A 144,179-nucleotide genomic window follows, 5' to 3' on the forward strand; every position below is an offset into this window, starting at 1 on the left:
AAAAAATTCTACTCCCGGTGACGGTCTTTTTACTCGTGTTGCCACAAATCTTCACTTTTTCCAAATTTTTTTTTTTGTTATGTAACCCTGAATAATGCTTCTCTAAATTGTTATCAAAATTACAAAACCAGCTGCTCCAGCTTGGATGAAAAAAATACATTATTCACAAAAAAAATTTCAAAATAGAAATTTTGCCTAGTTTAAACTGACTGTACTGAAAAAAAATTGTACTACGCGAGTGTGGCAAGTGACGTCATAATTTGGCGCATTTAGTAAGGATTCCAAAATGGTATAACACTCGGTAAATTTTTGCTGTAATTGTCGACAATTTTTGTATTTTTGGAAATAGTCCCGTTTTTAACTTTATTTACCTTGGTTAAAAATTATTATTCTAATGTGCCCAAAATTCAAGTTTCTGTGACTGACTACCGTACAGTCAGTCACAGAAACTTTTGTCACCATGACAGTAATTAGTAGTTGACATACTGTGACAAAAGTCACCCGTGCGCGCGCGCCTTTACTACCTCCTCTGCCTGCACTTGTAGGTACTTGGTAACAGGGATAATAAGGATATGAAGTTTCGGTTATGGATACGGTTACGGATATTAGAATAATATTATACCGGTTTCGGTTACGGTCACGGATATGAAATCATTTCAGATTATCCGAAAGTCTCGGATAATTTTGGTTACGGAATTATTAGAATTTCAAAAATGTAGGTATAATACAAATAGCAAGATGCTGCGTAAGCGTGACCCACATAGCTACTTTATGTACCAACTAAGACGACACCTATGTATGATAAAGGTAAAACAGGCTGGCATATTAGATGGTGCCAGCGAATGCCAGACAAGTTGGTAACAAATATTAAGATTTAAGGTACAATTCCAAGACGGGCCGCAGACCGCAAACTGCAACCGCAAACTGCAAAACTATGAAATCGTGTATACTGCAAATTTCATAGAGTTTTGCAGTTTGGCCTTTATCCGAAACTATCCGTAACTTTTGAATCAGTTTCGGTTACGGTTATGAACATTTTTTTATTTCGGATATCCGATAGTTTCGGTTACGGTTACGGATATCCATAACATCCCTGCTTGGTAAGATGGCCCTCTCCGTCCCGCTCATACCTTTTAAAATGGCTTCTCCACCTCACTTAAGCCAGAAACTTAAATTTTGGGCACATTAGAATAATATTTTTAACCAAGTTAAAAACGGGATTATTTCCAATAAACAAAAATTGTCGACAATTACACCAAGATTTTACAAAGTGTTATACCATTTTGGAATCCTTACTAAATGCGCCAAATTATGACGTCACTTGCCACACTCGCGTAGTACAATTTTTTTTCAGTACAGTCAGTTTAAACTAGGCAAAATTTTAATTTTGATATTTTTTTTTGGGAATAATGTATTTTTTTCATCCAAGTTGGAGCAGCTGGTTTTGTAATTTTGATAACAATTTAGAGAAGCATTATTCAGGGTTACATAACAAAAAAAAAATTTGGAAAAAGTGAAGATTTGTGGCAACACGAGTAAAAGGACCGTCACCTGGAGTAGAATTTTTTGATTTTTTTTAAATGCCTATTATTTTTAAAATATGCCACATAGATTTTTTTTTATATTTTTCTGATAACCAGCACAACTTGCCTCAACACCCAGTTCCGGCTTGACGTTACATTACGGGACACCCTGTATAGAAAACTGGAGAGGGTACGCAAAAAAAAAGTGTAAAACTATAAAACGAATAAAAGAAAATGAAAAAGAAAAAGAAAATGACATTATTGATTATTTATTACCAGAAATTTTCATTGAAACCCCTAAACAACATGAAAGCCAGTTCGAAGAAAAAGAAATATCAATGTCATTAAAACCTCACGATATAACTTTACTGAAGAATGGCTCCAACATTAGCGGTTCTTTTTGTATATATAACACTTGTGCGTTTGACAGTGTTGCTCATCTGTTTGCAGTAATATGCACTATAAAGAAAAATATACTACAGGTTTTTAAAAGTAGTAGTGACCTTTTTTCTAATTTAATTATTTCTTTGATTTTAAATCGGCCGGACATTGAAGATATTAGGAATAATCTATTAAACTTACACTTCAAATTTGAATCTTCAACAGTAAACTGTGAATGCAACGTAACTTACATCATAGATAAATATCTTAGTTACAGCTATTGTAAAACGACATGGACAAAAAACTGTACAGATTTTCTGTGCACTGTAAACAACTCGAGTATTAAAAGATGTACAGGGTTTGTACCCATCAATATTGAGTTAATACTTGAATCGGGGCCACAGGTTTTAGAGAAAGCTGCACTTGAGTGCATGACACAAATGTACAAGTGCACAGAAAAATGTTGTGACGGGTACAATTTTTACATATATCAATTTTCACAATTCATTGCTATTGAGCTAAATTCTCCAGATGCCGAAAGAAGCATAAAATGCGAACTCCAAAAATTTCCCCACAATTTAACTTTTTTTAACAAAACGTTCAATAATCCATGTGTGATCGAGTTTTTAGAATTTAAAAAACACTACAGAGTTCACTGCAATGTAGGAGAATCAGAATGGCTTACTTATGATGATCTAGAAATGACAATCGAAAAGCAAAGTAGTAGTACTAAAGTATTACCTCACTGCGTTATTTATTCTATAAATTAAAATACAACTGAAAATATAAGATCTGGTTATTATTATAAATATTTTAATCAAGTATGATAGGTTACTTCTGTACTGTCATAATTCATTAATTAGTTTTAAGAAATATTTTAATATTAAGTGATGACTGTGATGAGTGATACTAGCCCTGACCAATGTTCACTGTATTATTAGTAATGTGTGTAGCTATACAGTGTGAGTCACGTTAAAGTGTACATATGAAAATAGATGAAACGAGACTTATTTTTATCGACAAAAAAGAGGTAAAAAATTTTTTGAGATGTTTTTTTTTATTTTTTATAGATTTTTTTTCTTCCAATTACTTATTGTAAAGAAAACGTAATAAATTTTAAACTAAGCGGTATATCCTGATAAAATAAAAACAGTAATAATGCTAAATAACAGGCAATACTAAAAAATACATAAAAATACACATAAAAGGCCAACAAATAATAAAAAAATGATACTTTTTGAAAAAAATCTGCTTTTAAATTCGTGTTTTTTGGTTATTTGATAAATTTCTCCAAAAAATGCCTCTTTAACCGGTGGTTTTTATTACTTTGTATTATTCTCTATCGTATTATCTTCGTAAAACCAAAAATCGCATGTCTCTATCCCTATCACAACATTTGCTATGATCGTTTGAACAAAGGCCTGCCACAACATTATTCTCCGCTACAGGTAGAGACAACTTTAATTTTAACTAAAATGCTTATTTTACTTCGAAATATTTTGTTTTTATTTGAAATCTAACTTGTCTTTATCAAAATTACAAATCTAGAGCCATTTTCAGTTTCGTTGTTAACGAAGCGTTGAATGGCGCGCCCGGAGAGGCTTAATTCAAACGATCATTGCAAACGTTGTGATAGGGATAGAGACATGCGATTTTTGGTTTTACGAAGGTAATACGATAGAGAATAATACAAAGTAATAAAAACCACCGGTTATATGGGCATTTTTTGGAGAAATTTATCAAATAACCAAAAAAAACACGAATTTAAAAGCAGATTTTTTTTAAAAAGTATCATTTTTTATTATTTGTTGGCCTTTTTTGTGTATTTTATGTATTTTTTTAGTATCGCTTGTTATTTAGCATTATTACTGTTTTTATTTTATCAGGATATACCGCTTAGTTTAAAAGTTATTACGTTTTCTTTACAATAAGTAATTGGAAGAAAAAAAATTCTATAAAAAATTAAAAAAAATCTCCAAAAATTTTTGACCTCTTTTTTGTCGATAAAAATAGGTCTAGTTTCATCTATTTTCATATGTACACTAACGTGACTCACACTGTATTAATTATGTAGGTACCTATGTTAAGTTATTAAATTTTGATTTATCTGTGATAATGAAATTGATTAATTAGATTTACTAAGAGAGTGATAAGTGATACCCGACCCGACCGTGGATCACCTGTATTCTTTTACACAGTAAAGCACAGTAAAGTATAGGTACCTGATTAATTAGTTTTAAGAGGTAGGTATATTGATTGTTATTAAATTTTAGTGGCAAAGTTCCTTATGTTAAAATTATATTTTTTATTGAATAAGTGATGAGTGATACCCGATAAGAACGTGGATCACCACATTTCTATAAGTAAAGTGTGCCTACTAAGTTATTAAAAGTTGATCGATGTGTGATATTAATTGAACTGATTAATTAGTTTTACGAAGTATATTGATTGTTACTTTAGTGTTAAAGTTCCTTATACAGGGTGTTAGGTAAATGGGTATATGAGCCGATACTAGCCCATGTTAACATGGGCATATAAATGGTGTGGTGAAGTCAGAATTTTGATATCATCATTTTAATTTTTTTAATTTTCATACAAAATAAATTTTATAAAATCCGATTTGTTTGAAAATTAAAATAATTAAAATGAAGATATCAATTTTCTGACTTCACCATACCATTTATATGACCATGTTAACATGGGCTAGTGTCGGCTCATATACCCATTTACCTAACACCCTGTATTATAATTTGTCTTCAAATTATATTTTTTATTGAATAAGTGATCAGTGATACCCGATAAGAATTTGGATCACCAGATTTCTATACGCAAAGTGTACCTACTTAAATTTTTAAATGATGATTGATCTGTGATAATAATTGAACTGATTATAAGCTTTACGAAATAATAAAATAAAAAAAATAAAATTTAAAAAAATTCATAAAATTCATTTATTTTTGCAAATAGGCTTTAAAAAAGCGCTTTTACACGTCCCAATATTAACCCTACCACTGCTTCGGGACAATAAATGGGTCAGTGCTGAGAAGAAGCAGCGCAAGAAACTCAGTAATTGTTATTTTAGTGGTAAAGTTCCTTAAATATTTATTTTGTCTCTAAATTATAGTTTTATATTTAATGAGTGATGAGTGATGACTGTGATGATATTAGACCCGACCGATCACTGTAATATTAGTCATGTGTAACTATGTTGTATGTATGTACCTAAGTTTAGTTAGTAAAATATGATTTATCTGTGGTAATTAAATAGATTAATTAGATTTACGAATCTCTGATGGATGAGTGATACCCGACCCGCGGAAACCTTTCCGCCAACTGGGACCGCAATCAACTAGCTAGGACCGCGGTCCCAATCGCCAGATCAGTAAAAATGAAATACTTTTCTGGGACCATTCATAAAGGACAATGACCAAAAATGTATGGAGTGTGGTCCAAATGTCAACCACCACCTATGTAGTAAAATAGTCTACTAAATACTGATTCATTGTAACCAAACCGCAATCAAAAATATGCTGTCAGTAAAAAGTTTAAGACTGAATGAAAAGTCATGTTTTTACCTTTTCATCTGAAAATTAATGTTCTTGATATCATTCTATCCATCGCACATTTCGGATTAATCTATGCATATTATGTCATGTCGCTTAGTGTGCCGTGTTAGATTCTCGCTAAAAGAAAAAAAAACTCAGAAGAAAGACAACAATATTGGAATTATGGTCGGGTGGTCGCTGCTCCGCCCCTATTGGTTGTAGGGTGATGTTATATAACCTAAAACCATCCTTGATAAATGGGCTATCCATAACAAAAATAATTTTTCAAATCGGACCAGTAGTTCCTGAGATTAGCGCGTAAACTACTACAATTTTTCATACAGTCATAACTTTTTACTGACAGTTTATTTATTTTTCGTCCCATACTGAAAGTTAATCTCTATTTAATGGACCATAAGCCAATATAGGTCTCATTAGTGGTGGACATTTGGACCACTTTTGGTCATTGTCCTTTTAGTACGATACCGATTTTGGAATGAATAATACATTTTTTTAAGTTATCTATGAGTGAACCTAGTCGCTGGAAGAAAAATATTTAATTTTTATCGATCCAGCGACTGGGACCACTGTCCCAGTTAATTGCGGTCCCAGTAGCCGGAATCTACGGCCCGATCGCGAACGTCTTCGCTTTCGCTTCGCGAAGCCCACACTCGGCCTCGTCGGCACGCGCACCGACGATCGCCAAACGGCTAGAGTACCTTCTGTACTCGCCACTCTGCCCGGTGAAGCTGGAAAAGCTCCTCCAGCTACCAGCGCGCGTCCCTTCAAAAAAAAAAAGCCGGAAACCTCCCCGACCCGACCGTGGATCACCAGTATTCTACTACACAGTAAAGTATAGGGTAAGGTGGGGCACAATGTTACACGGGGTACAATGTTACAATGCATATTTCTCCGTCCCTTTCTATTAGTTGTATGATGTTCAGCGGCTCAGTTCAGCAGCTCTTATGAGCTTGACAAACGTGTATACCAACATCATACAACTAATAGAAAGGGACGGAGAAATATGCATTGTAACATTGTACCCCGTGTAACATTGTGCCCCACCTTACCCTACCTAGGTTATTAAAAGTTGATCGATCTGTGATAAATAATTTACCTGATTAATTAGTTTTATGAAGTAGGAATTTTATTTCATTAGTGATACCCGACAAGAACGTAGATCATCGGATTTCTAGTAAAGTGTATCTACCTTAATTATTAAAAATGTTAATTGATCTGTGATAATAATCGAGCTGAATAAAAACGTTTTTGATTGTTATTTTAGTATTTCATTCTAGCTATTATATTTCCAAGAATAACCTGGTTTTGCCATGTCTGAATACAGTTTTTTTTTCGGTTTCGGTAAAACCGGTTTTGTGACCCCCTAAATCCCACCCTTACGTTCATATAAAAAGAATGTGCGTAATCTATACGTACATAAGGCACCTAAAATAATAGAGAGGAAAGAATTGATTGTATTGAACAATGAACCGTCTCAGCTATAAAAGACCCACTAAACTGAACTGTCCCACCAAACACATTGATAGGGGGCGCCACCATTGTTCACCTGTACAAGGTTTCCCAAAAAGTACTGTCAAGCCGAAGCCCAGAGGTAGAGTATCACTAGGGCTACCCGAATAGGTACTCGATTTTTTCAAGTTATTTATAATTTTCAGATGATATGATAATGATGAAAATCTTTATCATATTTCAAAAACTGGGATAAAATCTATCCTACGTCCTTTCCCGGGACTCAACCATTTCTATGCCAAATTTCATCAAAATCGGTTCAGTGGTTTAGGCGTGAAAGCAAGACAAAGTTACTTTCACATTTATAATATTAGTATAGATGCAATGTTTTTGCCTCGATTAAATAAAACATTGTGATCAAAATAAAAACTTATTATCAAAATATTTTATAGGTTATTAGGTACTCAATACAGAAATCAGCCGGCTCCTAGTCTAAAATTCTTATAATCGAAATTAAATGATTTAAACTACAAATAAAAATGATTCAAACAGTACTAGTTTTTAGGTTCAAATTCGACTGCTCTAGTGGACGCACGGAACGGCAACGTCGCAGTCGACCCATATTATTTGAATTATTTGGCGGGAAAATAGTTTTTGGCTTTTAATTCTGAAACTAAGAGGCCTAGAGATTTGAAATTATGTCTCGTGTGTACTTCAATTATAACGAATTATTTGATCTTTAAAACGCAACTCTAACTTATACGGTTTTAATAATCCACCGTGTGTTACGTGTCACCAGCTTACACATACGTATCGGTTCGTAGTTCGAAAACGGTTCGAAATAAAGCTTTGAAAGAATTGAAGTCGGGTTTTTTTATTCGACTTTAATTTATGAGATATAAAACATTGATGTAGCTTAAATATTTACGAAGATACAGATGTGTAAGCTGGAGACACGGTACTCCAGCTCGCACATAGTTTTTTGATCGTGGTTTTAACAGTATTTGAGCTAAAGTCTTGAAAAGTGGAAAGCCTACTATTTGGATTCGACTGTAATTTTTGAGGTATAATACATTATCGTAGCATAAATATTTACGAAGATACAGATGTGTCAGCTGGAGACACGTGTCCTCAGCTTACACATAGAAAACAACTCATAGTTATGAAGTTCTAATGGCTCTAATTGAATGACTGAGAGGTTTGATGACTCTAATTAGGCTTTTATTGATGGTATACTTGGAATTGCTCTAGGGCCAATGAGGAAGTTGGAGACATACACGTTGTCATACCTGCGCGGTGCAAATTAGAAAAATAAATCAATAATCTTTTCAACTGAATGTACTGTGTTTGTCTTCAAAGAAATTTGAATTTTACAAAGGTTCAGTATTACATCAATTGAATCCTTATGCGTTTGTGAAAAAGTTTAAACTAGGTTTCAAAATGGAAGTGCAATTCGGGCCCAATCCGGTAGATGAAAAGGTAATTTTATTCCATAAAACTTCTAATAACTACTGTAAAGGCATACTTACAGAAATTTCTGAATTCTTTACCCATTGCATTAGAATTTATCTTGTATTGAGTTTGAAGAGGTTATAATGGGTCCAAAACTGCTATTTTCAGAACTTGGTATTTAAATTTCAACGAAAAATTAAAGTTTTCAACACTGAAGATCCATTACCCAATAGAGGCTACAATCTAGTGGCTAGCAGCTCAAAGTATGGGATCGTTTTTGTAGCATCCCCTGATGGTTATTTGTCGGGTAAGTACAATATGAATGTTTGTTTCTATTGCAGTTCAACAAACCTTTTCTAATTTATGTGTGGGTGTGTTCTTCAGACACACCTTAGCTTAGTTTGGGATAGATAGTAGAGGTTCACAATGAATTTCTGACACAGTATAATGTTTTTAATTAAAATTTTTGTATTGTAAAATGTATTTATGTCACAATATCACAAGACCATTCAAAATGATCAAGTCAATAATAAAAATACAAAACTATTATGTATGAACAGTTAAATATTTGTTTATTCAGCTGAAAATGTATCTAATTTCATAATTTTTGGTAATGCATATCAATATTAACTGGTCTTTTGCATTATTTTTTTATTTATTTTGTGTTTCTACAACAGCCTATAGTCTTAGTGAGCTTATTGATAAGTCCAAAGATGGCTTACATCTGACTGTCAAACTCCAAGAGAAACCAACACACATTGCCGTGAGCTGTGACAATGAGCTTTTGGCTGTTACGGGAGGCCAGCTCTTGTGTATTTACAAGGTCACCGACTTCCAGAACCAGGTTAGACATTATTTTGTTATATTTTATAAGTGTTGTTTTTGTAAGTTATTCTTGTGAATGCTACAATGTAACCTGAGATGCCTGCAGTATCTTTTAAATCTTTTTTGTAAATAGTAGTAATGGATTAACGATTATCATACTTGGGATAATTTAACTGAAGTTCACCTCATCATTTTCAATTTATTTCAGAATGTTTCACCATCTCTGTCGCTCAGATGTGATGTCAGCCCCTCTACATTTGTGTCGGCTATGCAATGGAACCCATGCATCCCTGATTCTCTAGTGATTGTGTTTTTCGATGGCACATTACTGGCTTGCCAGGCTAGCACTTCCCAAGTTAAGAAAGTGCAGTCTAAGGGAAGGTAATAAAACCCATTCTTGTGTATCTCTAACAAATACATTACTAACTGTAACTAAAAGTAGTATCGCTGCGTCACCGCTCCGCTTTGAAAACGCCAGTGTGGCAAGGTCCTAAATCTCACTACTATTTGTAAAATATTGTGTTAAAGTGTAAGGTCAAATTGTGCTTCTTGACTTTAATTTTACATGTGAAAATAATATTTCTTATATCATTCAATAAATATAATTTACACTTTACAGATGTCTTTGCTGGAGCCCCAAAGGCAAGCAATTTGTAACGGGCAACAGCGACGGAACCCTCACTCAATATAAGCCAGATCTGACAGCCGCTAAGTCTGTGCCTGCCCCTAAGCTCTTTGAGGGCGCTCCACTAGAGGCCTTGGCTATATATTGGATCTCAACTTTCCAGTTTGCTGTGGTCTATAAGAATGCTACTGATAACAGTCGACCTGGTGAGTATCAATAAAATCCTAAGATATTGTTTTTGGGTAGGTAGCTATAATATTCTTACATTTTTACTCTTCATCATCATCATTTCAACCACAGGACGTCCACTGCTGAACATAGGCCTCCCCCAATGATTTCCATATGGCCCAGTAGAGGCCCCTAACCAGCGCCCTCTTATCGTCGTCGTCGTTTCAGCCGAAAGACGTCCACTGCTGGACAAAGGCCTCCCCCAAGGATTTCCACGAAGACCGATCCTGCGCCGCTCGCATCCAGGCACCTCCCGCGACCTTTACCAGATCGCCCTCTTATACTCAGCTTTAATGTTTTTTAATCTTCAAAATGTTGGAGTATCTTTATGGCCCTATACATAAGTAAAATGATATTGTAGGTAATTATTTTTTTTACAGCTGTAACCATAGTAAACACCCCAAAAGCGGGTCAAGCAATGTGCTTGAATTATGAAGATGTTTGCTATAGCACAGGGTCAAACAGGCCCTGGTATTACTATTTATTGGGTCTTGCTCCTTGGTAAGATTGAATTAATTTTAATTATTTACGTTCTTTACATTCCTTTAGCAAATAACCTAAGGCCAGCTTTTTAAACGCCTCTAGGAAATTGAGAACAGTCTAGGGAAACACTTTCTGAAGAATATGTCTTGTATACCTAGTTGCATTTGTCTTTTGACTATCTGTATGTTAATCTTTGTCTTCCTTTCAGGAACTTAATATTGGCTTCGTCATCGAATGCAATGGAAATTGCAACAGTAGCGTCAGCTGACGGCGCTAGCTGGGTGCAGTGGTCTTTGGTAATTTATAATACCTTTATTTAAAACAAAGATACTGACAAAATTATAAAATAACTAGCTGTGCCCGCGACATCGTACGTGTGAAAATTTTATTTATTTTATTTATTTATTTGCACACACATCACTATCTTTACAGGTACTTAAAACCTAATGCGATAGCATAACTTAATCTAGGTAGGCTTAATAATAACTTAAAAACTAACCATACAATATCTATTTACATTTTATAACTAATAATACCCAAAGCCGTCCTTGTGCATTCACCCAGAGAACAGGCAAACACGTCCACTTGTTCCGCTATCAAGTTAATAGTTTGAATATATTAGACCATCAAATTCTGTTCCATGAAGTACACGCGAGTCAAAAAATAGAAAACCAATTATTACTGCGGCTTCATGCGACCAATTAGGGTTTGATAGATTTGTTTAATAACTGTTTTGCCTTGCCTTTTTGTTCTATTTTTTCTATAGATAAAATAGTGAATTATAGAGCACGAACTAGGAATAAAGAGGGTTTAATCATCTACCACCTTTAACTGCTATATTTTCTTATAGTCTGATGAAGCAAGAGCGGAACTACCACTGATGAATAAGAAGGAGGAGAGCTATCCTGTAGGAGTATGGATTGATACTTGTGCCATCCACCAACTACCATGGGGTGAGCACTTTTATTATAGGATCCAACTTTTATGAGATCAAATATGCTAGAAAATTTTCCAAGTTATGTTTATTGATGGGTTACGGCGTAAGCCTTACGCAAACACTCACTTGTAAATCTGTGATGAACGTACTTGGTCTTAAAAGAAAAAGACATCTTTAGCCTAGGCGCAGACTTTTGCTCCGTGGCGCAGACCACCGATTTTTAGTTGGTCGATAGTTGGGTCGGGCTGTTAATCAGTATGGAGATGTATGAAAGTGCGCACATTACACCGATTCGGCCAACTAAAAATCGGTGGTCTGCGCCTAGGTTTAGTCTTCACGATCTTATTTACAAAGCCAGTATTCTAGAGAGAGAAAGTCCGCTAAAAGAGAACAAAATACAAATACACGAAAGTTTTTCTAGTCCCCATTATAATGTAGAAAATATTGATACACAGGTGAAAACAGCAGTCTCCCATACATGCCGCTGCTGATCGCCGTCACTCATTCCGGCCTGCTGGCGCTCATTAACATCATCAACCTGAATAAGCAAGCGCCGCAGCTGTGCAGCCCGCCGCAGCAGCTCACGCTACCGGCGGCGGCGCTGACCGCTGACATACCGGGAGCAGTGCAAGGACCAGCGCAGCCGCCGGCTCAGACGGTCGTGCCACAAGTCACCTTGCCCGCTCCAAAGGTTAGTTACATAATGTAGATATTGTAATAATGACTCGTAAAAGGGGGTGTTGACCGCTGGCATACCAGGAGTAGTGCAACCCTCCGCCTAAGCACCAGCGTAGACAGTCGTGCCTCAAGTCACTCTACCCGCTCCAAAGGTTAGTTACAAGGCAAGAGCATTGCTTGTAACAGCTGACGCTATCGGCGGCGGCGCTGACCGCTGACATACCGGGAGCGGTGCAACCACCAGCGCAGACGGTTGTGCCTCAAGTCACCCTGCCCGCTCCGAAGGTTAGTTACATATTAATAACTAGCTTTTGCCCGCGGTTTCACCCGCGTGAAATTTAGTGTCAAAGATCGGTATAAATTATAGCCTATATGTTAATCTGGGTTACAAACAATAATACTGTAAAGTTTCATCAAAATCCGTTCGGTAGTTTTTGCGTGAAAGAGTAACAAACATCCAGACATCCACACAAACTTTCGCATTTATAATATTAGTAGGACTAAATTAATAATGACTCGTAAAAGGGGGCGCTGACCGCTGACATAGTAGGAGTAGTGCAAGCACCAGCGCAGACGGTTGTGCCGCAAGTCACCCTGCCCGCTCCGAAGGTTAGTTACAGAAATATTGTTAACTGGGTACTGGGTAGGGGCCCTGACATACCGAGAGTGGTGTAAGCACCAGTGCAACAGCCGGCTCAGTCAGTCGTACCACAAGTCTGCCCGCTCCAAAGGTTAGTACAGTAGTTAAGTAGCTTTAGAATTGTGACAGCCCAACGCCCCCACCAACCCAACCAGACTGACTAAATGACTACCTGCAAGCTCCCTTGGCATCCAGGGACCGCCCGCTCGCTGGTCGTTCACTGTGCCTCGACCAACGTCGACTCACCACTCAATAGTGACTCGTAAAAAAGGGCGCTGACCGCTGACATACCGGGAGTAGTTCAACAGCCCGCCCAAGCGCCAGATCTGACAGTTGTTCCTCAGGTCACTCTGCCAACTCCGAAGGTCAGTTACACAGAAGTTCACAGAACGTTGTAATAGCTGACGTTACCAGTGGGACGCCGATGTGAATTTAGGAATCTGTTGATGCACAAACAACCTGAAAATCTAAATAAATCTCGTTAAATACAATCCAATCCAGTCTCCTTTTTAATTGACTTCAAAATAGGAGGATGTTCTATGTTCAACTGTATGCATTTTTTATGTAAACTAGTTTAAAAACATTTTCTAGTAAACTTTTACCTTTTATTATTTCAGCCGCAACCAACGCCTCAGCCGTTTCAACTGCCGCCCCAAGCTGTTCACTCGGCTCCAAGCGTGGTCGCCCAACCCAACACGACACCTAGTTTCGGTGCTAGTCTTGGTGGCTTCCAGCAGTCGGCGATCTCACAAGCGTTTGGTGGAGGTAAGAGTAATAAATAAGTATGTATTTACAAATGAAGTAATCAATTAGTTTTTGTTTACCGCCTAGCTTCTACCTAAATTATAAAGATCCGCCAAAATTCCACGGATTACCACAACGACGATATTCACCTGTAGCTTTACCATAATGTAACGTACTCGCTATCGAGTGCGTAAAAAATCTATGACAATTTTAGTTCTTAAAAGTAAGCGCTAGGGGTGTTGTAAAATCCGTCATACATTTCATGTCATTATTTATTTACGCAGTCTTTTTATTTAATATTTTAATGTAAACTAATGGTAAGCACACTGATCGTCGGTCCACCGAGCGGTAGACTCCTACACTACATTTTCTGATCTGTAGTCGTCCCCCTTTTTCGGTCGATCCTCATTGTTTAACAGTTTTTTTTTCTGTAGGTGTAGTGCCTCAAGCCCCAAAGCCCGCAGAACCTAAACCAGTTGAAGTGAAACCTGCACCACCTCAGCCTGCGCAGACAACTCCTGTGGTAATATTTTTATAATATTACTAACTATAATAACTAATTCAGTTAGTGCCTGAGGTATGGGAACGGCTCGGGAGGGTGTTTTTTAATGACAAACGTCAGCGAGACTTCAGATTTGTATTCTCTATCACGTCATAATATGTCAATGTTTCTCCTTCCGTGTCGATCCCATGCACTGAGTTAAGTGCTAGACGTACAGTACTGAAACTTGAGAGAGCTGAGAGTTTTGTATGGAAAAGAGAACCAGTCAGTTGATGACGTCACCCTCTAACTCAAGACTAGACTTAAGGATTGCAAAGCTTCTAAACATCTAATTGTGCAGCACATACATTTATCACCAACTCTGTTTTTAGGAATAAAAGGAAGTTTTTTTAAAGGAGTCGTGTCCGGATAATATTTAACGGTGTCATTTACCCAATTATTTATGTATTTATAATTTTAATAAACAGGCACCAAAGCCCCAACCGCCGCCGGCTCAAAACGTCGTCACCCCAGAGGCATTGGCCGCGGTCAAGGCAGAACAGGAGCGACATCGAGCGTTCAAGGCCAAGCAGGAACTCAAGAACATGATAGTGAAGGAAGTCAACGAGTTCCAGATGGAGTTGTACAAGTTTACGACGAAAATTAAGCAGCAGCAGACTGAGGTATGAAGGAAACACCAGTACAGTCAGCGTCAAATAGTTCGTGACCAAAGTAGCCAATAAGTTCGCAACACGTCTTTGTTACAATTGGAATAAGAATGTGTTATCAGCTTTTGGTTACTTTGGGTGTCACGAACTAGATGACGCTGACTCTACTATAAATGTAATTTATTTTCTGCAAATTTCCTTTTAGCTCATCAAACCCCAAACGGTCACAAACAATTGATTTCTATTAAGTGTGTGTCGATTCGCGGAGCTTGAAGGGTTAAAAGCTCTTACATGCCCCATTATTTAACCCTTAACCCTAACTGCTTCAGGGAAAGAAATGGGCCAGTGCTGAGTAGAAGCAGCGCAAAAAACTCAAAGTATATAATATCATCATAATCGTATCTTGTAACATTTTTGAAAAAGTTGGTGACAATAGTCCTGTGGCAGTGGTCCATAGTCACAATAACTTTTAGAGGTAACGTTGCTTCGTTCGGAAATAGAAATCAACTATATTTATTAATTTACTTTGTGTAATCTAGCTAGTGAACATATAATGCTGTAGTGGAAAATAAACAAATTTTATTTATTTATTATTTATAACGAAATCCACAGATCATCGACGCTGCATGCGAAGTCAACTTGAACACCACGGACGGTTTGGACGCAGAAGCGCTGCGAAAAGAATGTTCTATGGAGGAGCTTCGTGCCGCCATTGTACAGCTAAAACTTGAACTGGTCCGCGCTTGCGCAGTCGTCGCTGAAGCCAGGACGCATGCTGAGTAAGTAACTAAGTCTATAATCCTATAAAATAGCTAAATAAATAGGTATAGAAGTAGATTTACTGAAATAAGAACCTGCTTAAAATTGTATTTTTAATAAAAACTGCTGGTTTTGTTGTGGCACTTACTTTAATCTTCTGTGATACGAGTATGTCATCTCAAAAAGGATAATGCAAATAAGGAAAATGTTACTGAATAGATATACGATGAATTATGTGTTTTAGTTTTCAATCAATATAGACTCCAAAAATAACTCATTTTAAATCCTCTTTAGGAGCTCCTATAGAGGATTTAACATGAGTTATTTTGAGTTATGATGAGCTCATCAATATATCTATCATCATTCTTGCTTCAGAGCTAATGATCACCAATGGACCCAAACAGACCCCTTAACCACAAAGCGCGTGGACAACATAAAGAAATTAGCTTACTACGTGCAAAATCAAGTGGATCGGGCATACAAAGCTCTGGATTACCGATGGAACCAACAGGCTGAAAAAGAATCGGAAAAATCCACGTAAGTATTTATCTATAACAGTTGTGAATATTACTATAATTAAAGGCTGGTCCTTCGAGCCGGATTTCCTAATTAACTTCAAAATTAATATCGTAACTTAAAGACTTCAATACAACAGCAAATCTGGTGCAATATGGTATTCCATTACCATTGACGAATGAAATATTTTTCCATATGTGTCTGTATACTATCCGCCTGTAATCTGTATAATATCTAGGTATTTATTATAAATTATAATAATTCCATTCAAGGCCCGGCCCGCGCATGATCCGACCAGTGCTAGATGAAGTCTACCAGCCTCTAGTCAAGCAGCAGGAGATACTGAGTCGCCAGGAGGCCATGTTGAGAACCTTCAAGAACACCCTCAAAGAAGTCGATACTAGTCCCATGTTCAGATCGACTTCGCTGTTGAGAAGCACCCCTTTTAAAAACAAGTAAGTCATTTTCAATCTAAGGCGTCAGTAGGGAATATGATAGGTTTTAATGTATGAAATTAGCTGAGCGTGACGTCAATAACACGCGCCTGTACTGTGGTGGGATGGGATGAACGCTGCGTGTTGCTTACGTGTTGTGTGACGTCACAAGACTTAAATATCTATCTTAGCAATATTTAGTGATTTTTGAAAATTAAAAGCATTGAATGACATTTGAACTTTCGTTAAAAACATACTTTTAGTAAATAACATTCTATTTTTCAAACTGAATCACAACTAATAAACTTAATAATAGCTCAAAATTATCAACTTACTTCCAGGGATCAACTAACAAAATTATCCAAAAACATTCTAAACATGAGCCTAGAGCCACAAAAAAAGACCAGTGAGCCTCTACTGAGCGCCCAAAAGCTGGACGCGCTCAGAGATATGCTATCCAACCATAAGACCGTCAAAGTTAAACCCTTCAATGTGGAACTAAGACAGCAGCTAGCAAATATGAGACTGAGCTACGAAAAGGCCGCTAAAGAGAGAGAGGCACAGGAACAAGCCGAGATAGATGCGATGACTGAAGAAGAGAGGCAGAAGGAAAAAGAAAGACTGCTGAAGGCCCAAGCTGTATTGAAGGAAAGACAAGCGCAGTTGTTGATAAAGCAGCAGGAGTTAAGGAATAAAGCGGCGCTTAGGTTGCAGCGAAGGGAGGAGAAACACGTGTACTTTGACCCACCTGAAAAACAAGGTAAGTGCTAAGGAGTACCATAAGTAGCTGAATACTAGGCCGTTAACGTAGCTCAATAACTTCATTAATAATCCGCAAGTCTGTTAGAAATCGCAATGAATTAAATACCTACACTTTGCAAAAAAAAATAATCGAAAGACACGTTTTGACCGCTTGTTCACATCCAGTGTAACTCGTTATTTATACACAGACACAAAGTTCGCGTTCGTTCGTTCTTTTGATATTTAAAAGCAAATCCTGATTTTCTTTTTCAGTTCAAGCGCCACCAGATGTGATCAAGGTTGAGCCTAAACCAGATAAGGCCCAGGATCCGTTCCCAATCTCAGTGCCATCTTTCACGCCACTCTCAAACAACGCTAAACCAGCTATACCTGGTTTGAATGCCGTCGCTCGAACGCTGTTTACAGGTAGTAAGTTATTATGTATTATTTTATTATCATTTATAAAGATTGTTTGTTACTTATTATTTGGGTATTCTTCACTCTACAAAGGAACAAATTGGCACGTAAATGCAATTTATTAGAATCGGCGGCGCTTATCGGTTCCAAGCTTAGCACAACTTTTCTGAACTTATCATAGTATCAAGTGACGTAGGGTTTCTTACAGTCCTCTCTCGTACTATACTGCCTCATTTAAGTCTGTTAAACTAACTTATTTTCTAGAACCAGAGCCACCAAAGCCCATAGAGGCGCCCAAACCTCTCCCACTCCAAACGCAGCCGCCCAAACCTCCCAGCTTTGCCTCGCCACAACCGCAGTCGCCATCTGCGAACACACGCAGCGTGCTAAAAGACCTGCTGCAAAATAAACAGGCCAATGCTACTGCTAAGAATGACGCCAATACGTTCATGGGACAGAAGATATGCTCGCCTACTGGCACGTTTTCTTGTGAGTATTCTTCTTACGTTTCTTCTTGGTATTATGCTTTGTTTTTGTCATTTAACTTTATGGCAGACTTTAACTTATACATACCTGTCAACGTGACTATCAATTTTTTTTTTAATTGTTTTCTCCTGGCCTGGATTTTTGTCCAATAGTGTGGAAAGAACCCAATTCAAACTACCAATGACGTAGATCTATTGCAGCGCTAGTCTTTGGCAATGTGCTTTTTTTTTCAATAAGTCTTCAAATTACTTGAACATTGTCGAACTAATTCGATACTTTAAACTTCCATCTCACAATAGCGAAAAAGTGAGACAAGTTACGATATCCGCATTACGATTGCACATTTCCCCAATAAATTAAGATGTTTTTGTTTTCAGTTGGTTCATCCCCCATTACATCTGAAGCAACATCGTCCGAACCGTCAACTTTGGCTCGTTCTTTAGATACGCAGAACATGTTCAGTAACTTGCAGGGCAAGCTACAAAGCTCTGCAAGTGCTCCTAACACCTCGCTTTTGTCAGAAAACAGACAACCAGAACAGAAACCGCTTGAAGCGAAAGCAGAAATCAAACAACCCATCAAAATTGCTCTCAAGGTAGCCGAAAAAGCCAAAGAAAATATCCCAGAGAAAGTAGCTGAGAGTGTGGTGAATGAGCCTGATAAAAATGATAAGAAAGAAGAAGTCAAACCGTTCAGTCAACAAAGCTTCAATTTTGGATCTTCACTTACAACTACACCAAGTGTGACCACCATAAGTACGTACTAATCTAGATATGGTTTAGTAATTTTCTAAGCGCAAAAATTCAAGTTAGAATATTATTTTATTTTTTATTTTATTTATTTTATTGGGCTATCAACATGAGATACAGTATTAAACACAACTAAGAAATAAACAATTAAGCCAAAGAAAAATTATTTATGATTTGGAGGCTTAAGAAAATTTCTCTCTGCAAGATGGGTAATTCCTTTTCGAAATTTAATTTGTTACTTCGTCTTCAGGTGAACCCGAGAAACCTGCAGAAACCAAACCAGAGGTAAAACCGGAACCCCCTAAAGTGGAGGAAAAAGTTCCACCAACTGCCACGCCTCCTAGCTCCGTCTCATCAAGTGCTTCATCATTATTTGCGCAAGCACATGCAACTTCTCCTACTAGTATGTATTTTATTTGTAACTATTGTATCCCAGTATATTTATTTCAAGCGTATACTAATTAACTTGTTTTATTTCAGCTGTAAAACCACAACCGCTGTTCGGATCTGCATTGCCTACGTCAACACAAACCGAATCTGCTCCTACGTCGACATCTGCTACCGAAACCTCGGCCGATACAACTGAAAAGCCTGCCTTAGTGTCAACTGCCACATCTGCATCGTCTTTATTCAGCGCCGCCGTGGCTTCATCACCAAAGACAACCCAATCCGGATCAATATTTAACTCGTCCTCGCCATCCTCGCCCTCAAGTGTCTTTGGGTCGAGCTCGGGCTCAATATTCGGCTCAGGCGCAAATACAGCCACAAGTTCCGTCTTTGGCACCAGTACAACTCCCAGTTTATTCAGTAGCGACGCCAAAACAGCTACAACTGCCACATCAGCTTTTGGAGTTACATCGACTACACAATCTGTCTTCGCGTCGACGCCGTCCGTATTCTCCCAAGCCACATCGACGCCTTCGTCAGTCTTTTCAACGGCGACTACGGGGTCCCTATTTGGCACAGCTTCGAATCAATCCTCCGTGTTTGGAACTTCGACGACCCCAGCCACAACTAGCGCTTTCGGTGTTGCCACAACACAGCAGTCGGTATTTGGTGTTCCCGCGACTACAGCTCAAAGTTTATTCGCTTCGGCGGCGTCGAACCAGACATCCGTGTTCGGTACCCCCGCGACTACAACGCAAAGCGTGTTCGGCTCAGGGACGGCTACGACGCAAGCTTCAGTATTTGGTGGTGGGGCGACACAGTCGGTGTTTGGATCGTCTCCGCCGACGTCACAACCGTCGCTCTTCGGGTCCCCTTCGGGCCAAACGTCGGTGTTCGGGGCAGCGCCGACGACACAAGCGTCGGTGTTCGGGAGCCCTACGCCGACAACGCAAGCGTCGGTCTTCGGAAGTCCAACTCAAACAACACAAGCGTCGGTGTTTGGAAGCCCAACGCAGACAACGCAAGCGTCGGTGTTCGGAAGTCCAACACAAACCACCCAAGCGTCGGTATTCGGGAGTCCTACGCAGACAACACAAGCGTCGGTGTTCGGGAGCGCTACGCCGACAACGCAAACGTTGGTGTTTGGGTCTACGCCGGCGACGACGGGCGGTTCGCTGTTCGGTGGCGCCGAATCCAACCTGTTCGCGGCCGCTAGCATATCAACTACGAATGCGCCGTCGCAAAATACAGGAGGAAGCATATTTGGAGGAAGGTAAATATACTTATAAGTTACTATTTTTCTGAGACAATAAAAGGCGCTAATTTGCACTTTTGGCTCACTTTAATGATATAATACAAAGACATTACAATTAGCGTCCTAGATGGCGCTACAGCAACGTATCTTTTTCAGTTTATTAGATAGAAAGAAAGAAAGAAAGAAACATTTATTGCCATGGACATCACAGAAGACAAAAGATGTAAATAATAGAAAAAAAAGTAAATAAGACATAGGTGACATAAAACATACAATGAAAGTGAAAGTAAAACTGAGCAGTGCCACCCTGTCGCACAGCGATGTCCATCGCAATGGGACCCCACTCAGCATATGCCATGGCCCCCGGTGAGGGAGGCCACGACGCTGGTTTTCAGTGTGCCCCATGCCGAGTGGGAGTCACGGACACTAACCTATACTGCATAAAATATACATACATAAATAATAATAACAATAGTGCGCGTATAAATTTTAAGTGTAAGTACAGTATAATATTATTATAAAGAAAAGATGTAATAAGATATAAATAAAACGATAATATTTGAAAAACAAAACTGTGTGGGTGTACATAATAAATAAATTGTAATGTAATAAAGTGTTTGTGTATACAGTGATTGTGTGTGTCTCGACGACCGCAAAACCGTCACGTGCGATCGAACCATTTTGCGTGGTTGTGGCTATTCATAGCATCAGGTAGGTAAATCAGATTGGCCCATAATCCTGAGCGCGTTAGTCGCATCGCCTACCCACAATACAGAAAAAAAAACAAACAAAATAAAGTACATCATTAGTGTCAGATCAAGTAAATTAAATAAAATCAACACCAAATTACTTTCGTCCACAGTTCTCCAGGATCGGTTTTCGGCGGTGCTAACACAAACGTGTTCGGCGGCAAGACGCTGTTTGGCCAGAACAACCAGACAGCCGCTTCCATCTTTGGTGGAGGAGCTGCCTTCGGCCAGAAGCAACCTCAAGCCAACAACTTCTGGTCCGGTGGCACTAGTAACACCACGTCTACCGGTTTTGGCTCTGGATTCGGTTAGTAGTTAAATAAACACAAATTTTTAGATCCTTATCGCAAATGATAAGGTCAGTCGGTTTTCAATTGGCTGTAAAATTAGATTTTTAGTAGCTATGTAATCAATAAAAATTTGTCAATAAATTGAATTCGCGACCTGATGACGTCATAGTCTCTATTTTATGGGAGAGACGGTTCTTGCCAGTCCATAAAAAGTATGTTCTTTAGGTAAATTAAGTGTGAGAAGTGAAAGAATTGTTAAACCAGTACCTCTATAAATTGTAATTTTTTTGTGCTTACTTTCCACCAGGTCAACAACCGTCCACCCAAGCATCGTCGATCTTTGGGTCAGCCACTGGCGGTAGTTTCAGTACGCCACAGCCGGCGGCCCAGGGCTTCGGCAGCCCGCAACAAGCGCCGGCCTTCGGCTCGCCGCAGCAACAGGCCTGTGAGTTCATGTTAACATAATATAAGGGCTTTTATACAGTGGTAATAGGCACCATTTTGCAACAAAAATGTATAGTCTGGTGTGTTGATGAAAAAAAAATAAAGCAAAAAAAACTTAGTAAATTACGTTTTCACAGCGCCAGCATTCGGTGGCTCTCCAGTTTTCGGATCAAAACCAGTGTTTGGACAATCTACCGGGTAAGCAAAATCATTTAATTACGTACGTCACCTGAGTAAATTATACTCCAGCACAGGCACCACCAGTGACAGCAATGAACACGAGAGGATAATGTAGCGTTATGTTCATAGTTTCGGCTCCCCAACCGCATCGAGTGGTTTCGGCTCGTTCGGCGGGTTCAACAAGAGCCCGACCAGTGGTTTCGGCGCGCCGGCGGCTTTCGGCGGCGGCGCCACTTTCGGCGGGGCGCCGGCGTTCGGCAGCACCTCCCCTGGGAAAGTGTTTGGTGGATCCCCTGGACCCGGTAAGCTAACAAACTTTTGGAATTGTTAAATTAATGCCCGTGTTCACCATCAATCCCTAATTTTTAAGTGGCCCCTATGATAACACATAACAGGAATTTTGTTTTCATAGGGGTCACTTAAAAATTAGGGATTGATGGTGAAAACGGGCATAAGCCTGAAGTTTTATAACAAAGCAAGTTAACGAGGTCATTGATTTCCGCAGGTTGTTATGGTGCTGATGTGGTGGCCTAGGGAAATTCTAATTCAGAATAATAGATTCATTTATATCCAAAACCCATTACCCACTTTCTCTTTCTGACTCGGGTGGAACACTCGTGCCGTGGGCGATCGCTGAGACACTCCATGTTCTTATAACTGTTATAACACTGGTTTTTCAACATCCCTTTACGTTTCTAGTTTTTTAATTAACTTTTTGTGTGTATATCAATAAAGTTTATTTTATCTTTTCTTTCTGTCCAGCATTTGGGTCACCGACGCAGTCCAACGCTACGTTCGAGAGCCTAGCCACGCAGAACACGCTGACCTTCGGCAACCTGGCGCAGCAGTGCGGCCAGCCGCAACCCCAGGCCGCTCCCAGCTTCAACGCGTCAGTAACTTTAACCTTACGTACTTGAAATAGGAGTCACTTTGCATGAGCCTCGCCACCTCATTTTAATAAGTAACAGACAACAATACATTTTTTTTAACTATTTTTTCTTACTATTTTAGTTAACTATAGGGTAAGGTGGGGCACAATGTTACACGGGGTACAATGTTACAATGCATTTCTCCGTCCCTTTCTATTAGTTGTATGATGTTCAGCGGCTCAGTTCAGCAGCTCTTATGAGCTTGACAAACGTGTATACCAACATCATACAACTAATAGAAAGGGACGGAGAAATATGCATTGTAACATTGTACCCCGTGTAACATTGTGCCCCACCTTACCCTACATAAAGATAATGCTAATAAGGGCTGATTTTACCATCGTCGGATATCTTTTGACTGAAGAATAAGTTTGGCACATTGACAGTTTCAGTATGGGAAATATGTCAAAATGACTAAACTTGTCATTTTGTCATACTTCAGTTAAGTTATCCGACGATGGTAAAATGGTTGCGACAAGATCATTTTCATTGCAACTAGAACTAATCTTCATGTATCACGCTTATTATGTCGTAATACGATTACGTAAACTAATCATAGTACTTCTACACAGGTCTCCGGCATTCACTGGATGGCGTGGCTGATGACAATATTTCAAGGAGCGAGCCATGAAAATGAAGCAAAGCAATAATCATTGAATGACTACATAACATGGGGCTCAGTTGTGACATTACAGTGCAGTGACATTGAATTTTAACCATTGACAGTGGAAATACTCTTGACTTACATAACGTGTTAAATTATATTCCATATTATACATAATTATACTCTCAATCAAATAATTACTACAGAATATTTATGTAACCACATTTAGAATTCATGTAACCGAAACTAGAACATTATTGTTAACATGTAAACCAATTTACTGTTTCATGATCTATAAAATAAATTGAATTGCTTAGCGATTGATTTTTTCATTCTCGCCTGAAATTGGCAATAATGTCGGCGCTACACTACTCGCTTCGGTGTTTTGACGGAATCTTCGAGGAAATTAACCGAAGTTCTAATTTTGGAGTTTAGAGTCTCGGGCGCATTTACCGACAATTTTCGGAAATCGGGCGAGGTGAGGCGAGAGGCGAAGCGAAGTGTATAGGTTCACACTTCGGGAGTAGTGTTAGGAGTAGTGTAGCACCGGCATAAGGGTGCGCAAATTTAGATACAGGGATTGCGCGTCGCGGTCAAAAGTTTAAATTACTGATTGTTTTAATTTTCGCATCCTGCATCTTGATATGAAATGAGCGCTCTCCCTTATTTGGCCCTATAACACAGTGGTCTGTGCCCTATAACTTTTATTCAAAATGATTGTTATCTAATATTGTTTTTCATATAAATCCTCGCATTTTAGATTCCAACCAAACTGAACACTACTTGTATCTTGTCAAATAAGTTTGAAAATGTCGTTTAAAAAATAGAGTGATACTTAGTTCACTAAAGTTCTGTAAAATTATATTATTTTACAAATCAATTGTAAGTTTTCGACTTCATTCTTATGCCCTACTTAAACAGGCTTTAAAAATATTCTCTCACCAACTAACAATCCAAGTTTGGGAAGTGTGACTGCATCTTCAATGTGACAAAATTATGTTGCTGGCCCCTTTTCATTCGATTACAGACGCGCGAACCGATAACTTTTAACAAAGTTCATTCGTTAGCCGATGGACGAATGCGGGTGTAATGGACCCCAGGGGTCGTTACCAAGTTAGCTGAATGTATAATGAGTCCATGTCGACTGGAGAAAAACTTGGCCGTAAAAGTTTCCCTTCACTAATGAGACGACGATAAAATTATTGATTACGGGCCTGACTACGGTGTAGCCAAAAATATATAAAGCAGGTATATAAGTCGTTAAAACGGAAGTACCTAACAGTTCAAAAACATTTTATTAGGTAGGTATTTTTTTGTTCAGCAAAGCATTATCGTTCAATAGGCGTATATTTGAAATAACGACATGGATCGACATATTCGCCGGTTTATAAAAATAACACGATCTTTATTGTTGTAATTAAAGTAATGCAACAAAAGTTTAAGTTGCTTGGTAAGTGTAGTTACTTAGTTAACTTTGACGCAATATTAATTAATTCGTGGCAAACCAAAATACCTAATTACCTACCTACAGGGTGTGTCAGAAAATTACAGTACAATAAGGCAAAGGTATAAGAAAAGACAATTCAGTTGGAAGTAAACAAAAGTTGTTGTTCCCGTAATGAGAACATTAGTCGTGGCGCAATTAAGCTGACGGCACACCTTGCCAGTTGGGGCGTTACAACCTCCTTCCATAATTAGGCCCCCTTTTCTGTCGCTAATTAACAACATAAAGTCCAAATTGCAAGATTTTTGTTTTCTTTCGTAATTTTACCTCTGCTTTATCATGTTTCTTTTTGGAATCATTTTTCTTTATTTCCTAAATAAGTATAAGTTTCTACAAGTAAATCAGTTTCAATTATCATTACTTAACGGTTTTAGAAACTGATCGAGTTATCTACCAACCATAGCTGGGCATTAACTCGTTAATAAATAAAAGGGGTTGGTAGTACCAACCCCTAATATTGTAATTATGTATATTAATGCCATTAGTTAGAGGTAAGTACATCGTCTAAGTTTTAAAAGGCCTGTGTTTCTGTCTAGATAAATTGAATTCTGGGCACTATTCATTATTAACTCGTCCGAGCGGAAATCTACTCGAAACAAAAAGCTCTGCTAAAAAAGTTGAGTGGCGTCGCGACGTGGAGAGCTCTCAATCAATTAAAGAGTCGACATTCCCGAGTGTCAGTCAATTTCCAGTGCAAAAACAGCCCTTAAAAGTTCGCTGTTCACTATTTTTATCACTAGATGCCTAAAATCTCAATTTGTTCGAACATGGTGAGGCTTTTATGGATTTTTTTTGTATATTTCAAATTGTGAAACTTTTGTGTTCTGTAATTTTTTTAAAAGCTTAGGTACTTAATACCTCGTCTAAGCACGACGACGATCCGGAAAATATATCAAAATCGTTAAAAAATGCTCCGACTGGGAATCGAACCCCAGACCTTGCGTTCGAGACTTGTCTATTTATCATCTACCCACTATAAAAAGTAGGGTCGGAGTACTATCAAAGCTCGTTTTTGATTTTATTCTATTTTATCACAGCTATTAAATTAATACTTTTCAACTTTAAAGATGATTCCTTTAAAACGTTTCGAGTTTGATAGTCATTGAGTTGGCGCCTTAGGTTAGCGCATTGCACTGATGCCCATTGGAAATCCTATCGATTTGGAAAATCTACTGGTGATTTACTTTTTTTACAGAGGATGCGTTTGCTTTGTAATCAAAAGTAAATTTATGTTGCGAGCTTACAACTACAAGCAGTCGGCAGTGTAATTAGTGGACTCCAGTAGACGGAAATCAAGTTCCACTAAAATCAGACAGTGTATTCTTTGGGATTTGCACCATTTGAACGAGATTGGTTAGTGAGCTTGTTGATTGCCTAAGTTACGATTCTGGATTAGGGTGCGGTGCAGTAAGAAGTTTCATACAAATAATACTGAATGGATCTAGTCTAGACCGCCTCTCTAGTCTACTTGATACGGTGACGACCCCTTTTCAAGTTAATAGGTGTGCTATGACCTTTACGGCAATCAAACCTCGGTCCAAAATAGTAAAACTAATAAAAAAAAATTAAATAAAAAAAAACAACAAATGTCATCAATTGTCAATGTCATTACTGTCATTTGTCAAAAATTTCGAAAAAATTTGTGTTGAGCGAGCGAGACGAACTATAAAATTTAATTTAATACTCATCAAATTATTCATAAAATATAACGCTTTGTTTTTATACATTATCGTAATTCCAAATATAAGCAACATATGTGTACATTTATGAGACAAGGTTAGATCTTAGGTGTTAGGAAGCTGGAGCCATGTCTCGTAAGGAGTTTGCTTGTTTTGTACAAATATTTTTACTGCTCATGGCATGTATAGATGCTTCTGATGAAGCAAAGAGTGATAAAATCGAGGCTGTGGACTGCAGCACATTGCGATTAGGACAGTACATTTGTCCAGATCCGAGTATAAACCCTATAGATCCTGACACGCAGCAGTACCGCGGGTGTACAAAGGGTGAAAAGATACCGTCTGAAGGAGAAGCTGAGGGTATATACTTAATTTCTTTCTTAAAACGTGTTATTAGTAGATGAAAAAATGAAACACAAATTCTAATGGATGATTTCCTTGCAGTACAATGTATAGCAGCAGACCTAATCATTTGTAAGGAGACAAATAGTTCAACATTCAAAAAGAAACTCCCATGCAAATGGACGTAAGTTTGTTTTTCACTTATTTATCTCTTACAATTTCATCTGATACATAGTGAAGTAGTGTATTCTGCCTATGAGAATCCAATTAGATGTTAAGGTTGAAGTTCTTTGAAAAGTTGTTTTTTTTTTACAGAAATGGATACTCTTTGGAGATAGCACTGTTGCTGTCAGTGTTTTTGGGCATGTTTGGCCTGGATCGGTTCTACCTCGGCTATCCAGGAGTTGGGCTGGCTAAGCTCTGCACATTGGGATTTATGTTTATTGGCCAACTTCTTGACATTATTCTTATAGCTGCTCAGGTTAGTTATTTTACATTTATTGTATCAAACATTCCAACTTACTTTTACACTTTCTGGTCTGTTATGTAATTGGAAAAAATCAGTAACCCTCATAAATAAATATGAATTCTGTTAGCATAGATATTTAGCTAGGACCTGTTTTATTTTTAATAGTTCAATATAATTATAAGAGGAAATCAATCACAAAATTTCTGTTGCAGGTTGTAGGACCATCTGATGGTTCAGCCTATGTCATACCATACTTTGGAGCAGGAGTGTCCGTTGTCCGCAGCGACAATGAGTCGTACCTGCTCCCCCAAGCTGACTGGCACAACATCACCTGACAGTGGGGCACCATATCCTTCGACGTTGACGAGGATTATGAATGGACATAATTCTAGAGTTTACCACCAGATTTATGAACTGTGTTCAGTGTTCTCTAGTTGTGTATTATAGAACTGTTACTATTTGTATAAATAGGCATGTAAATATAGTCTAATAAGTGAATTTGTATATAAAGTAGTATAATTATTATAACAGTTATCTAAGCAGTTCAATTATGCTTTCTAGGAAAGTAAATAAAAATATGTAATTAACTATAACATTTATTTACATTTCACAATAAAATGCACATTGCACTAGCAGTTAACTAACATTACTTTCATCTTTTTGAGGCTGAGTTTCTTGTATTGATATATCCGAAGGAGGTGCAGTTAGTGTGAATATTACAGGTATTCTAGATAAAACTGGGTTTCCATTTTTTTCCAGTAATCTAATCCATGATAGTAGAGAATCCCTTGATGAAGTACCTGGAATAAAAGTGTCCATTAACCATTGGTTTACACTATTAGTATTGGTGACTCAATGGATTTTTAAAGAATATCTTGTGAGATATAGCCTCCTTTTTTACCTCTTCCTACTAAATTGGATTTTTTGCTACCTCAAAGTGTAAACTAAGATTAGATCTTTGTCTAATTTTACTGATATAAGGCACGTAGAGCCAAAAAGCCTTATATCAGTAATATGTAATAACAAAAATCACATACCAGTAGCACAAATTGCAACAATGGTACCATCATCTTGTTCATGAACAGTGCACTTGACAGATGGTAACTTTGTACTTCCTATGCCAGGTATACCTGGAGGCTTTTCAATGTTGGAAACATCTGGAATAAAATATTTACACGAATTAATTACAGTGTAAGAAGGCAATACAGCATTGTAGACAGGTAATCAAATGAGCACCAAAGTCTCCGATTTGCTTGTGCTGGGATAAAATATTTCAATAAAACATTTTATAATTACTTCTAAGCTGTTAGCACTTACCATCAGGGTCAGTATCATCTTTTATTTCCTCTCTAATTTTTCCTAGAAGAGTGAAGTAGGTTACTGCTTGATCCCTCAAGTAGACTTGATAAGGCCCCTTTATGACTAGAGCTTCATCTGGTGGCTGTTCCTCTAGCAAAACCTTTTGGCTGTCACTCTGACCAGACACTATCCATGTCTTGTCTAGCGATGCTTCTATTTCTTCTGTCTAACATTAATGAAAAAGATTATTTTATTATTTATAAAAAAAAATTAATATTGTATTATAATAAGTAATATGTCACCTGCCAGACATCTACAGCTGTGCCAGGGTCGACAGAAGTGATTCTTTGTATTGCCAACCTTGCCAATTCCAGAGTATCATTTGGCAATTCTGGTGGAAGATACCACGGGGTAAGATTCCTGAATTTAGGCATCCAATATAACATTCTCCAGAATTTTCTTAATGGAATACCTCGCCTACCAAATATATTTAGAAGCATTTGTTCTACCTCACTGTCTGGCATTACTCCTGAAAATTTTCATAAAAATTAGATAACAATTATGAAATATTTAGTAAAAGCAATGGTGTGTTATACCATACCATTGTCCTCCATTTGTTCTAACAAATCGACAGCACACTGTTGCTGTTTTGGATAATGCATGAACTCAGCCTGGAAAATGTTTGTAGGAATAAATTTTCCTTTGGGTAACACGTCTATTAAAGCCTTATAAACTTCTAGGTCTTTTTGTACACCAAACTCCTTCATTCTAGCCATAGCGGCGTAAATAAATTCGACATGACCTCTTCGTCTTGTGTCTCGTTCCTCGAACATTTTTATAACCTGTAAATACGTTGTTTTGTCTTTCGATGGCTTATTTCCAAAAGGGTCATACACTGTCACTGTTTTTTCAGTATTTTCGAATCTCTTTATCATAACCGATGATGGTTTTGTACGCAAAAGAGCCCTCAGTATCTTTGTAGCCATTTTAGGTTATGTTATTATTAGCAGCCTTGGATAATGGATCGAACACTTGCTAGGTTTTAACCAGTCACTTATTATAACATCTTTTTCACAAAATAAGTCAACAACTTATGTTACAAATTAAATTTTAACATGTTTTTGATTTTGGGCTTTTTTAGTCTGACAGTAGTGACAGTTCCAGTGTTGCCAGTCGGGTCTTGTCAGAAATTACCAGAAATATAAAAAAATGTAACCTTTTTGAATAAAAAGTAACCTTCATACGGGGGGGGGGGGGGGGGGGGGGGTGCGGAGCGATTGTGTAAGGTTGTTCATGGATGGTTAAATTCGAAATTTTGACCATTCCATGGAGACCGAAAAGTGACCGGTCGTATAAAACCGTTTCATGGATTTGCGTTTTATTATCAAAAAAACATTTGCTAAAACTCATTGTCTTTAACAAATAATACATCAAATTCATGTTTAAATGCAGTTTATGACATAATTTTTAAATTGTCACTATTAATATTTTTACTGTATAACCTGTAAAAGTTAATTCTACAATTTCTGAAAAATCACCTAAAAGTAACCTTTTCATTAGTGTAACCTAAAAGTAACCAATGCAGTTCAAAAGTAACCTAAAAGGTTACAAAAGTAACCTTCTGGCAACACTGGACAGTTCACCATACACCCGGGTTGACACTTGATTGACAAGTTGACAATCAGCTGTTCCGATCAAAGATCTTAGATTTTTTATTGTTACATGTTACTATTAAAAATATTTAAAAAGATAATTATTTGAAATAGTTTTTCAAAACTTAATATAGGAACTAATTCGTATTTAGAATCATGCAAAAGTATCATCCATCGTCATCGACGTCATCGTCATTACTCCGCAGCTTCGGGTCCGGGACTCAATTCGCAGTAAATAAAATATTATTATTATAATCTCTTTGACTTGTCGTCAGTTATTAACGACTCACTCATTTACTACTCACTCGTTCGTTTTCCCTTTTCCCTCCAATTTCTCGAACACCCCACGTTGAAAGGTGCTGTTCGTTCGTTCATTTTCAAAACTAGTTGATTCGTACGTGTGGAGAGGAGTAGACGTCTCCTTGCAAGAACTTTGTGTACGTGTTCGAACACGAAATTAAAAAGTTTTTGCTTTAATGCAAAGTGTAAGACACTAGTTTGTAGTGATGTAATTAACTAAAAAACTAACTTAGATTTTATCTTGTGTAAAAGTAATAGATTTTTAAGAATTTTTAGCCGAAGAAAGTCTTAAGTGTTGCGAAGATGTGTAAATTCCTGGTTTCTGGTTTTGTTGTAATATTTTTCGTGAATCTATGTGGTAAGTAAAAAATTATTCACTTTTCTTAAGAGGTGTACTATTTTATTTATGAAAAACTTTATTAAATAATAATGTATATTTAAAATAACTTTAATAAAACTAACGAATACCTTCAGCGTAGGTAAAAAAGTATAAAGATAAATGTAAAATTAAAACTTGCATAATTTATATAAACTTGAACCTATATAAACTTTATTTTTTTGCACTGTTTGTACAATTTTTCCGTTCAAACGTTTTGTTCAAATATTAGCATGAATATACTCTAATGAAAACCAAGGTTAACGCAGAATTCAAGCTCGCGGTCGGTAGTAAGTAAGCCCAAGACGTTGCACGTGGAAGTAAGTGAGTGCACCTACAAGTTTATAAAGATAAAACTATATGCACTGTCGGCCAAGGCAGGGCCGGATCGTGAATTTGTGGGGCCCTGGGCTGAAACTACTTGGGGGCCTATCTTAGTACTCAACTAATAGCCATGCCAAAAAACTGTTTCTACACTCGCGAGCAAAAGTATGAAATCACTTACATGAAGTTGTTTCCACGCAATCTTGTATACTAATGAATTTGTTAGTAACAAAAAAAGTGGCACCATTGTAAAGATTAAACTTTTAACTTTAAATTGATACCAAATTCATTTATATCACACCAGTATTTAAAAAGATATCCCGCCTGATGTGAAGAAGTAAGGAAAAAGACATGTATCAACTGTTTGATACGTCGCGAGTTGCGGCCTATTTACTAATATAATATAAAAGCACGTGTTTTCGGATTTTTGCTCTCACACGTTGATCCATACACATCTCCGCTTCTTTTGACATTTTACCTGGGATTCTACACCTTCAGAAGCAGCACTAATCGTTGCACTATTGCAAGAAGGGCTCAGCCAGCGGGCTGTCGCACGTCAGCCCCACATAAGCCAGTCCAGGGTTTCGAAAGTTTTAAGACGCTTTCGGGAGACTGGTGGCTTTATCCCGAGACTAAGTTCTGAACAGCGTCGGTGCACATCGCAGAAGGATGACCGTTTTTTCATGTCAACCTCTCTATGAAATCGTCATTTGACTGGTATCGACGTCCAGCAAGACCTCAGAAATGTTCGTAGGATAGCTGTTAGCGAGTGGACAGTTCGTCTAAGATATAAGCAATAGAATTTGACTCCAAAAAGGCCTGCCAAAGGCTCGAAACTGACGGCAGGTCACCGATAAGCACGCTTTAAATTTGCTCGTACACATCTTGATGGAAAGTCGAGCAAGCCACCCCCATAAGCCACTGTTTAAGCGAACCAGCACTGCACAAATCGCTCCTCATAGACCCGACCTCTTCGACTGCTGCACTGCAAACACAATCTGCATTCATCGGAGAACAAAACTCGCCTCCATTATTCGCCTTCCCATCAAAATAAGTGCGAGCTAATTGAAAGCGTGCTTATCGGTGACCTGCCGTCAGTTTCGAGCCTGTGGCAGGCCTTTTTGGAGTCAAATTCTATTGCTTATATCTTAGACGAACTGTCCACTCGCTAACAGCTATCCTATGAACATTTCTGAGGTCTTGCTGGACGTCGATACCAGTCAAATGACGATTTCATAGAGAGGTTGACATGAAAAAACGGTCATCCCTCTGCAATGTGCACCGGCGCTGTTCAGAACTTGGTCTCGGGATAAAGCCACCAGTCTCCCAAAAGCGTCTTAAAACTTTCGAAACCCAGGACTGGCTTATGTGGGGCTGACATGCGACAGCCCGCTGGCTGAGCCCTTCTTGCAATAGTGCAACGATTTGTGCTGCTTCTGAAAGTGTAGAATCCCAGGTAAAGTGTCAAAAGAAGCGGATATGTGTAATAATGTGTATGGATCAACGTGTGAAAGCAAAAAACCGAAAACACGTGCTTTTATATGCGGTAAATAGGCCGCAACTCGCGACGTATCAAACAGTTGATACATGTCTTTTTCCTTACTTTTCACATCAGGCGGGATATCTTTTTAAATACTGGTGTGATTTAAATAAATTTGGTATCAATTTAAAGTTAAAAGTTTAATCTTTAAAATGGTGCCACTTTTTTTGTTATTAACAAATTCGTTAGTACACAAGATCGCGTGGAAACAACTTCATGTAAGTGATTCCATATTTTTGCTCGCGAGTGTATAATGATATATTATTTTTATACATACAGTGTGAGTCACGATAAAGTGCACATATGAAAATAGGTGAAACTAGACCTATTTTTATCGACAAAAAAGAGGCCAAAAAATTTTTGAGATTTTTTTTAATTTTTTTTCTGCCAATTACTTACGTTAGGTAACGTAAGGGCCCCGGGGTTACAAGGGGCCCCCAGATCCCGCTAAAAAGTAGGCAATAATTTGAAAAAAAAAAAAAAAAAAAATAGTTGTCTGTAAAGTCGCGTCGGTTTACGGACGATATTTGTACGTGACAACGTCATAAGAAAAAATTTATACAATTTTTTTTTCTGCCAATTAATACTTCTTGTAAAGAAAACGTAATAACTTTTAAGCTAAGAGGTATATCCTGATAAAATAAAAACAGGAACAATGCAAAATAACAGGCGTTACTAAAAAAATACATAAAATGCCAACAAATAATAAAAAATATACTTTTTGAAAAAAATCTGCTTTTAAATTCGTGTTTTTTTGGTTATTTGATAAATTTATCCAAAAAATGCCCCCATAACAGGTGGTTTTTATTACTTTGTATTATTCTCTATCGTATTAATTTTGTAAAACCAAAAATCGGAAGTCTCTATCCCTATCACATCATTTACTATGATCGTTTGAACAAAGGCCTGCCACCACATTATTCTCCGCTACAGGTAGAGACAATTTTAATTTTAACTAAAATGCTTATTTTACTTCGAAATCTTTTGTTTTTATTTGAAATGTCACTTGTTTTTATCAAAATTACAAATCTAGAGCCACTTTCAGTTTCGTTGTTAACGAAGCGTTGAATGGCGCGCCCGGAGAGGCTTAGTTCAAACGATCATTGCAAACATTGTGATAGGGATAGAGACAGGCTATTTTTAGGTTTACAAAAGTAATACGATAAAGAATAACACAAAGTAATAAAAACAATCTGTTATGGGGGCATTCTTTGGAGAAATTTATCAAATAACCAAAAAAACACGAATTAAAATGCAGATTTTTCTCAAAATGTATCATTTTTTTATTATTTGTTGCCATTTTCTGAGTATTTTATGTATTTTTTTAGTATCGCCGGTTATTTAGCATTATTACTGTTTTTATTTTATCAGGATACCTACCTCTTAGTTTAAAAGTTATTACGTTTTCTTTACAAGAAGTAATTGGAAGAAAAAACAATTTAAAAAAAATCTTAAAAATTTAGTATGCAATTTTTAATCAATATTTTCTTATGACGTTGTCACGTAAAAATATCATCCGTAAACCGACTTTACAGACCTTTTTTTTTTTCAATTATTGCCTACTTTTTAGCGGGATCTGGGGGCCCCTTGTAACCCCGGGGCCCTGGGCTGCAGCCCAATCAGCCCATAGGTAGATCCGGCCCTGTGCCAAGGTGGTCGCGTTTACGAGAATTACGAGGAATAAATTCATGATACGTTATTGGCTATAAAACACAGTCGACGGTGTTGTTGGATGAAAGTTTAACATTATTGTAACTATGCGCGAGCGTTTATTGGTGTTTCATTCATTCTAAATGAATTATTTTTCGTTATAAATACCTACCTACCTACTGTTTCTTAACCCCCGAATAAGTTTTACATTTTGTTTACATACGCACGTGCAAAAATAATACAATATCAATTCTCTAGGTTCACCAGCGCCTGGAAATTTCCAGGTGTGTTTTTTAAAAAACTGGCTCCAACCTGTGCGTACTATAATAAATCATTGGCTCTTGATGTCATCACGTCACATGTGGTATGATACATTAATGTTTACAAAGTCTCAATAACTTTACATTATGTTATCAGGGTACTGCCAGACACGAATGCTGATTACATTTTAGGACAAAGTAAGATTTAAATAACAATACCTTACCAAAATAACAAAACAATTAGTTGAAAATAAACAATCCAAATAAGTTTATAAAGAATAGTTTAGTAAAGAACTGGCCACAAATCTTTTTATTCAATATACTAGCTTAAAAATGTGCCCGACCCACAAATATTAACAAAAGACTACTTGGAGCCGGGCTCCAAACTAGAAAATGTGAATTAGGCACTCTTCCAAGTATCCAAACTTTGCAGCCCAACGTGGTGTTATCTACATTTTGCTATAAGAGGTCGATTACCGATAGGTATCAATTACCGTTTCTAGAATGAAATTCGCTCTTGACCGTTTTATTTACGTGTTGTTTATAGCTCGAGGCGTGGCATCCGGGCGTCGGGCCAAGCGCCCACGGCTGACGTTGCTCCTCATTGATGTTATATTCGGAAAAACGCACGGTGTATCGTAAACACGAGCATGCGACAATAACAACTTTTTTAAAGGTTAGACTGAGAATAGACCGAGAAACCGCATTTTACCGCTGTGAATTGGTCATTGTTACATAAGAACGATACTGTATACAACACTGCAAGTATACCAACCGTAACTGTAACCGGTGATATAAGAGATAACTGTGTTGTATGTAATTATAACTCTTTAAATTAATGAGCAGGTATACTTAGCTTTATGATTAGACTTGGTAGTTTACTTACAAGATGGATCTTTTAGCATTATATTTTAACTACCTAGGTACCTACTTGACTTCTGACGCTCACGAGATTGAAGTCTGTCACAGGAACAGGTAAATGATGAATTTCATAGGAGTTATCATAGGAAAATTTCATCTTTTAAGTTTTTTGTAAACTCTTTCTTCTAGATCCAATTTCTCTCTACGAGTTCATACCTATCAAAACTCTGCGGTTTAACGCGCAGACAGAAATTATAATTTAAAAAATGGAGCAAAAGATTTATGATATTAGAATATAAATTTGGTTGGTGCTGCAGTTCAAATACCAGCTATAACTTGATAATAGCATATAAAATTCTTATTACTCCTAAAACTTTGATTATGCATTTTACACGCAGCTGTCTATGTGAACATACGAGTATAACTATTCGCCATTTACCTCGTCAGAATGAAAATTTATTACGTCCGAAAAATAATTTTGTCGCATTAAAAATGTATCGCGTCCGTTATTCATCACTTTAAAACGCCCAGAGTTTTTCCGCGGTCGCCCAGCGCCGAGCCACGGCGTGTTCAATTATGGCCCTATTTGATTCAATAGCTCTGTGATGAATATCGATGATGACCCATTTGAAATGCACTGAAGTACTCATTCAACCACAGCATTAAATTTAATATCTGTTCGATTCATTCCCGCGAAAGTAACGGGAAATGTTTTAATTTCCTATCGTAAATTTGGTTGGTAAAAACCACTATGTAATATGTATTATAATATTTACTTTGAACCATAATAAAGGACAATTGACAAAATGCATTTAGTGTTTGTTTATATTAAAAAGGTTATTATCGCGTGGATAAGTGATTTTCAAATCTGTTTGCCAAACTACATGCACAGATAGTATCGTAAATAATAATATCAAGTTTGCACCAAAATTGAAGTGGCTCTTGAATAAAATACTTATGGTGGGTTAATAAGCCGGAAGACACATCAGTCAGTAACCAGGTGTTCTTCTTATCAAAGTTCATAACATTTTTTCATAATACCTAACCTACACATACTTATGTTGCATTCAACATCGCACCTTTTTGCATACATTTGCGAATGACATTGTAACTGAGTTATTGGAACTTTTGTTATGAAAGAGTCCCACAATTTTTAATTTCGTGCACATAAATATGGAAAACATAAATATTCAGGCATCGGGAATTCCACGGTCATAACGTAAAGCAGTTATGTTTTAATATTGTTTCCCTCTTTAACAAACTCTTTAGCGAGTTGCCGTAAAAGAATAAATAAGTACTTTTAGTTTTTTAGTAATGTTGAGAAAAGAGCAATATTAAACTTTCCTTTTAATTCTCATTAGCATCATTTATTGAATAATAGCAATATCAAAGCTTAACCATTGCGGTGAACATATATGAGTTAATGCACACGAAGTCTGTGACAGTATTAACGTTGCATGTGAACCGTAAAATTATAATGGTCACGTAAGTCGCACTTAAGAGCAATAAATAGCTACCATAATTTATGGGTTTCATTAACTTTATGAATTGAATAACAACATTCTTGCCCAAATCTGGGCCATATTATCTGAAATGAAAAATTATAAACTTACTCAGTCTTTCTGATTTCACATTCAGAAATATAACGAATTGCTCAAATCTTGATTGATTGATTTGTTTTTGGTAAATATTTTGTTGTCATCTTGTACTTTGATTTTTTCCTGGACGTATCATCAATCTTAAAAAAAATGTAGCCTAAAACAAATTTCTAAATGTTTATCAGTCATTGTTTTTTCACTACTAAGCTCTTTTTAAAAAACTGTTTGTAACAGTGCACCAACTGAAAATGGAGCTTTTTGAGGAAAATATTATGTCAATAACAGCAATAACAAACTTGTCCGTTTTACTAGAAAAATCGAGTATTTGTACTAAATTCGTATCAGACCTCCGTTTTTAGAAAACCACTCAGAAAAGAAGTAGAAATAGAAAACTGTCCAGTGTATTTATTATACCTAATTTGCGCATCTTTGCAAATTGTATAGGTACCTTCACATTCCTTGTAGGCCGAACCTTCCTGAAAGAGCGCAATCTCCAATTACAAAAGGCCTATTTCCTTCAGAGAATATGCCCCTAGCTATTTGTTCAATAAACATTATTGGCGATAATCTATTGATTCATTCTTTCAGCCGAGGGGTAATCAGGATTTATGAGGTAAGCCGCATAGTTTGGGGTGCGATTCCAGTCGGATGAAATTGTTTTATCCAAATTTATTGGCCGCAGGAGGCGGCTTAAATATTCCCGAACAAAATCTGCAATATAAAATAAAATATAAACGCATATGTGCGCTGTGGTTATTTTTACATTCATCATTATGTCGCTAATAGGCTAACATGCAATTCATGTTTTAATCGGATTGTAGGTATTTTCAACCGATTACCTACAAAGAGCAGGAAAATATTTACTCTCGTTGAGTGTTTTACAATAAATTACGTAGTGTAATAAACTTATTACATCTAGATAAAAAATAGCAATCTCTAATATCAATCTTCTAGTTGATAAAGAGATAAAATATTTTTTGATGGCTGGCGCCGTTGTGGTTCGTATAGATAGAATCTAGATTATTAGCAATAAAATTGCGTCTTTGAAAATTCGCTAAAGTCAATTCGGTCAAGTGTTTTATCTTTTGAATAGTTATGATTTTTGTGACCTTAATTTTTTTTTGGAGGTTGAACTATGTTTTTAATCGAAATTTAAGATCACCTGTGATGTGGACGTCTATAGACTATAATTAATTTTAATTTATGTAACAACTGTTATTATGAATTAAAAATATGTGCGTGTTTCTTAATAAGTTAATATTTAAACATTTTTTAAATCTACATTTTAGATTTATTATTATGTGACACGTGATGTGATTCTGAGCTAAAACCCAATAAAGTTATTTGAAAGAGATATGAATATCTTCGATTATGATGACCCATTTCATCCTTTCGTCGTAACTTAAACTCCCCTCGAGTTTAAATGCGCAAATGAGATGATTAGTGGCAACAGTAAAGATCGCATTAGTGTCGGACGCGATAATGAGGCTCGATTTCCTTACAAAAGTTGGGATGGAGTCAGCGGTCCGTACAAAAAGTTATCCCATCCGACTGCGATGACAAATGACCGTGCGCAAGCGTTGAGACATCACTAAAATGGCCGATTTGCTCGCGATCATTCCGGTTTTATGTGCCCGTCCCTAGGGCCGTCCATAGACTCGTTATTGGGGACATCTCGCCCATTTTTCGTTACGTCTTCGCAAAACATTCGGATATTGGTGATAAATCTTTTGTTCTCGCTAAACAAGCGCAGCGTTTTATGGGCCTCGTAACTTTTTCATTTAACTTTCGACGTAAAGGTTTTTTAAATTATGAACACTGAATATTCGTACTTACTGTATTTGCTTTTCACCAATTAAAATGGCACCATGATTTATGACGTGCGTTGTTTTGTTTCCTATTTAATTGGGATTTTGACGCAATTGATTTCCCAGCTAGCGTTACTAACAAAATTATTTTATTGTGTAACCATTTTGAGAGAATTCTATCACATTATTTGACGACTACTTAGGTATGGTTAGTATCAAAATTGCAAACATTGATAAGGTAGACATTGTAGTAAATAAGACCTAACTAGATAACATCAGACTAGCGTACGTCTGAGCCTTTATAATATACCCCAGTCTTTAGTGTGATTCATGATGATAAGGTTATCGTTATTATTAAGTAGGGAAACTTCCTTAAATTGAACGTAATATAGCAATCAATGCTTATGATAAAATTATTAGGTAACGTAATAATTACAAGCTTTATTTTATCGTTTTAATTGAGCTAAACAATTAATCAATTAAAACTGTTATTCGTTTTTAAATCGTTTAAAGCAAAAATACCGTTTTTAGAACGTTTAACGTGTTTATTTATTAATTTAATACCTCGTTAATAGTATGGTTTAGTAAAGCAAATTATAATTAAGTAGCTAGTGTATCGTTTTAGTGAAATCACAATTAATTAGATTGTGATTTATATACCTACTGTTGCTGGCAGTTTGGCCAGGAATCCTTTTTTGATAATATTTATGGATTTTTACTTTTTAATATTGTTTTTGGTTTTGAAGTTGCTTTTTTACTGTCTCTTGTGCGGTCTAGTTTTATGTCTTGAGCAAATTATACTGCTTTTGCCCTTTTGGAGTGTTTTCTTAAATTGCTTCTTGGATATAATCACTACCAGCAGGCCTAGCTATCTCTCAGAAATATACTCCACAGCCTTTTAACACTACTTATTGATTTTATTCCGGTAAGTAATATGTTAAACGTCTTAAATAGCTAATCCGCAGATTTGATGCAATCAAATCACAAAAATATTTTTCTTTCTTTCTCTCTTTCAAAAATTAATGCATTTGATGCTACAAAGTAACTGCAATCCTACTAGGTACAAGTCCGTGCTATAAAGGCCAAGATCAAAGTAAAAAAACATTGCCAACGCTCCGAATAGAATGATCAACGACTAAAGTCTGAATGAGGAAATTATGTATTTTGAATAAGAAGCGGGAAATGAAGGCGAATGAATATCAATGTTGCTCTAACTCTCATTTAAACATTTTAACATCGAACTCTACTTTTAATAAACTGCATTCCTTCTCCGCAGAGATTTTTAATAAAAGCTTTATTATTAGACTTCATACATACTCGTAAGAGACATGACGTGAGACAGCAAAATTACAATAATATTTAATTGAAAAGTCCTTTAAACGCCCCCCATTTTATGTATTCGAATGAAACCTTACTCAGCTAAACACGTGCTTAGTCTTACGTTTGTTTAAATAACGTTGTATGCTCTCATTTACGATTTATCACGCTTCAGAAGCATTTACTTTATTTACTTTTGTTCAGTGAGTAATTTATTTATTTTTGAGGAAAGATACCAACTTTCTGATAAAACTGATAGTCGGGCGGCGAAATTCAAACAACTAACGTGATACTAAAGTTGTGAAAATCCAAAACTAAGTTTGATAACCTCCGCAATTGACAGTTCTAACCCCCGGGCCTAGATAGAGAGATAAACCTGACAAATTTGATTGAATCACGCCATTAATTTGGGAGATTTATTGCGGGAAACTTCTATCCCTATCTAAACCAGTGAACTTTATTTTGAATATTTTGCGAAAGAAGAGTTATGAAATTCAAGCTTGAAACTTGTTAGAAGAATACAATCTGATGTTTAAGCTTTTATAGTGTCTTTCTTTTATTTTGTCTCTTTCTTTTTGTTTACTTATGCAATGATAAAAATAATGTTTCTGGTATTCCTGAAAAACTCAGGGGATTATTTAGAAATAGCATTTGCCCGCGGCTTTGCCCGCGTCTGTCGCAGGATGTCTTTATCGCGCGTCCTTTGAATAATCAAACGCGCATCCCGCGATCAAAAATACGGCAATAATAAAATATTCATCCGAATGATTCGATGTAAACGTTTATTTTTATGATGAAAGCAATTTCTTTCAATAAAGATTTAATGTTACTTGTTACTTTAATGTACTTATATTGCCCATAACATAGTATTAGTATTTATTCAGTCCCTGAACTTCCATTTCGACGTAGAACTGGGTTATATTTTATTAATTTCAAATTAACCTTAGAATTTAGATTGTCACAAAGTTGGTCTTTATGACAAATTGTTAGATCGAAAATTCCATTTTGAAGGTTCATTTTAAATTAGAGAAAAGTTTTGACGTTTTTAAATTGATATCTGTTAAATTAATTTGTTTCTTTGTCGGAATTATTAAAACAGATGACTATTTAATACTTTTATTCAGAAAAACAAAGGAAAAAGTAGGTACCTACTTACAGTATTAATGCACCAAGGCAACGCTTGAAGCATCACAATGAAAATGGTTTCATGTTTTAATTAATGCGACAGTACTTTAATGTTGTGGCCGATTAAGGGTCACGGGAAATTTGTTTGCAGATTAAAATGTAATGGTGGGCAATTTTGTTTTATATTTTTGTGTTTCAAAAACAAAATAATATAAGTATAAGCGTACCTACTATTAAATTTATTGTCTCGTTTTCTACCTGAATAATGCGGAGAAAACTTCAAACGATTTCAGTTCAAGTTTTCTGTTGACCTTACCTAGCGCTGTTTACATTAATAATTTTATTTTTAGTACCTAGACCTAGATAGAAGGCGCCCGCGACTTTCGTTTTCGTAAAGTAAATCTTTAATTTTGTCATTATCTATTAAGTTAGTTATTTATTCCATCCAAACTGCCGTACTAAGAATTTTCAGCCAAAAAATACCGTAAAAACGCTAAAAATTCTTTACATTTGATGTCCCCATAAAGTTTAAATGCTTTTGATAGCACCTGTTCCGTCATGCATACTCTACAAAGGTGTTTGGGCTTTATGATAAAAACTGTCATATAAGTGCAAATTGAGCGCGTCGCTAAGCTTGCTGCTTGCTGCTGCCTGACCTTGCCATACCTGTTTTTGTTTCATCAGTGAATGTGCGGACGCAAAGCGGTTTTATTGGAATCAATAAGTAAATATTCAGTATCAATTATGGCCTTAATATCACCTTTATTATCATCAAATAAAGGTATACAATATTATAGTTAAAATATGCGTTTGATGTATTTTAAGCACTGAAAATTATATATTTGTATTCAACCGTAAAAAACTAGGTACCAAATACCAAACAATCACATAATTACAATTCTAGCCTGAAGAATTTATGACGATAACTGAAACATAAACTGCTCCAATATCTTTCAAACCATTATTAAAAACAGAATGAAACCTGAAATAAAATATTTTTGGTCCATGTAATATTACGTAGGTCCATTTTAATAAAAACAATTAGACCCTTTTCAATTAAATAGGGTTTGGCGTAAAAAGGTTTTAAAACAGAATACTTTCAGAGAATTGGTCTGGATAAAGGTATTCTAATGGTATGGTGATGTCGAGTGTTTGACGCCGTTTTATTATTTGTTTAAAGTCAGCTTAATATACTGGTATTCCCTTTTAAACACAAGCCAAAACGTATTTTCCTTTAATCATGTAACATTTACAAGGGATAACATGTGTTTTAACGGAACTCGACCAGTTAATGATCTGAAATGTGGGCAGGAGTAGAAGGATAAGAATATGTAAAATGGTCCCCAAACCTAAAATGGACACCTATGACACCTAAAAAGATCGACGCGGCGTTAACCGAATGAAAAGCATGATATTAACTATCATGCTTTTCATTTATTGACTTTCTTCTATAACTTTCAACATTCACAGAATGAATAAGTAAAACACAGTTGTCATCATGTAGGCATTACCATTTGCATACATGACTTCGGATCCTATGCCCAAAACACGGACAAACGTATGTACCTACGTCACTGCCACTTTTTAACCTGAAACAATTTTCGTCACCTTCTGTGACCGATAAAACGCTGCCAAAAGCCGAGAATACCCCGAATTATTTTTGAAGCAGCCAGCTTGATGTCAAAATATCCGCCGAGACTGCACAGTGCACACACGTCATGTTCGTTTTGTTCTTGTTCATTAGGCGGCCTGTTGCAATCAGGGTCCCCGTTTGACTCCATGTCAACGTCTGTATGGAGCTGCAGAAATAGAGAAATAGCGTGGATTTAACATAATGTTTTACTTCAAAAGGTAGAGTGCAAGACATTTTATCAGAAAATAACTCTTTATCAAAAGAATAATAGTTGTTTACATTAGGTCTTGCAGAACTTGAAAGCAGTATTTATGTGACCTTTACCTACGTGTGATAAACTTTGGCTATCGGAGAGTTTTAAAGATGCCACAAAAATGTAGACGATCGTATTGTCTTTTTTCAGCGACTTAAATTTTTTGAAATAGATAGAAGAATATTTTAAGAAAATTCATGAATTTGGTATCAAAGAAACCGTATTTAGATGAATATCGCATCGTGTTCGTGTTACTCGATACGTAATCGACAGTAAAATGGCTCTATGCCCAGTGACACCGATCCTCGTTTGGTCTAATCTAACCCCGCGTTCGTTAGTGCACTGGCACTAATCAGGGGCTACATTTGACTCCTTGCTAGTGTCCATAATAATGAAGGATTATTCTCGTAAATAATGATACTGAGTAAGTAATAACAGAAAGGTTGGTCTATCTAAATTGATGGAGAGAAGAATTAACAGAATAATATTGTCGCCTCTAAAAATACGACCATGAATCCTTAAAATGTTATTCGCAAACTCATTGGCCTTTCGATTTACTCGACATTTAGCATTATTTTCTGCTATTGTCTCTTAATCGTTTCCTACTCGAATACTCTTAAGCTCAACCTATTTAAAATTACCTACTTTTTATTTGAAGATAGCTATTGTTGCGACTTTTCCGGGCCAGGAGAAATTGTTCGAAAGAAACGGAAAAGAATCGTTCATTAGATTAGACATAGACATTACTCACGAGCTCACCAGCCAGATTTCCTGAACAGTGATATAACAAAAAATAGGATTGTACAGTAAGAAATCTCATCAGTAACAACGCTGTCTTGGCAACGTTAGTCAAACTTAGAAATACAGTTAGTATTTACAAAATAAGAAACCACCAAGAAGAAACAACAGAAAGAGTTTTCGATTTAGCCTAAAACTAAGAGCAACATAAAAAGGAAAATTTCCAAACCAGAAAACTGTTGCTAAACACTACAATATTAATACTAAGTGTGAAATATTCTAGACATTTACCAGCAGCATCTCGAAAATTCTATTTGCGACTAACTAAACTAGACCTTGTTGGAATTTATGCCAACTGCGAACGCGCTTATGAATTGATAAATGGTAACTGCCGCTTTGGGTGGGAGAACTAATGAAAAAGCAAATGCTGGTTAAATGTAAATACATTTTGTTCCGTTAGAGATTACTGATATTCATGACTATATTGACAAGTGAAAACAGCCCGAAGCTATTCATATAAAGCTAATAAAACTCACGTGCTGAAACGAATTTCAATGTTGTGCTAAGTCAGATAGTACTGATGAATGTATATTTTCTGGAATTATACATATAGATAAATACCTGTCTCTAAACGTAAACATTCGATCCTAATTGCTGACGCAGACAGTTTATTACATAGTTGTTTATTCAGTAAAAGGTTAACGATCAATCAAAACAAATGAAGCAGAGGCACGCAGCGTCATTGTGTCAAGGCGAAGTAAGAAGTACCGACTTCCTATGGCTTGGAGCAATCAAATCAGTGAATTGTCTCAAACATGCTCTGTATATTGGCGCTAGATTATGCTTCGATTGAGTGAGAGTGTGTGGTTTATTCGTACAGCACTCATACACTCGCAGAGATCGTACGATGTCTTTCGACCAATGGCGTCGAGCGGCGTGGTGGGCGCGTCACCCCACCACAGCTTCGGAATGCATGGTTCTGAGAACGGCACTGTTAAAAATAACTGCCTGTTTATCAGGACGCACACGGCATTCGATGATAGCAGCTGTTGTCGTCGTGTGGCAGATCGGATCCGCGTATTTTGCTTTTTTAAGATTATGAATTAAGTCTTCTAATTAAAAAAAAAAAACTTGTAGGTATTCTTGTATTATCTTGAGTTGTATTCTATTTATTTCAAAAACTTTTTTTTAAATATTTTTCTACGCTCTACTTTATTTCTTTCAAAGGATGGATTAATGATTTTAGATGTTGGGTTAATAAAACACTGTTCATTACTTATTTAAAAATTTTATTTACTTCTGTAGGTGGAGTTAATTGGTAAATTAATAACAACAGTAAACTTGCTATACCTGTAAATATCACAATTGTATACTTTTATTATGAAAGAAAATTGTGAAGTCTAGTCATATTTAATCAATGTAATTGATTCAATTCAATTCAAATTTTAAGAATCATCATCATCAACAGCCTTTTACAGCCCACTGCTGGACTATGAGCCTCCTCCACTATAATTTTAGGAATAATAACTTTTAAATAATAACTCATTAAGATACAAAGCAATTTTCGATCTTAGATTAAAAGGGTTATATTTTCCTAGTCAAGATTCGTAGCTACGATTGTAAAAAATCAAAACTGAATATAGTGTTTTGCTAAAAAAATATTTTTCCTTCAACAAAAGGATCGACCTCCAATAAACTCCTATTAAAAGACGAGAGAAAACCTTAAAAAGTTCCAACATCCAATTAACGGATAATTCCGCGGATCGGATACCACTTACGGTCGGATTTGTCTCGTGATCTCATCGCATGTGGACGAACAGCTGATCGCGCGTGCCGACCACGTGAACACGACCGCTGTCGCCACCCGCGAGCAGTGACGCGTTGTGTGCACAAATGTTTAGTCGCCGATAACCATCGAGCGAGTGTGCGTCAAACCTTACTTTATTTCTTTTTCTGCAAATTTTATTGCGTTGTGCCAGTAACCGACGTTTGAACGCAAGAATTTAACTTTATTTTCAAGAGAATGACCTTGTTGACAACTTTTGGAAGAGATGTTTCCTCATTAATCATTGTAGTTAGTAATGGAATTTTAGCATATTTTTCATAAAAACTAACATCTTCATTACAACGTTTTAGTAGGTAAGGTAAACTATTCGTCACACCGAAAACAATTGAAAATACGCAGCTGAAATTAGTTTTTTGACGCTGTTGTATGTAAATAGGTTGTAGTTTGGCAGATATAACAGTAATTCACGCCATCTAAATCTTAAAATGACTCATTATTTGTTACATTTTCATACATTCTCGGAATCAATTTGATGAATTTTAAAATTAGAGATAGAGTCAATTGATTGGACTTAGCCTATGCAGGGTCATAGAAAACACAACAACACATCAACACACCTAAATCCCTAAATAAACAATTTATTTGGGTTATCAAGGCTTTTAAAATATTTTCGCCACTTATTTTTTAATTGTTTTGATTTGGGCGATTGATTAATTGAAGGGCAATTAACGAGATCACACTTATCGTTTCGCTACCCAATTTAGATATTTTAGCGTATTATGTCCAATACCTCTTGGAGTAGTAGAGCTTTTGGCAACTCATTTATTGAATCGTAGCCTTCTAAGTAAAGCCTATTGATGTTTCAAGTATGACGATGGTAATACTTACTCAAGATGATACGATGCTTCTGAAGTGCCATCCCTCAGACCAAATTATGATAAGTATACTCAAAGACTCCTAAGTAGGTATATTAGGTACTAGATAATAATGTAAAGAATAAAAAAAAAGAATAATCACGTAAACAAACTGCACATCAAAATAAATGTTATAACGATCTAAATCGGTCTAATTATTTATTTATCAGTTAGTAAGAACTGCACTTGTAATCGCTGATCAGTTTCAAATTAGGAAAAATGGACTCATATGTACGAAGAATTTTAATCTGAAATTAAAATCTAGTAAAATTTAACGTAATCACAAATGAAGGTCTTACTCGTGTAGATCTCGTAAGTGTTTAAATAATAATTATGTATGTCTTTGTCTTGATTTTAATAAAAATATAAAACTTTTTTGTCCACAGATGCTATCAAGGAGCGATGCAACCAGCAAGAAGATCTCTTGCAAAGGTGTTCCATGGCCCTCCCCGTGCTGAGCTCGAGAGAGATATCGTTCGCACTCACACAAGAGGAATTAGACAAAAGTTGTGTGTAAGTTTTATTTTTGTAACAAACAAACAGATTATGTAAAAACTTATTGCGTTTTTGCTTTTACATTACCTACGCACGAGTTGCTCACGTATTTTTATGGCAAAAATAATTAACTTTTTAAAAAAATTAAACCGACTTCAAATGCGTGAACACAAAAAAAAACTAAAAATTAAAAATATTGCGTATAAAAAAGTTCATCCCCAATTTTCCACCCTTGGGGGTGAAATATTTTTTCTTCAAATTCGCATGAAACCACCCTTTTGATAATACCTATTCAACAAAAAAATAATCGTTCAAATTGATTTATAATCGGCGGAGATATTGCGTATAAAAAAGTTCATCCCCAATTTTCCACCCTTGGGGGTTGTTTTTTCTATTATTAAATTTAAATGGGACCACCCTTGAGGTATTACCTATACGCCGAAAAAAGATTTGTTCAAATCGGTTCATAATTGGCGGAGTTATCGCGTAACAAACATAGAAAAAAAAAAAAAAAAACATACGGGTCGAATTGAGAACCTCCTCCTTTTTTTTTGAAGTCGGTTGATAACTAATTACAGGAATTAGGAATTTTAAATTTAGAATTTGAATGAATCCAATTGACCTACAATTGTTTTTTTTATTAACTGTACCTGTACCTTCGGACAAGAATAGCCTGTTATTTATAAATACGTGCTATTTTTAACGGAGGAGGTTCTCAATTCGGTTGGTTTTTTAATTTAGTTAATTCAATTATGTACCTATTGGATAACTTTCAATAACCTATGATGATAATGATGCTTAGATAAGTGTAGGTATGAGACAACATTCCGTATCCCAAATGTCTTAAATTTCCCTTCAGCATTACACATGTAACACATGATGTAAACAAAGTACATAACATTTGTATGTATTCAATTACTCCAACGACCTCGCTTGTTCAGTACGAGTATTTATTAAAATATAAATATTGATTAAGTGAGCGAAACTTGCATTTTGCGGTAAAACATATGGGATACAACTTGGTTATTTGTTTCATTCGAGCCGTAAAGTTGGGACAGCGGCATAGGGCTGCCATCCGTCCGGGTTTCCCCGGAATTTCCTAGTTCAGAAGGCATCCAGGGTGCGTCCGGGCGGGGTTTCATTTGTAGTACGGGTTAAAAATTTCCAGTCTTAGGCCGACACTATTAAGTTTTAAAAAAACATGTTGACATGCCCGGGTTTTGGGCTCTAAAATACGTGATTTTCACGTGTCTTATCCCAGTTGTCAAATTTCAGAGATGTCAACCCTAGCGGCAAACTCCCACGCTACTTTGGTTAGCAAACTTTCATTCAGCGAAGGAACATTGTGATTGTAAATATCTAAAAGTGAAGTAGGTACAGTTTAGTATACTCGTACTCCCACAGCGATTCCGTGAATATGATTAAGTAAGTTATTTGTTTGTCTTATTAGTAGAAACAAATTAACTATGTATCATATACCTATTTATAAGAGTACATAACAGATCAAGGGATAGTTTAGCAAAAATGTAGTCAGGTAGCTATAAAATGTAACTCAATTTCGTACTATGTAATGCGTAGTTTTACGTAAAAAGTTTTACTACTGTTCGGTAATTTCTGAGACAATTTCTTGATAGCATCAGACTATACATTCTTATAGCAAAACAGCTCCATTACAACTACTTAATTATGATGCCAAAGTGTTTAGATTGACCTGCTGTCTGTCGATTTACCAATATGTCTTTATAATTTTGTATCGTTTATCAAATTACAAATCTCATTGCCGAACCAATTGGGTATGAAGCACCCTCTTAGCCCATTACCACTTTCTAAGTTCACAACGTCTCAGTAAGTTTGATCGAGGCGTCTCAGCGGCTGAGAAGTTGAACGGAAAGATTCCGCAGTTAGTTCTCCTCAATTTGGGACTTTTGTTGGAACTATTCAGCCATCAAACTTAACCAGTTTAACGAAAATATGTTAGGAAAATCTCCTCCAAAATTGTACGTGTTTGAAGCATATTTTTAGTAAAAGTCACATTATGTAATCGACTGAAAAAGTTAATACATAGTACAAGCTTTGCTTAGTTTGAAAGGAAGAAAGAAAGAAAGAAAAATATTTATTTGGTTTGGGAAGTTTGGGACTAGAAGCGTAATGTAAAATGTCCAAGGATATTTATGTATGTACGTACATGGTGTTAAGTAAATGGGTATACCTATGAGCCGACACTAGCCCATGTTAACATGGGCATATAAATGGTATGGTGAAGTTAGTTTGATATCATTTTAATTTTTTTATTTTGTATGAAAATTTCATACAAAATAAATTTTATAAAATCCGATTTGTATGAAAATTAAAATAATTAAAATGAAGATATCAATTTTCTGACTTCACCATACAATTTATATGCCCATGTTAACATGGGCTAGTGTCGGCTCATATACCCATTTACCTAACACCCTGTATTTATTTATTAATGAAATTCAAAGTAACTATCAATTTGATCACGGCTATTTTAATATTAAATATTAATCAACTTGTCATTTGTCGTTACGACGTTGAACACGCAATATGAATGGTTTATTCATAAAAGAAGCGTCATTATTAAGAAGCTAGATTATTGAAATCGTCACGCAGTAAATACGAATGTCTATCATTGAGTCGCTTCCAAAAAGAACATTGTGAAATTTTAGGCGAAACATTTACTTTCTTCGATTCAATAAATAACTCAAGGTACCTAGATCCTGATTAAACCATTCAGCCCAATCTCACAACCACTTTGCGATGTGAATAGAATCGTTGGTATGTAAAGCATTCCCTGAATGTAAATGAGGACTCGCTCACTGTTTTTATTTCCTTTCCGATATTTATTCGTGTCATTTTTATCGAATTTATGCCAATTCTTATCACGCTTATCATTATGGAATCATGTGATCAAATTGATGGGCATGATGACACGTTAAAACATCAAAGATTCCGACAATATCAGACTGATGTAGGTATCACTGCAAAATATAAATTAGACGACGGTTACGTCATACATTTACTTAGTTACAAACGTAACTTTCGGAAAATCCATTGCCTGCAAAGAGACAACGTCAAGACAAATGGCGACTTAACCTGAGCGTAGGATAATAATGTTTACGTCTTGTTGCAGTGAACTGCGCTCCGGGATAAGATGCATAGACAATTACACGACCGTCTGTATGGAGAAGCACGAGCAAGTCGTCTTCAGGCGGATATACTCCGGGATTACTGACGTGGTGCAGGACTTGTGTACCCGCGGGAAGTATCAGGACGAGTACTTGAAGCATGCTACTTGCGTGAAGCACGTCAGGCCAGAGTATGAGAAATGCAGCAAGCGGTACGAAGTGACGCTGACCACTCTCAGCGATTCTCACAAGACAGAGCAGTATCAAACTGATCATGATAACTCGGCGAGTCACGAAGATTATCTGCGCACTGTTTGTTGGTAAGTAATATTTGTAGAACTTTTTAATAGCCTAATTAGTAACATATTCGCTAACATAACCACAGCTTCATTCATACGCATACCTGCCTGCTACGGAAATGGCAGCAGGTAATTAATATGTGGGGACTTAACTAAGCATGACTAATAAAACTGATTCTTAATGATTTCCGACAATTTAGCGGAAGAGTTTGCACTCAACAGTAGGATGCGCGCCGTGATATACTTTATCGACGTCAAAATGTTTAGGCAATATCGATAAAATGGCGTGATAACCGCTTATTGCGGCTCGCATCCAGACCTACAGGACAAGCCTTTCATCGCAGGGAATGTCATGAAACATCTTATCCGTATGAGTGATGAAGCTAGTGTCCTCACCTCCAATGGGTGCACTAACAAACGAGTTTCATTATTCTGTGCAATGCAGAATCATTTAGGCGCAATATTTCATCCTGGTATTCTATGTTTATTGTATACCATAATCTACATAATAATTAATATGGGATCTAATTATCGGCACTGTCAGTAACAGTACCGCTAAACGTCGTCTATTCTCTGCTTATAGCCATACTCGAGTACACGTGTTGAAGAGCTATATCAATATGGTGGGTAATATCTATCGTGCAGATATTATAATTTGTAACTCAGAGCAAACAAACAAACCCTAGTTCTGGTAATTCATCGCATCTAACAGGCATAATTTTTAAGCTTTATATCATTAATCATTACTACTTTAATGTAATATTTGTTCACAATAAATTTGGTCGAATTTGTTTGTAATCAAATTCGTACATTAAGTATTTAAATGTCCAGACCACCAATTAACGTAACAATTAATTTATCAAACTGATTGTACATTTAAATATTCGACACTCTGTGATTTCAATAAACAATTATTGCGATGGTATTTCAAAATGTCTTCTAAATTCTGATTTAAATTATTAATGTTAGGCCACCTTCGTTAACGAATTCAATTAACATTTCCAACTATTTAGCAATCGTCCACTTAGTATGAGTGTCTTCCAATTTGAGTTCCGCAAATTAAACTGTCATGGAGGAGAATTCATCGGAAGATCCTCCAGAGTACAGAGAGGTGCTACTCAAAAGACTTGGGCAAAGTCTTGAATATTGAATAGTCCTCGTTAATAAAATATTCAACAAATCGAACCGGCTTTCCGGCGCTAATTACTCGTCTGAAGATTGACTACCAGAGCTATCTACACAGCTACGTAGAATTATAATAACTTCATTATTATTTCCGCGTTTAAATTTTGCCAATTTCTTGAATGTTCACTCGGGCGTAACAAAGTGTAATAATTTAATAGAAACTTGATTGCGCGTCCAAAATTTTTAGGGCCCACTGAATACAATTCATCTCAGTCTTGCAACTCGATTTACATAAGTGGATTCCTTATTGTATCTGTTAATTCTATTGGTTAGCATAAATACTTGGAAGCCGTCCACTTTAGCATCGTTCGGGTTCCCATTCAGAAGATTCAAGCTTCATTTTGCCCTCATTTTAGCCATCAAGCCCTGTTTAAGATTCTGCGTAAATTCTATCAGATTAAGAGACGCACTTAAGGCTCTCGCGGCGTGTTAATGACTCCCTTATCCGTGTTCTTAGCAATTGATTTTGTAATTTAGCCATACTTAATTATATTATATCCGAAGCATCCATTCTGTGGCTAATCCTCTCCACTCCAGTAGATCACCCGCAGCAAAAACGTACGCAATTTATTACAGTCATTGGACGATGGAAAAGTCTTCTGTATTCTGTAAAAACTTTTTGATATTTATTACTCTGCTCATCAACGTCAGATGAGAAACAATATCATTGTGAATGGTTCTTGTGCTTTAAAAAATATCGGAAACTGTTATGTCATAATTAATTTACCTTCAAGCTTTATCACTCGTACTTCCTTAATTGTTTTGAGTTCAGATTTCAAACTTCAATCTAAGATGAGGGTCGGATCAGTACTATTAGGGTCTGATGACTAGCATTGTCCCTCAAGTTAACAAAAACCATTGAGGAACCTGCATTAAATGTTACATCATCTACCATAGAACGAATCGAAAATTTGAAACTATCCCTTAAATATAACCTTTGTGGCATTATGATAGAGTCAATTGTTGTTAATGAACAATAAAATAGGAGAATAGACAGTCACTAAATCTATGGATTCTATAGAATGTTTCGCAAATTGAAACCCTAAACGCGAGGGTCCACAGAGCTTAACTATTATTTTGCTCCTGTTTCTAATAAACGATTTCATTTACAAGGAAGCACAAACTGTGTCGGTGTTTCGTTATCTCTTTCATTAACCATTAAACTGTCGCGGTATTTACAAAACGTTTCTCTGTTCTGAAATAAATTTTATTTGCATTGTTAACGTTCGTGCATTGGTCAGTCCCTAGTTAAAAATATTCGTGCACTATCACAGGATTCATACATCGCTGCCCATGCACTGACACAATGGAAAGATGAACAAAAATGCAGTTATTTTCCACGGAAAAAACACGAGCTCTGGCACAAATTGCTATTTGTAACTACAGAAACAAACTTTAATTTCACAATTAAGCTCGAAGCCTATTCTATCCGTAGGCCAATTTAGTAAATGAAAGCTACTAAATGATTATAAAATGGATTCAGTGTTTGAGCTGTTGTACTTATAAGATGAAAATAGTTAAATTATACGAGAAAAATAACGTTTACATTCGTATTTTAAACTATTATGTTGCATTTTTACTATAGAATTATCACTTCACGTCGGGAGGGTAAATATTTTATTTACCGTTAGAGCGCTTGTAGACGTCCGTTTTTTCACCGGACGACGGACCGTCAGAAAACGGATATCCTTTGTTTGCTGTCAATTTTCTCGCCGGACCTATGTCCGATGCATGTGCACACGTTCATTATAAACCATACGCCACCGCTAAATCCGGTGAAAAAATCGGGCCGTTGTCCGGTCAAAAAAACGGACGTCTACAAGCGCTCTTAAAATAGATATTGTTGCAATAAATCCCGTGAAGTGATAATTTTATAATTTGGGTGAATATCCCAAACACGTTTTTTACGCGGCGGAGCTGAGAATCGATGGGAGAAATGTAACTAGAGCGATGATTTTTTTTCTGTATATAGTTTATACAGCGTTTTACACGATAGCAAAGTCTTCAGGACAATAGGTAGTTATTTTATGTACTAAAAAAAATTTCAAAGACCCAAAATCTAATAACGGTGGCGCGTCCTAACTCTATTTCTACTCATAAATTGTGTTATTCCTTCTTTCTCGGGGATTCTAGTAATTTAAAAATAGTATAGCCATAAAATACATTAAATAAGACTTCCAAATGATATGAAAGAAATGTGATATTTCATATTTTAAGTGTTTCAAATAGCCTTTCAAAACTGTCCCACGAAAAAAAGCAATTACAGTGGCTCAATTTCGACACTCTCTTACTTCTCCAAAGAAGCTTTGAGAGACGTAGAGTTCTTCTTCCCTGCATCACTCAACTGTGTCCTCCTGATCGGGCTATAAAGACTTGCGACTTGTGGTATTGTTTTTCCAGCAGACCCGTAAATATTTGTATCAGCGGCACAGGAATACAAAATTTTTCAATTTCGCTGGCAAGTGTATGAGTGAAAGCTACTTACTTAGATGCTAAACGATTCTTTAACATGATTAAAGTTTGGTGTTTTGTTGTATCTGCATACAGAAATTATTGATCAGAATTATAGTTTTCTTTATAATTTGAATTTTGTAACAGTTTTTCAATTCCTGTGGCGCAATTTCGGTGGCTCCGGTGGCGAATCTATTGCCGGAATTGGTCTTATTGGCTCTGGAGCATTGTACCTAGGTCTACTAAGGTCTCAGTCATAACTACAATATCGTCAGTGAATCGAAGTTGTGTGATGTACTCGCCGTATCTTGATACTGAGCTCGGTCTAGCTCAGAAGCTTGAAAACCTCTAAGTGGGAGGTAGTGAAGACTTTAAGAGATTATGGTGTCTCCAACTCTGAACCCTCGCAGCAATCAGATAAGTTTCGAGTTCTGATCTTGGGGGAGGGCTGATATGATGAAGTTTTTATACAAATACTTCAGAAGTTGCATGTATCGACAGTCAATTTGACGCCAATAAAGAGACTGTAGCACAGCCCAGGTCTTGACCGAATCGAAGAAGGTACAAAAAGGCCAATAATAATGACTGATTATAGTCCTTAGTCTTCTGCATAATTTGACGCAGCATTAAATATTATGTATACGTAGTATTACGAACGTCTTTTCGAAAATGAGGTTGTCTGGGAGACTGGATGTTGGATAGCGAGAGTGTCATGTTTCAGGAAAAAGCTGCCTCACCTGACTCTGGACCATCGCCAACGTCCATTCCATTCCAGTCTCTAGCACCACCACCATGTCTTATTTTTTGGTTTATCGACCAATAAACATGGTGGTATTTAAGAGAACTTTAGTACTAGCATTCCATCTGATTTCATAAGCTCAGTTGTGATTTCATTATCTCCTGGTACATACCTTGTTGTTTTTAATAGGGCATTCTAATCTCACTCAAGCTAAAGTCTAGGATATCTTCGCTAAAGTGTCGGAATAATCTCGATCTTCAGCCTAATTACTAGTAGTGCTTCTTAATCTCTCCTAGCAGCTTAGGCATTTACCAAAATGGTTCTGCTATCCTCGTTATTCATGTTGGTATATTCAATTTGGTCCTCGCAAATACATACTTTCGATTTATTACAAAAAATCGTCTCTATAATACACTTTGTATCAGCGTGAGGACTTGGATAGCTATTTATACATCGATACTAAGCAGAATCTTAAAAACAGATGAGAATAGTCCTGAAACAGCTAAAATTTCCCTAGTCTCGTAGGTTGCAATCTATTCTGCCACTCGAGATGAAAATTCGTGGGGCTTTGGAGCTGGATTGGCACTGGTCGTGGCTTAGGCTTCATCAGTCGACAGCTTTTGAGCATCTTTTATTCGGCATTCTTCTATTTCGGTGATGACTTCTTCTTCTTCCTCGGTCCCTCACTGATGAGGATCGCAACCGCAGATAGTGTTCCTCCATAGACTGCGGTCATAAGCTGTGTGGTGATCGGAGAATGCAAATGTGATTAAATTGCCTGTTCGTCTAAAAATGATTACTGCATTTTGATTTTTGCAGTACTATTAGGGTGCAGCTCAGTACGGTTTAACAGTTCTGGCATCTTTTGCTAGGCCTTCTCTCTCTATGAGGCTGGCTGGATTTAGTCCTCCGTTTCTTAATTGTACTACTTTCATCTAGCTCATTGTCGCTAGGTTTGCATAGTTTTCCGTTAAATTACCCTGTCACAAATATGTAATGTGTTAGTTCAGTAGCTGGTATAGATCTAGAAATATCTTCATACTTAATCTCCAGTTCGCATGGTCTTTAGCGAATAATTAGTTGCGTAATTCTGAGTATAGGATAGGTATGATACCATCATGAAAACTTGGCTAGCCTGGACCAATATTTTTACTTATGGAAGATAAACCTAACACCAACCTGGGGCAGTTGGTCGCCCTCCCGGGACTAGAGTTGGTTTCTGGGTTTGAGGGTCATGTATGATGTCTTTGTGATGACTCTAGAATAACGGGGCTGTTGGCGGCTAGAGCCAGAAAGTTTTGGATTTGTTCTCTATGGAGGGATTTTGCCGTTATCACCATGCTTAACAGGCTGGTTGGTAGTTCCAGTATGGTAGTATAATACCCGGAAAGATGCTGCAGCCTACCCTCCAGTATTTTGATTCCTTAGTCGGCTATTACGACTCACGTGGGAAGATTTGATGCTTTTTTAGGGTCACAACACAGGCCTGAATATTGTTTTTAATTATAAACAACTTTACTGGATAATAATACTTAATTGATTACAAATAAATAAGTAATTTGAGACAATCATCCGTAACATTCCGAAGTCCGCTGTATAAATAAATTTCGGTGGATTGGTTCTTAATTCCGGTGGCTCAAATACAATTTCGGTGGCTCTTGATAATTTCAAATTGACATATCTCGAGAAGTATTAATAATATTTTGATCTCTACCATATTATTGAATAATACAAGTTATTTACTATTATTTCTGCCACAAAAAAGTTTTGGAAAGTGGAAATTAAAATTCGCCACCGGAATTAGGCAAAAAACGAGTTTGTTGATATTCACCCATTTACATTCGGTTTCGGTACAAAATATTTTTTCTATGTAACAAACTATCTGCTGTTATGATGTTAATCATTACAAGATTCAAATTTTGAAGTTTGAACATAATTATTTGCTTGTAGAAGCAATTAATGAATGGTTGTTTGTGTGCTAAAGATTCATTCAATAAAACATAGGTAGGTATTAAAGTTGATTTTGAAAGGTTAAAATTATTCCAATATCCAACGACTCATCCACTTTAAATTCATAAAACTTTAAGGTTTAGTAGGTACTACGAGCGACAGCACATCAAGCTAATTGTACTCTGACATTTAAGTAGTTATTAATAGGTGCCATTTTTCAACAAACATGTACCTTTTGAGGTGCTGGCGAGTATGCAACAAAATTCAATAAAGTTCTTTTATCATGTGGGCAGCTGTAATAACTCTTGTAAATGTGACTTTATGAGCCTCCATTGCAACTGACGTGGCTCAATTGATCACCATCAGCTCAATGTAAAATGAACGATTACAATGATAATTATGAATGACAACATACTGCAGTGGATCAATAAAGTTACAGTTGAAGTTATTTTGTAAGTCCCGATTTTAAAACCCGATGTTTTGATAGGAAATCAAATTCAATCGTACCATTGTTGTTGTTAAAAAAATCTTTAACATAAAATATACAGAGCTTATGTGATTAGATAAAGCTTTTTGGTAATTATACAATTCCATAAAGTTACTAGTTACATCTTCCATCTTGTCGCACAACTATAATTGGAATGGAATTATGAAGTTATCTAACTAACATGCTCGTAATGATTATGTGATGAGATGAAATGAGATAAATAGGTATAATATATGGATAGTAAATAAATCATAATCCCCATAAACCAACAGTAAGTTTTAATAATAAAGTTGTCAGTGTTTGATACATATTTTGTATTTCCAGTTCATTCCAAGAGTACTTGAGGTGCTCCGAGCAAACCGTGCAGAGCTCGTGTGGCGACGACGCTGCCCTCTTCACCAGTGCGTTCCTGAAACGAATGGCTTCCAATATTATCAAGGTAAGGTATTACCGCAATACTCCATGATACGTATCACAAAAAGTCGGTCATGGATTGTGTCTATGATTCTTAAAGCCGTATCGTCTTCTTAATTCATTAATTCTGGGTAGCTTTCCTTTTATACTTTTCAGTAATCAAATGTAATCTGGCACAAATTGCTATTTGTAACTACAGAAACAAACTTTAATTTCAACCTATGCCTTTAATCGAGTTTTGGCCTTCTTTCTAGTGATACTATCGACTCGTAGGTTCTGGGTTCGATTGAATCCCATGGGACACACATACTTAGTGTAAAATCATGTCTGTATTTTAGCGCGGTTTGGTTTAGATATTTCAAGCTTGAACTAACCTGATTTTCTGAAAAAAAGAATCAAAGGTCATGATCAACTTGAGTTAGTCCGATTGAACCATTTCAGACAGTCATGGTAGTTCATCAAGTCTGAAACTTTGGGTGTCGCGAACTATTAGTCGCTAACTGTATACGTACACCATAAAAGAAGATGGTAAAATAAAATAATAACATAATAGAAGAGGAAGATAGATAAAATACGTAAATAGATTTAAACAGTACAAAAAGACTTGAACGGCTTCTCGGCACGGCCTGATGAATCTATTGATAAGATAATGAATGACATTTTCCTGTAAGTTGAGATTGACGACATTATAAGGCAAAATCTTAAGTCCGCGCAAAAATAAAATGCCACGTTTTCTAACAAATTTAATTATGAGTAGATTACAGTTTTCAGGTATTCGAAAATAAAGAAAACATGTAAGACGGCTTTACTTTCAAGTTAATTTAAACTCTTGGAATAAATGTTATTAAGAATAATGAATATAGAATATGCGTTGAAGTTATTCATATTAAAAATCTCCTTCAAAGCAGTGAGCAAATATTTCTTATGATAAAACGTACCCTTTTAAGAAAATTCAATAAACCTAATATAAAGTGTTCCGTAAGTTTATCATTTAACGAAAAATAATGAAGTCATTCTTTCATAATAGTAATTCCGCATCGATGAACCCTAGAACAAAAGCCCCACTTTTGTTCCATTCGGAATTTCCTCGTGAATCAATTACGAGGTGAATTAAAAAATAATACTGTGTATTCTGGTCACATATTTTTGGCTGTCGAAACATGTAATAAAAGTCGATTAAATGGCAACATATTTTTATTAAAGTGCGGGAATATACTTCGTTTTAAATAAATACATTAACTTGTTTAATTTATTAACTGAAATTATTTAATCAAATAGTACCTACCTACTGCGAAAAATAGTAAATTACTACGAACACTGACACATTATTTCAATGTAAATTAATTAAACCAAAAAAATACTAACTATTACATTATTAATATGGGCTACCAAATAGTAAATATGCTAGAATTCTATTATGGAATATAACGGATAATTTAAGTACGTATCTAAAATAATGTATGTTTTACTCGCTAGTTTCGTCATCTCTTTGTTCAAACTCGTATTATTATTTTCTTTTTTACATAAAATATAGACCTAGCCCTTATAAAACATCTCTCAAGTATGAATCTACGGACACTTCAGTATTTCGATATTGATTGATCTACTGAAATTCAATCAAATTACAGGCTTAAATTCCCTTGAGTTAGAATTGAGTGTTTACCGTCGTTCTACAAACTCTTGAAGTCTGTAAGTAGAGTTATTAGCCTTATTTTGTTTATAATCTAAATTTCCATTTCCAGAACTTTTGCCTGGAGTACCGGGGCCACGAGTGTGGGCTACCAGACAAAGCTACAAGCAGCAATTACAGCCTGGTGCTGGTCACTGTCGCTGTATTCGGGAACCTACTGGTCTACCTATTTGGTGCGTTAGTTCCCACGTAAATCGCAACGAGTTTAGGTAAAGTAGAACGCTGTAGCGGGTAAAAACTTAATATTGTTCCAGAAGTGGTTGCGTGGTGCAACGAGCACTGAACTGTAAATAATGAATGTATGAGTTACAGTTCCTCTAGCAAGACTTATTTATTGTAGTTGCATGTGATTACACTTGTTTGAATGTTTGTTTTTGTTTTAATGGAAGCATTACGGCTAATAGTAGGCGCCATGAAAATGTTCGTGACATTTTTTTTATAATAGCGATTAATAAATGATTGGGTTTGTGATGATCGTTTCATACATAATAGATACCTACAAATTGCATTCAAAAATACCAAAAGTATTGTCAGCCGTAATGTTTTTTTTACAAAATGCATAGTGGTTTTTTGTATGTGTCTTTTTATTGTTTTACCATACCTTAAGTATTGGGTTTCAATTTATGAGATTTAATTTTGTGTAATAGTAAGAATATGTTTGATAAGTTGTTGTATAATTCAGTAAGAATGGTGTTTCTAAGTCTAAACTATGATAATTAAATCTTACCAATGAATAACAGGGTACCAACCACCAACCATTTTGGTATCCAGACTTTTGTCTTATCTGCATCGAAAAAATCATTAAAACCTTGTATTAATACGGGACAAGTGTCATACTCGTATAGCTAGAAAATAATGTCAGGTGAAACCGCGGAATATCGTGTGATGTCGCCAATAGTCTTTTGTGTGACTTTTTGTACAAATTGTCGTTGGCTGGTATGTGCTATGTGTGATATCACACTGGTCGCGATAAAGTTAGTTGTCCACTAGAGAATATTAGGTTTAAAACGAATTATGTTGAGTATTTTAATCTTTTCATTTGTTTATATGCCAAAAGAGTGTGAAATGCATACTTTGCACAATACATGGGGATATAACTTATTCTACCTTAATGCAGTATTGCCTTCTATTATGAATACTTACAAATACATAATTACTAATACGGCAAGTAACATGTTTAAGCTATAATTAGTGTATTTTATGTTAGCGCGATGCAATTTATAGATGTTCGTCGTAGCGTATTGAAATTCATTGGCGTGTACATAAATGATATTGAATACAGTTTTTTATTGAGCTCAGAAATTAGCGTTAAGATTTAGATTGTATTTCGTTTTCATCATATATTTTCTTAACTTTCATTACATTAGTGTCATTTTCTTTAATTAAAGTGTTCAAAATTGATTGCTAAAAAATAAAGAGATTTTTTCCAATTTGTTTTGTAACGTTATCACGATTATAATCGTCTTTTAGCTCAGAACATCCTGTGATAGTTTTAATCGAATAATTGTTCTTTGTTTAATTGTTAATTAATATTTTAAAATTATGTTTACAGTTTTTTAAACACAATATGTGTGTATAAACTATTATGAGTAATAGTTATTAAAATATTTATTAAGTAATAAAAATATTATTAATAAATTGTATACTTATTTACTTATAAAAATCTATAGACAACAGCCAGTTTATAGGTACTTATGAAATATTTCGAATTTAAATTAAATATAATATTATGTTTTGCCAATTTATTTTAGTGTTACATACCTAATGTTAATATTTTAAATTAGTTTACGAAGTCCGCTCTCGAACATATTACTTAGTTCTAGGCATATTAATTTTAAGTAGTCATCTTTTGTCCCAAACCAGGGACAAAGTTTTGAAGTGGCATCTTTATAGGTAAATCATAACTTATATTATCTACATATCATTGTATATCATATTATTATTAGAAACATCCAGAATGTTTTATCTACCAAATGAGCACTTGTGATAAATCCACCTTACAAGACCAGGTCACCTGTTTGCGATCACCAAACGGATTACAATTTTAAAGCAGTGTGCTTACCATGAGTTTACGTTAGGTGTGCTCGCTAGCGAGTACGTCAAAAATCTATGAAGATTTTATTTCTTGAAAGTAGCCGCTAGGGGCGCTGCACACTATGTCATACATTTATTGTCATTTTTTTACGCAGTCGCTAGCGAGCACACCTAACGTGAACTCATGGTAAGCACACAGAGAACAATACAATATACCGACACACTTACAAAATTATAAGAAGTAATGAATAAATTTCTATGAATACAATATGTACAAGGATATTGGTGATATGCTCCTCTAAGTATTTTCAATTGTTTTTGTAGTGAATCGTCGTTCAGACGGGAATATGTAGGTAAACGCAAATAGGCGACATTACCCTAATAAGATCTTTTCAACGAATCTCAGCAATAGAACTACCTATGTCATAAAGAAACCTTTTATTTAATCGTTTCTTATACTATCATTGTTTTCGCATTTAAATATTAACAACCTTTATACATAACATTTAAACAAATCTCAAGTGCTCACTCGATAGTCGTTTATTATTTCTGTAAGTATGTAGTATTTGAAATTGTAAGATAGTTAATATTCTGCATTATGTAATTGAATTAGTCAATCCGTATCCACTAGGAATAAATTGAAGAAATTGAAAGACATAGTCTTTAGAGATTGTTCAGTTCAAATAAATTGCAATTTTTATGACATGTTTTTATTTACTTTATTTTATCCAAAGCACCGAATTTTTATGAAAAGAAAGTTTATATAAGTTTAATATACGTACATGTTCCAAATTACAAGCACTCTTAAAAACATTTTTTTTCCACCATTGGACAGTAGAAAAGTGCCCACTTATTTAGATGGTTTTTGCTACCTTCAGCCATAGATCACTCAGAGCGAGAAGCTAGCAGTGTAGTTTTAGAATTGTGTTGGCACTTAAAAAACTGCCTAAACATTTTCTATCTATAGGTACAGTTCTCTATAAATAATGAACGCTCATTCCTCCTTTGAAAGTGAAAGAAAATCACTCAACTCTCCACTGAGCAAATTGGTTGATCACTTAGTTACGACCTAATTGCTTCAATAAACAAAATACAAATTACGTAACAAAATTTAGCGCAGTGAAGAACATTTGGTACTTACTAATATAAATATTTGTCTCATAAAAATATTTAGTTTTGTGAATCCTGTTAATATTATAAATGCGAAAGTTTGTATGGATATTAACATGTTAGTTTGTTACTCTTTCACGCAAAAACTACTGAACGGATTTTGATAAAACTTTACAGTACCTACTTTTGTTTAACCCATAATAACTTAAAGGGTGTATAATTTATGACGATCTGTGGCAAACCAAATATCATACAGGTGAAGCCGCGGGCAAAAGCTAGTTTTTTTTAATCCACAACGAGGAAGCTCTTGGCCTGTATCTCTCCTGATGGTAAGTGATGATTAGGCCGAAGGTGGAAGCGAGCTTCACCCGGAATCCTCAACCACCTAGTTATTCAATAAAATCAATACTTACTTGCTTCTTTCTGTTAGGAGGACCCTTCAAACGACATTTTGAATATATTTTTGGCTACTGACTGGTTGGATTTGATTAATGAATTGGCATGAGTTTCTGCGGAAATACTAAATTAGGGACATTGTCTCTACATTTTTTTTATTGTGATTTCATATTTTTTCAGCAGAATCATATTCGTAAACGTATCTCATCACTAGTTCAGCCAATTATTCCACTTTCGTCATTTCAGTGAAGCTCTTCAACAATCATAATGACAGTCTGATAAATAAAAGAAATAATTACAAAGAAAATGCTCATAAAAATATGTAGGGTAATTGCGCCGGTTTTCCGTCCAGCTCCTGTTTTCGTCCATTTGACCGACTTGCCACAAACAAATACGGAAAATTAGAATACAAACCTAACTTTCCGTGCAAGTTTGGACTTGTTACAATCTATAATATCTGAGTAACAGTTCTGCCTGCATGAAAATGTAATTTGACAAGTAATAACTCCAAAAAAATCGACGGAAGTTGCTGCTGCACACAGGTGAATGGAAAACGTCGTCAAGTTAGAAAAAAAACGTGCCGGTAGGGAACTTTCATGGTATGTTTAATTACTGTTTTAACTACTTTACGTAATGTTTTTGGCACGTATGTCTAATTATTAACATAATAAACGCTATTTTAAGGGTTTATTAAAGTTTTTGTATAGAAATCTTAGGTAATTAAGTGGACTAATACTAGCATAACAATTTTGCAAGATTTTGGTTTTCGTCCACGTGGACGGAAACCCTGACACCTAGTTAATATTTTTAATAATCATTTTACTTCAATGGACCTACAAAATACAATGTTTTTTCTTCCAATATGATCTTTATTGTTATTACATTAAACATTTTAGTTTACGTCCACTTTTTAACAGTGATAAACCCATAAAAACCGTTAAAAAGATGTGGACGAAAACAAAAAACAGCTTTAAACGTTGTTGTGTTTTGGTCCATGACGTCATCAGCAAGCACTGGGGTGGACGAAAACCAAAATTAGCTATTCCTGTAGATTAGTTTTCGTCCATTTGTCCTTCAACCTATTGAAATATTTTCCTAAATTTAGGTAAGAAACTTATTTAAATCTTTTTGATATCATTTAAAAGCTAACAAAATTACCTTTTAAATGATATACCACAATCCATAGTTACTGTATTGTAGAATTGGTTTTAAGTTAATAATTCAACTGCACCCTTTTTTCTACACAGTGGTCGAAAACTAGCGTACACTAGGACGAAAACTGATTTTTTTGGACGAAAACTAGTGAAATCGCCTCTTTTGCATAAAATATTTTTTATAATAAAACCCGTGGTATTTACTTATTGTCATATAATATTAACGTAAAGTAGACTATATAAGGACTAAAATGACATATGATACATATGAGCAAGTGTATTTTAAGATATTCATTTCGCATCACAAAGTTGGCAACTCCGATAATTGGACGAAAACTAGCGCACTTACCCTACTTATTTTGTCTGGAGAAATCTAATGGGTCATGGTTTGATTTATATATTATTGATTTCTTTGCTTCAGTGGCGTACGAAAATAATGGTAAGTACTTGTACAAACTTCATAAGAATCTGTCCATTCGTTGATCTTATTGAGTAGCAGACATTGAACATAAAATTTTGTGACTGGGCACGATGTGGCCAATTCAAAGATCAACCGACGACACAATTGCAAAAGAGGGTGGAAATCTTGAAACCATAAACCTACCCTTACTTAAACAGAAGTTACAGCTTACAGACTCCTTAAGTTTGTCTAGGGCTTTACAATAACTTACTTTTAATCATCAGCGAATAATACAGGGGTCTGAACTTATGTAAAGAGAATCATTTCAGTATTTGCCCTTTCGAGAACTTAATAATTCAGTGCCAGCTATAAAATAACATTCGTAAGTTTTATGAGTGATTCCGAAATCGCTTCGCTTCTGTTTTTTAACGTTATGTAGGTAACTAGGTACTTCGCTCCAAAACGATCACGTAATTCTGTTGTTTTGTGTGTTTATTAAAGAATCAGACAATCTAAATCATAATAAGTATAGACGATAAACAACAAGAGTTTTGCGATCCAATATAAAAACTTAAATATTTTATATTTATAAGTAACTAATATAAGATTTGTATTGTCGTTTCCAATGGTAACCTTGTAACAGGAGAGACATCCAATAGGTATACCTGTTCGTAGCTACGACTTACACTGAAGCTAATGAAATGTGCTGCGAGCTACGAAAAGTCAAAGTACACCTTTGATGGTGGGGCGCGCATCCGATGTGCCCGTAAAAAGGAAACTCGGTCAGATCCCAAAAAGTTTCTCTTTTAAGTTTCGTAGGTACGTAAAAACCCTCTTTGGTAACCGACTGGCTTTGTCACTGTTGCTTTGCTCTATGAAGTTAGTAACAACAAAATCAATTGTGAAAGTACACAAAAGTAACGAAGAGTTCAGCCTTCATTAGGCGCAGAGTGGATCAGTTACCGCAATCTTCACAATGGAACTTTGATTTGCTGAGAGATGATAGATAAACTTACTTATCAGTATCAGTATCAAGTGGGCCTATTGTGTAATGTTATTGGAAAAGTTTTTTGTGGATTACACAGGGTAGTAGTAATAACAAAAGGTAGGGGTTGAGTTTTTGTTACTTATTGTAATCCCAGACAATTTTTATTTTGACGTAAATTTAATTACCAAGATCAAATCGACTTTATTACGCTAAAATTTATAAATACAGTGCCTTGTTAAAAGTGTCAAATAATCCCCGCAAATATTTCAAAGATGAAAAACTTTGTTTTCTATGTAAATTATTACACAGTACACACCGGTCCTAAATCATGCATGGTTAAAACTTCATAATATACAGAGTGCCAAAAATTGCTGAACACCGCGCTTTTTCGGGGCTCTTAAATTAATCGGATGAAGTGCTCGCTTGCTGTAAAACTTTTTCTTTTGACCACTTTTTCGGTGGGAATGACTCATTCCGTAGATAGGAGCGGAGTTGTCGCCTTTTTGCCGCAGCTGATGCCAGAATGGGCACAAAGTTTAGCTTTTAATAATTAATTTTACGGGTCAGCTTTTAGTTTTGCTTGTGCCTAAGTTGGAGTAATAGCTACATACTCTTGAGACACGAAGGCGATAAAGTTTCTGGAGGCATAGGGTTTTTTTAATTCGACAAGATATTTGTACACCACTTGGTGCAAAACGAGAATGAGATTAACAAAAATAATGAACAGACTTAATATTTTTATTAAACTATCTAATTAACTTTTATTAGTATTTTTGCTAAACCATCAAAACTAGCATAATAATATGGGGTCAAATACGAAGCGTAATGATCTCATTTGCGTACTAATGCAAAGTAGTCAAAATACAGTGTTATCGTAGTAACTATAGGATCATGATCGTTTGCATCAAAAAGAGATTTAGTGAGTTTGAGGCTAACCAGCTGTCTAAAACCAGTTAAATAGACTTAGTAAGTACTAAGTGTAATTAATTAATACAGCTTATAGATTGATTGGCAGACTGCTTAATCTGTTGTTCTACAAAATAAACTAGTTTTTGATAGCTACTTCAATATTCTTGGGTTGTGTAGCTTAAAAATTACAATTGAATTGTATGTGTGTGTTTATTGTGCTATATTCATAAAATACAACAGATATTCAATGTATTATTTAACAAATTACGACGACCTACATTAAAAATACCTCCTACACTTTGGCCTACATTACAGAGTTTTCACGTAAAACTGAAAAACTATATGTCTGGATTAACGAACTCGTTTTTAAAACTGGTTCCTTTCCCCGTTTGAGATAAAAGCCACTAACTTATTTAAGCCTGTCGCAGACGAACAATTTTATTGATAATATTTAAGTGAGACACTTCCGAATCTTTATTTAATTTGGCTAAAAAGTTCACAAATTTGAGAGTTGTATGTACCTACTACATAATTATGTGTATAGTAATAGTAATGTATCGGTGACATCTGATATTAGCCCCACACTATTGATTGAATAAGAAACAAGACGATATGTACCAAAATTCGTTAGTTACGAATCGAATTAGCCCAATTGCAATGCAGCCATCAAAATTGCGACCGTCTGTATTACCCCTTAATCTGTGGAGCGCCAGTAAAAAACTCAAACCCCCATCAAACTCGTAAGCCGGTTGATCGGTTCCTCTGAGGAATCAGAAGCGAGGACTAATGAAAGGCGATTATTCACCATTCGATCGTACCAGCGATGAGCTGAATCCTCGAATAAAAGGCACAGACTCCTTTACAAAGTCTTCTTTTTGTGATAGCAACAAAAGTTGTCGTTTAGGATTTTGTGATTTGGTCTGGCCATACTTTTAAATTATCTATGGTAACAATATATCAATACTGTACGACCAGCAAAAGTAAAAAGTATTTTATTTGCCAAAAAATGGTTTACAAAAAGTCTGTTCTTCTAGCGGCTAGCGGCTGCTGAACTAAGCTGTGCTTGTGTCGCGGCAGTCAAAGTAACACAGGTTTAACAATATTGATAAAATGTACATTTTTGTTGCAAAATAGCCTGTATTTTAACGAGATTAAGATACTACTGTGTTTAGCTTGATGTGCTGTCATCTGAACATAATTCCGGCTCATTTTGGCAACTTTTATTGGACAAATATGTACGAGTAATTTTAGGTTTGAGAGACATTAACTAGAATTATGTCTGCGAATAACAACACAGTGCAGACGGCTTGGTGTGTGTAAAAACACTGAAAGGGTGCCCGTTATGGCCCATTAGAGAGATAATCCCCCAATTTGTGACATTGAAACTACTTAACACTCATTTGAGACGACAATAGTGACTGAGTTTCTTGCGCTGCTTCTTCTTAGCACTGGCCCATTTATTGTCCCGAAGCAGTGGTAGGGTTAATACTGGAACGTGTAAAAGTGCTTTTTAAATGCCTAATTGTAAAAATAAAATGAGTTTTATGAGTTTTTATGACTTTTAATAGCCTTTTAAGCTTGGCTGGCAAGTTTCTTTGTATAAAATTTTTAAATTAGTTAATTTTATTTTAAAATCACGATTTTCTTGAGCGAAGGTGATAACACTAGCAGATACGTGTCTATACGATTAATGGCGGTTGTTTGTACCCGCTGAATGCGGCTACAGCCTTCGTCTAATCAATTACCTAAACCTGGCCTTAGTTTCTTTGTAGACTTTTACTGGATGCGTTTTTTTATAATATTTAAGTATCATGTCGATGGAATTTAAATATTTATAATTATAGATTACCAGATATTTAACTCGGTTTACGGTTACCAGTTGTAAATTCATTCTACAAAGACAATGCAGGTAGGTACAGTTGCTGATATCCGCCTAAAGCTGCCGACTTAAATAATATAAAGTACGAGTATAAATATTGAAGATAATGAATATTATAAATACACTTCTTATTTTTATTTTTAAAAAGTGACAAAAACAAAGAAATAGACCGACAACATCCAGTTGTATTCCGCGTAAAGCTGCCATCTCAATTTAAAATTAAATGTGACAAAATTTTTGTCTCTCCTCTCTAATTAAAGTTGACGAAAAATCCTGTATGTTCACTGTTAGTCAAGTGTTTACTTATATTTTTATTTTAGGATAAAGATAAATAAACCTACAAAACGAGATGGTAGTTCAAAATCTAGATTCAATAAGTTAAACTATTTATCATCTCATGGATGACTTAGCCAAATCGAACACCATAGAGCGACCATTTTTGCAGTATTCATCACCCAATAAATTGCAAAGTCACCAGTGGTATTATCCTTGCTACAAGTACTCGCAGGATTTATGAAGGTTGTTAATATCCTCGGAGGTAGCATCCAGTGCTATTACGTGTAAGTGAGTACGGGCTTTTTCCACGTGTAATCAATTGCTAACACTGGGATTAGCTTTTTGTATCGACTTTACTACTACTATTAATCCTGTGATTCAAGTATACCACATTAGAAGCAAATCTTAAGATATCGAGACCATTAACTACTTATTGTATATGAATACAAAAATCTTCAACATTGTAGTTCTGAAAAAACTAATTGTAAGATTTAAGTTAGATATAAGTAAGATATAAAAAAATATCTATATTTAAAATGTAAATCCCTGCTAAAGAAATCTATGGAGAAATCGAGATTTTTCAGACAAAAAGTAACTATGGCAATCATACCGGTGGTTTCATCTACCTGAATTTCAAGATCTTATAATAGGTTAGTTGACCTGAAAGCATAGTGTGGTAAATTCATTGCATCATCGCTAGTCGAGCAACTTTTATGTACCACTTTAGACTCGATGGCGTCATAAAAAAAGAAAAACATGTCTTAATTTTATGATTAAAATGATATTTAAATCTGATATAACTACCTACCCAAACTGTTATATATACTCTACTATATTATAACGAGCACAAGCGCCGTTGTCACATAATAAATCGCAAAGTCACGGCAGTATAGCCGCCGTAGATGTCTATAGGATTTATAGCGGTTGTTAATAGGTATCCTGGAACACGATTAATGCGGGGCTGCACCGGTCTCTTACCGGCTAATCAATTGCTAACAGCCAGTTTCTTGGGTTGGCTTGAAATTGGGAGTTATTGCAGTGGCATTTAGGTACATGAGAATAATCTAATTAATTATGCATGTTTTATTTAGGGCTCTTTGCCACGGAGAAGGAAGGAAGAACTATTTTTATCGGGATCAAAAAGGCAAAAATCGAGTAATGACTCGATCCCGCAAAAACGGATTGCCATCCTAAAAGTACGGACGATTGCAAATATCAAGCTAAATAATGCAGCTTCTATGTTTTGATTAATAGGTGTGTGAATTTGCAATGAATGAGCTGTCAACTGTACCTACATCAGGGTTGTTCATAAGATAATGAAAGTTGATTTTGCGGTGAAATGTCAGATCTCAAAAGTGGCTAAAGTTCGGAGAAAAGGTGAAAAAGATGTGAAAGGTGATAATATTATGTGATGTGATGATGTAAGTGATAGAAAGTCAATTGTATTATCGTATTCTTTATCAAATTATTTACTTTCATTCCACTGTGCTAAAGAGGAAATTATTTTCTAAACTGACTCCATCGAATCGCTAATTCATAATTCACGTTTCCAATTGTTTGTTAAATCACAAACGGAAAAGCTTAATTAATTTAAATTTAAACCATTAATTGGGGAATTGTGGTACTCTGTAGCAAATAGCCCTACTAATGCAAATATCTATAAAAGACTTATTTATTTAACACAAAAGTTACACATCATACAATTAATATGACACAGTTTCAAAGTTTAAACATAGGGGTTTCATTGTGTCTAGATTTGGTATGATAATACACCAAAATTTAGTGCCTTTACAGTTTCATAAGCGGCAGCAATAATTTTGTAGGCGATGTATTTTATAGACCACAAATAATTTAGAACTAACCCCGACAGATATTGTGTCGTTTCTATGAAAATTCTGAGTTTTAGCATATAAATTACATTCAACATTTGTTTAATATTTCAATAGCGATTTCAAGAAGAAAGATGTGAATATGCCTGTGGTTTTACCCGCGTAGATTTCCTATGTCCTTTTCAATTTTCAAATCCTATACTATACCTACCAAAGTTCATCAAAATTGGATTTGCGGTTTTCAGCTTGAAATCGTAACTTTCGAATTTATAATATTATAGTTTTACCTACCACGCGTATAAATTGAATTCAAAATTATTGAAGCATTTCATTTGAGTTTCAGTGAACTGATATTTCATTTTAATTCAAAGCATTTAATTCAGACAAAGGTAATTTAAACACAAAACCCTGACACCACAAAATAATAAAGTACCTAACAATAAAGTATGTGTCTATCTAAAAAAACAAATACTTAGAATAAGTAGAACAGATAGAAAAGGGACACATAAGTAAACATGAGGCCTCTTCCATTAAGGTCGCGCTCCTGTAGTGGAGACTTAGCGCTCCTGCACACGACGGCCGCTACGAGCCCTTAAGGATTTGCAACACTATATGCGTTCTGCGGACTGCGGTTAGTTCAAAGTGAACACAGCTCGCATCATATACCATAACAACAACACAATAACTTTGTCGTTCTCTATACATTTTTTATTGATCTGACAGTGCTGACACGAGCAAAGAATTCAAACTGAAAGGTGCGGGTTGTGTTTATTTGACCTGATCGCAGAACGCAGAGTGTGACTTAATAATGACTTGATAGTGATAAGATATACTACTAATCTCGCATAATTTGATAAACTTAATTAGTGGTTATTGCAGGTTAATTGAATCAACGGCTAAATGACTAATTATTATGGTTGAAGTCATGTTTAGATTCAAGATGTAATAGAAAATTATTTTGCATTTCTATTTGAAACAATGGAACGCTGGAAGCCTAATAAACTTTGAACAACTTGAAAGGATTCCAAATTCGCGAAAATGGCGAACAGATATTATAATTTACTGTTGTCTTCCTTTGTGATGAAAAGGAGATCGTGATATCGGAAGCAACAGACTTTGTTGTGAATAACTTAGGTATACTTATTTAATTGTTTATTCGAAACATTCTTGAAGTAAGGTTAGTCGTCAGCGATTGAAGTCACCTGTGGGGCAAAAGTTTTTAATTTTTTTGTAAAATGTAATTAGAAACTTTGTTGCCTGTTGTTGCCAGTTGAATTTGGTTTTTAATTCGCTGTCCAGTATTTTGTTTGCTGTTTCTTTTGTTATCTTTAATGCTATGCTATACATACCGTATTTCATAAGGTCTATAAAATTCGATTAATTTCGTTAGTCTTAATTTTAAGTCTTTTTATACAAAAAGAAGAGACACGATTGATTTTCAGACCTTTATTACTAAAAAATAAACATCAATTATTATAAGAAGATCGCGACTAAAAATGATTCAAGCACCTGGTTGTTACAGGTTTATGTAACAATTGTGTAAAACAAAGTTTAGCTGTATGAGGAAGATGAACGCCAAAATAGTGATCCTGTTAAGTGACTACATCTGTGGCGGTTTGAGCCGTGAGCCGGCCACAATTTACAACGGGCATGCGTGAATTAGCCCGTTGGATCCGAAAGTTAACTCATTTCCTTGAAAAACTCCTTTTGTTGCGCACGCTACGCCGTCACGTTCCACATTTTCCGGGAGCCCTAAGTAATATTCGCTAAATTTCCTCCCCGTAATTAGATTTACAAATATTTTTGTTTGTTAGTCATTTATCTTTTATGCCTGTCTGCTCGTGTCCGCAGCCAAGTGACTAAGACAAGTTGAAATGTTTAATACGTACTGCTGCGAAATGTTTTCGGGTTGAGACTCTCTACATTTGCTTGTTCATCTAGTTGCCAGTAATTTGGCTGTCCATAACAAGCTACGAATGCTACGTGCTACGAAGACGCTGAGGCGTTACGCGGCTACGACACTCGTTCGACTACAGTATTGAAGAAAGTTTTTATTTTTAAAACCAAGACCGGTTCATAGTTTTTTTTTTATTATACATAACAAGGCAGGTATTTGACCACAATCTTACCTGATGTCTATGTCTTTATTATTTTATTATTTCAATGTTCCGTTTCCTAAAGTTGCTTATTGCTTTAGTTTAGTATTTTCAATACATTAATACTTGACAATATGACGATCCGTAAATAAATAAATTGTATAATCCCTATCCCTATCAGTAACATTGCAAACGTGCACTCGATGGTAAACATACTTTTAGTAGCAATTAAAATAACTCGCGAAGCAACTGCAAGCATCGCTTTGCTCGCACGGTTTTCATTAAAACTTAGTGTTACAATAACAATATTTCATTCTGCAAAGCAGCTTTTTATTCTGGCGGCGTGCTTTTATGTCACAATCTAGTATGTGTAGCAGGTAGGTTATTTCACAACTTTTAAAGTTTCAAGTGTTGCAGGGACCCCGGTGGGATTTATGTGTGCCGTTTATTGCAACACTGCGGAAAAACCCGGTTTCCCGCCTTCCCGCCTCAGCTTCCCGCCCGCCCAGCCGTCTTCCGCCGACGTGTCGACGAGCCTAACTGCCCCCGAGGGGATTGTTCCAGATATTAATATCACGCGACATCAAGTTTTGAGATGCGGTTTTAGTTCAGAATATCCAGATGTAGGTGGCGCTGTTTTTATTTACGGGTGAAATTTTAGAGGTGAGTTTTGTAGCTTGGATTAGCACCTAAAGTTATAAATGTTGAGAGATTGATTGATACACGCTTATTTTTATGAAAAATGCAAATGATGCTCAGTCGACAGCTTAACAGACAAAACATTTTTTTAATTACACTTAATTACCTACATTACATTACCTGCTTGATTAGCTATCGTCTGTACAATCGCTAATTTAGCACAAAGTTAAAAAAACAACGGCATTCTAGTAACAATACCTATTTTTGTAGAAATGTAAACGTCAAAGAACAGTTAAAAACAAGATATTTTCCATGGAATGATTTCTTCAATAAGTAACTTTTAAATTCTGTTAAACTCGAAGGGAAACTTGTAAACAGCTACGAATTCAATAAAGGATAGAAATGCTTACTTCGGAGCTCGGAACTTTCAAGGTCCAACTGAAGGCGTTTTAGACATAATGTATAAGTGAACGCTTCCCAGTTAGTAACTAAAACGTTATATAAATGTGACATTTATTTAGATAACAAATATATGAGATACGAGTATTATTGGAAGGTTATTACAGAATTTTACGAATATGAAAGTTTTGCTTAGTCTGATAAATTATGGTGGCAAACTGGCAAAATGTTTGACAGAGCCTTATCTAAGGGCTAAGGCGCAGCTCTCTTGTTGTGTTTTGTTTAATTCTGGCTATTTTATGTATAGTCAGTCAGTTCGTGGATAGAAGCTACGTCACGATGGAGCGACAACCTTAGGAAAATTCCTGGTTGAATGGAAAAATCTGAAGATTGTGGTTTAGTGTCTTCTACCAGCAGCGCTGCCTGATTATTCGTAAAACCTTTACAGGAGCATAATAATCAATTACTTCAGCACCTATGCAAGTAAGTATTTTTTTATTCCTTAGTTCTCAAATACTGTTGGGATTGTGAAATTTGTACCTTCATGTTAACAAGCTTATAACACTTAATCTTTTGTGGTCTAAGGTGGTAATAATCCGCAGATTAAATCTAACAAAATTATGTAATTAAATATGAAACGCGTTACCCGTCGCTTATTAGGGGATTAAAATCTTTCCTTCCAAATTCCGTGGAATTGGAGCACGACCGTAATAATTGATTGGATTATACCTTCCACCGGCCCCTACGTGATCCCTGTCCATGATTGGTGAACGCGAGCGAATTTATTTACTAACTGTGACAATAAAACGTGTTATCTGCGTCATACAAATTCATCGGGCGGCGAGCTGTGCCATGAATAAATATTTTTAGTTAAAGTTTTCAGCGCGCGCGCTGCGCTGTTAATCCGCGGCGTGATGGGACGCTGTTACGGCCGTGATACAACTAAAATCATATTGATATTCAAATTTCCCAAGGGCCCTGGACAATAGATGTGAGCAAAAATTATCTACGATGAAAAGCTGTTATATTGTGGATGCCAGCCTATGATATACGTGGTCCCAAAGGACTATCGGTAGATAATAGATCATTTCTAGTTGAACGGTTGAGTACCTAACTTACTAAAGGTCTGCTTATCATTGGAAATGTTTAATACTGTATTAACGCTAATAAATATTTAAATAATCTAAGTACTTATTGCTTAGTCTACTTAATGTGTTTCTTTATGCTCCCGAATTCTGAAAATAGTACAGAGAAATAAACAGTAGGTATTCTGAGTAAACCTATTTTGAAGCATCCTTAGAAGAGCAATTAGCCTCTTTTCGAAATATCATTCCATGAACATTCATACTTACGTAAGTAAATCTTTCCTTAATAAAGGCTAGAATTCACCCAGACTGTTCAATTCTTACTAATCGTTTTAACAAAGTATTGTGACATTAGGTTCTATTGAAAAGTTTTACCTTTCCATTACTCCCAAGTCAACACTTGTGTACTTATAGAGTTATAAATAAAATTATCACAAAACTTTTTAAGTGCCCGTCCCAAAAGTCAATTTGCTGCCTGCCGCTTCTAGAGAGCACCATGAGAAGGGTTGGAACAAGAATAGCAAATGTTGCTCACATCATTGGGGCAAACATCGACTTGACGCGGGTAGACATTCGCAGACAGGCTTTCTTTCAGATTTACCCGAACAACAGAAAGTGGCAGATACCACAGTATTATTGGAACACAAAGGGGATAAATATTTCGAGGCGGGAAAGGGTAATAGAACGGGAAAAGAATTCAGGAACAGAATCGGGAATCGGACTTGTAGGATTTATAAAATGAACGGGCCAAAGTAAAACAAGGTTTAGAGTTGTAACTTTGTAGAGTTTAGTGTTAAGTTAGTGTTTGTCATTTAATTATTAACATTGAAAAATCTATTTACTTACATTATATTTTTCATAGAAACACTTTAGCGTTAATTAATATTTAATACGACACCTTGGGTATAATTTGGGGAAAAAAGTGGATGATGATTCCTCTCTTTTCTGCATTATCAATCGGTATTTCTGAACATTAACATTTATAATCGACTTTATTTAAAATAACATAATATCTTTTATTAAAGTGGAGTAAAAACTGACTCGAATATTTTAAATCCCGGTATGTTATGTCACAGTAACAACGTGTGCAACCGAACGATCTCCGAACGCCGGTCATTGCGAGTGTCCTCACAGTTCACACTCATAATCGGCTTGAACAGAATGGAACTGCTTGTTGCAACTATTACCGCGACACGACGCAAGTTACAAGAACTTGAAAAGTATAGAGTTTATTTTATTATTTCATATTTATCGTTTAAAAGTAGGTAGGTAAAACTAATGAAAAACTCATATATTTTTTGGGAACAAGTGTATTATAGACTTTAAAAAAAGCCCTTTTACACGTCCCAGTAGGTATTGCTTTAAGGCGATTAGAGTCCTCAATCCGCGCCAAATGGGCATTTTGTAAAGCCTACTCCTCTTTTACTGCTGGACAGAAATAGTTGAAAAAAATATATGTTATACAACAGTTCAAGGACTACATTTGTGACGTTTGAATTTTCGCTACGTCTCTTTGTTTTGGATTAAAAAAATAAATACGGGACATCGATTTTTTACTTAAATTCCCTACTCCTCCAAAACGGCTATGTTAATTTAAAAGATTTTTTCACGAATAGATTAGGAATTCTTTAATCTTTAAATGACACGTTGCGTTTTTCAATCGAACATTACTTTCATTCATAAATTTTACTTTTGATAAATTCCGAACGTTTTTCTGTTGAGGGGGCCTTCGCGGGGTGCGGGCGGCAGTCGGCCGCTGGCCTTCAGACGGGGAGGTTGTGTCACTCGCTGCAAACTGACATTAGCGATCAAAATTAATTTTTTCTTTGGCTGAGTTGCACCACCTGACGTGACCTAACTTTGACCGTAGCTTTGGCGATAACCGGTGTTTTTTGTATAGAGTTAGACAGACTTTTGACGCTTGTCAAAGTTGAAGTAAGATGGTGCAACCCAGCTTTTGTTCGACAATAGATTTTATGTCAGAATTGTTCATAGAGTACGTGCAGTCAGACGATACAATTGAATTATGACGCGCTCAGACGCTATTTTCTACCTGAATAGAATCTATTAGTGTAAAAAAACTATAATTGACTCCAAAACAACTGCACTAGATAATGTCATGAAACCAAAATTATTAGCATACAAGAGCTTGTTCTAAAAAAAATCTTTTTATTTATTTTTTATTTATGATGGGGAATTTACTGCGGCGTAGTAGCAGAGATTTTCCGTTTGTAGATCGTAATAATTTCGAAGAATATCGATGTTTCGTGGATAAAGCAAGAAAGTAGCAAGAGTTTGAATTAGTCCGTCGGTGAACTTACCAAAAAAAACTCTAAATGTATTTTTCACTTTTTTAAACTTATGAAAATTTAAAAAGATGAAGCGCACCAAAGTTCAGAAGATGAGGCACATGACGTCAAGGCATACTTAAAAATGTGGCGATTTGTGTCGTCACGCGGAATTTCATCGCATCATATTAGGGCATGTAATATCGGAAGGTTTTCAATTCCGATATTGGATTCCGATATTAGATCTCAATATCGGAATTCCGATATTAATATCGGAATTGAGTTCATGTGCTATAAAATTAATATTTGGTTATATTCGTAAGAATTCTGGATTGTTTACAATAAAATAATGATTTTAATCAAAATCTTTAATTTGGTACAAAACAGCACTTCATAAAATTGAAGTATTTTAAAACCATTTTTACGTTATGGGTATCCATTGCATTTGGTTTTTTATGTGACAAGAGGCAAACGAGCAGACGGATCGCCTGTAATGAATGGTTACTGATAATGAGCCTATATGGACTAGCAAATAATTAAAGTGTTTTTGTAAAATCACAGGTATCCAACAAACTTTTTTACTCCTTCATTATATTACCCTGTTTTATGTTGGCGGAACGAATTTTAGAGTCATTAAAATCACGTGTTACAAAAATTTTAGAGAGTGGTAAAAAACTTGAATATGCTTGTAATTTCTTCCTTTTTGATTATCGATGTACAACTCACAAAACCATCATCATGTCAGCCATAGGACGTCCACTGCTGAACACAGGCTCCGAGGCTGATTTTCACAATGGCCGGTTGGTGGCGGCCTGCATTCAGCGCCTTCCTGCTACCTTTATGAGGTCGTCGGTCCACCTTGTGGTTATGAGTCCTACGCTGCCGCGCTGTGCTTTCCGGTACGTGGCCTCCACTTCAGAACCTTGGTGCCTCATCGTCCGTCTGTTTTGCGTACTAAGGCAGAACCGTTGGAAGACCTTATCACAATGCTCGAAAACCTTAATCGAGTTTCCCAACAGGTAGGCCTTCGGATGAATATGGAAAAAACGAAGCTTATGTCGAATGTCCATGTTGCTCCTTACCCAGTTTCGGTTAGGAGCTCGATTTTCGCGATTGTTGACAAGTAAGTATGTCTATCTCGGACAAACGATCAGCTAGGTAGTTAGATGCAATTTCGAGAAAGAGGTAAATCGTCGAATACGAAGACGAAAGTCTTCAATTAGTGTGTGTTACCAGTGATGATATACGGCTCGAAAACGTGGCCTTTGAATATAGGGCACAACGTGCTATGGAGAGGGATAAGCTTGGTGTTTCTTTACGAGATCTAATCAGAAATGAGGAGCTCCGTAAACTAACTAAGGTCGCTGACATAGCCCGACGGATTAGCAAGCTGAAGTGGCAATGGGCAGGGCACATAGTACGCAGAACTGACGGTCCATGTCCAGTAAAATTAATGTTTGAAAGGGAGTTGAGATGTCGTTCTTTGTTGACCAAGTACCTATGGCAAATGCTAAAATTGATTTAGGTCAAGTTAAATGAACCATAAATAGTAAAGATATTAAATACATATTTGCAGTGGAACAAAAAGTGATGGTGAGAGACATGAGAAAATCATTGGTCTTTGCCAATCATGTACTTTGGGCTTCGTGGCAGGTTGTGGCGAGTTTAAACGCTTTGTTTAAAATCTCAATTAAAACTTTTATCTGATTCCGATATTACGATATTGGGTCGCTCAATATCGGAATTGAAATATCGGATCTCGCAGTCCGAGATTCCGATATTACGAGATTCCGAGATTCCGATATTCATGCCCTACATCATATCTTCGTAATTACTTGTTTCGTTCGTTCGTTCGTTTCAGCCAAATGACGTCCACTGCTGGACAAAGGCCTCCTCTTGTTTAATTGACAAATAAAAATATCCTGTGTCCAATATTTTTTGATAATGTAAAATTGACGGACCAAAAGTCTTTTTTTAAGAAACTAGCCTATTCCTATGGCTACATTCCAGCTCCATCATCAGACCCTGCAGTTTACCTTAGAGAATTGAAGACTCGTGATTTTCAAAGTAGCGTACTTCTTACATAACATTAATTAGGTACTTGCTTATACAGGGTGTCCCAAAAACAATGATAACCCTTCAACCATCGATAGGCCTCGCCATGGTCTCCCTAACGTCCAATTTTGACCCCAGTAAAAATATCACCGTTTTCAAGATTTTTCAGTTTTTGTGCATTTTTAGAAAATTGTAATGAAATTATTTAGGTATAATAATAAATAAATACAAATCAAACGAGCCTAAACTCGATGGAATTGTTTAATCCCGGAGTTGCTATGGGGCCACTGGCATTCCAGCTCTACCATCAGATCAGCTCCATGTCATCACAATATTGCATTGTCACCCGAATCACAATTATGTATATCCGAAATTTTAACTCAATCAATTGATGAAGGATTTCTAATAAAAAGACAAATACATTTTCAGTTTATTCTTCATAAGTGACACAGAGAGAATGACAATAGACAAAAGCAGAAACATTTATTTGCTTTTTTAGGCCATAGACTAATACGTTCGACTAATGCGTTCCAATAGGGATGATGACTGGGTAATGAAATCGAAATTCTATTTAGTCCGTCAGACAGATAATTAGAGAACATTAGACTCATATTTTTTAATTTTTTCCATAATCGAATAATAACAGTATTATATTGAGTTGAAATGTCGCGTGACGTCACATTTGAGTAAAAATTCTACTCAAGCGTGGCGTATCGCGCCATTTCAACTCGATGTAGCACTGTTATTATTTAATTATGAAAGAAAATAAAAAATATGAGTCTAATATTTTCTAATTATTTGTCTGACGGACAAATAATTGAAATTTTGTCATCTAGCCTAGTTGTCGTCAGGAAGTTGGTCTAGCTTGCAAGATTCCACCCGAACAAACATTTATGTAATTACCTACATACATCATAAATTGCAAGCTAAATAAAAGCTTTTAATAAAGTCGGGTTTGTTCAAATTTCGAGAACGACTGAACCGACAAAAGCATTAGAAAATTTACGAAAAATAAAATAAAATTTTATCCCGTACAAAATGTTCATGGATTTTGTTATTTTTATTAAATACCTTTACGCCTGAGTTAAATGACACCGACATCAAGGTTCATCAATTTAAGTTTAAAATAATAGGCAGTAATGTATGAAGAAAGAGCTTCTATTCTGTATCTACCTATGCCCGTGTATTTTTGATCGGTGTCAAATCGGAGTTTTTGGTGCGGGGTACGCGGGTGTTGCTCGCGGCGTGAAGGTCAAACGCCCAAGGTCATTGAGGACTCTAATCGCCTTAAAGCCTTGGGCAGACCAAATGCGGGGCAGAAATACAAACTAGGCGGCGCGGGTGCGGGACAGAAGCGGCGCGAACGCGGGCCCGCGCTGTTGTATTACTATGGCGGCCATATTAGCATGACACACCGGACGCAGGGCGGTAGCAGGGCGTTGAAAGCGGTTTTCGAATATTTAAAATTTTGACAACCGCCCGCGTTGTAACTGCTTTGAAACTGCGCTGCTTTCAGTGTGCTTCAGCCGCGCTGCAACTGACCCGCACTGCTTCTGACCTGCGTTTGGTCTGTGGAAGCCTTAACCCCACCAGTGCTTTTGGACAATAAATAGACCAGTGCTGAGAAGGAGCAGCTCAAGAAACTCAGGATATTGTAGGTCGCCCATGGCTCGTTGCCACACCTGCGAATTCTTCACAGTTGTTGAAAACAAATAGGCATAGCAGACATAATACTTACCTAAATCTTGATTGTTATTGAATTCATAGTTCAGACTGATTGTCGGAGGATTATCTTGAGGAAAATGAGAGTAATCCTAATTTAATATAGCAGAGCTTAAAAAGATAAGAAATAATAAGTAATAAACATTGTTGTAGGTATAATCCAAATTTGTAGGGGAACCTTGGAGGCTTTATTAAGAAAATCGTATTCGTGTTTACTCGGAAAAGATACAAGGATGCTATGATCGGCCAATTAAAATGTTTATGCTAAAATAATTATGTTATCGCTAAAATAATATTTTGTATATCTGAAAGTGTTGTGAATGCTTATACTAAAACGTTTGTTTTTATTTGTATAGAGAACAATAGTGTCTAGACAAACCTAAAGAGGATTTAGGACGCTGAATAATGAATAATAAATAAATAAATAAAATAAATAAATATGAACATTGAACATAATAGTTATTTTCCCCCAGATACATAAGTATTTGTGGAAATCCTTGAGAGAGGCTGAAACAAACGATCGATAGGTACCTACATAGTTTAGATTGCTTAATAGTTTCCAGGAAGTTTGTTTTGGCGAAAGTTAGCAATTTAGCCATTTTCTTTTGCGAGAGATAAAGACTGAAAAAATGTCCCTTAAAGCTTCTGACACATATTATTATGTACTTCGAGGATCACCTCATTTTTTAAATTATATTTAGATTAGAAACTGATGTTTTTTGTACAGCTCTTATCGCTCGCTTGCAAAAGACTGTTTAAGAAGTTGGTATCAATAATTTGGTGTGCAATATCGTAGTTACTATATGTAACATAATTATACTACGTTCTCACATTACATAGAAAAAAAAATCATCTTGCTCTTGTAACTTAGATCGAAGCAAGCAGCTTAGAGAAGGCAGCTGTATATCCTAACTATAGTGGAACAAAAATTTTCTCGACCATAACAGTTCCAGGTGGAGCCAGAAGATTATTGCTTTTCCATTACATGAAACTTCTTACATCTTAAACTACTTTTTAATTCTTTCTACATTTTCATTTGAAGAGAAAAGTATTTGTTCTTAAGTTAACTTAACTAAATTGTTGTAAGTAGGTAATAGCTCGAGTCTAGTATTGAATTCGTTTACGTAGTGATATTGAAAGCTTATTTAGTTTGTTGTTCATTGGTTGACCTTTGGATTTAAACATTAAATTAATTATGTAGCATCCAATTTGTCCCAATTACACGGTATTGTTGTTATTTGAAGGCTGAGATCAAGGGCTATCTTTATACCGAAAATATCTAATAAAAGGCGTTCAGTTTTTCCAGATTTTAAAATATTTCCGGGAAAAAGCGCGACCGTTTTCGATTTTTCTCCTAAGTAACACTTTTGTACATTAGTTATTATGGATTAGTAATTGAAAAATAATATCTATTGATATCTAACTGAACACGAAAATTCAACAATTCCCAGAAAGCCGGGGTCCAGCGTGATATTTTGCCTAATTGTTTGTGGCGCTACGCCCCAGGCTTAGCGGATTCAATTACGGAACCGTCGAACTCGTAACGATAACGATATCATTGCTCCCAGACAATTGCGTGATAACATTGCTAATTATTTTGTAATGGATAAATTAATAGTCTTTGAAGCCGCGGCTATTGTTCCACCAGTTTAAGAGCCAGAGTACAGAGACGCCGGAGCGGTGTGGCTGCGTCGTCTTACGTAGAAATATCTGTGGCGGGCACACGAGCAAAATCTTTGCAGTGCGGCGCCGCAACGCATCGTGTGCTTTCGCTCTAACTCCATGCACAATGGTTATTTTGCTTCCCCGTTGCGTAATTGGAATTCGGTTATAGATATTTATGGAGCTTTCGCGCGAACGTATTTCAATTTAAGCATTACACACAATAGAAGGCAATTATTTACGGAGTAAATAATGTTTGTCACGAACATTGTCCGCGCGGTTTGAGTTGCGAACGACAATGCTTTGTGATACGTGCAAATTCGGACTAGCCTGTTGCTGTTTCAACTGCTTTACATGTATGTATGTGGATTATTTAGTTTATTTATTTTAATAAAAAATATTATATTCCAGTTGGTGGATCAACGATTTGGTGAACAGCGCGAGATACGCCTTATTGTAGAGCGTTTTGGAAATCCTTGGGGGAGGCCTTTGTCATAAATGATATTAAAGGGTGGCATGTGATTAACACATTTTCATTAAAAAGTGTCTAAGTATGGAGTATATTCTCGTCTACGGCGTTAAAGTATTTAGTTATCTGTCGGTTTCAATTCCAAATAGCCTCGAAAGTTTACCTTCATCGTGTATATTTATCTAAGCGACTGAAACTGTAGACTGAAGTAGGGCGATGTGTATTCGGTCCTTTGAATACGTCATAAGCAGATAAAATACTGAAGAAGATAATAAACAAAATGTATCCATTTTCATATTTTGCTATTATTATAAAGCCAGAGGCCGTAGGTTCTAATCCCTCCGGAAAATTATTGTCTAATTAGAATGTAGCACTTACAAAGCTTTGCTTTTGCTGGGGCCAGATAATTGTTGTGATTCTTGGAACAACTTTGTACTTAATTGATTTCTAATGAACCATGCTACCAAGTTTTTAAAATAAACATCTGTGTTTTATACGCTAGTAAATAAAAACCAATTTAAAGTAATAAATAATCGAGTTTATTTAGCTTTGTGTATTCGAATCATCTGTGGAAATTCAAAGTAGACTGTATGTAAACTAACATCGTGTAAAAGGAAGGATCAAAACTCTGGGGCACGTTTCAGAGCAGCTTAGTAGCAGTAATATGCACTTATATTAGTATTTCAAGTGGATTTTGTACAGCTAAATCTGCACGGGGCATAACTTCGTTCTGAAATAGAGGATCGATTAGCAAGCTCTGATTCGGAATGCTTCTAGCTAGACTGTATTGAAGCTAGGTGTAGGTAACTTCCTAAACATACCTAAATAAGGTAGGTACGACAGGATTTGGCACTAGTGTTTAGAATGAGTACGGATATAGACGTGGAAATTATATGTATAACGCAGGAATTTGTCCATAATACGAGTAATAATTGTATCAAAGTACATACAATTAGTTGTTTTTTTAATCAATAAAACAACTTATTACGTATTAGATTGGTCACCAGCTAGAACAATCTATAGCATTCATTTATAAAGGTTCCTACATCGGAAATTCAATTCAATGCCATTCATTTTAAAGTTCACCATCACAAAATTCCGAACAAAACGCTAATCAAACGGGTTAAAAATCGATGGAATTCAATCCACTTCAATAACTTGTCTTCATTGTAAACAGGAGTCCACTCTTTGCATTAGAATCAGAAGAGCGATGAGCTACATTTTATTTACCTTGAATAAGCAGGGTGTTAAGGCGACGTTATTTTGCAGGAAAATGTTTTCAATTGTGAAAAATCACTGATCAGTTTCTATAAAGTTACCCTATCCGATGATGTGTACGAAATAGTATGTCGTATGACTTGCCCCGACTTCCTCTGATCCTATTTAAAATAAATCTGCCCATTTGATAAAAGTTAAAAGCGTGGCAGCTGCATTTCCGACATACTCGTAGATTTGCTTTTTTGTCTATAGTTCGCTCTTTGAATCGATTTCGAATCGAAGTTAAAACGGTCACTTTTGTCATTTTACCCAGGAGTGATGGTAACATATTTTCTCGTCTCGTCTCTTATCCTCTCCACTTTGGTGGAAACCGGCCCTTAAGGGGGAGTTTAGTGTTGGGGTGATGGAAATAAGCTAATGAGGCTTTGGCACGTCCTCCCGCTAGGTGGCGTGATTCTTGATAGAATACTAAGATCTGCCAATCAAGACTGTCTGGCGAAACATTCTATTGCGTGGAGAATTGCTATGTACGACTACGAATACATTACAATACTACAAAGTAATTTCGACTACGTGATCAGACACTGTTAGATGCTGAAATGAACCTCGAATGTAGATAACTTTTGAAATTAGTCAGTTCAAAGTAAAAAGTTTGTATGCCCTAATTATACGAGTATTTGTCTTACTTTGCCGAGTTAGCTTAATTCTAAATTTTACAACGCAAAAATTTCGCTTTTGAGCTCCGAAAAGTAGAATATTACCCAATACACTGAATAATTGATCACTTTACATTGTTTTTATCTAGTTAAATGTATTCATAAACTATTTTACAGTGTTGTTGGTTAGGTAGTTTCCAAAGCAATTCAGTTTTTGTTGATAACAATGTTCAATTTGCATTTTAAACTTGGTTTAAATTTTAGGCAGAAATACAGGACTGTATCGTTGCCTACATTTTAATATGGTTTAATAATTTCAGTTCGTGGTATTAGGGTACAAATAAAGGGTTCAGCAGTACTAAGAGTCAAAGCACACGATGCGTTGCGGCGCCGCACCGCTTGATCGTGTGACCGCTTACAGATTATTTCTATGTAAAGCTTCGGTCTAGCGATTGCAACGCACAACGGCTGACGCAAACTGCGACAGATTGTTCTTCACCGCTGACGCATATTGCGACGGAACAAGAGACCACTTTAGATGTTTTTCATACGATTTTGTGTAGGTCACCGCATACCGCATACCTCAGCGTTATGCGTTGCGATCGCGAGACCGAAGTTTACACCGCTCCGGCATCGCCGCCGCATCGTGTGCTTTGGCTCTACCTCGACTTAAATTATCTCCATTTCATTTTACCTTACTCAAACAGGAAAGTTAATAAGTTATTTTGCTCTGTAAATATCCTTTTGATTCATATCCAGACTCATGTATTCTAAAAATATCGTTTATTCGAATAACAAGGTAGAAATACAAGCGTTATCAGACCAAGTGCTTTCATTTTATTTGTTCAGTTGGATAACTTATGTTTTATCTTTTTTTCTTGGCGATTACTAAGCAAAGATGGATTCTAGAAATGTGTCATTTTCTATTTGTTTTGGGACAAATAATATTATATTTCTATTTTTATTTAGATAAAACCCAGTATTCTGGATAAAGTAACTTTCATACTCAAACATTTTCTTCAATAAAATTCTGATTTCATTTTCTTGTTACGTAACGTCAGTATTTTCCTAATTTTTGACCCTAATTACCACGTAATTAGACCTTATTTTCCTTAAGTTGAAAAAGGTGATGATTTTGTGAAAAATATTATTAGGAGTTAAACTGAATTTTATTACTACTTAATTACAATTAGTAATCACCAGTAATAAGTTACTTAAGCCAACTTTTCCAAATTCTTAAAGACGCTGAATTATCTAAATCAGAAGTTACAACCGTTTTACCGTTTAACGATCTTCGGGAAGTTTCTAAGCAATAAATTGCAATTAAAGAAGATTCCCGAGAGCCTAATGAGAGATATTCAACCACTCCGTCCATGTTTGCGAACTGAAAGGTTTAGCTAAACCAACGCGATGGCGATAGCGATCAGATATCGTATATGAATTTGTAGCGATGAGTTCACATCAACGCGTCCTGTCATTGGTAGCAGCCATCTATGTACGCATAGTGATCGCCTTTGCCATCGCCATCGCCGACGCGAGCTGCACGCGATGGTTTGGCTGAACCTTAAGTTTTGGTTCGTTAATACACTATTGCGACTTCATTCAATCGGCACTTACGCCATTTGGGGGTAATTGAAATAGGGACATGGTTAACCGCCTATTAAAATGGGAGGCTGTGGCTTACAATTTAATACTATAAACTTAATTTTATACTGAAAGGGATGTCTAGCTTACCCCATTTACTCGTAACTGAAATGTAATTTAAAAACGTAAATAATAAATATTGAACTTTGTGCTGAACTCGATTTAATATCTAGTCTTTTTATTGGAAATATTATAACTAATTTCTGGATGTTATTCCTCAATGTACACAACATTATTTAATGAAAATACAAGTTATAAGTTATAAATATGTACAAAAACTGAGTAGGTATAAAAAGTAAACCATACATAAAGATATTAAAACTGGCAGTTTTGTTTCGTAGCGCAATATGACTGTTCGTTGAAAGATAAAAGACGCCAACAATATTGCATTCATATGAAATTTTATATTCGGAGCCTTAGAGCTACAGCTACTGGTGGATTTAAGATCAGTTCAGTAACTGACTGGTTAGGTATTACATTTGGCTTTGTTTCATCACTTTTAATTTTGATGATTGAAGTTCTTCTTTGCATGATTAAAAGATGTTTTCGTCTTCATGCGAAGTACCTATTATGACTATAACTTCGTCTAAAATCTGTGCATCTTTTAATATTTAAAACTTTATAAGTAACATTATTATTTCTCAAAAGCTACATTATTATGATGCATTGTGTGACTTGCCGAGCGTTTTACATTATACAAACAAAAAAAAACTTATTCAACGTAAGTGTTAAAGCCATCCAATATCACCTCTTCGAGACACAATCAATCCAACTCCTTCAGATGTAAATCAACGTAATTTTTCCCGTTTATACTATTGCTGAGCTGTCTACTTCAAAACATCAATTCTAACATTAATCAGCTATGTCCAGTGTTTAAGTTAGACTGCTAAGGCCCACTGCCCACTCGTAATATTTGCCCCGAATTTGCCGTGGCCACTGCCAGCGGACGTGTTAAGCCTTGCAACTAGGCAATAAATATTGACACACAGTGAGTTATGGCCAGGTTCTTCTACAAACAGATTTTCGCCTGAATTTCGCGTAGCTGTTTCAATTCCCCTGTGGGGAAACTAAAAATATAACTGGAATTATGCTGTATTTTCGGATTCAAGGCAATATTTATGGTTCCAGTTTAGTCAGATACGTTGTTTGCTCTGATAGTAACAAAAGCTCAAAGTAATAGAATAAAAGCTTTGAACGAAAATGTTTTAAATTGACCAATTGAAAATATTCCTTGCAAAAACTCTGTATCGCTGCTGTTGAAAAGAGCAGTGATATGCCGATGTAAGAAATATAAAATAATAATCTTTATCACATTCAGCACTTGTAGGTATGACCACAACCCAATTATTATTTAAGGTTTTTATTCATATTAAATAGCCTAAAATTAAAGTCAAGATCAAACATATTGTATGTTATGAAGATAAAAAATATTTTGCGACAATCTTCGATAGATCTTGTGTTTCCATATTAGGTACTCTTCTTTTATCAATTAAACCCCATCAACGTCGGGACTCTTCACCTATAACCTTGAGTTAACGTGATCAGCGCCAGTTGAGGTTAATTGAATCAACAGTTAGAACTTGATCAATCATCGGTGAATGTGTGTGAAGGTGACTTGAGGACGTATTCTTAAAGTAGACGAATTGGAATATAGAGATTTTGAACGTTGTGTCTAGTAAGATGAATAAAAATAGGGCAACATAACATAGGTGCGCTTCGAGGAATAGTTTAGGTGCGCTTCATTGGGTACGCCTCAAAATGGATGCGCTTTGAGGAATAACTCCAGAAATTGTATTTGTATTGAATTGCGGAAACAAATCATAAGCAAAATTTGATTTTCCTAACACAGATAAGTACCTACTGCTCGGTACCTGCGGTGTTCCTTATCAATTACAACATTTGAGATAAAAAAAATGACAGGCAACTCATCAACCACTGTTTTTCTTTATTACATAATGGAAACTAAATCACTATGTAAGCTTCTATACAAATAGCAGAAGCTTTAAAAATTGTTCTAGCAACATTCATTAATGTCAAACGCTATTTATTGTCTTGACTATGACAAAGCAGAAGTTGAAATAATGTAGAGCGGTTTATAAAAACTACTATTATTTTGCTGACACTTTATTTATATTACTATGCTTTTATTATTTACCTAGTTTAATATTAAGCAATAAAATACCAGTTTACAACTTTGATTTCCAACAAATTCGTTTGTTATTCAGATCTAATTTCAGACTTGGATTCCTGTCTGCATATCGCATGCAGTCAAACCCACAATTTAGCCACAGGCTTATTACGTCGGCTGCGAGCAAGTTTACTGCAATATTTCAATGCAGTCACAGAGCTGCAAAGAAAAAACAGGCAATAAATTCTATGTAACCTTCCTTTGTTTACGTAAGCTTTATTTGTTAGGTCTAAGCGAAGACACGTTTTTGAATTAAAACCGTTAGTTTTACTGCAGTTTTAGAAAGTTTTTAGGCGATAAAAGCTTTTGAAGCACTCCTAAAATATTAAAGTGTCATTGCATGTATCGATTGCGAGTGTTTTTAAACAAAATAATTGTTTTTAACTCTACATGTTGTCAAAATTTCTCGCATTTATAAAATCATTTTGGATCCCTTTTAAAACCCGTCTTTTGATTTATGCCATTACCTTTTGAGATGATGAAACTCGACGTTGTAAATTAAAAGCAAAATGCAATTAAAATGAAAATGGTGTGGACACAAACAGACAAAAAGACAATTAATTACGTATGGCGCGCATTCTTACAGCACGCGGCCTATGAATCCCGCAACGCAAATACAATTTGATTTGAATTGGCTTTTCAATTTAATTATTTGTGAATTCCTACATTACGTAGGGTTGGCTTATAGTAGTTTTTTTTAATTTCACAGGTAGTCGAAGGTATCCAGTTAAAAATCAGTTTCAGAAAAAACAATACCGTTGTTATATTCAGCATCATAATGCTACCGATATTTTGTAGCAGACTATAGGAATTGTAAAAAGTAATTTTCTGGAAATGAGTAAGAAACCAATCTGTCTTAGCATAATAAAACCTTAATGTAAAAGAGACAAATTGGGAGGAAACATGAGAATGGATGGGGAAGAATAATAGAAATTTGTCATTTGGTATCAAATATACTTTTTTCTTTCAAATCGTTGTACGGTGTATACCTACGTCCAAGCGGCTCATACACATCGACGTCGCATCGTGAAACGATGCCGCGTGGTCGTAGCATGATGCGACGTCGTGTCGTGTTTATGTGTACGAACCTTATAGCGTCAACCCTGCAGGTGCGTGTAGGCCGCATATCGCGACCACTCGAAACCGCAATTTAGTTTGCGGTCCGCACCCACCAACATGAATGCTGTTTGTTGTCTAATTTCGGCGGAACGACGATAAATTGCTATCGAAAAGTCAATTAAGAGCCATTTTACATTTTCGTGCGAATTTCTAAGATTTTGGAAGCATGAATTACTATCTTAAGCAACACCCAGAGATTATTTAATAACTGCGAAAGATAGGTCAATCCTTGGTGTTGACCATTAATGAAACGGATTTACTAAAACTCTTTTGCTTAATTCACAGTGCCCCATCTCCCACAACCATTTTACGGAAAAATTGTCGCAGACTCATTTTCAAAGTCCTGTATCTATTATTTATGCTCATATAATAAGCTTAAAAATATATAGTAATCATCGGACATATATTCTTGTAGTCCATTAATGAAATAGATTCTTGAATTTCATTACCATTATTGAGTAAAATATAAAAATAATTTGGCAAATTTGAAGATTAACGTCACATTTTGATCGTGGTTTTTGATTAAAAACAAAGCAATAACTGCAATAAAAGTATCCCAAAATAAAGAATATTCATTGTAGAATTGATTTCTACAGTTATTGTTTAAATATTAGTAACCACTTTGTCAAAATATTGATGTGAATATCAGTATAAATTACAATGCGCAAGCCGACATCGATTAGTATGGCGCGAGCGCCCGTCAAGGCAGGACCTGTGTCATTTTTCCCGCCGTGACGTTTACGTGCGTTCGTGTCGTAAAGCGGTGATTTGTACGGCGACCAAATACATTTGATACTATGCCGAGAGGCTGTTTCGAGTCGGCCGGTCGAGCAGAAATTGAAATGATGAATTTTAATTTCTTTGACGGATCTGGGTGTAACTATGTATAATATGTAGGTACCATGTATTTAATTTAATAAATAAATTATAAAAAAGAATATCCATTATGCGAGCACCACACAAGCATATTAGTTGCCTACTTTTGGACTAGATGGCGCTGTGAAATTGTCCAAAGATTTGTTTATTGATTTATCCGCTTTGAGTTTTGTTTCGTGAAGAAGAAAAAGAAGCGTTTTGTTTCGAGAGGGAAGCTTTGTTTTTAAATCTATACTAATAAAAGAGGAAAGATTTAATTGTTTGTTTGTTTGGAGGCAATAGGCTCCGAAAAAAAATTCTTTCACGATTTAGAATCCTAATTTTTTTCTATGTAGGCTATAAAATATTTTCAAAAACTTTAGTCCAAAATCTTTGATAAAATTCGACGTTTAATAAATAAATTAGATAACATATTAATACTTTTTTTTCAGTACGATTTTAGTACTTGTTTTTCAGAAATTCTACGATTTAACTACTAGTGTTTATATTTTATGCATAATTTATTAACTTCTAAAATATACATTTATCCTATTGACAGATGACGTGCTTCGTATTTTATTAAAATTATTACCTGACTAGGTTAAAAAGGTGTGGAATGCTATTTTGGAGATAACTTGGTTCCATAGAAATATAGAGAGATGCTAAGCTTGCAAATAAATGATTTTATTATTATTTATATTAATATTATAAGTAATGCGCTGAGTTCGAAACTCAGTGTCGTATTAGAAATTCACACACACAAAGAAATCAAATTATGTGCTCAATATCCACTGCGGTATCAGTATTCAACGTTCGAATAATCTTTAGTACTATGCAAGCAATATAAACTGTTTACATAATGACGTCGCTACTGTCATCATTGCTTTCACAAGCAATATGTTCCAATTTGTCCCTTGTCACATTTCCCTTTAGTTTCTGTGATCTGTGCTTGTTTCTAAGTTGATATCAATGATATATTCCTTAGTACTTTTGATTTAAATTTTTTTTTGACACGTGTTTGAAAAATCAAGGTCAGATTACAATAAAATAACAAGTGAAAACGTAACATTGCATTGCAACTCGCAATTTTGCAATATTGATGAGGAGATTCCATTGGAAAGTCTGTATTCATTCCTAGGATTCCCCTAACACCATCAAATTCAAGAGAATTCAAGAGAGTGCAGTTTCCCATCTCATGCTTAGGGACCACGGTTTAAAATAGTGTGGTTGCATAGAACCTGCAACGGGCAACCGCGTGCGCAGCTGCTCATACTAATTTTCGATACAAAAGCAAGTGTTGGCGCCCTCACGAGTTATAACGGAGTTCCATATGGTAGCGGGAGTAGACTTAATGGAAATCTATGCTTCTCCGACGACCAGTTGTATGTGGAATACTCCAGAGTATGCGCACACAATAGCCTGGTGATTTTAGCACCTGAAGGAAAAACAAAAAAACATTGTTTATAAAGAAATCTGCGACAGGTGTAGTGTTTTAATTTTGTTTTAGAAAGATCTCATAATTTTGTAAGTATTCAAATATTTAAACATAATAATTTGTAGATTTTATATCAAAAAATATTATAATCATTTAACAAAATTAATTTTCTTAGAATATTTTAATTCTATTAGAACCATTTTCCACTTCATCGTAGAAGAAGTCGCGGGCAAAAAGCTAGTATGAAATATGTAGTATTGCCCGCGGCTTCACCCGCTTGAAATTTAGTTTGTCACAGATCGTCATAAATTATAGCCTATACATTGCTATTCTGGTTGACGAGGGATGGATGAGCGTCGCTGTCGCTGGCGACAGGGTCTTCTGGTTCAGAGTTCATGGCGTAGGTCTCAGGCAAAATGAAATCCACTCGTAGAAATTAATAAACTCAGTGTATTCACGAAAATAATTACACACAGCATTAGAGTCGTATCGGAACTGAGTGAACCAAAGGTCTTGCGATAGGAACGTCCGACCCGAGTGATAGTTGAATACAGACTGCCTAGTACTGCTGTACTGTACTGTAAAGTTTCATCAAAATCTCTTCAGTAGTTTTTGCGTGAAAGTGTAACAAACATCCAGATATCCACACAAACTTTCGTATTTATAATATTAGTAAGACTAGTAAGAAGTAAGATAGTAAGATGAATTATTTTAGTTATTTGTTTACTTATAATAATATTTATTTATTTATTTCTTAGCTCTGTCTGATAATGGATCTGGAGGAGATGCAATGGCCACCTCCGTAACAAAACAATAGAACCCTATGGAGTTAGGGCTTGTGTGATTCGCCTTGACGAATATTTCGTATCCAGGGTCCGATGATGAAGCTGTAAGGGGGCAGATTTTTTTTCACTATGTGACTGTCTTTATTTTGTACTTAATATATATTTTACATATTATACCTATTCGTGTTTCATTATTTGTATCCAGGGTCCGATGATGGAGCCGGAAGGGGGCAGATTTTTTTTTCGCTATGTGACTGTCTTTATTTTGTACTTAATATATATTTTACATATTATACCTATTCGTGTTTCATTATGAATCGAAATATAAAAGACTTAATAAACTCTATTAAAAATTTAAATTAATTTATCAAGTTTCAATACCTCATTCTACCTTAAAATTAATAACTTAAATCAAGTCTTAATACGGTCACGGCTCAAGATTTTTTTGTCCATTTCAGCGTTCTTTTTACTCTTTTGACGTTGCGTTGACAGCTTTTACCTAAATTCGCGCGGAATATTTTTGTGAAATGGCTCTTAATGCTTGCTAACTGCCGTTTGAATAGCCCCCTATCCTCTATAACTAAGCTGGCTTTGAGTTTGTTATTTTGTTCGGACAGTGCACTGACAGGTTTCGCATGCACCGCGTATTCGAAGCCTTTCAAAAACTTTTTAATTAACCCACGCGGTAGACAGGCAATGTATTTCGAGCGCGGGTTTTTCGGACCCCGATATTCTAAGTTAGACGGCGTTGGTTCGTTAGAATTGTCTCTGTCTTCCCAGAATCTGTAACAAATAACAAGCTAGGTAGTTGTTTTACTCACGGCCTCACTCGCATGAATTTCGATTTGTCAAAGATTCATTCCCCAAATTAATATTACATCGATCGTAGGTATATCGTGGTATTCCAACTAGAAAGCAAGTAGATTGTTGCCAATTAAATATTCATCAAGTACCAAATTTCATCAACATTGTTTAAGTGAAACTAAACAATTTACCAAAGTTATTTCCACACCTATAAATATAATGGCAAAAATAATAGAAAAGGAAAATAAACTAGTAAGTCGGATAACTTATTTATTTGACTTTTACCTTTTATTCTTTGACCGGTGTGGGCACGAGTACGACCCTCTTAAAAATAACACTCGACGCCTACGGGTAGCACGCTTCCGTGATGGTGCCCCTTGTTGCTCGTACGTGCTCCTTTGATGCTTAACGTGAACAACTCAGTGGGCGTCAAGCTTAAGTAGAAAATACAGGTTAAAACATCGAGAAAATCCTCAAAGAAGCTCCGAAACTTCAAGCCTTGTAAGTGATTCAAAAGTTTCTTAATTTAGAAACATACAAAATCCGCTATCAGCTCAAACTTTGGACGATATGTTTTAATATGAATATCCTATGGAGCGAATTAACCCATTATCCGAGCTAATGCAAGCCACCAAGTTCGGCGAGGCGGCCTAATCGCCCAACTTCGGTAGGACAAGAGCCCTAAGGAAGACGATACAAGGACTTAGTTGTTTACGAAGTTCCATAAATGGAACGCGAAATCATAAACGGAACGGGGCCTTTAGATGTTGACAGTGACGGCCCGATTTGGCGCGTGTTCGTAGGGCTTTGTGTAGAATTTACTAGCGGTGGCTTTGCTCGTGATGTAGACTTGCTTTGATTAATTTCCTTGCCAGCTTATGTTTACCAACATAGACTTTTATGTTCTGTGGGTAGAGATGGTTTAGTTTAAGAATAGATCGTATAGCACAATTTAGAATAAGTAGGTTAGAACCCTTAGATTTGAGGTTACCGTTTTCATCTATGGTTGCAACTTTAATTTTGATTATTATTATAGGAAGAAAATTTTCAGTGCGTTGCGAACACCTGTAGCCGATACCTTGAACGTTTATGTAGGTAGGAATTTATTGGTGTTGTTTTTTTTAAAGTTGCCGTGCCGTTAATAAGTTCCTTTGCTCAGTTTGGTGTTAAGTATTAGACTATGTATGTATGATAGTTTCAATTGATTGCAATTTGACTACATATTTATTGCCATGAAAAATCTCTTTCGCTGTTTTCGAGTGCCGTGAGCTGTTCAATTACAGCGCCAGCATTATCGTAACCAATTACTGTAAACAACTACAAAATCAGCACCTAAAATGCACCGCGCGCGATCAGATAATTGCGTGGCCGTGTTATAGCCTAGCTTAAACTTCAAACAATGTTCGCTCCCGGAACAAATCCCGAAAGTATTTCTCATTATCTCCCTCAAAATAGACTTGGCAATAATAATTGGCTTTATTACAATCTATTAAACTAAAAAGTCATAAATAATTAGGTCGGTACTGATATCTATTTCTGGATCTGTTTATAAATTGTTTAATGTTTCTTATAAATCCTACTAATATTATAAATGCGAAAGTTTGGATGTCTGGATGTTTGTTACTCTTTCACGCAAAAACTGAACTGAACGGATTTTGATGAAGCTTTACAGTATTATTGTTTATAACCCAGATTAACATTATAGACTATAATTTATGACGATCTGTGACAAATTAAATTTCACGGGGGTAAAGCCGCGGGCAAAAGCTAGTGTAAATATAAGAACATGATTTAGTTAGGTATGTTCGCTCATAACTTTGATTTATGGACTACATTTTATACTTCGTATGTAGTACTTGTATAAAAATGGCTTGAATTTTTTGTTTAAAATTCTTAAAAATACTATGATTTATTATTATTCCATTTCATTAGCATTAATATGTTGTTCACCTGTGGGGTAATTCAAATGCATTTGTCGACAGTAGAAATCGTCTGTCAAATAATTTTCTAGTAATCAATTTTGAACTGATTGTCAAGGTAAAACAGTTGAAAATGTTTACCTATGCTCTACTAGGACATAGGTTATTGTTATTTCACTTTTTCGTTAGATTGCAAAAGTGTATGTACGGACATTTGCCTCTCATGCTAGTCATAATTTTTGTCTACCTTTTAAACAAACAAACCCGTGGCAAAACTAAAATTAATTTGACAACAATGTAAGGTACAGTACTGCGATGAAAACTAAATGTTCTCTGGATAAGCAAAACTTTCCTTCTGCTTAGCAATGACCTATTCTCACAACTTAGGATATTGTTCACACAACTTTTCTTTGTCTGTATAATGTAGTTGTGCTTTGCTTTGTAGTGCTGTACTAACTACATTCTGCTTCAACTTATTTACATTTATACTAATTTCATTGTTCATTTGTCTGAGAACATATTATGTAATATCCGAAAAATACTTGTTCGTTTGGAACCTGTTGCTTCCTAAGCTACAAATCTGACGCTAAGCTACGTAGGTAAGTATCGTCGAAAAATTGTGGGATTTAAAAAGAGTAAATTTTTAAGAGTGGAAAATGTAAGTTTTCTTTAGTAATCTAAAAATAAATTACACCGTGCAATCGTACTTTGTCGTTATTTTAAGCTAAGCGTCCACATGTCAGTATCGTACGCATCGGACGTATCGCACGCAACGGATCGTAGTATTATTTTTATGGAAACTCACATAAGTGCGTCCACCTGTCCGCATCGTACGCATCGCACATCCGATACGATGTGTTTCGTACGATGCGTCCGTTGCGTACGATACAGACAAGTGGACGCTTAGCTTAAGCAATTCACTAACAATCCTGATTGTCCTAGGTACACTATTTTTCATACATCATCAGCCTCACTAAACTCCATGCGTTCCATTCCACACTCATGGTTGAGCTTGCGTTGTTTCATTAATGCAACATGTATTTTATCCCAGTTTTAGAACTGAATTCTCATCTGTAACATAAATGTTTTCACTGCATTGACTGCAGAGCAAAGGTTTAAAGTAAGCAGATTAAGTTTGGCAGCTCGGGTCAGAGCTCGAGCGTCTAATTCAAATAGGATTACGAGAATATAAACCGCACGTTGCTTGAAACTCATTCATGTACGCGCTTACTCACACATAATTAATAAATCAGCGAATTATGCTTGCCTTACGTTTGAGAGAGTTGGGGGCTTTGGGCTTTAAAGGCGACTTTCCACGTATCACAAAAGCAAAATTCAGGAGGTAGTTTGTTAATACCGTTGAATGCTAGTTGCACGTTGCTAAGTTCCCAGCATAGTAAAATTTAGTAGGTATCTATTTTTATTTACACACTTCACTGCTTGTAGCATATAGTTAAGATATTATTATGACTTTCTAATACGTTTCTATTACTACTAATCTACTATCATCATCAAAATTAATAAAGAAATGTTCCAGCTACTCGTATACATAGGTATTTCCTTTTCAATATAGTCGCAGCCCTTTCGGCTAAACCTTCCTCTAATAATTTTCGGCCATGCTTACCACTTATTTTAATTATAGAGAACCTGAATATACATATTTTCCCTGGAATACACAAGTAGTGTTTACATTCATAAGCAAAGCTTTGATCCACACGCCCGTATTCACAAACATTACAATGAGGTCTCACAGTGCGCGTGGACGCACAGGGTAACCCACGAACCAATCACAGAGCTCTATTCAACGCTGTGCGTTCGATTTGCTGCTTCACTTAAGCATTCGTCGTTTGTGAATACGGATGACAGTCATTTTAATACCTATAGAACTGCGAAAAATTTCTCAATGTTACTCTATGTTATAAAGCCGAAAATCACTTCTTTAAATATAGGTTACCTAATGGGGCTTATAAAAAGTCAAATGTCCGTTCAACACTTCTTTAAATTGTCATTTAGTGATTTTAAACCAACGTACCACATCATATCGACACCTTCAGGTTCAATTGTCGTATAAACCATTTTGGCCAAATCGAGTTATATATATATACCATTTTAATCAGAATTTTTTTCTCTATCGAGCTGTATATTCGAAATAAAAAATGTTTATACGCCCCAAAAAACTATAGCGTAAAAGATAAATAAATACCTTATAAACAGTGTAAAAACCGAACGCTTGTTTTTGGTATTTTTGCTAAGATGTATCAACCATACATTTTTTTAAGCCAGGACGTAAAACTCTCTCGTAATTGAAAATGGTTTTTACGCCTAAAGACATGGCGTTTTATATCCAGATTCAACGTCGTAAGTCTTATTTATAAAGTTAAAGGAAGTTGATTGTTTCTACTTTTAAAGATAATAACTAGATATATAAGGTTGCTTTCCAGGTCCAGTACATCCGTGAATAGTAATGATGACCGGGTCATGAAATCGAAACTCTCTTTAGTCCGTCAGACAGAGAATTAGAAAATTTAGACTCATACTTTAATTTTTCCCATAATCGAAGAATTACTGTATTATATTGAGTTGAAATGTCGTGACGTCACTTTTGAGTAAAAATTCTACTCAAGAGTGACGTATCGCGCCATTTCAACTCGATGTAGCACTGATATTATTAAATTATGAAAGTGTAGCCGCCAGCGACCACAATAAAAATCGTCTTCGAATAGAAACAAGGAATGTTTGCAGCCGAAGCCACAAGCAACTTTCAGCACAGAAACACCACATTGGTCATCATAATAGAAACAGGAATGTGGCCCTGACAAGAGCCGTTGCATAGCTCTGAGAAGAGCTGTTTCGTTGTGACCACTGCACGTCGCACCGTCCCTCGTCGCAGCACCAGCACCGCTCGCACCACTGTCACCAAGCAGCATCACCAACGCCCACGTGTGGAGCGGCGAGCCGCGTGGGCACGCGCCGCGTCGCGCTCCGGTACACGCGTGCGTCCTGCGCTGCTGCCCGCCGTCGAAAAGATCGAGGCCGGGCAGCGGGCACTCCAGTCGACACCTCCCCTCGCACTCCGCGCGCGCGCCGCGCGACAAGGAGGTAGCGTGAGAGCGAGACAAAAGACTCGCGCCGCACTCGGAACACTGCGCGAACCCGATGACAGAGAGACATCGTGGGAGCGAGACGACAAGAATATAACATCAAACGGCGATTGGTCAAAATGTATGGTTGCTTAGGTAGTCTAGTTGTACATAAGTTTTGTAAATAAATATCGCAATGTTTCGCCAATAAATTATTCCCTTCTGAACCAGCAATTGAGTTTTACTTCAACTACCTCTCCTCAACACTGAAAAGTAGGAAGGCTAAACACCACACACCAAACCTAGGCCTCCTACAGTGGTGACCCCGACGTGATATGAACACGCAACCTTCTGATATGGAGTCAGAAGCGCTACCGTTGCGACTACAAAGCAAATATACTGCGAAACATCAACACAAACAGCACGCCCATACCTAACTGAAGAGTTTAGAATAATCGCGTTCAATGCGATTCATGGACTCAGTCATCCCGGCGTAAGAACCACGAGAAAACTCATACAGAAGAGGTACTTTTGGCCATCAATGAACACTGACATAAAGAAATGGGTTCAAACATGCATCGGTTGTCAGCGCGCGAAGATTCAAAAACACACTAACAGCCCACTTACGTCATTCCCCGCATCGCCACGCTTCGAGCACCTTCATGTTGACATCGTTGGCCCGCTGAAGACTTCACCCCAAGGTCAACGCTACGTGTTAACAATGATCGACCGTGCTACACGATGGCCAGAAGCACACGCAATACAAGAGATCACCGCTGAAATAATTGCTAAGATTATTTATGAACAATGGATTGCAAGATTTGGATGCCCGACACGAATAACTACCGACCAAGGCCGACAATTCGAATGTCACCTGTTCGGAGAGCTCACCAAGCTGTTTGGCATCACGAAGATTCGCACCACGCCCTACCATCCCCAGAGCAACGGCATCGTCGAACGTTGGCATCGATGCATGAAGACCGCACTTCGAGCTCGCCTATCAACCACCAACTGGGTCGAAGAACTACCAACAATCCTCCTTGGACTCCGTGCAGCCGTCAGGACCGACGACAGTGTGAGTGCAGCTGAACTCACGCTTGGGCACAATTTACGGCTACCAGGCGATTTCTTCGTCCCATCAATCGCGAACGACTCCATGGGTTACACCTATGTCGAGAAGCTACGAGCCACTATCAACAAACTACGACCGACGCCAACGAGTTCGCATGGAAGCACTCGTTCAATCTTCGTGCACCCAGACCTGAAATCGTGCAAACAAGTTTTTGTACGAGTCGACGCCGTGAAAAAACCGCTACAGCCACCTTACGACGGACCCTACACCGTGCTTCGAAGAAACGACAAATATTTCACACTACAGTTACCTGCAAGAGAAGCCACGATTTCGATCGATCGATTGAAACCGGCCTACACTATGAACACTGAAGACACCGCACTCGCCGCTCACGCTCAGCAACCGGCTCCCGCCGACGACAACGATGCGCCCTACAAAAGAAAATAAAAAATATGAGTCTCATATTTTCTAATTATCTGTTTGACGGACAAATAATTGAAATTTTGTCATCTAGCCTATTGATCTCGACTAAATGTGATGAATTCAAGACTTTTAAACAAAGAAAACAAGCCATAGTGTGCTCATTTTATACCCTTTTGAGATGCTCTGTAATAGTTTATTACTTTACAAGTACTCCAACTTTTAATTGTTGCCAGTAGTGGTTACTTTTAGCTGTATTGGGTTTCTTGTAAAGATATAAATTCCTTAGAGAAATTCTCAAAAAATTACAAATCCTTCTCCTGAGCATACTGGGGCTCTTCTCTTCATGCAAAATTTATCATAACCAAACGAAATCAATATGCGTCAGCAGAGAACCAGGAAAGCTGTCTTAATGTTTTGCTGTAATTGTATTTTTTTCTTCAAAATTTATGGTGATTAGTTTTGTTTAGACTTATTAGAAATATTATTTGTTTTACCATAATTTTCCTGCAAAATTGTAAAAAAAAAGTTATTTTTCGTATGCAAGCAAATTTATTATTTCTACCTCAACCAAATATAGTTTTTACACTGTTAAATATCTTTGTGCAAATTCTCTAAACAACAAAAGCCTGGAAATAGTAAACAATACATTATTTACATACATAGTTTTAATAATACATTTGAATAAATCACTTTATCAATGGGTATATAAACCAAAAAAAATACATCTAATGGTCTTTAAGCCATCAATTTCAGTCATGTGTTTACAAAAAATTCAAATACGACGTAAAGAGTTATTTTAAGGTCAAATATAATGGGTCGTATAAACCACCGAGTGCCTTTTTCAACGACGTAACTCCAAGCTAACTTTAAAACTACTGAAGATGCCCATTTTTTAAATATTTAGACTTTTTCATCGCAAAAATTGAAAAATGTTTTCTCTTGGACATTTTTTTATAACTTCTCAAATAAAAAAGTTACGAATTTTTTATTTAAAAAAAAACGTTTTTCGGCTCTCCTGAAAAGTAGGGTTTTGGTTTATACGACAATTGAACCTGAAGGTATCGATATGTTTAACTTTCTTGTAATAGGGTCATTCCACCGGCCAAGAAAATCACGTGTCCGGGGCCAAAAAGTACCCGAATATTATAATATTTTAGTAACAAATATTTTTATCTAATAGTAGGTATAACTTTGGTTCTTGCTGTTAAACCACAGAGATAGTTAATAATAGTTAATTAAGTAATTTAAAAAAAATCGTAAGTCGTCAAAAATTGATTACCACGGCGTGTCCGCGCTCCCGATTTCAGAACAAATTTGCTCGTATAAATTAATCCGTTATTATTACCGCTTTCAACGCTTATGTAATCGATTACTGATTAAATAAACATTGATAAATTAAATACGATATAACTATATCACTAAAAGGTTTTGTAAAATAACTATTTGAAGTTGTGTCCGGGCGTTAACCGTGATTACCCCGACACGTCGCTAATGTGCGCCTACGTCCCTAGCTACGCAATTTAGAAACGAGCTCTATCCTCCCCCGTGAACCTTTAGTGGTGGCCTCCGTGCCGAGGTGTCCGGTAATGCGACTCGTCGCAAGATTTTAGAGTTATCGAGATAAGAATATGATTACCCAGACCTTGGTTCAGTGCACGGTTGATTACTCTATCCTGTTTTTTTAGGTTTCTTTACATGGAAAGTTTTTGAGAATGTACAGGAATAATGGTCCATGTAACCGCATTTTAGTGTATTAAAACATTTGGGATTCAACTTACAGATTGGGCAGGGCTCAGGATAAACCTTAATTTTTTGACTACCCCGACCTTGATTACCCCGACTTTTATCACCGGGTAATCAATAGAACTGTAATTTTACTAATGAATGATTAACTAAATAACGTTTAATAAGCAAAAATAACCATTTACGAATATGAAATCCTGTTAATACATATTATTAATGATAATAATATCTTATCCTATCTTCCGCCCTACCGGTGTAACAGTCGCCACCACCACGCCTGAGCGTCTGTGGGACCTGAGACACTCTACTCCACCTAGGCTGCTTGACGTCAACGTTAACCCACCAACCCGCGACGAAGTGACCAAGGCTATCCTGTCTCTCAAAATTGGTAAGACCCCTGGACTCGACTTTATCACCGCAGAAATGCTGAAAGCCGATGTAAACTCCGCCGTCGACGTCCTGACACCTGTCGCCGAAAACATCTGGATGGAAGAGGAACTCCCAGATGACTGGCATAAGGGGCTTCTAATTATTGTGCCGAAAAAAGGGTAAAGCAAGGGTACCAGTATCGGAAGACCCAAGAGATGCGATCTGGTGTAAGGAATTGCACACCGTTGGTGCAGAGGCTGTGGAACGAGTCCACAATTTCACTTACCTCGGGAGCATCGTGTCAGAGCCTGGAGGTACCGAAAAGGACATCATTTCGCGTATTGCCAAGGCCAGAGCTACCTTCGCACAACTTCGAGCCGTATGGCAATTACGGAAATTGACCCACGCAAGATCAAAATATTCGGGTCCAACGTCAAATCAGTTCTGCTCTATGGGTGTGAAACGTGGAAGGCCACTAAGGTTATCTCGCACCAGCTGCAGATCTTCTTCAGCCGCTGTATTCGCCGAATTCTCCAAAATCTCCAAACGACAAACTCTTGGAACGCTGCTACGAAATACCGATCGGCCAGCAGATCAAACGCTGCAAGTGGAACTGGATCGGCCACACTCTCCGAAGGGACCCCGATAATATCCCCAAGCAGGCTCTAGATTGGAACCCCCAGGGAAAATGCAAACGTGGTCGCGCCAAAAAAACAGCGGCGCACTGTAGCAGACGAGGCGAAGAAGATCGGCAAGACTTGGAGCGAGATCAAACGCGAAGCTCAAGACCGAATGCGATGGAGGATTGTTGAGTTGTGGACGCCTTCTGTCCCATATAGGAGACATAGGACATTGAGTCACTAATATTATATGTATAAGCGAAAGTTTTTTACTCTTTTACGCAACACCTACTTAACAGATATTGTTGAAACTTTACAATATTGTCGTTTATACATCAGAATAACAAATGGTTAGTTTTAATATCATTTATTTCACCATAACTTAAAAAAACCTTAGAAAATAAAATATTTTGTTTTATTTTTGATTACTCTGACTCCCAACTTTGATTACCCCGACCATGAAAATTTTGATGTCACATAACTTTTTATTCCTGCTTGCTACAGATGGGCCAATATAAAAAATATGCACGTAACAATGTCTATTTTGAAATGTTTTACCTAAACTTACTCTAAATTCAAAAATAAAAAAGGTCGGGGTAATCAACTAAATAATCCAGATCCGGAGAAATACCCAATAAGGCCCTATTACTTTATTTGTTCATACACAAGGATGTACGAGTATTTAAGTAGCTAAACATCGATAAGATTAAGTACTATTCCGCAAGAGCATACCCTAAACACACACCTAGCGGCCAACCAGTCGTCGTGGTGTGGTCCAGTTATAAATTACTCCAAATTGAGACGGATCCCAGTGTTCACGTGACATAATTCAATTAGATTGCCGACCGTTTGTTACCTGCCGACCGGACAGTGAACTACGGGCCTGCTGAATGCAGTGGCTAATTACTTTTGTCAAAGTCCTTTATCTAATTTTAGAGCGGTTTCAGATCTTAAATATACAGGGTGTTTGGTAAATGGGTATATGAGCCGACACTAGCCCATGTTAAAAAGGGCATATAAATGGTATGGTGAAGTCAGAAATTTGATATCATCATTTTAATTTTTTAAATTTTCATACAAAATAAATTTATATGAAAATTAAAATAATTAAAATGAAGATATCAATTTTCTGACTTCACCATACCATTTATATGCCCATGTTAACATAGGCTAGTGTCGGCTCATATACCCATTTACCTAACACCCTGTATAAAAGGAGAAACTGACTCACTGGCATATCAACGCACATCCTAAACGGCTAAACGTAGGCACTTGAAATTTGGAAGGGACGTAGCTTAGGTACCGTAGAGGTGCATTAAGAAAGGAATTCCCGAAATTTCCACGGGAACGGGAATTAGCAGGAAAATCCTTTTGTATGAAAAATCTAAACCGCTTTTAGACGCTTGAAATTTGGCATGCAGATACCTTAGTAAACTTAAAGCTTAGTTACAACAGGATATTGCAAAATTCCCACGGGAACGGGAGTTAGCGGGAAAAAACATTTGTATGAAAAAATCTAAACCGCGTAAGATAGATGAAGGGGGTAAAAGGGGATCAACGCGTACCTACGAAGTCGCGGGCGGCTGCTAGTATAATATAATTATGCTAGCTGACCCAGCAAACGTTTTGCGCCTAGGGATATGGATAATAGTACGTCATATACTCAGACCAACTGAATATACATGTAACTATTTCATAGGTCAGGCTGTTTTGGAGGAGTTTTCTTACAAATATCGTGAATTTTATTGTATTTAAATTGGAAACTGTATTAAAGTTTGGAATCGCGTACTGATTGAAGCCATGTAATATAATTTTATTCATTCTATTTTCTATTATTATCAACTCGTGAATTTTTTTTCAATGCTTATTTAGCTTTTGAACATCAGAATTGATTGACTATAAAAATGTGCCACTATTTGAGCCCGGTTTTTAGATTTGTCGATTCTAAAAGTGCCTTTGTTAAAGCCTTTGTAAGCAAAAAACTAAAAACGAGACCAATATTAATTTCTCATTCAATTTCAGTTTGTATGGAAATCACCTTTAATTATTATAAGCTATACTTTTATGGGTATTTGTCTCCATTTGTAGAGCCTTCATTTATTAAAAAGCGTTCCAGTACCCATCTGTATATTAATATGACAGAAAGAACAGCAAAATGTAAATAAAATTCCTGCGTAATAAAATAAAAATACAGCGTTCAATCAAAGTAATGAAAAGACTGCCATAATTTTGCGCTCACCTCCACCACTTCGTGTTAACACGAAAAATTAACATTTCATTTCATTACGTTCATTCAGAAGTTCCGCATGGTGGTCAAGCCACGCCAAATTATATATTAATGATGAAGGTTAGGGTTATTCTCAGTTATAAAGCGAATCCAGCCTCTCCCGAGTTTCGCCTTTAATTACGCATTCGAGTCACGGCCCTCCGCCATTACGGGATATTTAAAATGTTAATCACAACACATTATGTACCGTCAATTACTTTATTCATGATTTGGATTTAAAACTCGGTAAGAATTGTAAATGCGGAACAGATTTACCATGGGATATTTTGTTCTGTGCCAATCTCTGCACTTAGTCAAATCGACAGGAGCTTAGTTATTAAGTAAAGATTAAGAGACATTATGTCCATATTATGTCCAGTCTTATACGAGGGTGGTCTGAAAAGTTTCCGACCTCAACGTGAAGATGGCAGCATACATCAATTAAAGTCAGGGAATGTAATTGTGCATCTTTTGACAGCAACACTTCAAAATTTCAGCCATTTTTGACGCGCGGTTTTTATTTGAAAGTCGTTTGAGTGAGTCGATGTGAGTATTTTTGTGAAAATGGAAATCCCATCAAAAACAATACTTGTCAAAAAAACCAAGTCTCGCAACTCAGTAGTTCTACGGTAAAAAGTTGTGAGATCCATGTAATACCAAGTCCAGGCCAGGAAATCTTTAACGTTTTACATAAATATATTGACTTGGCCATCGCACTAAATAACTTAATTTACACGTGTTTTCATGCGATGGCCAAGTCAATATATTTATGTAAAACGTTAAAGATTTCCTGGCCTGGACTTGGTGTTACATGGATCTCACAACTTTTTACCGTAGAACTACTGAGTTGCGAGACTTGGTTTTTTTGACAAGTATTGTTTTTGATGGGATCTCATTTCTTTTTGTATTTTGTAGACAGCACTTATGCATCTAGAAAACTGGACCGAAATTGAAAAATTTTACTCGACTTGGCGGTTGCACTACCGTGCCCCCAAATCTCATTTCTTTTTGTATTTTGTAGACAGCAGTTATGTATCTAGAAAACTGAACCGAAATTGAAAAATTTTACTCGACTTGGCGGTTGCACTACCGTGCCCCCAAATATTTTAGTTTTTCCTTGATTCATACACCAAACACTACTTATATTCCAAATTTGAAGCTTCTAGGTCTGCTAGAAGTGCCTTAGAATTTTGATGATCGGTGAGTCAGTCAGTGAGTGACAAAATTAAGTAACTTTGACCCGTTATAATTCTTAAAATACTGGTTCAAATTGAATGAAATTTTAAATATACCGTGTCTTTACAATGCCTGCATAGCTAATGAAAATTCAGCCTTCTAGTTTTATCCACAACGAAGTTACAGGCGGTCGAAAATGGCCTGAATTGCTTCGAGAAAAGGATGGTACGGCCGTGCCGCTTTTTTGCTCGACTTGGTGGGGGCACTGCCGTGCCCCCAGAAAATCGAGTATCGAGCTGTCATAAAATATTTGTTTTTGAAAGGGAATACCCCAACGCAAATCAAAGATGAGTTAGATTCTGTGTACGGGGACTCTTCACCGTCATTTACCACAGTAAAATTTTGGGCAGCCGAATTTAAACGTGGCCGTAAGAGCTTGGGAGATGATGAACGTTCGGGACGTCCAAAAACTGTAACTACTGACGATAACATCGCTAAAGTTCACCAAATGGTGTTAGACGACCGCCGAATTAAAGTGAGAGAGATAGCAGAGGCAATGAAAATGTCCAAAGAACGTGTTTGTCACATATTAAATCAAGATTTAGGCATGAGAAAGCTGTCCGCGCGTTGGATGCCGCGTTTGCTAACGCCAGACCAACGACGTGTTCGAACGAACATTTCCAATGCTCTGTTGGCGCAGTTTAGGCGCATTAATCCGAGTTTTGGCGCCGACTAATTACTGTAGATGAGACTATGTAGAAAAATAAAAATAAATTTTAAGAAAAAAAATCTTGTATCTATGTTAGGTCGGAAACTTTTCAGACCACCCTCGTAGTTCCCTTACCTAACTATTGGTTACAAGGTCAGCGGAATCGAACTCATCGTTCATTCGTTCGTTCGTTTCAGCCGAAAGATAATTGCTGGACAAAGGCCTCCACCAAGGATTTCCACAAAGACCGGTCCTATGCCGCTCGCATCCAGGCACCTCCCGCGACCTTCACGAGATCGTCGGTCCACCTAGTGGGAAGCCTGCCCACGCTACGTCTTCCGGCTCGTAGTCGCCACTCATGAACTTTCCTGCCCCAGCGGCCATCAGCTCTACGAGCTATGTGCCCCGCCCACTGCCACTTGATTTTAGTGATTCTGCGGGCTATGTCAGTCACTTTGGTTTTCCTACGGATCTCCTCATTTCTGATTCGATCACGGAGAAAAACTCCGAGAGATAACGGATTTGCCACACTGGATGCGTTCTGCGGTCTGCGGTTAGGTAAAGCAGACAGCATCATGTATGAACGCGTCCATTGTAGAAAAATCTTATATGTCTATAAAAAAATCGTTTTCAATTTGCTCAGAATAACCCACTAAACACCATAAACGCTCAATAACAAACAATTTACATCCATAGATAATAACAAAATACTTGCGCGCCATTTCAAAGGGATTTACAGTATAAACAATAGTGGAGGAACCGATAAATGACCGTCGCTCGGCGGATCCCATTCCAAGGCTTTGCATTTAAATCAGAGAATCATGCCAGCTGCACTTGCCGTATTTTTCGAAAATTTTCATACGAAAATATCCATAAATATTCACCGGATTTGATTTGAGATTCAGTTTAAAACGCCAAAGTTATTTCAAGCTGTATTGCAAGGCAAAACTTCCTTGATTTGTTCCTTCGATTCAATGAAGTAGCAAAAACCCAACGCAATGAAAAACAAAAGAAAAAAACCTTTATTAACAGACATCGAAATCATTTGACAAAAAGTAATACCTACCTACATCATTTTATCATAACAAGCACTGATTTAATATCAACGTATGAGTGACGCAAAAAATAACTAAATCAAATTCCGCCCAAACACGGTAATTACAAAAAACAATTGCCTCAAACCCAAATTGAATAACAGCGAAGACGACTAACTCAATTATGCTATTTAACCGCAATTGTGAGCGAATCAGGAGAGCAAAGTGGTGAATTGGAACAAAAAACCTATTAAGGAAACAATGGGACTGGAGTTGGCAAACCGTTTATACCGTTCACACTTCAAAGGCCCAGGTGGCTCATTTGATGTTGAACATCAACAACTCCCGGCTTAACACCTACATCATAACTTGAGGAAATATGGGCCTACTTGTTTGCGGGAACAGCTCGTTAATCATTCTTCTGAACACTTATTGATTGATAGCTTCCCCGCTAAGCTAATCGGCCGTAACGCTCCTTGTTTCGCTAACGAATTCTTTTTAGGCTACATTCTCATTGATGGAATTGACTTATTTTTTAGCTTGTTAGTTGAGCAATCTAAACTCAATGCTGACAGTTACAAGACTTAATACTGTTATTTTTGGAAATTATACCTACCTTTTCTTTGCGTAATAACTGTTTTCCATATAACCAACTAGCGGCCCGCGTCGGCTTCGCACGGTTGCAAACTTGCAATGGAATTTACCGGCTTTTCCCTTTTATAAAATGCTTTTTTATATATCTAAAACCTTCCTCTTGAGTAACTCTATTTATTAAAAAAAACTGCATCTAAATCCGTTGCGTAGTTCTAAAGATCTAAGCACACATAGGGACAGACAGTGGAAAGCGACTTTGTTTTATACTATGTAGTGATGATGAAATACCAAGATATTTTATTTATGGTAAAGAAATACCAGTACCTACAGCAGCCACAAAGCAGGTTACCTATCTCTCTCTGAAATCTAAAATCAAACAGACAAAATTTTACACAATAGCCCAACAATTCAGGCAATGGGCTACCGATTCGATTCGATCTCCATTATCGTGAACCTTTCCTGACACAAATAACAGCAGGAAATGGTAGCTTGTTCCCAAAAATTAGACCAAAACCTCGATTCCGGAGGTAGAGTTTGTAGAAGGTATTTAATTCCACGGTAGAAGACCGGATGACATGATTATGTAGATGTTCGCTTCTCTTAGAAGAAAACGCATAAAATACGCGTAAATCATTTAAGTGACAACGTTGATGAATGGAAATGAACAGAGTGGTTCGGATTAAGGACTGAAACTGTGAAAAGAATTCTCGGAAACGTCGAGATATGAATCAAGAAAGTGAAAATTATTCATGAAAGCTCTTATATTTACCGTAAAGTAATAATCCCTTTACAGGGTCAGGCTACGTTCAATAGACCGTGTGGCGTATCCTATCATGCTTTTAAGACGAGTCCCGATAAGTATCATCGATTATATCACACAGTAACTATATAAGAGCAAACCAGTTTTTGATGCCATCAGTAGGCACTATGCTTAATTACCAAGTGCGTCGTTAAAACAATAAAATGTGGCAACGCCAAAACCAGAACTAACAATGAACGAACTCCCTAAACTAAGACCGGCAAAATGGTCTGAGTTTCAGGCATCGAAGTTCCACATAGTTGTTTAATTTTACTTACGTATTCCCCGCGTCCGTTGTTTTGGCACAGTTGGTAATAAATGTGGTTTGTTTTGCGAATGCTTAGTCAGCGCGCACCTGTAAGGTTACCTTGTCATATGGCGGATAGAATAAATCAAATGTTGCGGGCAGTGTACGGAATAAAATGTGGTTAGGTCAGTTTTTGACTGATAAAACATCTTTTAGGGTGCCGTTCGAAAACATTGAATTGGAAGGAGACCGCCATTGAGAGAGCGGCTTTTTGGCAGACTTTTTAGGGTTTAGTAATATCTATTTTAAAGTGCAGTATATTTGTCCTCAATTTTACAATCGAGCTAGACTAGACACTGCAATGTTTTTGAATGAATATAGTCTGCAATGCAGATGGAACGAAGAATACAGTTTTTAAAGATACAACTGTTTTATAATGTCTCAGTTAGGAAGATAAGAATATTCTGTACACGTAAATTAATATAAAATTATACAGTTAAAATATCATTAGAACCAGGGGATATACTATGGAATACAATTTAGATACATACATCAATTCTATTCATCTTTCTCACTCATAGCAGTATTGCAGCAAAAGTGAAGGATATGTAAAAAATTCAGTAAAACTCAGTAAAACTCATTTATTTCTGTAAGTAGGCTTTAAAAAAGCACTTTTACACGTCCCAGTATTAACCCTACCACTGCTTCAGGACAATAAATGGGCCAGTGCTGAGAAGAAGCAGCGCAAGAAACTCAGACACTATTGTCAGCCTCTTTTTCAAAGGTTTACAGGTTTTCAAAATACATAGTTATAAATATTTATGCGAGCTAGGCAGTTACGCATCCCAAACATTTTTATTTTTTAAATAATCATCGACTTTATAGTAGCCCTTTTTCATTAAGGTACTTTTAATATGTGCTTTGAATTTATGAATGGGTAGTTCTACAACAGTTTGTGGTAATTTATTATTTATGGATGGATAGAGGTCACTATTTTTTTTTATTTATTTATTATTCATTATTGAGCAATTACATATTTCGATATCGTTTTGCGTGGTAGAGACCGCGAGTCCAAAGTGGATCTTGTTTACCCCACCCCGTATCGTATTCGCTAATAAATTTCGGTGTAGGGCGGCAATAGAACACGATACCGACAGCGTCGAATAAAACAGGTAGTGGGATAATGAGAAGTTTAATACATGGAAGCCATTTTGTGATCTGAAAAGCGTATTCTCAATTTATTATTGGAAGCCAAAATAAAAATTAATTAATTTCATATTCTAAGGGTTGATTTTAAGCCCATAAATTCTTTATATGATGAAGAAAATTGAAGTTTTGTTAATATACTTACCCGTACAAAAGCTATCAATAAGTCAATCGTATTTTACAGAAAGAAAATATATAAATCCGAAGATTAGGAAATCGGTTTTCCTAAATAATTTAAAAACAATTTTATTTCTAAAATATTGTAGAATGTATACTAATAAAGTGTTTCGATCACTGCTGAATGGAACATTGGGTTCGTTCGCACCACGCGAATGTTTGACGTCCGAAAGCTCACGTAAAAGCTCTCATTTAGGTCAAAACTTTATCATTTAGTTTCAATTTCACGTGAAAGCAGAAAATGCTGAGAAATAAAAACAACAAAAGTTGAAACGAATTGAAATGGAGGAAATATAAAAGACGTGGTATTTATTGCACATAGTGTCATATGTAATTAAATAAACAGTTTGTATAAGGTTTATTTGCCTACTAATAATATTAACGGACGAGCTATGAGTATCGTTTAAATAGCCTGCATGAAAGCTTCATCCATGAACGAGCATAATCCTTGTAAAATCTCTGGATTTAATTTACAAAATTCCCTCGAGACTCGACATTGTTGAACGAAAATCATGTCAAAAAACACGTACCGTCGTATTAAAACGGACGATGATCTGTTAAGTTATTCAAGGACCATGCTCCGACTGCGCGTGGCGCCTGGTATTATTTAATTACTTACCTTTAGAGATGTACCGACTATAGTCGGTAATAAAAGTTGGTAGAGTCGACTATTCGGTTACTTTTGCAGTCGGCATCTGGAGTACAGTTTTAGCTGATACGTCGCCTTGTCTTTAAATTAGAAAATCATTGGTCAGTCTTCCTTAATTTTTAAGGAATTTTAAAAATCACATTTAGGTACTTTGATGAGGCCAATATTTTTAAATACCTACGTCGTGATTATCTTAATATTACCTCAGAAAACTGGTTGTGATGACCTGTTTCTCCACCAGTCCGGGAAGGGCAGTGGTTTATGAGGGTTTTCCATGTCAGAAGAGTAGGGTCTACCCACCAAAAAACGCACAGAAGTCGCCATAAGTCGTTCATGCAGCATAACTCGTACGATTTCTGAGCTACATTAAAATCAGCCTGAGTAGTCGGCTAATTTGGACGCTGGCACAAATCTACGTCACGGCGTGCGTATCTAGATGTCGAGTACCAAAAGCCTCTTTGACTGGCCAACCTGTGGCACACGTCGCTTCATTACATTTGCGTTTGAGACGCTAAGTAAATAGGTTAATCATTTATTTTATTTCATTATTTCTTTTTGAGTTTGCTTTTGCTTGATAAAAATCTCACCCGATAATGGTGGCGTATGCACCCGATACGCCATCTAAGGTAGAGCGAGCTTGCATGCCCAAAAGATGCCTGTTCACTAATGCTTTAGACACCTAAAAGGCCTCATAAGGCTCGAGAGCTTATATTTGCCACTTAGACAATATCTATAAAACATCAAGTTTCAATGAGCAAAGGGCTAAAAGCTGTTAATTTTCAGGAAAACGTCGCATTGCGTGACCTTTACACCTGTTGTACCCCCAAGACCTTACGTTATAACTTAATTTGCCAGTGACTTTATTTAACGAATGACAAATTTCCTGTTCTTCTATCAACATTCCACTCTCATCAAGAACTGCTTATGTAAAATGGATGTCGGATGGTAAGAAAAGTTTATAAAGACGTTTCATTTTAAGAAAAGTGTAATGGTGAAACTATGTAATATAACACTGGTTACCACACTCGAAAATTCTCGGATTTAAGAGCAAAAAATGTATTACGAAATTGGAGAACCAAATACCGCGTAGGTATAGAATATTATTAGTCTCAATCATATTGCTTTCTCTTTACTATTAAAAAAACTGGAAAGCTTTTTCGCTTATATAAAGTTGGAAATAAGAGAAAACGGATGCTCCAATTAAAAGGCACACCAATGTGGGTATTTCGCGATTACCTACATATCAAAAGCGAAAAACGATGGTATACTTAAAGTAATTTCTCCTTTTGCTTATATGCATCGTCGAAATTGCTATCGGTGGATTGCGAGTGGCTCGTTACTTTAAAAAATTAACACTTTATATCACGTGTGTTCGTTGGTTTAATCGTAAGCTAAAACCATTTTTAGAATTGAGGCTGATACTAAACGACTATTAAGAATAGATTCGATCTAAACAAAGATCCAAGCCTTGATTGCCTGAATTTCTATCATTGAATCTAAATTAAACATTTTATGGAGATTTCATGTAGATGCTTGGGTTTTAAATGAGTTTTAGGTGCGTTTCGGAATAGATATGGGTCTAAGTGTTTTGGGGTCTAACTATAAGGTATTAAAGGGACTATTGTATGAAAGGGATATACATATTACATCAGTCAAACTAAAAATCGGCCAAATATAGCGTCATATAGCCTCAAAAGAATTTAGAATAAAAAACCATGCATGCATCTTCAATGTTTACTTTAAAATCAAAAGGCCCAGTTGAAAACTCTACAAAAACTCATTTTCACATGAAATCTTCACTTTTTCTCATACAATTAGCATGTTAATAACCTTCTTTTAGTCGAGGTGCGCTTGTGAATTTTTCATTAAAAAAGATACCTACGCAATTTGCATAATCATGTTTCTTTTTATAATGGTTAGTTTCACCGCTATGTAAGCTCAAGACTGAAGCTTTAAATATACGTGGACGGACATGGACCTTTTACATGCTTATTGGCATGTGCATAATACCTACCTATCTAGCTAAATATTGAAAATACTTTACATGTTTTATAAATTGAAGCTAAAGGCGCTATCGAAATGAGACTACTATAGTAAATACCTATGTAAGTATCTTTAAATATTTTGGGCAAATCTTTGAAGCAGCAATTTTCATGCGACGCATACAATTTCTAATTCTAATACTTACTTTATAAATACGTCTCTTGTTTAGCAACAATCAGTTAAGCACTCAAGACACAATCTATACCTAGAAATTCTGAATTGGGGTCCATTACTAAATCTGCAGCTCCTTCATTATTAACGGATCAACAATAAGACAATCGGCAGCACTTCGGCGGCGCTCGCTCCAATTAGCACCAGGAGATTGCCAAGTTTCCTTCGAGGGATTAACTGTTTGGTGTATTTTTCTAGCTTTGGTTTTGTAATAGGATAAACTGAGTGTTGAAAGTAATAGTCAGTTTGTTCTGACAACAGCTGATTAAAGTTCATCCTTAATTTTGAGCTTCTCTCTATGTTCTTCTGATTAATTCCCCGGGTTTATTGACAGTTTAACTTTCCTCCATGACGTTCAATCGTTGGGTTTTTATTGGCGGTCAAGCTGTAGATCCTGGCTACACGGAAGTTGTAGCGGTGGGAACGAGAGATGGAAATTGTCCCTTATAAAAAAAGCACATCGCACGTTCATAATCAAACCGTCACTATACGAAATTGGGAGAAATTGAGTTAACAACGCCATCTATCAGAGCTCCGCGAAAAGTGCATGCTGTAAAAATCCCACGCTTAAAACTCAAATAGTTCGGCAGATATCACTAGTGTCGTTATGGAGTTTAATGGGGAAACCGGCATATGTTGTGAGTAACAGTGACACGTTTTTAGTATTGACGGGAACTGGACGGGCACGCCGTGATAGTTATGTGGACTCTGTGTTGAAAACCGTCATTTTTAGCATAAAGACGCTTTTACTCCAAATCATTAAGATAAGTCACAATAAAGTAATACGAAAAACGCCTTAAAAAAAAAAGTGACAATATTTCTCTTACATTTTTAAGAAGATTGTTCCATCACTTCGTAGAATATTGTGTTTATCCAAATTGTGTTATATTAAAACAACAAGAAAGATTTTTAAATGATTAAGTAGTTATATTTTTTTTAACAGCTAACAAAAATACCACCAGTCAATCCAAACACTAGTAAAATCAAAGAAATTATCAAGGTAATTACTACTTTATCTAGCGTTTGTGGACTATTTATTTATTTATTCGATCACGAACAAGATTACATTACGGCTTCACAAAAGTAACTAGGTATAAAGAAATGAAAATTCCTTGGATTCGATCGAGATCTGAGCAGTGCTACAGTCTCTCCAACGGTGCCAAATTGACTATAGATACATCGAAGTGTTGAAAGGCTTGTACGAAAACGCCACTATGTCGGTTCGTCTCCAGGATCAGGACTCGAAACTCATCCAGTTGCAGCAAGGGGTGAGACAGGGAGACGTCATAATATCTCCGATACTGTTCAACACCGCCCTGGAAGATGTTTTCAAGCTTCTGGACTGGAGCGGATTCAGCATAAATATCAACGAGTACATCATCCACCTTCGATTTGCGGACGATGTCGTAATCATGGCTGAGACTGTGGAAGATCTAGGCATAATGCTCGATGGCCTAAGTAGAGGCTCTCAACAAGTGGGCCTGAAAATGAATATGGACAATACAAAATTCATGTCAAATGTCCATGTAGTATCCACTCATCTGGAGACTCTACACTCGAAAGTTTGTTGACAATTTATGTATACTTGGGACAAACAGTCCAGTTACGTAGATCCAACTTCGAGAAAAAGGTCAATCGTCAATCCAACTCGGCTGGGCAGCGTTCGGGAAATTTAGTGATATTCTCACGTCCGAAATACCGTAGTGCCTCAAGACAAAAGTCTTTGATCAGTGTGTGTTGCCAGTGATATTTTATGGATCTGAGAGGTCACCCAAAAGGTGATGGAGCGTGCGATGCTCAGTTAGTTTCCCTACGTGATTGAATCAGAAATGAGAAGATCCACAGGAGAACCAAAGTGACCGACATAGCCCGCAGAATCGCTAAAATCAAGTGGCAGTGGGCGGGGCACATAGCTCACAGAGGTAATGGCCGCTATATAATGATCCAGAATTTAAACCTACTTCTCTGAGCCCTTTTCCCATGAAAAATCACTATCTAGTTCGTCAAGTTCATCGAGGTCATCAAGTTCTTGTTGTTTAAAGGCTGCCTGAACAAAAGAGTACCTTATTTTCTAAGAAGTTGATTTATGTGATGTAATTTATAGTAATTTCATGTGTGTAACGTATTTATTTCTGATCGAGAATTTGTTACTGTTACCATAGGTACCACTTAATCCAAATTATAAAGTTTTAAGTTCATTGAAATTACTGATTTTTCTATGTTAGTTTTATTTAATAATAATCATTTTTTAATCTTTCATCGTCAAATTTATATGAAAATAGTGACATTTCTACCGGAATTAATAATACAACATTAACATGTTTTAATTGAAAACTGTCACTGTCTCAATTTTAGTGGAAAAGTGACACTATTTTTAGGAAAAAAATTAAATATTAAATAAACCATTATGATAATTTGAAAGATAATTATATTCCCGTAAAAGCCAAACAAGCCACTACTGGTATTTAACAAAAAACTAAACATTTAAGAACATTTTGCACACTTTGCAAAGGTTTTAAAATTTGAGTATTTCAAATGCTTTTCCTGAAAAATCGACTTTTTTGTATAGTGACAGTTTGATTATGAACGTGCGACATTACCCTAAACATAACACCTTTTTTAGTTCTAATAGAGTGGATTTTGCAACAAATGTATTGCCTTATGTGCTGTTCTATACGTACGAGGTAGGGCTATGTTTATAATACCAGATGTTTCAGAGCGGCAAAGGCTGACGTTGCTAACTTAGAGGCTAAATTAAGCGACTAGAATGATGCGACTGTGTTTAGAAAAGAAAAGGATATGCGGCCTTTAAAAAAAATAAATGTCACCTCCTTAACGAAAATTAAAAATGGTGTCTTATTTTTTTGAAAATCCCAGCAGAAAACCGTGTAAAACATGCCATATTTAAACTCTGTAAAAACTAATTAACAACAGCATTATGTGATAATGCGCGTTTTAAATCTTTTTGATGGCTTGTGTGATGTAATTGTGCTATGGATACTAAAGCTCTGTTGTAACATCGTCCCATTACATAGAGCACCCTATTTACGTAATATTAGTCCTAAGAAAGCTACCTCCCCTATAATAATATCCTTAGTTAGTAGGTACATCCTTAATAGAGCCCACATTTGCATTAAATGTAAACGTTCGTTGTGTTGTTGTCGATGTCAAATCAAGTAAAATAAATAATTATACTGGTTTATTATGAAAAACATAATTATAGGTTCTTACAGCTAAACACATATATCTATATAGATATTGTAAACCTCAACAATCGCATTCATCCATTTTCTTTACTTTCGATGTCCAGAAATAGATCGTAAAAGCTGAAAAAAAGAACAATAGATATGCTGAGTCAATGCATTATTAATGTAGGAAAAGCAAACTCAGGTTTTATAATCCTAGGTTTAAAGCCTAGGCGCAGACCATCGATTTTTCGTCGGGCATGTGTGGAAGGGCGCACATTACACCGATTTGATTTGGCCGATTCTTCATACAATTTAAAATAGGGCACAACTAAAAATCGGCGGTCTGCGCCTAGTCTAAGACTTTATTAAGGATTCAAGTATGGCATGGTGGCACCCACCATTGAAAGATCAGCATCATCATCGGACATTTGGTCTCCATTGGATTTTTTAACAATTCTATAGTTTAATTTTCATTTGACTCTCTGTTTTTGCTATTTTGTCTTGGGGTCTCTTTTGAAACCTATTTCAGGCCTCCGCTTGACCCTCACCCTTTAGGTTACAAATCCTTGGCCTAATCTACTTTATTTTTAAAAACCGTGAATGATTTAATAAATATAAATATCTAAACTTAAATCTGTTATCTATCTCTGATTATCTGAAAAAAATTAACATACCCATTAACACTGGACCGAATACTACGAAGATAGCTCCAAGCGTTATCACAATAGTTCCTGTTGATATATCATTATTCGAATACATGCGAGTTCCTTTGATTAAGCACGCCACACCTTAAATTTATAAAATCGGAATTAACAGCTAATTGAAAACTAATTTACTTAAATAAAAATAAAATGAAATATCTTTTTCTTCACAAAATAACCTTATGGGAGAAACTTAAGAGCACGTCTTCTGAAAATCTACTCGTAGAATGAAATACCTAAAACTGATTGGAATAAAAGATGTCATGCTCAATGTTAATAATACGAGAGTGTTTCTTCGGAAGTAAGTAAAACATACTGGAAGTAAAACGGAAAAGATTGATATGAATATTTCAATAGTTGTCAGTCTCGCGTAAGAAACACGTCTGAAAAACATGGCGGATCTTAAATAATACATACAAGAACAGTAAAAAACACTTATTTCTAAACCTCTTACCGACGCAGAACACGAACAAGCCCAGCAGGAGTGCTGTCATCATTAACATGCTAAAAGAAAACGTGTACACTTAAGTATTGAAAATATTTATTATTATAAATATTCGTGTGACTTAAGTATAATCGCTTTAATATTGATTGTCCGTGACTTCGTTCGCGTAGATTTTCGATAGATCTTATGTACCTACTCGCATGATGTGTGTATAACATTGTAAAGTTTTCGTAAAACTGTTGTGGTTGTTTTTGAATGAAAGAAGGACAAACATATAGATGTTAAACATATAGACAGAATATACTCGTATAGACGAGTATATTCTTTCAAATTATTGCGTTTACTTAGCCAGCATTTCTGTATACATATGAAGAAGCATGATTAGGGTGGGACATGAAATAAATCGTAGAACGTGGAATGGTATTGAGAAGGTGAGCGCTTAAAAAACATAAAAAAAACCAATAATTTTATATGTAATAGTAGATATTGCCCGCGGCTTCACCTGCGTGGGTCACAGTCTGTCAATATCGCGTGAGCGTGCCACGTTCAAAAAAGTAAAAAAGTTGATTAATTAGGTGCTTACAAGGTTTTCATAAATAATGAAATTTCATATCGCGAATATGAAAGTCCTCATACAAACTTTCCTTCTCTATTCCACCTACAAGTTTTATTTTCGCGAGAAAAGTAGCATCATGTTTCGCTTCATGTCACAATCTATCTTCATATACAAAGATTCATTTTAATGAAGTTTAGTACTAAGTACTTTTTATACAGTGTGAGTCACGTTAAAGTGTACATATGAAAATAGATGAAACTAGACCTATTTTTATCGACAAAAAAGAGGTCAAAAAATTTTTGAGATTTTTTTTAAATTTTTTATAGAATTTTTTTTCTTCCAATTACTTATTGTAAAGAAAACGTAATAACTTTTAAACTAAGCGGTATATCCTGATAAAATAAAAACAGTAACAATGCTAAATAACAGGCAATACTAAAAAAATACATAAAATACACAAAAAAGGCCAACAAATAATAAAAAATGATACTTTTTGAAAAAAATCTGCTTTAAAATTCGTGTTTTTTTGGTTATTTGATAAATTTCTCCAAAAAATGCCCCTATAATAGGTGGTTTTTATTACTTTGTATTATTCTCTATCGTATTATCTTTGTAAAACCAAAAATCGCATGTCTCTATCCCTATTACAACATTTGCTATGATCGTTTGAACAAAGGCCTGCCACAACATTTTTCTCCGCTACAGTTAGAGACAATTTTAATTTTAACTAAAATGCTAATTTTACTTTGAAATCTTTTGTTTTTATTTGAAATCTAACTTGTCTTTATCAAAGTAACAAATCTAGAGCCATTTTCAGTTTCGTTGTTAACGAAGCGTTGAATGGCGCTCCCGGAGAGGCTTAGTTCAAACGATCATTGCAAACGTTGTGATAGGGATAGAGACATGCGATTTTTGGTTTTACGAAGGTAATACGATAGAGAATAATACAAAGTAATAAAAACCACCGGTTATAGGGGCATTTTTTGGAGAAATTTATCAAATAACCAAAAAAACACGAATTTAAAAGCAGATTTTTTGCAAAAAGTATCATTTTTTATTATTTGTTGGCCTTTTTTGTGTATTTTATGTATTTTTTTAGTATCGCCTGTTATTTAGCATTATTACTGTTTTTATTTTATCAGGAAATACCGCTTAGTTTAAAAGTTATTACGTTTTCTTTACAATAAGCAATTGAAAGAAAAAAAATTCTATAAAAAATTAAAAAAAAATCTCAAAAAATTTTTGACCTCTTTTTTGTCGATAAAAATAGGTCTAGTTTCATCTATTTTCATATGTACACTTTAACGTGACTCACACTGTATACAGGGATTTGTGACAATAATTAATTTACAAGTGTTTGCTATGCTATAAAGTACAAAATGGTTACAATGTTACGTTTCCAAGTCAAACAAATTGCATGTTAATTATAGAGTTACAAGCGTAATTAAATACAATCCATAAATTAATGGGTTGTTTATTTAAATTGTTCCGGTGTAACTGTGTTTTGATTGTTCATATTGTGTTAGCTCTATTGTTTATTTGTATGAGAGTAACTACTTTTGTAACTTTAAAACGGCAGTTTAAGGGCAAAATAATTAGATTAGGGTCTCTATCCTGTATGGTCTTTCCATACATAGCTTTTGATGATTCATAAAATCAAAGTTTTTGAAGAAAGTTAGGTACCTACTTATCCTATAAGCTAGGTACCTCGAAATTTTACCACGTTTGATTTTTGTATTAAAAGAAAAAACCTTCACAAATGTTCAACGGCATATAAATAAATTGAGACTAACCTGAATCTGACCATCATCTCGAAAATACGTTGATTATATTTCCAAGTTGAACGACTAAATAGGGGGAACGTGCGATGTTTACAAGAAGTCATACTTTTTGACGTTTTGTGTAACTTTTTTGATAGAATGTTCCCATTTTGACAGAACATTTATTGTTGATGACTCTGAGCTGTATATCGCTGTAGAGGTTATACTAGTGCAAGTGGGCCATAGCATCATGTCCATTTTTCCCCCGACTCTGGGGCCCAGATTTCCAATTTTATTGCAATAGTACCTACAATCTGTCTAAAAACGTGTTAACAAGAAATAAATCTTTATGCTCCAGTTGCCGTTCATACCCAGCATTGCAGCGTTGTAATATTCCATAAATATGGAAAGCCATAGTTCATGAAGCTTATCCAACCGTATCAGGCCAATATTCTTTCGTTCGCAAAACAACTACAAAGCGCGCCGTCGCAACGAAACAAACTGCCCGCATAAATAGGGAAATTGCATTCATACATAATTTTCATTTATTCCTCAAGTCGCAGGAACCGAGAGCGAGCAACTTTCAACTTCGCCAATAATAGTGAGACGTAAATCTTTTACGGAACACCTGTTAAATTGAGGTGAGGAACAGTAAATCGTTTCTTTGTAATTTCGGTGGAAAACCCCAGGAAATATTGCGGTTTCCGATGGGCGGGGCGGGAGAGAAAAATAAACAAGCATTAGGCCCATCTTCGATAAAGCAGGTAGTTTTTTCGATGGTCAAGATGTGTGTCAATTTTCGGGTAAAGAATGACCCTAATAATAGAATAGCATAAACTGTGAGATAGTAACAAACAGTAATTTTCACATTTATATTACCTACAATAGATTTACAAATCATTTTTAGACACAGTAAATTTTAGCAAAATTATATTTACCTAGATATATCCCTAGAGATAAAAATATCTTACTTGACGTTTATTAGGTAGCTACTAGAGAGTTACCTACTTCATAAAAGATAATCGAAAAGAATAATTTCGCACTATAGATCCAAGGTTTTTCATTAGCATTTTATGATTTAGAATTGCTTTAGGTATATGAAACTTTAGCAAACTAGCTTCAAGCATGATTAGCATAAAGCGCTATTGCCTTTGTGTTAACATCTTGCAACAATGTAAACCATAAAACTTACAACTTGTAAGAACTTGCTAAGTTCCCGTTACTTGTAACTTAAGTTACCTTACTTAAGCAATAAATAATGAAGAATTTTAATCTCCAGATCGAACGCGATATCAAGTGAATAACTTAACATTTTCCTCGTGACTTTTATAAATAGACGAGTTGGGATGGTTGTTTATCTACCTACATGATTAAGCTTTAAAAATGTTTTCCTCATGCCGTGTTTTATTGGAAAACGGTTTATGAAACTCAACAGTTACACGAATCCTATGTACAGTAGGTTCTGTAAATATAACCGTTTTTGTAAGGAATAAGTACGCATATAGTACCATTTCTAAAAATAAATTAGAGCTAAAAGTAGGTACAAATAAATAAGCAAAGCGAGGGATCTTATGTACAAGATTCGTTCCGATGCCCATAATTCTCGATGCAAGAGTCGGTTCAACAAATACTTGTTATGTTGTGAAGTCTGAAACAGATAAATATTGATACTTTAAATTGAATGTTTGATTATTCTGAGAGGCTGAATATTGAAAGCTTAATAAAAAGAATATGGGAGCGCAATAAGAAGAAATGAATGTATGAAATGGGATCGAAATATAAAGAAAACGTCGTCTTGTATTTCAAATTAGAATTGTCGATAAGTAGGTTTTTGTGTAAAATATTTTTTCTTTCTTTGACTATGGCATTACTTAGTATTTATACCCAATAACAAAACAGTTTAAGCTAACCTGATTACGTGCTAGCTGAAATCGGTAGTATAGGTACTTACCCATTGGTTTTCCGATCACATATCGGACTAGGGTAATTTGATTTGTTAGTTCCCATTTGCGAAGCCTTCAGCCGGCTGTGCATGTGATGTCTAACTCCTGGGTCTGTAAAAACGGTCACTTCGTTGGTAACGTCGTTAGGATCGGCAGTTCCTTTAGAGCCACTGGGTCAGTGATCGGTAGAGTCGCGGTAAGGACAGAAGGTGGATGTGTTGAAACACGATTTTTATTTCGTGTTGTCTCGCAATCATAGCAGATTTTCAATTAAGCTTACTGCAAAGGCGGTTTATAGTTTGGTTTGAAGTAGATAGAACAATTCCGAATCATTGAGTTTTACTGGTATTATACCTGGTAATTCACTGCTTTCTTATTGCCTAATACACAGCCTATCCATCAGATTAAGATGCAGATATCACTGTTATCTGACTTATCTGACTTTGGAATTTGGTACCCACCAGCTTTTTGTATTATCACACTGTAACACCTATATTACCTACTATGTATTATGGAAGCAATAAACGTATTGAGTATTGAGTATTTTTTACAGGGAAAGTATTCCTTATTATTTTCCTTCTTGTTGTTTACGTATTATGTGAACAAGATAATGGATCTTACGAACTCACAGTTATGAGATTTTTCAAATAACATCTAAGTTATATTTTTGCTCCACACCAATATTATTTGGCATCGAATTCGTTCACATTACCGAGAAAAACATCTTGACCTCGGAAGGAAGAAAGATACACCGAGCACGTTCCGTTAGATTGTGAAGATTTAACTCTTTCAGGAAAACATATGGTACTATCTCCGAATACATTTAAATAAAACATACTCGATTTAAACTCGTATCGATGTTAACCCTTAACTGGTATCGTAAATTGGACATACGTAACTGGTATCGTGGGGGCCGCGCGGCCCCCATACTATGTTTGCTTCTAGTAAGCATGTTTTACCTATATACTTGAATAAATGATCATAAATGATATACAGGGTGTTTCTTGTAAGGTGTCAAGCCGAAGGCAGGTGATAGGTGAGGACTAGACCTATCGATTTCACCCCCATGTATGTTCTACGATTTTTCGTAGTTTAGAAGTTATCGTTAATTTTGTGATTTTTTCAAATTTTATGACCTAGTGGCTTAATTTTTTTTAATATTTTTTTGGGTTGACTTTTCTCAGATTTATTTTTTTTGACAGATTCCCTATTAGTTGCAGATATTTGAAAAAAATAATCACCTTCCTATCTTTGATGCAAGATACAAAATTTTTGCTAGAAACATAAAAAATATGCTTTTAGCAGAACATTCTAAAATTTTCAACTGAAATGTATGAGAAAAAAAAAGAACTTCCATAGGTCCAAAATATTTTTAAAAACTGCGCAGTTTTCTAAACTTTCATAATAACACAAAAAAATATGTACTTAATAGGCCATTATTTTCTGTAATCGCTCGACTTAAGTGGTAAGTCGGATATTCCGTTACATGTTTTTGACTTTCTTAGGACTAAGTAATATTTGCAATCCCCTAAGTTTACGTTATGTAGAACACATTTAGAGACAATAAGTGAAAAGATTATTTTTATCCACAACGTGGAAGCTCTCGCTCTTCATCTGGTATACAAAAGGGAATATGAAAATATTGATGAACTGCGGACAAAGCTGACTGAAGCACAAAACCATACTAGAATGCAAGAAGCTTTTGTAAATTTACGAATAATTGTTTTGCGTCGTTGTCGAATGTGCATTCAGGTCAGCGGCGGACATTTTGAACATTTACTTTAAATTAAATTATCTCTCTCTCTCTCACACACACACATACACACACACACACACACACACACACACACACACACACACATTTTCCCTTTCTCTCACACTCTTACTTTACGATTAAATTTGATATACCTACCTAAGGTATATCAAATTTAATCGTAAAGTAACAATCACCACTGTGGTCTAGTGGTAAGACTACCTATTTAGGACAGCCAATTCCTCTGTGGTTTAGGATTCCGGGTGAAGCTCGCTGATCATCCATCAGTTTCCAACTTTCCATCAGGTCAGATGAAGGGCAAGAGCTTCTTCGTTGTGGATAAAAAATGTTCTGTTCAGTTATTGTCTCTAAACGTGTTCTACGTAACGTAAACTTAGTGGATTGCAAACATTAGTTAGTCCTAAGAAAGTCGAAAACATGTAACGGAATCTCCGACTTACTACTTTAGTAGAGCGATTACAGAAAATAATGGCCTATTAAGTACATGTTTTTTTGTGTTATTATGAAAGTGTAGAAAACTGCGCAGTTTTTTAAATTATTTTGGACCTATGGAAGTTCTTTTTTTTTTCAAACTTTTAAGTTGAAAATTTTAGAATGTTCTGCTAAAAGCATATTTTTTATTTTTCTAGCAAAAATTTTGTATCCTGCATCAAAGATAGGAAGGTGATTATTTTTTTCAAACATCTGCAATTACTAGGGAATCTGTCAAAAAAAAGAAATCTGAGAAAAGTTAACCCAAAAAAAAGATAAAAAAATGTAAAGCCTACTAGGTCATAAAATTTTAAAAAATCACAAAATTAACGATAACTTCTAAACTACGAAAAATCGTAGAACATACATGGGGGTGAAATCGATAGGTCTAGTCCTCACCTATCATCTGCCTTCGGCTTGACACCTTACAAGAAACACCCTGTATATCAGGCTTTTTCTATGTAATCATTTAGTTTTTATTGTAATTAACCTTCTTACTTATATACTTCAAGACATTACATAATAGTAACAACTTTTTACGTAATATTTTTTTAACGTTACAAATAACTATGAAACCTACGTTCAGAAAAATATAATCAAAAATATTATTATCTTAATTAATCCATAAAAATGTGAACGTAATAATAAATAAAGTTTTAATGTAATGTTTAATAAAAATAATAAGTATTTTATAAAAATAAAAACATAAATATTATGTTGACAAACATTAGCAGGTGCTGGTGGATTTTCAGACCACTTGTATTTATTTTTTCATAATAGCTGGATTGACTAGATCCTAGAACATCTTCATTTTCACTCTCTGAAGAAAAAACTTGAAAATCAGAATCAATATCCTCATTATCGACCGAATATTGGTTATTGGGTCTTCATAATGACCTATAATTTTATTATCACTATATCCTTCTTCTGACATGCTACTAATCACTAATTTGGAATCAAAAACTTCGTTCTAGGTATCTTCTATTGTTTTATCACTAATAAGCCATCAATACTGCAAGAAAACAAAAAACAAATAAAAATTGCCATGAAAAAAAAACTAACGTAACTGGTATTGTGGGGGCCGCGCGGACCTCAACACATGCATATCTTCGTCCTGGTGAATGATACAGTGCTGAAACGCCTGCACCAGACGCGAGTAGCGCCGAAATGAGAATACCAAAAATTTTGGCTGCCCACGATGCGTAGCTTCTTAGAAATCAAAGAAAACGTCATGCGTGGGGGCCGCGCGGCCCCCACGATACCAGTTAAGGGTTAAATTAAATTTCACAGTCCGCAAGTCAACAACAATAACTCGCTGGACACATTAGTGGTTTAATGTTCATGTTTCGTACATAAAATTTCCATTAGCAGAAACATAGAACGGTTGAATTGAAATTAACGGAATGATACTCGTAAACATAAACGCAAAATGCCGTCTCCACCGGAAATACAGGTGGGTAAGCCATTTACCTAAAGGAAATACAAAGCCCCAGCAATATTCCGAGATGAAACAATAATTTTATCTCTTTCATTTAATGTAAAATAAGCAGAGGAAATTATTTCGTCTTTTCGAGAAATCGATTCTGTAACAATGCGTAACCGATCTGTAACGGAGACGTTTCAGTCGATTACATAACTAAGTAGGTAGGTAATAAACCAGTTATGTTTTACTATCTTAATGATTAAGGCCAGGTTCAGATGATGAGTGCTCAAACCGCGCTTTAGCATGTGTACTCCGAGAATGAAATACACGCACGCATGAGCAAAACGCGTTTTAAGCGCTCATCATCTGAACATGGCCTTATCCTCAACTTTTGTAAAGCAAATAGGTACCTAGGTGTTCTGAAAACAGTCTCATGCTTTGCAAGGTTTTAAAATAAATGTTGTAGAAATACAAATTATATGTAAATATTTATTTGTGCAGGATTTCATTTGAACGTGCAACTTTTAATCTGAAACGCTTTTATCATAGCAATTAATTTCATGGAACTTATCTTCAACACCCAAAATTCCAGCGAAGCCATTCATCCGTGTGCAAGTTACTGTGTTAGTATGGATACCGTAGGGTTGCCAGTGTAAAAATCATAGCTACAAAAGGGATACGGCCATATTTTCACGCGTTCCCCATGGGACTAAGGCTGACCGCACACGGGTCGACGTGCAAACGAGTTTATTTATTTAAGGCGTCAAATACCGAGATCTGATTGATGATGGTTGCAACTGTCAATGGTGGTGGTGGTCAATTCTGGCTTCTTCAATTTCTGGGAATATGATAATGTAGAAATGTTAGATGCATGTGAGCCTTAAATTTGGATTTAACTGTTGCTTTAGTTACTTTAAATAATTAAAAGTGATAATCGTATGTTAACTGTAGCTGGAGGTACCTTATCAAGAATTATTCGAATATCTTGGCAAAACGTTAAATATAAAAAATAAAAATAGTTATTGTCGATTAAAAATATTATGTTGTAGATATATTTAGCACTATAAACACTACTATCCCAATAGCCATTAATCAAGTGTTTAAAATGAGCAAAATTTGCGACAGCACCAATGATCGATTATGCATTTTATGAATAAATTCATAATTTCACGGACCCATTTCGCAGCTTTGACATGACTAATCGACTCGTATGCGGGGGCTCTTACCCGTATGAACGATGGGCGTTTGATATTCCGAGCGCTCACCTCCGAGATTTATTCGCCCAAAGTGATAGGTGGCAACCCTATTGCCGTTCTTTCTATGTGTTTTATTATGCCCGGTCACCTTTTGCGATAACGTTTTACATGTATTCGTATTATGGGTCTTGAAATCGAGTGTTACGAGGCAGTTACGGACAGAGTACTTATTTTATGATCTGTTTCAGGCGGGAGTAAACGGGCGACGCATATAAACATTTTGAGAGATAACCCAAAGAAAGTAGGTGTTTCTTCTTTCTCCTGTAATGTAGAGTCTTATTTGTCTACCTTGAATAAATTCTGATAAAAATATGGTTTTAATACAGATTGGAACTTTCAATTTAATGCTCTTGTGGCCTTTTATTACTACAAGCGTATAAGATATTTGCTAACCAACATCGTATCAAGTGCTTCGCTTCATCATTTAGACATGCGCACATCCATGGACTGGAATTGGCTGCTCTCGAATGCAATGCAAAGTCTGGAATACATCATAATACGGAATGCACCACCAAATAAAGCATCTTCTAGGAAAGCTCGCTGTATCAGCATATCAGTATACATTTTAACTGCAAAAACTCCTTTATTACTAGGTACCTACGTAAGAAGCAACTTTGTTTAGATTGACATGCCGTTGTCTGTAACATACACCTCAATGTGATTTGGAAGATCTTGTTTTAAATCAAATAAGAGATTTAAAAATAAAAAATACTACACCTCTATTTGTTTGGACTAATTACTTGATTAAAAAGTTTGCTCATAAAAGCCTTTACATGTCTCATAATTTTTTGCCGAACCAGCGCTTCGAGGCAAACATTTGGCAAGTGCTGAGAATGTGCCGAGAAAAATAAGCGTATTTCACCCATTATTCTCCTTTACCTATTCTTGCCGTGTTCAGGTACAAGAGATCAGGTTACAGCTCGTTTTCAGGGTGAAAATCCGTATTTTTCCAGGATTGTGAGATGAAAACTTATTTTTTTACTTTGAAAGGTTCTTTTACATCAAGGAAAGTTCACACATAGGTAACAAGTATAACGAAAACCCGTTCATATCTGTTTTAGTTACTTTAAAGCATACCTACGAGTACTTATGATAAATCATTGTCTAATTATGTCGTACTTCAATCTCTAGTCGATCATCACGCGAACCGCATCTTTTATTTATCATTTTTAGGGAAGCCAAATATAAAAGTGTGATAATATAATGTGAGTTAGGCTCTTCGTACACATGGCTACGAAAATCTTCTATACCCGACGACTATGGTTTTTCGCCGCAACATAAAATCATAGAGATTGTTCATTGGCCACCAATAAAATCGCTGAGTAGATTTATGGAAGATAATTATGCGTAGACTTCTGTACGAAGAGCCTTAGGTAACGATAACACTTTAAATAGAATTTCATTTTGAAAATGAATAAACGGGTTTTCAATATTGTATTTATGACGAATCATTTAAATTTAGGTAGGTACTGTTGTGACTTCTCGAGATAACAGAAATATCTTTCCAAGAATTAACAAGGCATTCGTGAATTTCAGAAATAGTTTAGCTAATTCTGTTTAAGATAGAGTGAAATATAATCATAGCTGGGCACCGTTAATCAAATAGTTAACTTCGTTAATCGTTAAACCGTTAATAAAAAAATTAACTTCGTTAAACGTTAAAACGTTACATATAGCAAGATTTAACGTAAGTTAACGTTAATCGTTAATCCGTTAACACATTATAATAAAACGAAAAAAATAATTGTATGCAAGGTTCAAATAATTTCAAAAGCTTGTATCGCGCATGGAATTTATTCCTCTTTTCGGCCAGACAGTTTTGACAGTTCCAACTCCTTGCCAGACAGTTTTTTTTAGGATAGCTGCCAAAGCCACGATGACCTAAACTTCATAATCCACCAACATTTAACCTATATTGGGAGCATACGGTGACAAACTTTCAGCTTTTATACAGTGTGAGTCACGATAAAGTGCACATATGAAAATAGGTGAAACTAGACCTATTTTTATCGACAAAAAAGAGGTAAATTTTTTTTTTGACATTTTTATAGAATTTTTTATAGATTTTTTTTCTTCCAATTACTTCTTGTAAAGAAAATGTAATAACTTTTAAAATAAAAGGTATATCCTGATAAGATAAAAACAGTAATAATGCTAAATAAACAGGCCATACTAAAAAACCTTTAACTAGCCTTTGTTTAAACGATCATTGCAAACGTTGTAATAGGTATAGAAACATGCGATTTTTGGTTTTACAAAAGTAATACGATAGAGAATAATACAAAGTAATAAAAACCACCTGTTATAGGGGCATTTTTTGGAGAAATTTATCAAATAACCAAAAAAACACGAATTTAAAAACAGATTTTTTTCAAAAAGTATAATTTTTTATTATTTGTTGGCATTTCCTGGGTATTTTATGTATTTTTTTAGTATCGCCTGTTATTTAGCTGTTATTTACTGTTTTTATTTTATCAGGAATACCTCTTAGTTTAAACATTATTACGTTTTCTTTACAAGCAGTAATTGTAAGAAAAAAAAATCTATAAAAATTAAAAAAAAAATTCAAAAAATTTTGACCTCTTTTTTGTCGATAAAAATTAGTCTAGTTTCACCTATTTTCATATGTAAACTTTATCGTGACTCACACTGTTAATGACGTTGGTCTGGCGTTCACCAGCTCTTAGTCTATAGTATCTTAATCTCAGAGCCTTGGTTCAATTACAATACAATTTAGCATCAATGTGCTCGAAAAGACAAATTCAACAAACCCAAACTCGATGCGATTCCGCCGTTTCATTTAGGAGTTCCTATGGCCGCCTCCTGACTCCATCATTAGACCAGCTCAATGGTACCACAACATTGCATTTTCATCGTACTTACATAAGTATACCAAATTGCAGCTCAATCGGTTGAGGAGAACTGGTTTAAATTCAGTTGCAAGATTTGTCCCACACATACTAACAAGTGAAGTCAATAATAAGCTTGTAAATAAATAAAAAATTGCATTTTTTATACCGTTTCTTTCTGGTTACAAAAACTGTTGTTTTGGGTTCTGGAAGTTCTGGAAGCCCGAACGTACTTGTCAGAACGCGTTTTTCTAGTGTTTTTCAGCATGCAGGCTGTATCTTTTTGGTAATACACTGGTCATCACAAAAATCGGCCCACCTACGTTTTACAGGAAAACTCGTTTCTACTGACACAATCATGGTGCCCCAACAATATTGGTGTTATTTGAAAGCCCAATAAATATCCTTAAAGAAAAACACATTTAATTTCCTAATAAACGATTAACATATACAATAAATGTGACTTGAAAAACTTGAAAAAAGACCTCACTTTGGGCTCACCTCTGGGATCAATTAGACCAATTTTTATGGTTATAAAACCAAATAATGATCTCACGTGTCTTCTTTAACAGATGGATAGCGATTAATCCCAACTTAACAGTTTTATAGCCATAAAAGTTGGTTCAAGCGTAACTACCTATTTTTTGAAGAAGTGACTCTGGATTCTTCTACAGACACATTTTTGGGGTAAAAACCTTTCCTTTAATGAAATGAAGTTTAGAACTAGGCTTTTAAATGGTAATATAGTATAGTAATATTGGTGGGAAGTGGGGATGCATACGTTTGAAAGTGTTAGTCGCGGGTGGGTCGATTTTTATGATGACCAGTGTAGTAGGCAGGTACTGGATTAACGATTAACGGACTTAGGATAATTTAACGGAAGTTAACGAGTCCGTTAACATTTTTTTAAGTTAACTTAAAAGTTAATCCGTTAATAGAAATGTTAACTTCGTTAATTAACGATTAACGGATTAACGAGTTAATGCCCAGCTATGAATATAATTTAAAATTAACTAAACTCTTTGAGAACGCGGTCCAGTTGAATAATTTATTGGATAATTAGGCCTTGCAAGCTCGTTACGGGTGCATTTTAAATGTTATCTGGCAGGTTAGAAATAGGCCATGGTCACAGGCGTCAGCGATTTTATTGGCAAAGAAAAAAGCTATTATTTTATTAGAATTACTTAATCATAAACGCATTGAATTCCAATATTTATTAACTTATGCGGGAAGAACCTGGATGCGGGCAGCGTAGGACTGGTCGTTATGGAAATCCTTGGGGGAGAGGCCTTTGTCCAGCGCAGTGGACGTTATTTGGCTGAAACGAACGAACGGACTTGTAAACTTTAATTTTTCTTACAAGCCCTTTCTAATTTGTCACCGCTATCGTTTAGTTAATAATATTTTCATTGTCATACTGTTTAACTGCTTTGTATACTTAAATAAATCATGTTACACAGAAATAATTCATAAGTTGAGGGGAACAAATATGTATAGTATTTGAAACTTAAGGATACACTTGACTGTTATGAAAAAAAATTATCGAGATAGTACTTAATAAAAACCCCTTGTTCAGGTTTTCTTTCGTTAAACTCCAAAATAAATCACTAATCATCCACTAATCTCATCTATTCTCTTGCCAGCAGCTAATTTCGTTAAAACACTTGGGCATAAGAACGTGGACGTAATAAATCTATCTCGGTGACTAGAACGGTGATGGATGAACTCCACTACGTAAGACGATGTTCGTATTTTCATCTCTATTTATCTCCCTCTCACATTTTCAGATAACAGTATGAGAGAAAGAGACAGAAAGAGCCGAAAATATAACAATCGTGTTGTGAAGTAGTCCGCTGATTACGCCCCAAGGGGAACGATCAACTAACAGGCATCACAAATTTTACGCTGAAGTTTCGGAATACCTACTCGCCATCACATGGGTATCGGCAAAATAATTTAACACATTTCCAAGCGTTATAAAATCGGCCCAAATTCCATCCTAAAGGACGTAGGTGTAGAATAAATGTCCATACAGATAATATTCATCCAAGGGTATTAATCCTGATACTATTTAAATTTGGGGCTCGTGATTCAGTTTAATTTCGCCACGTCAATCGCTTCGTTTGGTTATGAATAAAATTCTCTGAATTTGCAAAGGTTTTACTTAGTTATAAACCTTGTTATGATTTCGTATTTTTTTAGAATTATTAAGGTACCTAAACATTGTAAACATAGGATTACTTATGTATAGGATTATTTATTAAAACTTTTACAAAGGGATTTCTCTACTTTTAACATCAGTCTCTCACAAAGAGTATGTTTATGCTAATTTAACTGTATCACACAACGCACACACGTCGTATAATCCTTTCTGTACCTAGAGAAAATAAATGAATGTTTTATTATTACATTTTTAATTCTATTTCTATTCTTCTATAATGTGTCTGATACAAGAATGTTAAAGTATGGGTATTGTAAGAATATGAAGCTTAAACTATAACTAGAAAAGTAGATAAGATAAATGAGCATAATACTTTAATTAACCCCTTAAATACGGCAGTCAGGAGGCACTGCGCACTGCAAACTCGACATCGCAGCGTAGGTTTAATTAGCAAAGAGTTATATGAATAAGCTTACAGTTTACACTTTATCCCTGGCAACATTGTTTTTGAATCAAATTTTAAATTGCGCCCGCGTTTTGCAGATGCTGCCCCGGTGTCGAGAGCAAAGGATTTGCTTAATCCGCACGTAGTATTAAAACTTTTAATTTATTGATGTGTGCGGATTTTCGGACCTACAATTATTTTAACGTGGCGAAAAGGTTACCTATATTAATAATTATGAATGGCAAAGCAATTCTGCCTCTCCAATAGTTCATCATCATCATCATTTCAGCCATAGGACATCTACTGCTGAACATAGGCCTCCCCCACTGACTTCCACATAGGCCGGTTGGTAGCGGCCTTCCTGCTACCTTTATGAGGTCGTAGTTCCACCTTGTGGGTAGATGTCCTTCACTGCGCTTTCCAGTATGCGTTTTGTGAATAAATTGTTGAATCTTTGATGATGGGTTTTGTGAGGATAGACTGATACACACGTGTATGTAAAACTCTTTAAGGTTTTTGAACTCATAATATGAACGAAGTCACAGACGATCAAAAGTAAGTAAATTCATAAAAAAGGTATTAAAAATATCTATTAAATATTTAAAGACTACAAAATACTTGTCGAGTGGTATTGCTGGAATAATAAATATTTATTGAATAAAAAATTATTTGTTAAATATTCGGTCTGTCTAGAGGTCATGGGTGGCAAAAGGTTAAATGCTTTAAGGTTTCAAAACTTTAAAATAAATACCGGTTATTGTAGCTGAGCGTGCTACGACTCTTGTTTTTCGCAGATATTTGCCTTCTTCAGAGCTAATTTCTTATTACTAATGTTATAAAACTACATAGGGTATACTATCTAACTGGTTATTCATTAAACAAAAGTTCTAGCAATCTACATATTATTTTCAACAAAATTACACAAGACTGATAATATCAACTTTTCGTCTCCACGTTTAATAAGAACATTATTTGATAAGGCTCATAATACAGCGTCTAAGAGTACATCTAAAAGAAGTCTGAATTTCTAGTAATTGTATACAGACGGAAAACATCTCCTTTAACGCGACGGATTCAATTTGCTGAGCATATTTACCCGGCGTCAATAAACCTGTATTGTACTGTACAAAGTGCCCATAAATTTTAAATTATCGTGTTTACTTAATTCGAGTGCCCGGGGAAAGCGACTCGCTTAAGCCTTATGTGTCGAGAATCAAGGACTTTGGGGAGATATGTGAAGCTGGATGTATAATATATTTTAGCTTATGTATACTTAGAGCATGGATGGTTAGTCGATTTCTTAAATTGTTTGCTTGTTCGGGGCTCTAGGCAATATTAGTAGAGCTAGTATATGTATTAAAACGAATCCCTGTTTCCTTCGAGCATGCCATAAGTTGAACTTGATCAATTTCATTTTTTTTTTAAAGTTTACTGATTTTGTTTGTGAAGGATCTTACGGAAAGAAAATTAACGAAATAACGCAGAAAATTGTAAACTTAGCGATTATTTTTAAAGTTTGCACAGTTGGATAATTTCTGAAAACTTAACGACTTTATTAAGTACGTACGCCTTTGGCAGTTTTTGCGTTCGATGAATGTTTTGGCAGACATAAAATGAGAGGACTTGTATGAAAACGATTTGAAACTTGTATGAAAACATTTGGCAATCATTCACTGTTTTGTACCAACTAACAACAAAGTAGAAATGGAATTATTTATTATGTATAATTGCATCTTCAAAAAGTAGAGACAGAATTTTTTTGCTGTGCTTGCCTGCATTGTGTACCTATTGTTGTGGCGCAGCGGCGGAGACGAAAAGAGTTGCGCTAATCTTTATTTGACAAACCGAATCCCAGCAAATCCCAGCTGTAACAACAATTCCACCAGATAGTCTCTTCAAACCTTTTGTAACGGATTTTTAATGTGTTGGTCCTTCCTACCAAAGCTTGGGTTGTTATAACTAAGTACGTCACGAAACGGTGTCACATTTTTTGAGCTACTGTAGAGCCACAGGCGTTGTGAATAAATAAAATATTTCTTTTCAAACATGACTAGTCTAAAACTTAATTAAGCTTCTAGTTTTGTCTGAACATTTGAAACCTGATGAACAAATCAAGCAGTAAGTATTTTTTATTTTTGTGTCCAACCTGGATATTGATCTCACGACTTCCATATCGAGACTCTTAATTTATCATTGAGGATTTTTTTTGTCGATAAAGTTGTTTGAGATGCGAGAACAGACACAAACAAAAGTATTAAACATGTCGCAGTCTTAAATCTGCCGAATAATTGGATTAATGATGCTCATCCCACGTAAATTACATTAATCAGTACTGAGAGCAGGATTGTAAATCATTACGAATCCGCATGATTAATGCTAATGAACTATGAAATGGTACACAAAGGATTGATCGATCGTTTCAGTAGATCACTGTTTTGTCCATTATCACTTCTTGATCGACTGACTTGATGGTGGCTTATCGACTATTGTACTTGTTTAAAGGCAACAATACGATACAATACAAATATACAATATTAACTCAACCGAATGTCAATTGAATCAGAACTAATTCGATAGACAAGTGGGTTTGTGCACCAACACTAAACAATATAAATAAAAGCTCTATAAAAATGTGTTTTGATTTTGAGGTAATTTTCCTTACCGAAAACGAACAAAAACGAAAAAAGTATTTAATTGGAATTACACTACCTACCTAAAAGTAGACTCTTTTTCTCGATTGTAAGTGTAGAGTATACTCGTAAACCCTGCATCCATGCGGTTATCTAGGGGTAACACATCAAGTGTCAGAGTAACGACTGTTGGAAGGGGTCACCCGAGGATTTGGAGTTTTATGACTAGGTGTTCTTATCTCGGCAAGTACTCAGAGTGAGGGCTTTAGAGATGTGAATGTCTGTAAAACATCCGATAGTAAAACAGGAAAGTGCAAGGGTTGAAAAAGAGATCGAGCATCACAAAGTTCGTTTAAACGTATTCTTTTACAACAGTATTCTCGTATAAGTCTTAACGGTTGTAAATAAACGGGTTAAAATGAAGGAAAGAGAGATACCTTGGTTTGAGGGGAGTTAATCGTCATAATTTTTTTAAACCCTGTCGTTTGGGATTGGTTCGTCAACATACCAAATCGCCAGTGTCGCCAAATTTTTGTTACAGTTGTCTAACACTGAACCGTCTAATGCCACGACATTGACATTAGTTCCGTTTTTTGCCACTTTGGGCAACTGAAGGATCCCTTATTATTATGACATTTAGGCCCAGAACAGACGGTGAAACGCAACTGCAACGAAACTGCAACTATCTGAAAATTCTTATAAATGAAACTGAAACTGAAAGTTTCAAACTGGTCGCGTCATGTGTGGTCTCTCAACGGACGCTATGGTAGAAACTTAGATGCAATTCAAAAGTAACTAGCACTTGCAGTTTCGTTGCAGTTGCGTTTCACCGTCTATTCTGGACCTTACAGGAGGGCACTGCTATCAAAACTGGGTTTAGTTCCAATTTGTGCCACTTGACGTTTCGGAATCGTTTGACTTTATCCATAATTCCTAGTTAACGCGCGTCAACTTATTAGCGCGATGCAAATCCTTCACAGTGCTCGTGGACAGATGGCTAAGAGCTAAACAGATGTTCCGTCCCCCGCCTTGTTTTACGGTCCTTATTTAAATAGCAGCGCTTAAGACGTCTGCCTTGGCGCATATTATTTGCCAAGCGTACCGTTAGCCGTAACGTCGTACGAAATTGCAGATATAATTTTGAGAAATTCCGTTACTTGTATAGGTACGCACAGTCATTGCAGAATTTTTGTTGAAAATGGCTCCTTTCATACTGTTTATGATGCTAAATAAAGACCTTGATGCTGTTGTACTTACTACGTAAACATAACAATATTGTACTTGTTGCTATTCATTGTTAAATTTTTCATGATTGTGACTTAAAATCTCTTTCGACTTAAGTACAGTCGACATACTTATGAATGTTTGTTGCAAAATAACATTATAATTTATTAGACTATTTTATGTATCTGATACCGGTGCTTTATTACATTTTACGTCAAAACATACAGATATTAAATTGCATGCAGTTGTTAGATAGTACTCGTACATATTAAATGTCAACAATAAACTCGGTCGTTTTACAACAATGTGCCTGTAGGTAACAAATACACAAACCAAGTACATCCACAATTTACATTGTGAATGGAGCTAAAATAATGGTAGACTCCGTGTAACAGTGTAATGTTTTAAAATAACTCGCGTCTCTTTAACCCCGGGTCTAAAATACGGCGTTAGTGTCTATTTGACTCGACAAAAGACTTTTGCCGGAAGAAAACTCATAAAGGATACAAAGAAACAACCCACATAATATTAAATGAAGAGCCTTCCTTTTCACACTACGCCGCAGCGCAGTAAACCTCTTGAATGAATACAATGTTTTCAAATAAAGCATTTCAGCCTGTGAGCTAATATTACGCAAAAGGGAGTCAGAGTACTCTTTAAGCCGTAACTCCGTTGCCAGATTCGACCTTAAGCCAGTGGGCTAAATGTTATATTAATTTAAATTATTCTGATCAAATACACCTTTGTTGGCGCACACGTCTGTTTGTCCAATTCGCAGTCCTGCTTAAGCGATTAAATTTTATGATAGAACTCGACTGTGAAAAGGGCTTCGGAATTCGTTCGCGCGTTAAACTACTATAGTTAAGTTTTCTTTTTATTATTGCTTCGTGTGGTTTAGAATAGCCAGTGTCAATCAAAATTAGGTAAAGTTTGATTATATGAGATCCCAATGTTGCCCTTGTAGGTACCCTGGTGGTACTTTACTAAAACCTCGCGCGGACTTCCTGAGACATCTTAAAGTTGAAGAATTTGCACAGTTTCGTTTCATTAAAATTTAAGGTAATGATGTTGCATTGCACCTTTTTGCTCATGTAGTTTTAAGAATTAAAATTAGGCTAAACATATTTTTTAATAAAATATAACTGCTAAGCATGACGCTTGACTTTCTCAAGAAGTCCTACTGCAAGTTCGCGTGAAATATCCCTGCGCTTTGCATGCTCTACCTTACTCTACGGAATGCTCCGCCGGGTGAATACGGGTGATGTATCACACTGCATCAGATAGCCTTCGAGGAGCGCACTAACTTAAAAGTGGCTCCGGTAAATTTTAAATAAGCCATCTCAGTGTTGCAGGGATGGCGATATACTCGTAAGATCGATTGTGATTGTGAGTCAGTCAAATCAAATAATAAAAATAAAATTCTAAATAATTCGAATTCGTAAGAAAAGTCGTAACAGAAGTTTCTGTTTGGTAATGCAATTTATTTTTAGGGATTATTACAGTACCTCCAGTTTTGAAGTATTTCTTTTAATTAATAAAACCTTTGACAGACAATTTTTCAGTTCCTTTTTTGTTAAAACTATCGAATGAGTTTAGATCGATTTCTGGGAAATATTTTTTGTCTGAATCGATTTTTTGCCTTGGATTTAAATAATTAGTTTTAAATCGATATTTTTTTAGCGTGAATCGCCATCCCTATTCTGTAGTGTAACTGCTTAAGGTAAACGACGAGACTTAAAGAGCACTGAAAAGTTTCCCCTGAAACCTAAAAAGTAGGATCTTTTACTAACTGAACTAACTTTGCAGATTGCTGGATATTTAATTTTATCATTGGGCTTTTTGTTTTGTAAAGAAGATGAAGGAATTTAATTATGAAATTGTTCAACAGTAGCGCTGGCAATATTATTTTGAATCATTTTAAAAAAAATGTGTTAAACACACTTTTCAAATTAATCAAAATTACAGAGTTTGTGTCATTAATCAATACTTAAAAATGTATCTGTAAAAGTTTTAAGCGTAATTAGTCGTCCGCCTGCCTAATGGACAGATGACTTAGTGGGAATTTGCGGGGATTCAGTTTTAACTATGTTGATATCTATGGGAGCCTTGTTGAAAGCTGGGTATTATGTGTATAAATAGGTAAGAATTTACGTGATGATGTGAAACTTATTCTTCTATTTTACACCAGCATTCTTCTTCTTGATGCTGGATGCGGGCAGCACAGGACCGGTCGTTATGGAAATCCTTGGGGGAGGCCTTTATCCAGCAATGGACGTCATATGGCTGAAATTTCTTCTTGTCGTGTCGACAAAAAACCTATACAGTGTCAGCCAAAAACTCCGCTACAAGAATGGCGTTGTCACTAGCATTAATTAAATCAGAAGAATAATGACGAATCATTTATTAACACCAGCATTGTTTCTCAATTTTAGGTAACATTACATTTATCAATTTCTTTACTTTAAATAAAAGTTATAATTAGATGTTCATAATTATCATCTCATTCCCAGTGCAACTGCGGCGGAATGTTGACTAAAACAGTTCCAACTCGTTCCCTCATAGCACATCGTTATAGCGGGAGTTACAGTCAAATTGCAAAGTTGAAATCAACAAAAACGTTCGTCGAACCAGACTAACTAAATAACAGTGTAGTTGATCAAATAACCCCATTCTCTCTGCTGCTATTGCACTTTTCAAAAGCTAAAAGTTCCATCCGAAGCTAAAATATTGCAGTGTTGAAAATTATCCGTTAGTCAGAATAAATTGTTGGCTGCGTTTTTGTTTTGAATACTAAACGGGTACGTTACATATCAAAGAAACTTAAGTCTGAATAATATTGACAAAAACTATAAAATACCATAATATTCATTCATTGCATATTAATTGCTGTTCGACGATCATTGCAAACGTTCTGATAGGGATAGAGACATGCGATGTTTGGTTTTACAAAGGTAATACGATAAAGAATAACACAAAGTAATAAAAACACCTGTTATGGGGGCATTATTTGGAGAAATTTATCAAATAACCAAAAAAACACGAATTAAAACGCAGATTTTTCTCAAAATGTATCATTTTTTATTATTTGTTGCCATTTTCTGACTATTTTATGTATTTTTTTAGTATCGCCTGTTATTTAGCATTATTACGGTTTTTATTTTATTAGGATATACCTCTTAGTTTAAAAGTTATTACGTTTTCTTTACAATAAGTAATTGGAAAAAAAATTCTATAAAAAATACAAAATAGACTTTAAAAAAATTTACCTCTTTTTGTCGATAAAAATAGGTCTTGTTTAATTTATTTTCATATGTGCACTTTATCGTGACTCACACTGTATAACCACAGATAATATAATACTAGTACCACAGATAAATAGTATAACTCAAAGGTTGACTGACTGATTGACTGACATAGTGATCTATCAACGCACAGCTTAAACCACTGGACGGATCGGGCTGAAATTTGACATGCAGGTAGATGTTATAACGTAGGCATCCGATAAGAAAGGATTTTACGAAACTTCACCCCTAAGGGGGTAAAACGAGATCCACGCGTACGAAGTCGCGGGCGGACGCTAGTCGTAAATAAAGACCTACTGCTCAGTAAATTGACATGGGATTTATTTCCTTTTCTTTATATTTTGATCTTTTATTATCGGTTTCTCATAATTAAAATAATACGATTATGTATTGAGAAGCTTATTAAAAACCCACGCAACTAGAAAAGAAATTAATTAAATCTTCGATATTAAACATTTTTCCTCTCAGTTACCAATAGGTAGCTATTTATGTACAAGGGCGACTTACAAAAGTGATTTCAATCTGAAAGAACGAGCTTTCAGGAATATTATTAGTCCAGTCAATGAATGCTTTAACGACGGTGTAGAGAGAAATCCCTGGAACACAATTTCTGACCTCGGGACTTTATTTAGACTAGTTAGGAGGTGAATATAGTAAAAGTCCCCGTCCTTAGCCCTTGAGCCGGCGGGGAGAGGGGGGTTTAAAGGTACCACTTTTCGGTTTTTTGCTTAATTCTCGGAAACTATGCGTCCTAGTGACATGGCTACTATGAACCAAAAAAAGCTTATTCAATTTGCTACAGGTGAGACATTCAAGTTTTTCTATATCTTGTATAGTTTTCGCGGCATCTGCTCTAGAAGGTCTGTAATATTGAAAATTTTAATTTTGTTTTACATGTTCCCATCAGGAGTAAATCGACTAAATCAACATTAAGCAAATATAATAGACATGCGGAAGCATGTTAAGCCTAGTTCCAGGGAGGGGACTGCATCGTGCCTATATTTAAACGAACTAATTGGAGCCACTTTTGACTCTTCATCACTCAAAAAGCACTGTGCATTAACACTTCAAATTAGGCTCATGTGTTGAGACTTGCAAGATAAACATCAGCTTCAAATTTCATAAATATACTTCAAACGGTTATTTAGGTATTGACGTTCAAAAATCGACATTTAGGACACTAAAATCTATCTATCACCTGTGAAATGTTAAAATTTACTGGTTTTTTATTTGTTCCTTTGTATTTACACAACTACCTATCTGGATGCCAAATTTGAACCTTCAAGGTCATCTGGAAGTGGTTAGAATTTGGTCTTATAGGTCAGCCATGTAGATTTTTAGACGTCAATACCAAAAGAACAGTTTGAGGTATATTTATGAAATTTGAAGCTGATGTTTATCTTGCAAGTCTCAACACATGAGCCAAATTTGAAGTGTTAATGCACAGTACTTTTTGAGTGATGAGGAGTCAAAAGTGGCTCCTATTGGTTCGTCTAAATATACGCACGGTGCAGTCCCCTCCCTGGAACTAGGCTTAACATCTCCCGCATGTCTAGAATATTAGCTCAATGTTGATTTAGTCGATTTTCTCCTGATGGAAACATGTAAGACAAAAATAAAATTTCCAATATTACAGACCTTCTAGAGCAGATGCCGCGAAAACTATACAAGATATAGAAAAACTTGACTATCTCACCTGTAGCAAATTAAATAAGCTTTTTTTGGTTCATAGTAGTCATGTCACTAGGACGCATAGTTTCCGAGGATTAAGCGAAAAACCGAAAAGTGGTACCTTTAAACCCCCCTCTCCCCGCCGGCTCAAGGGCTAAGGGCGGGGACTTTTGCTATGTTCACCTCCAAACTAGTCTAAATAAAGTCCCGAAGTCAAAAATTGTGTTCCACAGATTTCCATCTATAATGCTTTATTGACTGGACTATATGAAGTCTTCTTCAAAAGATCTATGACAGACAACGTGGGCTTAACGTGCAATTATTTATGTATAATGTTGTTACTAGTTTTTGTACGCGGCTTTGCTCGCATAAAATGTAGTATGACACAAAGTACTACGACGACGTGTATGTCCTTAATTTATTCTAAAAGCACCCAGAAATTATACCCGATTTCACCTCTGATTGAGTCTCTCTCAGTTTCACGACAAAATTCATTCTACCGATACACTAATTTTAAGGTGCTTTAATGTAGAAAAAAAATTATATCATTAGTTAAAAATCGAACGTGTAATCAAACGTATTGCTGATTTCTTTCTTTCTTCTTTATATTTTCGTATATTCGTACCTGGTGGGTTTCAGATGATTAACTTTCATCCCATAAACTTGAGCATTGCATGAAAAATTTGCAATCCCTGACGGGGTAACTACATTACCATATATGAGAATCAAAGGAGCTTTAAAAGTGAACTGTTGTGAAACTCTTTTAATTACTCCCCTCAACCCAGAATTTGATGGAACTTTTTCGCATAATTTTAATGAAATTTCAAGCCTCAAGTTAAAAAACTTGTTCTAAATTGAGATTATGAATTTTAACTGAAAATATTATGTCAAACTGGTGAGAAAGGCGAGTAGTTGATCAATATTTTACAGTTACTGCGCTGTGAAAACTTCGCCTAACTTTTAGAAACTTACTTGCCTGAAAGTTTTTTGATTCTAAAATATTCACTTGCACGTAGGTTCTTAAGGAGGTGGGTAATGTTCTGGGTGAAAATTATTTAGCCTGGAAATTGGAAACTACCTAGTTTAAAGTTAAGCTAAAATGTAATTAGTTCTTATTATCGTTTTAAAAGCAACCAAGAATCTAATTTTACTGTGTATTTTAAGTACCTTATGGATTTTCAGGGTCATACGAGTATATGAAGTGTTTTTCTTAAGCATTCGTACCTTGGAGTTATTAGTGTAATGGACTCAATTACATATAACAACACGTTTTTATTGCCGTACTGTTAATTAAGTGATCCGTTACCTTATTAATGATAATAATCAATCACATTTCCAACACTAAAATGCATTTTTACCACTGAATCCTAATATAAGCACCTATTTCAGTTCACTTTCGACATTTTATTAGAAGCATTCCGAGTAGTTTTCGAAGAATTTTTCGCATTATTCCCGATACGTCCATCTTTGCAACAATCTTGTTGAAGTTTTCACTTTCTGCAGCATTATCAAACGCAGTTATTCAGAGGAAACCGAACTCTATGCTCTCACGGTTAAGGTATGAAAGCTTAACTGGTGTAACTAGACGTGCACACAATACATCAGTTGGTAAGCCTTTACAGGCGCTTGTGGACGGACAGACGGCGATATTTATTGCAGTTAACAGCCATAAAAATGGAGGCAACACACATTAGTAAGACTAACTGGTCGCACGCGGGACGCATGCAGCGATGACGGTGTATTTCACACATTATATTTATTTGCAAGGGAACTAACGGTGGTTACAGTGATTTGTAGTATTTGTTGCTGAAAATAAAGGATTGTGGGTAATAAATAAGGTAACTACTAAGAAAAGGCTGTTGGTGAGCTGGTAAAATGAACGCACTGGGATTAACAGTTCTGAATAATAAGAGGGTATAACAGTGGAATTAAGTAAGTACGGTAGGCACTTCTATACAACTTAACGTCTAAACTTAGTAGAAAACCACAATGTGTTAGACTTAACACTTCCATTAGGTACATGAACTGTAAGCTCCTTACAGGTTGTAATGTAGGAACTTAATTCATGTCTGTATTCGAGATTAC

The 144,179-nt window shown here is 35.9% G+C and overlaps 4 protein-coding genes and 1 long non-coding RNA gene across 5 annotated transcripts; 3 read left to right on the forward strand and 2 right to left on the reverse strand.

Annotated features, from left to right (window-relative positions):
• The first annotated feature begins 8,198 nt into the window (after positions 1–8,198).
• LOC135074837 (nuclear pore complex protein Nup214) lies at positions 8,199–23,940 on the forward strand. The gene is made up of 27 exons (XM_063969219.1): positions 8,199–8,398; positions 8,540–8,678; positions 9,049–9,215; positions 9,405–9,577; positions 9,816–10,027; positions 10,430–10,550; positions 10,741–10,828; positions 11,383–11,485; positions 11,925–12,160; positions 13,405–13,552; positions 13,966–14,054; positions 14,501–14,695; positions 15,293–15,459; positions 15,815–15,976; positions 16,228–16,410; positions 16,731–17,149; positions 17,404–17,556; positions 17,812–18,036; positions 18,411–18,788; positions 19,033–19,185; positions 19,263–20,442; positions 21,287–21,480; positions 21,771–21,908; positions 22,045–22,105; positions 22,217–22,389; positions 22,850–22,976; positions 23,589–23,940. The coding sequence occupies exons 1-27, from the start codon at positions 8,360–8,362 to the stop codon at positions 23,617–23,619; spliced, it is 5,454 nt and encodes a 1,817-aa protein (XP_063825289.1). The 5' UTR covers positions 8,199–8,359; the 3' UTR covers positions 23,620–23,940.
• A 2,817-nt stretch (positions 23,941–26,757) lies between these two features.
• On the forward strand, positions 26,758–28,207 carry LOC135074570 (TM2 domain-containing protein CG10795-like). Its single transcript, XM_063968908.1, has 4 exons — positions 26,758–27,163; positions 27,248–27,329; positions 27,461–27,626; positions 27,827–28,207. Exons 1-4 carry the CDS (start codon positions 26,932–26,934, stop codon positions 27,947–27,949), a joined length of 603 nt encoding a protein of 200 aa, XP_063824978.1. The 5' UTR covers positions 26,758–26,931; the 3' UTR covers positions 27,950–28,207.
• Positions 28,198–30,068, reverse strand: LOC135074569 (evolutionarily conserved signaling intermediate in Toll pathway, mitochondrial-like). Its single transcript, XM_063968907.1, has 5 exons — positions 29,515–30,068; positions 29,216–29,442; positions 28,932–29,139; positions 28,652–28,771; positions 28,198–28,414 (listed from the first exon to the last, which is right to left on the reverse strand). The coding sequence occupies exons 1-5, from the start codon at positions 29,897–29,899 to the stop codon at positions 28,251–28,253; spliced, it is 1,104 nt and encodes a 367-aa protein (XP_063824977.1). The 5' UTR covers positions 29,900–30,068; the 3' UTR covers positions 28,198–28,250.
• Positions 30,069–30,943: 875 nt separating this feature from the next.
• LOC135074571 (uncharacterized) lies at positions 30,944–62,643 on the forward strand. Its single transcript, XM_063968909.1, has 5 exons — positions 30,944–31,223; positions 47,435–47,561; positions 50,695–51,009; positions 58,125–58,239; positions 59,957–62,643. Exons 1-5 carry the CDS (start codon positions 31,169–31,171, stop codon positions 60,095–60,097), a joined length of 753 nt encoding a protein of 250 aa, XP_063824979.1. The 5' UTR covers positions 30,944–31,168; the 3' UTR covers positions 60,098–62,643.
• Positions 58,062–63,763, reverse strand: LOC135074572 (uncharacterized). Its single transcript, XR_010257858.1, has 2 exons — positions 63,462–63,763; positions 58,062–58,209 (listed from the first exon to the last, which is right to left on the reverse strand). It is a non-coding gene; the product is annotated as an uncharacterized LOC135074572 (long non-coding RNA).
• Positions 63,764–144,179: the final 80,416 nt, after the last annotated feature.

Source organism: Ostrinia nubilalis, chromosome 9, assembly GCF_963855985.1.
Source record: "Ostrinia nubilalis chromosome 9, ilOstNubi1.1, whole genome shotgun sequence".
In the NCBI taxonomy this organism is placed as follows: Eukaryota; Metazoa; Arthropoda; class Insecta; order Lepidoptera; family Crambidae; genus Ostrinia; species Ostrinia nubilalis.

Excerpts from the sequence above, each read along its gene's own strand:
- LOC135074837 (XM_063969219.1), top strand. The coding sequence starts at position 8,360 with ATGGAAGTGCAATTCGGGCCCAATCCGGTAGATGAAAAG. Across the intron at positions 12,161-13,404 it reads TCACCTTGCCCGCTCCAAAG|CCGCAACCAACGCCTCAGCC; the intron begins GTTAGTTACATA and ends TTATTATTTCAG. Across the intron at positions 20,443-21,286 it reads GGAAGCATATTTGGAGGAAG|TTCTCCAGGATCGGTTTTCG; the intron begins GTAAATATACTT and ends TTTCGTCCACAG.
- LOC135074570 (XM_063968908.1), top strand. The coding sequence starts at position 26,932 with ATGTCTCGTAAGGAGTTTGCTTGTTTTGTACAAATATTTTTACTGCTC. Across the intron at positions 27,164-27,247 it reads GTCTGAAGGAGAAGCTGAGG|TACAATGTATAGCAGCAGAC; the intron begins GTATATACTTAA and ends ATTTCCTTGCAG. Across the intron at positions 27,627-27,826 it reads TTATTCTTATAGCTGCTCAG|GTTGTAGGACCATCTGATGG; the intron begins GTTAGTTATTTT and ends TTTCTGTTGCAG.
- LOC135074569 (XM_063968907.1), bottom strand. The coding sequence starts at position 29,899 with ATGGCTACAAAGATACTGAGGGCTCTTTTGCGTACAAAACCATCATCG. Across the intron at positions 29,443-29,514 it reads AGAACAAATGGAGGACAATG|GAGTAATGCCAGACAGTGAG; the intron begins GTATGGTATAAC and ends GAAAATTTTCAG. Across the intron at positions 29,140-29,215 it reads CAGCTGTAGATGTCTGGCAG|ACAGAAGAAATAGAAGCATC; the intron begins GTGACATATTAC and ends CATTAATGTTAG.
- LOC135074571 (XM_063968909.1), top strand. The coding sequence starts at position 31,169 with ATGTGTAAATTCCTGGTTTCTGGTTTTGTTGTAATATTTTTCGTGAAT. Across the intron at positions 31,224-47,434 it reads ATTTTTCGTGAATCTATGTG|ATGCTATCAAGGAGCGATGC; the intron begins GTAAGTAAAAAA and ends TTTTGTCCACAG. Across the intron at positions 47,562-50,694 it reads GAATTAGACAAAAGTTGTGT|TGAACTGCGCTCCGGGATAA; the intron begins GTAAGTTTTATT and ends GTCTTGTTGCAG.